The sequence below is a fragment of the Zingiber officinale genome, chromosome 1B, assembly GCF_018446385.1.
Source record: "Zingiber officinale cultivar Zhangliang chromosome 1B, Zo_v1.1, whole genome shotgun sequence".
Lineage (NCBI taxonomy): Eukaryota > Viridiplantae > Streptophyta > Magnoliopsida > Zingiberales > Zingiberaceae > Zingiber > Zingiber officinale.
This window is the reverse complement of record NC_055986.1, coordinates 75,703,052-75,847,230: the sequence shown is the minus strand read 5'-3', so window position 1 is coordinate 75,847,230 and position 144,179 is coordinate 75,703,052. Positions and strand designations below refer to the sequence as shown.

The following is a 144,179-nucleotide window of genomic DNA, read 5'->3' as shown; positions in this document are numbered from 1 at the left end:
AATCCTAGTCTATTAAGCACATCCCTAATTTTCTACGTAGATTTTGTCTGTTTACCTTGTTGACAAGCATTACATATGGTTGAGTCTAAGTTAGGTAACTTTGGTAAGCCTCAAACTAATTCATTTAATTTACTTATATTTCTAAAATTTGTGTGTGACATTCTTCTATGTCATAACCAAGTTTCTTCTTTTTGTGTTAAATAACACTTGACTGAAGAAGTGGTTAAGTTAATTGCATAGATATTGTCTTTTCTAAAGCCTTTTAGACTTATAGTAGGATCATCTATATGTTTGATTAAGCATTCTGTAGATAAGAATTTAACCTTATACCTAGTGTCACATAATTGATTTATACTTAGGAGATTATATTTCAAATTTTCAACAAGTAAGACATTTGTAATAATAAAATCTATTTTTAATTCAATATTACCTATACCAATTACCTTGAGTTTCCCATTGTCTCCAAAGGCAACTGTTCCTAGACTCTTAGGGTGCGTTTGGTTCGGGGTTATTCTTGATAACCTTGGTTATCCATCCAAGGTTATCAACAAAAATCTTGTTTGGTTTAGGTATTCGATGATTCCAAAGTAATGTTTCATGCCCGACACGTCAGCAAAAGGGTCATGCAGCCCGGAATCGGAAAACCTCAGAAAACTAAGGTTTTTGTTGATTCCGGGGTTAACGAATTTTTTTTACCAAAAATACCCTCCGATAAGAAAAAATATGAAAAAAAGAGAAAAAATATTAAAAAATGTAAAAAAATAAAAAAATGTTTTAAAAAATTTTAAAAATTATTTTTTAAAAAAATAAAAATTTTAAAAATAAAAATTTTAAAAATGTTAAAAATTATAAAAATTATAAAAATTTTAAAAATAAAATTAAAATTTAAAATTAAAATTTAAAAAATGTAAAAAAATAAAAAAACACATAAAAAAGTAAAAAAATATACAGGAAAAAGGAAAATAAAAAACATTAAAAAATAAATAATAATAATAATAATAATAAATAAATAATAATAATAATAATAATATTATGTATAGTTGGTTTTGTAACTGAGGGTAATACGGTAAAATATTAAACTAGGGTATTCATTAAAACCTTCAAACAAACAAGTTTTTATTGCATTACTTAAGTTGAACCAAACAACATTTGGTTATGTTTTATTCCCTATAACCTTGGTTATGTGATTACCTGGTAATCACATAACCAAGGTTATACATGATGACTTGAACCAAACGTACCCTTATAAGTAAGTTGGGTGAACTTGTTGTGATCTCCAAACATATGCTTGGACAACCACAATCCAAAATTAATCTGATTTCCTACAATAGGTAGGAGTTAAAATTAGTCTAATTTTATTCTTTTAAGATTATTTTCAAGGTTGGTCACTTTATGTGAAAATTTGAGTCATTTTCAAACGAACAGAATTAAAGTTTAATTTTAAAATAAATTTTTTAAGCAAAAAAAAAGTTTAATTTTAAACTGAATTTTTTAAGTTAAAAAAAATTAAGTTTAATTTTAAAATAAATTTTTAAGTTAAAAAAGTTAAGTTTAATTTTAAAATGAATTTTTAAGTTAAAAAAATTAAGTTTAATTTTAGAATGAATTTTTAAGTTGCAAAAAATTTAAGTTTAATTTTAAAATGAATTTTTAAAAAAATTAAGTTTAATTTTAAAATAAATTTTTAAGTTAAAAAAGATTAAGTTTAATTTTAAAATGAATTTTTAAGCTAAAAAAAATTAAGTTTAATTTTAAAATAAATTTTTAAGTTAAAGAAATTTACGTTTAATTTTAAAATGATTTTTTTTAAAAAAATTAAGTTTAATTTTAAAATAAATTTTTAAGTTAAAAAATTAATTTTAATTTTAAAAATAATTTTTAAGTTAAAAAAAATAAGTTTAATTTTAAAATGAATTTTTAAGTTAAAAAAAAATAAGTTTAATTTTAAAATGAATTTTTAAGTTGAAAAAAATTAAGTTTAATTTTAAAATAAATTTAAGTTAAAAAAAATTAATTTTAATTTTAAAATGAATTTTTTAAGTTAAAGAAATTTACGTTTACTTTTAAAATGAATTTTTTAAAAAATTAAGTTTAATTTTAAAATAAATTTTTACGTTAAAAAAAATTAAGTTTAATTTTAAAATGAATTTTTAAGTTAAAAAAAAATTAAGTTTAATTTTAAAATAATTTTTAAAAAAAATTTAAGTTTAAAAATAAAATTAAGTTTACTGTAATTTAAATTTTTTTGACTCAATTTAATTTAATTAAATTAGGTTTTGTTTCATTTAATTTTAATTCGATTTAATTTAATTTGAATTTTAATTCGATTTAATTTAATTTAATTTGAATTCGATTTAATTTAATTTGAATTTTAATTTGATTTAATTTAATTTGAATTTTAATTTAATTTAATTTAATTTAATTTTGATTTAATTTAATTTGAATTTAATTTTATTTTGTTTTATTTTATTTTATTGGGTCCTTAGTCATCTCACCTGATCTATATTTTCAATCAAGGAATCCTATAATTTTGTGAGATGAATTATGTTCAATTTTAGGATTTTGTTTTTAACTTGTATTAGATTCAGGTTTAGCTTTGAGTTCAATAGATAGACATTCTCTGGATAAACTTCTGGGCTATGGTGAGTCACTTGGACATCATTAGACTAACCATGCCTTCGAGGTTTTTCAAATAGTCCTATCCACTGGACTTTGTACAAAACCTTGGTCTAACTGGTTAGGATCCATAAAGGGTAGCTTCGGTCAGTTCCACTTAGTCAAATGCACCAGGTCGAAGCTATATCTTCCTAGACATGCATAGACTAAGCTTCCCTAACGTACTATCATCCAAAACTTCACAAGTACCATTTTTCAAGTTAAACTTCAGTCCCCTTTCTAATTGGTCCTAAGTACCCTGCCAGGTAGATTAGTTTGGGTTACCCTTCCGGGTAGGTTAGTTTTGGAGGTGCCATCTATTCTGGAGCCTCCCCCTGAATTATTGACCTTTTAAATTAATTTTTAGTTTTAGGTTTATGTCTATTTCTTTTATAGTTATACTTTACTTGATGATAGTCTAAGTTTTGGTGAGTTTTAGTATACTTGGGTTTTGAATTTTTTGGTCTAGGTTTGATTGACCTTACATAATATATTTTTTTCTTTAGGTATATAATATTGATTAAGTCCTACTTGCGTAGTTAAGTACGCTTTCGGAACTCAAGCTTTACTAGTTGGTTTGTGTTGGGTTATTAACGATTTAAATGTTTTGTTTGAACTTGACTTGTAGCCAAGTATAGTTTTGTTGTAAGTTGCTTTTTGGTTATTTAAAATTAGATCCAAGTTTTTGGATCTACTTGTAAATTTTTCTAACATTCCTTTTAAATTGTTAATTTCTATTTTTAATGATGAATTCTCCTCCTCCAGTGTTAGATCTTGAGTTGGATTGTTATTCGTGATTTGTTCCTTGAGATTTTGATTTTCTTCAAGGAGCAATTCATTTACTTTTTCTAATTTAACTAATTTATTATTCAAACACAAAATAATTTTAAAGAATTTTTTATTTAAATTGAGATATACCTCTTCGGGACCTTCGGAAACGAGTACGGACTCATGGCTTGATTCGGGTTCAGACCCGTCTTCTGATTCGCCTTCCGACTCAGCTTTGTAGGCCATTAGCGCAAGATGACTCTGGTGCTTCTGATCTTCGGCCTCCGATTCATCCGAGGAGGTGTCATCCCACGTCGCTTTGAGGGCCTTCTTTTTGGTCGTCTTCATTTTGTCGTTCTTCAATCTTAGACACTCATTCTTGTAATGGCCCTTCTTGTTGCATCCGAAGCACGTCACATTCCTTGATTCTGTTGGAGAATTGATCTTCTGAAGGTCCTTCTTGCTGAAGCTCTTCTTTCTCCTGGTGAACATCTTCCTTACCAGGTGTTCTTCATCGTCAGAGTTTTGGTCAGAATCTTCTTCAGGTTTAGGCTTGTTCTTCTTTTCTTTGGAGGAACCTACAAACAAAACTATACCTTTCTCGGATCTAGCGTTAGTTTGTTCGTGTAGTTCTAATTCACAAAAGAGTTCGTCTAATTTTAATTTTGACAGATTTTTAGAAATTTTGTAGGCATCCACGATGGATGCCCACAAACTATTGCATGAAAATGCGTTTAATGCGTACTTTATCAAGTCTCTGTTATCCATCTGGTGGCCTATTGCGTGGAGCCCGTTGAGGATGTCCTTGATCCTCGCGTGAAGCTGACTCGCCGTTTCTCCTTCCTGCATTTTTATATTAAATATTCTATTTAATAGTAAATCTTGTTTTGTTACCTTTGCGTCACTGGTCCCTTCGTGTAGCTCGATCAACTTGTCCCATAGCTCTTTAGCGTTCTGGTGCGGTCCTACCCGGTTCAGCTCTTCCCTTGTCAATCCGCATTATAACGTGTTGATAGCCTTGTTCTCCGTCGACGCTTTCTTTTTCAAGTCCGAAGTCCACTATTCCGGATCTAGTGGAATTTCAGAGTTCTCAACGGGTGTTTTGTAGGCTTTCGTGAAGCTGAGCCACTGGTCAAAATCCATCTTCAAGTAAACCTCCATCATTTTCTTTCAGTACGGAAAGTCGTCCCCATTGAATAGGGGAGGACGCACCGTACTGAAACCTTCGATCTGAGACATGATGACCCTGCACACAATAAAGCAGCAACAAACACAATCCCAAGACTTGGTCTTGGATTAGTAGTGCGAGAAGATTTAAGAATAAAAAGAACCAAATTGGTGTTGCACCAATTTGGATTTAATTGCAACGAAAAAACTTTCCAAAAAGGTAATAATACCAGTTTGGAATTATGTGAAAAAACTGAAAATCCGGAAGAGAGAAAAAAATTAGAAAGAAATGTCACCCCTTTGTCTGACTAGTGGTTGCACCAAGTCAGAGCGGTACCCATTCTGATACCACTTGTTGGATCGATGTGTTCGCTAGAGGGGGGGTGAATAGCGATTTACAAATTTTCGTAGAGTACGCAGCGGAAATTAAAACAACGAAAATCAAAAAGGACAAAGACACCAAGATTTTTACTTGGTTCAGAGCCTAGGTCGACTCCTACTCCAAGGCTCGTGGTCGTTGACCACTTTCGGTGGACAATCACTATCAATCCGAAAATCTATTACAATTCTAAAGTACAAGTGCTGAATAGTGAAATAAAATACTGACAATACAAAAAGTGTTAGTTAGAGCCCTAGAGTCAATCATTTGATGATTGTATTATGGACTTGTTGTATCATATTCTTATATAAATAAAGATATTTATTTTTGGTTATTATACTTACATGTATTGGTGCCAAATAAACTAAGTATAATAGCGTCCTTGAGTAGAAGGTTCTTACCTATATCAATCGATTGGTTGACTCGATAGTGAGATGATATAGGGAACATTACTCTTAATTATTTCTAGTCGAGTATTAACATTCAGGGACAATGTTAATGCGACGAGACTAGCATGTAGGTCAACTCGATGACTTGATCTCACAAGTCATATATATAGAGATATCAAGTTGACACATGGGTATGCATTGGAGAATGTATACTGAATGACCCGCCATGAGAAAGTATCATGGATCATTATATGAGTGTCATATACTTTCTCATGTGGCTATTAGTATGACTACTAGTCCTTAGACCTGAAGTCACCATGGATCCCTACATAAGGAGTTATGTACTTTGATTTCGTCATGTAACGACCCGACCCTCTTGGGCCATTTGGCGGCCCATTTGGCGACCCTCGGGTCGTCGACCGTCGGCCCTTATGTCGTCGGCCCATTTGGCGACCTCTGATGTCGTCGACCGACAACCCTTGGCCGTGTCGTTACTCACTATGACTTTCCACCCCTGGCAGTGGATTTTTGCCTCCCCCAGGATTTGAATCTAAACCTCCAGGCTAAGTACTAGAGTTTATAGGGCCGCCAAATGGCCCAAGAGGGTCGGGTCATTACAATAAAAAGGCGCATTTTTAACACGACCCTCTTGGCCCATTTGGCGGCCCATTTGGCGACCCTCGGGTCGTCGATTATGTCGTCGGCCCATTTGGCGACCTCTAATGTCGTCGATCGACAACCCTTGGCCGTTACTCACTAGGACTTTCCACCCATGGCGTGGATTTGCCTCCCCGGGATTCGAACTCTAGACCTCCGGGCTTAAGTACTAGAGTTTTATGAATCCTGGTAACCAAGTGAGATCTCACTTGGTTACCAGGATTCATAAACTCTAACAGAGTAATGACACGGCCAAGGGTCGTCGATCGACGACATGAGGGCCACCAGTTGGGCCGCCACAAGGGCCGCCCAAGAGGCCAAAAGGTCGGGTCGTTACAATAAAAGGCGCCTTTTTATTGTAATGACCCGACCCTCTTGGGCCATTTGGCGGCCCATTTGGCGACCCTCGGGTCGTCGACCGTCGGCCCTTATGTCGTCGGCCCATTTGGCGACCTCTCATGTCGTCGACCGACGACCCTTGGCCGTGCCGTTACTTACTAGGACTTTCCACCCCTGGCAGTGGATTTTTGCCTCCCCCAGGATTCGAACTCTAAACCTCCAGGCTTAAGTATTAGAGTTTATGAATCCTGGTAAACGGGACCACCGGGAATTTTTACTCGTAAAAAATTATAAAAATTATAGAAAAAATTACAAAAAATTATAGAAAATATATAATTTAGAATTATGTATTATTTGTATTATTTTGTGATAGTCATGGCCCAAAAAGACCCAATCTGATTGGAAATGTGTTGTAATTCATATTACGGCCTGCGCGCCTTCATTTGTGTTGTGTGTGCTGTATATTTGATACGCGACCTGCGCGTCGTGCCTTTATCCATTTATTCTTGTTGTAAATTAGTTTAGACTCGAATGTAACTCGAGTTTCAAAAATTGTAATGTACAAAATTGGAGCGGTGGAAGGTCCACTCGAGACGGAGTTACAAGGAGGGCGCGAGCAACACAAGGTGGTCAAAGGGAGGAGCTTGAGAAGCTGTTGACCATCCGATCTTCTCATTGGCTTGAGAAGATCGTAGTAGGGCCATGACTAATCACAAATAATTTAATTAATTGCTTGTGTGTATGTGATGCATAATTAGTAATTAATTAGTGTCTAACGATTAGATTAGATCTAAATCGCGTACAAGATGCACCCTCTCGATTAGATTAGATCTCAATCGCGTCAACTCAAATGCCTACCGTGCCGTGATACCTATCACTATCTCGATCACATGTGTTGTTGAATCTGCCAAAGCAGAGCAACACATATTATCTTGGTAGGGTACGGAGGGACAATCTTGGTCCCGCCTATCAACGCATGGGTGAGTAGAGACTCAATTTGATTGAGTACAACTTACTAAATCGAGTTTAACTGTAGGCATTCTTCCAACGGTTGGAAAGATAAGACATAAATCACATTTATATTAATTCTTGGGCGTATTAGCCAAAGCTAACTCAAGTTTTAATATAACTGCGGATAATGATCCAATAAACAAGAGTTGCATAGAGATGTAATTGGTAAATCGTTACCTACCGATCATACTAAATCTTGGGCGTATTAGCCAAAGTTAACTCAAGGGTTAGTATGATGTGGATCTTGTCCAACATGAATTATAGAATTCAGTGGAAGCATCATTTAGTTAAAGGCCTAATTAAATGATTTAAAAGAATATGATATTTATTTTTTGCATTTTTCTATTGTAGATAACCATGACGTCGAATATGAACTCTTTCTCCCTGCGTTTTGTCCTTAAGAAGGACAAGCTCAACGGAGCAAATTTCCTGGACTAGTACAGGAACTTGAGAATAGTTCTCACCCAAGAACGTAAACTGTACGTTCTGGAGCAGCCCATTCTGGAGGCTCCTCCACCACGCGAGCTGACCGAGATGCTTACAAGAAGCATCAAGATGATGCATTAGATATGTCATGTCTAATGCTCGTGACCATGAACTCTGAGCTTCAAAAGCAACACGAGTTGATGGGCGCTTACGATATGGTTGAACATATTCGTCAACTGTATCAAGGACAAGCGCGGCATAAGAGATTTGAGATCTCAAGGGCACTATTTCAGTGCAAGATGTCAGATGGGGCTCCCGTAGGCCCATATGTACTCAAAATGATTGGGTACATAGAAAACCTATAGAGGTTGGGATTCCCGCTTGGCCAAAAGCTGGCCACTAACCTGATCTGGAAATGCCGTTCTTAGGACAATTGGACTGCAAATAGTTCAACCACGAGCATCGAATAGGTCCTTAAGAAGGGCTTTTTCGATGGTTGACGAAGAGGGCAAGGCAAGCCAAAGGCAGGAGGGAGCCAAGTGAGAGCAAGGCACTGAAGCCTAAAGGAGGGGTCGCCAAGGATGCTACCTGCTTCCACTGCGATCAGACCGGGCACTAGAAGAGGAACTGCAAGGTGTACCTGGAAGATCTTAAGAAGAAGTGAAGTGAGACTTCTACTTCAGGTATATATGTTATAAAAGTCAATCTATCTATTTCTTCATCATGGGTATTAGATACCGGATGTGCTTCTCACATTTGTACTAATGTGCAAGCGCTGAGAAATAGTAGGGCATTAGCGAAGGGCGAGGTGGACCTACGCGTAGGCAATGGAGCACGGGTTACTGCTGTTACTGTAGGAACTTATCATCTATCTCTGCCCTCTGGGCTTGTACTAGAATTAGATGATTGTTGTTATGTGCCTGCCTTGACTAAGAACATAATTTCAGTTTCTTGTTTGGACAAGAAAGGATTTTCATTTATAATAAAGAACAAATGTTGTTCCGTCTATTTAAACGATATGTTCTATTGTAGTGCACCTCTGATAAACGGACTCTATATTCTAGATCTTGAGAGCCCTATCTATAACATAAATACCAAGAGGTTCAAGTCAAATGACATGAACCAAACATACCTCTGACACTGTCGCTTAGGTCATATAAATGACAAGCGCTTATCCCAGCTCCATAAGGATGGTTTGCTGGACTCATTTGATTTAGAATCATATGACATTAGAATTAGATGAATGTTGTTATGTGCCTGATTTAACTAAGAACATAATTTCAGTTTCTTGTTTGGACAAGAAAGGTTTCTCTTTTATTATAAAGGACAAATGTTGTTCTGTTTATTTAAAAGATATGTTCTATTGTAGTGCACCTCTAATGAACGGACTCTACATTCTAGACCTTCAAAGCCCTATCTATAACATAAATACCAAGAGGTTCAAGTCAAATGACCTGAACCAAACCTATCTCTGGCACTGTCGCTTAGGTCATATAAATGGCAAGCGTTTATCCCAGCTCCATAAGGATGGTTTGCTGGACTCATTTGAGTTTGAATCTTATGAGACGTGCGAGTCATGCCTACTAGGCAAGATGACCAAGACTCCCTTTAGTGGGCACAGCAAAAGAGCGACTGATTTGTTAGGACTTATACATAGTGATGTATGTAGCCCTTTCAATGTCACTGCTAGAGGCGGTTATAGATACTTCATCACATTTACTGATGACTTCAGTAGATATGGTTATGTGTACTTGATGACACATAAATCTTAATCCTTTGAAAAGTTCAAAGAATTCAAGAATAAAGTACAGAACCAGCTTGGCCAGAGTATTAAGATACTTCGATCAGATCGAGGTGGAGAATACCTTAGCCATGAGTTTCGTGACTATCTAGGTGAGTGTGGGACTATATCCCAACTCACTCCTCCTAGAACACCATAGTGGAATGGTGTATCCGAAAGGAGGAATCGTATCCTATTAGATATGGTACAATCTATGATGAGTCACACAGATCTTCCGACATTTCTTTGGGGCTATGCTCTAGACACGGTAGCTTTTATACTCAATCGAGTTCCATCCAAGGCTGTGATAAAGACACCATATAGGATATGGACTGGGAGAGATGCCCAGGTGTCTTTCATGAGGATTTGGGATTATGAGGCTTACATTCGACGTCAAGTCTCAGACAAGTTAGGACCCAAATCGTGCTACTTTATTGGATATCCCAAGGAAACTAAGGGATATTACTTCTACATTCCCAGTCAACACAAGGTAGTTGTGGCAAAGACTGGGGTCTTTCTTGAAAGGGACTTTGTTTCTAGAAAAACTAGTGGGAGTACGTTCGATCTTGAAGAAGTTCAAGATGCGAACCATAGCACTGAAGCCTCGATGGAAATTGAACTGGAACCACAAAGGGTTGTGGATGATGTTGTTCCACAAAGAGTTGAGGAACAACAACCAGTTCGAGTAGACATACCTCTTCGTAGGTCTGATAGGGTACGTCGTCAGCCTGAGAGATACTCATTTCTCTTGTCTGACCATGATGATGTTGTGCTCATAGAGGATGAGCCTACCACCTATCAGGAAGCTGTGATGAGACCAGATTCCGAGAAATGGCTAGAGGCCATGAAATCCAAAATAGAATCCATGTACACCAACCAAGTATGGACTTTGGTTGATCCACCTGAAGGGGTAAAACCCATTGGGTGTAAGTGGGTCTTTAAGAGAAAGACTGACATGGATGGACTTATCTATAAGGGTCGCTTGGTAGCTAAAGGTTTTAAGCAGATTCATGGTATTAACTATGATGAAACCTTTTCTCCAGTAGCGATATTTAAGTCCATTCGGATCATGCTTGCTATTGCAGCATACCATGACTATGAGATATGGCAGATGAATGTCAAAACCGTGTTTCTGAATGGAAACCTGCTCGAGGATGTGTACATGACACAACCTGAGGGTTTTGTAGATCCACAGCATACTAGCAGAGTATGCAAGATGCATAGGTCTATTTATGGACTAAAGCAAGCTTCTCGGAGCTGGAATCTTCGATTCGATGATGCAATCAAACAATTTGGTTTCATCAAGAATGAAGATGAATCTTGTATCTACAAGAAGGTTGTAGGGGATATAGTTGTCTTCCTCATATTGTATGTGGATGACATACTGCTCATTGGGAAAGACATCCCTTTGCTACAGTCTGTCAAGACTTGGCTAGGGACATGTTTCTCAATGAAGGACTTAGGTGAAGCATCTCGCATTCTAGGGATACAGATCTATAGAGATAGATCTAAGAGATTGCTTGGCCTAAGTCAGAGTACATATATTGACAAGGTACTCCTTCGGTTTGCCATGCAGAACTCCAAGAAGGGATTTCTGCCGATGTCACATGGCGTGAGTCTTTAAAAGACTCAAGGTCCCTCTTCTAGAGAGGAGAGAGATCACATGGATCAGATCCCTTATGCCTCGGCCATAGGATCTATCATGTACGTCATGTTATGTACTCGACCTAATGTCTCGTATGCTTTGAGCATGACGAGCAGATACCAGCCAGATCCAGGTGAAAGTCACTGGATAGCGGTCAAGAATATTCTTAAGTTCTTAAGAAGGACTAAAGAATATTTCTTGATATATGGAGGCAATGATGAGCTAGCTGTAAAGGGTTACAATGATGTCAACTTCCAGACTGACTAGGATGATTTTCGATCGCAGTCAGGGTTCGTGTTTTGCATTAATGGTGGTGTGTGAGCTGGAAGAGTTCGAAGCAGGACACAGTCGCTGATTCACAACAGAGGCCGAGTACATTGCTACATCAGAGGCAGCAAAGGAGGCAGTTTGGATCCGCAAGTTCATCACTGAACTTGGGGTGGTTCCTAGTATCGCTGACCCTATTGAGCTCTATTATGACAACAATGGAGCTAAAGCACAGGCTAAGGAACCTCGCTCATGTTGGACCCCGTGGTAGTTTTGATGTGATCAACCAAGTTGGTTAGGTCCTGCTGTGTTTGATCCCTGTGTCTGAGTGTGTAGGAGCTTAGGAGCACAGGAAGTCGAGCGGAAGACGCAGCTAGCGAGAAGGACGGCACGGGAAGAGAGTCGACGGGCTCGGTGCGTCCGAAGGACGAGAGAGCTGCGGAAGAGTACTCCGGTGGGCGTGAAGAGCGTGCGCGGCGTTCGAGGGATGTTAAGCCGGGACGGAAGGCTGCTCGAGGAAAAGGTAGGGAATTGGGTTCGGGTGAAGAAACCAGGCTAGAAAATGAGCTGCCAGCTTGGAGGCGCCTCCAGCAGGCTTGGAGGCGCCTTCAACAGGTCAATGTGACCGTTTCATATCGTGGATAAATTTTTTTCCACTCATCTCTTGGAGGCGCCTTGGACCCCTATTGGAGGCGCCTTGGACCCTCGAGAAAGACTTTCCAGGAGCTATAAAAAGGCCCATAAAGCTAGGAATTCAATAACAACTCAAGCAATCAATCTGTAAGCAATTCCTAAGCAACTAGTGAGCTTCCAAAGTGTAAAAGGCTTCTCCGCCTTCAGAAAAGGAGATTTTTCTTACTGCACTTTTTCTATTGTCCTGGATTAACAACCTCCTTGGTTGTAACCAGGTTAAATCCTTGAGTCTCTTCTGTTCCTGTTTCTTTTTCTGTTTCCTTAATTTAGTTGTTATTATTTAATCGCTGCATTTATTTCTGAGTTGAACTCCGAGGAGGGTACTTTTATTTTTTGTTTTCAGCAATTCACCCCCTCTTGCCGGTCTCCGCTGCACCTACAGCTCACACCAGCAGACCAAACACATACTACGGCGCTTCCATCTCATTCGAGAGTAAAATACGGCAACAAAATAATAATTAAAAATAGGATTATTTGACAAATAATTTTATTGGAATTTTTAGAAATTTGAGAGATTTTCTGAGAATTTTTCAGAGCTTGTTTGACATAGGTTAAGGGGATAAATTATTATGCCAGGATAAAGTCTGTTTAAGTTATCTGATTTAAACGAGGAAATTTTTAATTTCCTTAAATATTTCCTTTTACCTTTTCTTTAAAAACCCTCCCGTGCCCTAACCTTAATCATCTAAAACCCTCCTCTCCCTCTTACGACGCCGAGCAGCGCCGAAGCCTCCTCCTCCCCAACCGACGCTCCGAACCCGTTTTCCTTTCTCTGCGCGAAACCAATCACCGCCGCTCGCCACCCATTGTCATCACCGGCAGAGCTTCCCTTCTCCCGTCGCCGTCGATCCTCGCCTCACGAGCGCTGCCCTCCTACCCCGATTCACCGCCGCCCGATTGACGACGGGGTCAAGCACCAACACGGATCTATCATCATCTCCTTTGTGTTGTGCCCCATTCCAGCATGACCAGCCTCCCGATCCTGACATTGCTGCTGTGTTGACGCAGATCCACCCAACACCGTGCCTAGCCTTCATAGTTTTTCCCCTTTCTTCCACTCTCGCTCAAACCGTCGCCAAATGTCTATGGTGTAGCCAACATCGATGCTCTAAATCCTTTGCTTTTGTTCCCGTAAGCAAACATATCAAGGTAAGCTATCTTTGGGAATCAAATTTCATGTGGTTGGTGGATTAGTTGATTTCGGATGTTGGTATTAAGTGCTATAGGTGATTTGTTGGGAGTTAGGGTGTTGATTTGAAGGTTCTAGTGGATTCTCTTGCCAACTCTACTGCTAAGGCACAAAAGCGCATCCTAGATCACAAGCACTAAAAAGAAGAGGCCCTTAACATTCGTGTAATTAAAGGCAATGAAGTCAGGGAAGTTGAGAAGGAATTGCTCTATAAGATCGAGGAACTAGAGAAGTAGAGAAACCAGCTGGATGTTGAACTAATGAAGGTTAATACATCTCTGGCAGCTGTGACTGCAAGGTTTAAGAAAATCAGAGAAGAGAGGGATTAGTTTGATGAAGCAAACAGCCGGATTGTCCTTAACCTGAAAGCCATGGAAAATGAGCTAGCAAATCTGTTGCTTCATGTAAAGTAGAAGCTGATATTGTCCATGTTTCGATTAATTTCTTGGAAGATATATGGAAGTTTCAATCTTCATACACAGAGCTAAAAAGAAGCAGATCAGTGATGAGCTGGAGAAAGTGCATTTGTGGACAACCTGAAGCAATTGAATGAGAGGTCAGAAGTGGTGCAAAGTTCAGATGATAAGATATTTAAAAAGTCAAATCCCAAGAAACTTTTTGAAGAGGAATACCTAGCAACTGAAACAAAAGACTTAGATTTAAGAAGAACATCTCGACGTGAGATTGTTTAGCATGGTCTATGATAAAGGCGGGTATTTCTTACTTTGATTCTTTAGTTCTTTGAACTTAGTGCATGAATTATTGTGCATAAGAATCTATTTCTACCATTGACTCTACTCTTATTTTCTTGCGCTTGATACTTCCACTCAAAATCTTTGAGAAATTCGTTTCATATCTATACAGTCTCTTGTTGTTGTCCATGATCAGTAGCAGATACTAAATATCATATTTGTATGCCTTAACTATTGTTTGTTTATGTACCGTATTGAGCATGCTGGCTTCATGTAACATACCTGTTTCTGCTTATATATATATATACGATGACTGTTGCATTGTTCGCATCATGTCATTGCATGCATGCCGCATCCTCGGCCGCTCGAGAGAGTGGTAGCTGGAGTTGATGCCGCTTGTCCTGTCCTGCCGCACTCGACCACTCGTGTGAGTGGTAGCTGGAGTACGAGCAGCAGGGACCCCGTCGCAGATGTAGCTAGTTAGCTACTATGCAACTGTCCCCTCGGCCATTTGTGTGAGTGGTAGCTGGAGTGGTGTACAGTCTGTCACTGACCCGGCCTCTCGACCATACAGGGGTCATGGTGCGGAGAGGTGGGCGGGAGTGACCATCCGTGCATACGCTGTTGTTATTATATTTGTTTGGCTGCTGCTGTCTATATATGCTGTTATTGCTTGCTTACTGTCGTTGTTCACATATGCTGATATGTTTACTTGTGTTGAGATATGTTCTCGTTATAGATGTCTAGTCATTGAAAATTGGTATATACCTTGCTTATTACCTCTGTAGTTATGAACAGTAATGTAGCAGATTAGTACCAGTTCTGACCTACTATACCTAGCCTAGGATATGGTTTCAGGTATGAGCATTTGTTTTGGTTCTTTTATAGTATCTGCTATTTCTGTATGAGACTGTATACTCTTGGCTCACTTTCTAGTTATATGTATATTCATGCACTATCTCTTTCCTTACCCGCTGAGTTCCAATACTCACCACCCCGCAACATGGTTTTTTTTCGCCAGGTAACAGGTAGATGAGTCATGGATGCTTGGAGAGTCTCAGCTGCCAGTCCCACGACACACTCGAGGATCATATCGAGGTATCAACTTACAAAGAGAGAACAAAACAATCGGAACACCGAAAATCATAAATCGAACAAGATCGAAATCCGAAAAACACAACCCAACATTCGGAAATCCAAAATACGAAATCCAAAATACTGAAAATAAGACTCGTAAACCTATGGCTCTGATACCACTAACTTGGTATCAGATTAACTCAAAAAAAATCATAAATCAAAACAAGATCGAAATCCCAAAACACAAAACACAGCATTTGACTCGAACCATGCTCTGATACCACTAAGTTGGTATCAGATTAACTCGAAAATAATCATAAACCGAAACAAGATCGAAACTACTCTGATACCACTAAATTGGTATCAGATTAACTCGAAAATACCGACCACGAAAAACAAATCGCATAATCTGAAACACATAAATAGGCTTCGCAACCTGGGCTCTGATACCACTAAATTAGTATCAGACTAACTCAAAGAATTCAAAACGAAAAGACAATATTGCAAACCCACTCTGATATCAAAAATTGGTATCAGGTTAACTCGAAAATAATCATAAATCGAAACAAGATCGAAACTGCTCTGATACCACTAAATTGTCACGCCCCAGAGGAGTCCCTGTCCGAAGAAATTTCGACAGCATCTCCTATGTACGACGGACAATCTAAAGCATTACTACATCACCATATACTTCAGCCACATGCGGCTGGAATAGATAACAATATAGAAATAACACAAACACGCAATTAATATACACAGCCTACCTAGCTGGACATAAATGAATAAAAACAACCACACAGTTAACAACAACCCACACGACTGGAAACATGCACAGCGGAAGACACAAAATAATACGAATGTAAAACTAACAATGGCACTAACAAAAATACCTACAACCACCAGACTCCAAAATCCATATCGAAGCATAAAATACCAAGTTCACAAAACCAAAACATAAATTGCGTTAGCAACCAAAACCAGAAAAAGAAGCTATCCTCGAGTGTGTCGTGGAAGTATCAAGCGCAAGAAAACAAGAGTGGAGTCAAGGTAACAATCCTTATCCAAAAATAGCTCATGCACTAAGTTCAAAGAACTAAGGAGACAAAGTAAGAAATACCCGCTTAAGACACCACGAAACGAGGGGGGTCGAACTCACCCCTCTGGCGCCTGAGAGTCCTGACTGCTGCGTAGTCCCCTCGTTTCGTGGTGTCTTAAGCGGGGACTACGCAGCAGTCAGGACTCTCAGGCGCCAGAGGGGTGAGTTCGACCCCTGGTTCGTGGTGTCTTGGCGGGTGCTGCACTTTGTCTCCTTGGTTCTTTGAACTCACGTGATTTTGGATAGGATGACCTGACTCACTCTGTTTTCTTGCACTGCTCCGCGACACTCGAGGATAACTCTTTCGGTTTTGTTGCTAACGCATTTATTTGTTTTGCTGAACTTGGTATCTTCGATATGGTGAGTCGTGGTTGTGGTATTTTGTTAGTGCCTGGTTGGTTACATGTTATTTTGTGTCTTCGGTATCCGATGTGTTTCGTGTGGGTTTCGATCGTCGTGGGTGTTTATTCATTTATATCTGATCCTTTCTTTTGGGTTTAACTTATTTCTTTTCCATCTCTTGTAGCCGAAGTCATGATGCAAGCGTGGGTGGCCGACTTCACAAAGCTTAAGGATGCCGAGGTTGAGGCGGTCGTTGCAAAGGAATTGGCGAGCCAAGGTCTAACGCCAGTCGACTCCCATGAAGGTACGCTCGTCGAGAGCGAGGATACGCCCACTGTGGGTGAGGGCGCTGCTGACCGGGAGCCTAGCATCGAAGTTCCTGTTAGTTAGAGCCCTAGAGCCAATCGTTTGATGATTGTATTATGGACTTGTTGTATCGTATTCTTATATAAATAAAGATATTTGTTTTTGGTTATTATACTTACTTGTATTGGTGTCAAATAAACTAAGTATAATAGCGTCCTTGAGTAGAAGGTTCTTACCTATATCAATCGATTGGTTGAATCAATAGTGAGATGATATAGGGAACACTACCTTAATCATTCCTAGTCGGTATTAGCATTTAGGGGACAATGTTAATGCGGAGACTAACATGTAGGTCACTTGATGACTTGATCTCCAGTCGTGGATATAGAGATATCGAGTTGACACGTGGGTATCATTGAAGAATGTATCTTTGAATGACCGCCGTGAGAAAGTATCATGGATCGTTATATGAGTGTCATATACTTTCTCGTATGGCTATTAGTATGACTACTAGTCCTTGGACTGAAGTCACCATGGATCCCTACATAAGGAGTTATGTACTTTGGTTTCGTCAAACGTCACCCGTAACTGGGTGGACTATAAAGGCGATTACTGGGTATGTAACGAATTATGCAGAGGGATGTGAGTGATGTAGATGGGATCTATCCCTCCTATATGACGGAAGAGACATCGATATTCTTGATAGAGTGAGACCACTAAGTGCATGGCCATGCCCAAATGAGTCAATATGAGATATTAAGCTCATTTGATCGAGTGAGTCTACTTGGAGTTCAAGATTTAGATTGGTCAGAGGATGACATGGTCTATGCCTCACATTGATCAATCTAGATGTTTAGGATAGAATGACACTTGTCATATATTGTGAGGAGTCACAATTAGTAGTCACAAGGTGATGTTGGATCTCAACATTCTTGTAACTTGGGTAGTAATGATGTGTTGCTAGATACCGCTCATTACTTATGCTCCTAAATGGGTTTAGGGGCATTGCCAACGTTACAAGAACCTATAGGGTCACACACTAAGGACAATTAGATGGAGATTATGTTCATATGATGAACCAAGAGGATTAGATTCATGTGATGGATCAAATTGGATTAAGAGTAATCCTAATTGGGCTAATTGAGTTGGACTCAAGTTGATTCATGTGTTCAATGAGTCTAATTTAGATTATGACTCATTGAATCAATTTAATTAAATGAATTAGATTCATTATATTAAATTGACTTGAATTAAATGGTTGGATTAGATCAACCATGAGAGAGATTAAGTCAAGTTTGACTTGACTTGAGAGGAAGAGAAAGAGTCAAGTTTGACTTGACTTTATGCCATATCATTTGTGACTTGGCATTAAGTGGCCAATGATGATGTGCCACATCATCATGTTTAGCACATATGTGTGTCATCTCATGGAGGTTACAAATATCTTTAATGGCCACATTAAATGGGAATGGAGGTTACAATTCCCATTGTGGCCGGCCACTTATTGGGTGTGAATGAAATTGATTTTTTCATTCAAGCCAATTCAACTCTCATCTTATTCCTTGCTCCAATTCTTCTCTCCCTCTCCTCTCCATTGCCGAGACCTTCTTGGAGTGCTAGCACACTCTAAGGTTCTCCCTCCATCGATTTGTTCGTGTGAATACTTCTAGAGGGTTGTCTACTTTGACAATCTTGAGATCCGGCACCTTGGACGAGCGGGATTTGTGAAAGGCACGCATCAAGGGTAAAACTCGTACTCTAATGTAGATCTAGAGTTTGTAAACTCGTACTCGTAGGTTTTTCAAAATTTTATTCTTCGCACGGATCCGGTGGCTGGGGTTTCAGGGTTTCCGCGACGCGAAAAAGCGGTTTTCGCGGTCTGAAAGACCCAACGAAAAGGATGAAGAGAACAAGTTGTCAGTTGTCGGAGCGGCTGGGCGTAATTGATGCGTTCGGAGCAATGTACAAGGGCACAGGTGTTTTGTTCGAATTGATTGAATAAGGCTGCTCCCCGAAGTCCCTTTTATAGCAACTGTGAGACTAATCCAGATCCTCGATCCTCGCGATCAGCTTTGACCCGAAGCGGATCGGTCGACCGATCCCTGGTTCGATCGACCGATCAGATTATCTCCACCTCATCTGATCCACTCGCTCCGCTCTGCTCTGGTCAAATCCTATCCAAGGTTCGATCGACCGATAAGTAGGTTCGATCGACTGATCAGTCTTCTCTGACCCGATCATCTCGGTCCACTCCAGTCGATGATCATCCTTGGTTCGGTCGACCGATACCAAGGTTTTATCGACCGATCCCCTGGTCGAACCCGGTCCATCCGCTGGAGCTTTAACCTACCGCTGCTTGGGGGTTCGCTCGACCGATCCCGGTCAGTTCTAACCCTGCATAAAAATGTTAGTTTCCTACAAAACATAGTTAGAACAGAAAAAAGAATAGTAATTAGATTTCGTCTCACCGAGACCGGAATCTAGTCAAGATCTCGACTTAGAGTTCCAAAATGACTCTAAGTCGGATCGTGTAAAATATCAAAAATAGGCGAATATGAATAAAGGAATTTTCTGAAAATTTTGGAAATTTTCCGGGAATTTTTCGGAGTTCGTATGGACGAGTTTACGGGGATAAAACTGGGTTCCAGAAAAGTCTGTTTAGGCTACCCCGCTTTAAAGAGGAAAAGTTTTATTTTTATTTTTCTTTTCTTATTTATTTCCTCTCGTCATTGTGCTTCTTTCCCCGTGCCTTTCCTCGCCGAACCCACGCGCGTCGACTCCTTCCCCGTGCCCTAACCGGTGCTGCTGCGGCGGTTTTCATTCATTACTCGTGCTTAAGCCGTGGCCGAGTACTCATTTCCTTCTCTTCTCCTCTGCTCTGCCGCCCCCAATCGCTTATGCCCTAGCCAGCCCTGGCCGACCGGCGATTTCTCCCTCTGGCACAAAAGCCATGGCCAAGGAAGCCTCGAGCCGCCTCCCGATCCTCCTTCTCTTCCTCACATCCTCCTGAGCTACACTTGACGCCATTGACTCCTCTCGGTCGATTCTCTGCGTCGATACCCGAGCCCTAGCGCTGACCGATGCGCCTCCCTTCTTCCTCTCCTCTGTGCCCTAGCCTGAAACCCACCGCCAGCATCCTAGGTACCTAATCGCAGCCCCTTAGTGCCCTAACTGCCACGGTCAGAGAGGTTCTGTGGGTTCTCCAGCAAGGAGGAAGCTGTCGACACTGAGTTGAGGTAAGCTGCGGCTGAGAACAGATTTGGTAGGAAATGTAGTTTGCATTTTCTGTATAGTTTGTAGAGATTTGGTAATGTTTGGTTTGTAATCGTCATTGCTTGATCTCTCCTTTTGATTCCATCCAGTGAGGATTTGTTGGAAGTGATCTTGGTTCTAGGGGTGTTTCTTGCCGGCAGCACTCAAACAAACGTCGTCAGGGGTTTTGGATCAAGAGCAAAGGTAAGTATGTGTACAGTAAAGAAAGGAAAGAATTTGTTACTAGAATTTGTTTTAGGTTTAACTTTAAATCTGATTGTGTTAAGGGAATTAGGTTTGGATTTAATCTAATGGGTTGATTGGGGATTAAGTTACTAACCCTAATTAACTATTAGATTTAAATAGGTAAACTAAGGGGGCGTTTGGTTCTTTCCTAGGAATAGGAATCGGAATGGGAATCATTGTATTGTGGAATGGGAATGGGTATGAGCATGGATATCACTCTTAAAAATAATGTTTGGTTAGTTGTATATCTTCTATCGGAATAAATCAAAGTTTCCTTTTTTACCCTTAAAGGAAAATAAGAGAAAAAATTAGATGTGAGAGAAAGATGAATGTGAGAGAAAAATATGATGAAAGAGAATGATGAGAGAGAAAGTATTATGAGAGAGAAAGTGTGATAAGAAAGAATGAAGAGAGAGAAAGAATGATGAGAGAAAATAAAAAAAGAGAGTGTGATTGGAGAGAGCATGATGAGAGAAAATATGATGTGAGAGAAAGTATGATAGGAGAGGATGAAGAGAGAGGAAATATAGTGAGAAAAAATGAGGAGAGAGAGAGTCATGAGAGATATTGAGGAGAGAGAAAGTATGGTGAGAGAAAAAGAAAACATTGAATATGATGGGCGAGATTGAGGAGAGAGAAAGTATGATGAGAGATTGAGGAAAAAAGAAGTAAGTGTGATAAGAGAGATTGAGGAGAGAGAAAGTATGATGAGAGAGAAAGTGTGTTGAGGAAAAAAGAAGTAAGTGTGATAAGAGAGATTGAGGAGAGAGAAAGTATGATGAGAGAGAAAGTGTGTTGAGGAAAAAAGGAGGAAGTGTGATAAGAGAGATTGAGGAGAGAGAAAGTATGATGAGAGAGAAAGTGTGATGAGAAAAAAAAAGAAAAGAGAGTGTGATGGGAGAGATTGAGGAGAGAGAAAGTGTGATGAGAGAGAAATTGTGATGAGGAAAAAAAGAAGGAAGAGAGTGCGATGGAAGAGATTGAGGAGAGAGAAAGTATGATGAGAGAGAAAGTATGATGAGAGAGAAAGTATAATGAGAAAAAAAATATGAAAGAGAGTGTGATAGGAGAGATTAAGGAGAGAGAAAATGTGTGATAAAATGATGAGAGAGAAACTATGATGAGAGAGAAAATATAATGAGAGAGAATAAGGAGAGATAAGTGATATGAAAGAAAAAAAATAAATAAATATATTTTGATATTTGAAATTAATGGAGAAAATTTTAGTTTTAAGTCAAGGGTATTTTTGGAATAAGGGAATATTTTGATTGATGAAAATAGAGTAATGGCTCATTGAAGGGGAGGTACATGGGAATGAGTTATTACCCACTTTCAAGGATTCATTCCTTTATTTGTATTCCTATTCCTATAATCCAAACATTAACAATGGGAATCAATGATTCTCATTCTCATTCCCCAATCTTATTACCCTAAACCAAACGCCCCCTAAGATTATGTGATTAGGGTTTTACCCTAAATTAGTTTTAGAGATTTTATTTAGCTATATTTTTTTTATGAATGTAGCTAAATAAAATATTTATGTTATTTGACGCAAGACTCTGACTCGAGACGGTATCTCGACGAGTATCTTGATTATCGGATAGGACCATTTTATCGGAAGCGGTTACTTTTGACTTATGTCATTTGATATACATAGTAGTGAATTTAACAAGTTGCATTAATTATGTTCATATTTGTTTCGGTTAATCACTACCTAAAACTTGTTACATGCTTGATTGATTGCTTGGTTTGCATCTCATGTATACTTTACCTGTTTATACATGCTTGTAGGGGTAGTGATATACCATGCTTCACCATGTTCACGACCTAGATTGTATACCTTATCTGATCTGTGTACCGTTGTTTTGATTCATTGACTTATGGTGCACTTTCTATATATATACATGGTTTAGCTCAGGATATTTTGTGGTTAGTGTCATGCACCATTTGCATGATTGCATGTTGTGCGATAGTCCGCTCCATTATTGTTGAGCACATCGCCAATTACATGGATCTGCACACACCACCACTCATGGGTTAGTGGTCGATTCAGGCAGTGTGTGTTGCAGCAAGGACTTTGTTTGACTCCGTTGGTCCGCTCATGGGTAGTGTGACATAACGTGTTAGTCAGGATTCCTCCCGTCGTGGTGTCTGAGAGTTGAGGCGTATCGGCTCCCCATTTATGATTTGGGGTAGGAGGATAGGGTGTAGTCCGATAGATCCGTCCACTCGATCGTCATCGTCGAGTAGTGACAGGTGTCTGGTTGTCGCTACCCACTCGGCCTCATTTGTGTGTGAGATGATCGATCGCGTCTAGGGTGACCAGACGATCATTAGCATCATACGCATGATCGTTTATTGCTGTGTTTGTGTTTGCTACATTTATATGCTCATATTGTTTGGATACCTATGTTTGACGTCGTATAGGATTTCCGTATCACTTGGTTTTGTTCTATACCTGTGTCCCGGTTAGTCTTTCTCTCCTGTTTACTTCAGATGCATTTTTATCTTTCTTATATCAGGAGACTGTACGTATGATTAGTGCTAGGTTGTATTTCCCTACTTTGTATATTAGTTGTACCTGCTGAGTGTTGGACTCAGCCTGCCTCCATTGTTGATATTTTCAGGTTAATGCTGTTAGGCGAGAGTTCCAGTTGCTAGTCCCCTGCTGACCACGAGGGCTTAGTAATCTTTTGGTTTTCTTCTTTATTAGTCTATGTTCAGACTTATTCTATTTTTGATACTATGGATTTTTGATACTATGGATCTGGTATGAATTTTATGTGTCGATGGATTTTATTTCGATATGTTTTACTACATGCCTGCCTGAACGGCAGAAGATGTGAGTAAATCGGATTTGTGTTTTATGGGTGTAGTGGAGTAGGGTTGATTTCGAGTTAGAGTATTATTTTTTCGTTTACTTGTTATATAAACTGCGTGGAATGTCTGTGTATTGTATTTTATTTTTGCTATTATTCCAGCCGCATATGGCTGAGGTATGTGGATATGTAGAAAGTTTCAGATTGTCCGCCGTACAGGGGAGATGCTGCCGAAATTTCTTCGGACAGGGACTCCTCCGGGGCGTGACAAATTATTTGGTATCAGAGCGCAGTTTTACGATCTTTGTTTTCGTATTTTGGCTATTTGGAATAACCTGATACCAATTTATTAATATCAGAGTGGGTTATGATACCTGCTTTTGGTGTTCAGGATATTTGGATATCTATTTTGGTTTGTACGGATTTTCGTTATGGTTATATTCGGACTTCCGTTTCGGATTTATATGGATTTCTGGCGATTTTCTCGTTCAGAATTTTGAGGTCAAATTGGGGACTGGACAGCGACGGAACATCTCAAGATAGCAAATAGGTATGATGTTTATTTTATGATTGTTATATTGGTAATAATATCTGTAATATAACTTAACAGATATGAGGAGATCTACGCCAGATTGCGGCGAGGGCGTGGTCTTTGGACGACCACGTCACGAGGACAGGATCTCCGGATATGCCGAAGATGCCATCTGTTGACGAGCCCGCCACTCGATGACTCAAGATATCATGCGTCGGGCTCTCAGCCCCGAGCGGCTCCTATAAAGGTACCTACCTCGGTACGCCGAGAGTGTACCTATCCTCACGAGTTCCGTGCCATCGGGGTACTATTGCGTGCAGATATGCTCAGGCAGACCTTACTGGCGTGCACCACCGCCACCGGACCTCAGTGTGCAGACACCAATGTCACTTGTGCCTCCGATTTACTCGATGGCAGTTGCTCCACATCCGGTACCATTACCTACTGTACTCCAGGCCACTTTGTTCACCGCAGGTACCACTCGAGTGACTTACTCTAGTTTATTCAAGCGACCGGGAGTACCTCCTCCGGTTTATTCCATGGTACCACTTGAGCACCGGCCCAGTGGTTCCGCTTAGTTCTCGCATGTCCCCGACATACCATCGATATTATCGCAAGACGAGCTAGGATTCCAGATTAGCAGAGTCGATGAAGACTCGATTCACACTCTTCCGAGGAGACCTTGATCCGAGTATGGCCCTGTCATGGATAGAGACTATGGAGCGGACCTTCTTCTATATGACTTGCTCCGAGTGGGAGAAAGCGAGTGGCCGCTTTTCATTTACGGATGAGGCTAACGATGGTGGATTACTCATGTCTATTATCTCCACGAGCTAACGTCACTGACCAGTTCGAGAGGCTTTAGAGTCGTTTCCCACCATCGTATCATATGGCTCGTCTGTAGGATTTCATGAGTCCGCGTAAACAATTGCACCGCGACGTATAATATCAATTCAACCGCCAAAGTTTTGTCGAGTTTTAGTCATGAGAGATGATCTCATACGATGCGCTTTATACAAGGATGGATGGTTATCTCGCAAGTAAGGCTTGCCGGTTTAGGGATCGATATCTTATTCGGATGCACCGATCGAGCTATGATAGAGTTAGCTCGTTGAGAGCATTCTACGTAAAGAGGAAGCATACGGTCGAGCATCGAGCGCATCCTCGCAGTACGCAGACGACAAGCAGCAGAGTAGTCGCGCGGTCAGTCGTGGAACAGGGTATCTCGTAGGCCCTCGAGTCGTGCGCCTTCGGGGCGCTCGGTTTCTCGCAGGTAACCGAACCACCTTCCAGGATACTCTTGTTCCGATGTGGTTCGAGATCACCTTACCTCAGCTTGCTCTCCGGGACAGCCAATTTGCTTTTATTGCAAACCGCGCACCAGAGCCGAGATTGTCGATAAAGCTCAAGACACGGCCGGAGGGTCAGGTCGAGGGACAGTCTAGTTAGTCGAGGCATATCGAGGAGGGCGAAGCCCAATCTTCACATCGTCGCAGGTATAGCTTCACCGCAGCAGCATTGGCATGCTTGGGCAGAGTACTCTGCTTCCATAAGACCCTGAGTTCGGCCCCAGACCTTATTATCCGGCGACAGGCGATGTCGAGATGCAACCTCGGCCTCTAGGCGCATGCAGACTCGGTCATCCCACCATCGACACGATCGATCCACCGCCCTCTCGCCTTCTCGCACATTATCCGACTCGCTCGGTGTTACGCCCCAAAGAAACGGCGTTACCACCTTCTCCTCCGCCAGAGACTAGATGTGTTCATGCGATTACCAGGGAGGATGCACAGCGGGCCGACAGATCCGTTTTCCGCGGTATGATTTCCATTTATGCATTTTCCGCTGATATATTGATTGATACTGGTAGCTCGTATTCTTTTATATCCCGTACCTTTATGCGGGAGATTGGTAGATTGCCTACTTTTAGACTGCAGCGATTGACCATCTCCCTACCGTCCGGTGATACTTTAGACGTCACCTAGGAGGTTAGAGGTTGTCCGTTAGATTTTGGCAACCTAATACTTACGGTGGATCTTTTAGTATTGGAAATGGTCGATTTTGATATTATTCTTGGCATGGATTGGCTGTCAGTATATCATGCTACCGTTGATTGCCAGACGAGGGTGGTCACCTTCCGGCCTCCGAACCAACCCTCGTGGAGTTTCACTGGCATCAGAGGTGATGGTATCTCGATTATTTCGGCGATTCAGGCGCAGAAGCTGCTATCTCACGGCTGTCACGGTTTCTTATTATCTCTGATTAATACAGAAGACAGCAGTAGTTCGCAGCTCTCCTACGTTCCTGTGGTCCGTGAGTACCCGGATGTGTTTCCAGAGGAGCTACCTGGTTTGCCTCCCAGAAGGCCAGTGGAGTTTGCTATTGAGCTAATTTCGAGAACCGCGCCGACATCGAAAGCTCCGTATCGTATGACACCAAAAGAGTTGAGAGTCAAGGTTCAACCCGTGAGCTTTAGATGTGGGATTCATTCGCCTCTAGTGTTTCACCGGGTTCTCCAGATTACATTTGTCAAGAAAAGGGACTATGAGGCTGTATTGACTATACAATCGAATCGCGCTATCATCATAAATAAATATCCTTTACCACGGTTTGAGGATTTGTTTGATCGGCTCGAGGTACATCAATGTATTCTAAGATTGATCCGCGATCCGATATCATCATTGAGGGTCGAGATTGATATCGAAGATGCCTTTACGAGATACTGGCCATTATGAGTTTTGGTAATGTCATTTGGCTTACCAATGCTCCAATGGTGTTTATGGACTTGATGAACCGCATTTTCTGGAGTATCTAGACCATATCGTTTATTGATGATATATTGGTCTACTCGATTCCGAGGAGGAGCATGCGATCTTCAGATAGTCTTGGAGATTCTTAGGCGACATCGGTTGTACGCCAAGTTCAGGAAGTGTGCATTCGTTATCCTACCGCTCGACACGTGGTTTCTAGCAGAGGTATTTCAGTTGATCCTCAGAAGATCGAGGCTGTCACCAGTTGGGAGCAGCCGAAGTCAGTACAGGAGATCCGCAGTTTTCTGGGACTGGCCGGTTATTATCGACGTTTTGTCGAGGGTTTCTCACGCATTGATATGTCGCTGACACGTCTTACCAGGAAAGGCGTGAAGTTCACGTGGTCCGAGGATTGCGAGACCAGCTTTCAGGAACTGAAGCGGAGATTAGTGTCGGCTCCAGTTTTGGTTTTACCTTCTGGAGAGGACGGATTTGTACTACACCGATGCTTCTCTACAGGGTTTGGGTGCTGTTCTGATGTAGCATGGCAGAGTAGTCTCTTATGCTTCTCGTCAGCTGAAGGAGCATGAGAAGAACTACCCAGTTCATGACTTGGAGTTAGCTGCCATTATATATGCTTTGAAGATTCGGCGTCATCATTTATATGGTATTACATTTGAGATTCTCACTGATCATAAGAGTCTCAAATATATTTTCACTCAGAAGGAGTTTAATCTCCGACAGAGGAGATGGATGGAGTTCCTGAAGGACTACGATTGTACCATTAGCTACCACCCGGGGAAAGCTAATGTGGTTGCAGATGCACTCAGCAGGAAGTCCAGAGGGACTTTGGCTTGCCACCAAGTTTTAGTTACAGACTTGGTTCAGAGTTTCTCTGAATTAAATCTTGAGGAGCAGGGACTGACAGAGCAGGGTATTCTTGTTACCATGGTTGCTCAGTCGTCGATCAGGACGAGGATCCGAGAGGCACAGGCTGGTGATCAGCATTTGCAGTTCATTAGTAGTCAGATAGCTTCTGGGCAGCAGACCAAGTTTACACGAGACGAGGAGGGTATTATATACTTTCGAGACAGATTATGTGTACCTCAGTCTCATCCGGTCTTACAGGAGCTACTTCAGGAGGCTTATCGTTCTCGATTTACGATCCATCCAGGCGAGACCCGTATGTATCGAGACTTGAGGCGTTCCTACTGGTGGAACGGCATGAAGAAAGACATCACGGATTTCGTAGCTAGATGTCTTGTTTGTCAGCAGGTGAAGGCTAAGCACCAGAGAGCTGCAGGATTACTTCAGCGGATTCCTATTCCCGAGTGGAAATGAGAACATATTACTATGGATTTTGTGGTGGGATTGCCGAGGACACGACGAGGCCATGACGCGATTTGGGTAATCGTTGATCGATTAAACAAATCCACGCACTTCTTAACAATCCGGAGGACTGATTCCCTGGATCGATTAGCAGATCTGTATTGCCGAGAGATCATCCGACTACATGGTGTTCCTTTGACTATCATTTCGGATAGAGACCCCTGCTCACGCCTCGCTTCGTAGTCCGCAGCAGCCTTGGGCACGCAGGCTCGATTTAGTCATGCCTTTCCATCCATGATGATGGGCAATGAGCGACCATTCGACTTTAGAGGACCCGCCGAGGTCATGTGTTATGGATTTTGAGGCGCTGGGAGGACCATCCGTCGTTAGTAGAGTTTCTTACAACAATTTTTCATTCGGCTATCCGGATGGCACCGTTTGAGGCGTTGTATGGTAGACCTTGCTCGACACCCGTCCTCCGGGATGAGGTTGAGATGCCCGCTATTGGGACCTCATAGAGTTCAGAGAGGCAGAGTTGGTCCGCACTATCGACGGAGGATGTCGAGGCGCAGGACCGCCGTAAGAGTTATGTCGACGGAGACGCACTACTAGAGTTATCTCGTCACACCATGTATTTCGAAGTTTCACCCACGAAAGGGGTGAAGAGATTTGGCCTCAGAGGTAAGCTGGCTCCACGGTATATTGGCCCTTTCGAGATCTTGGAGAGGATCGGAGCGGTAGCTTACCGATTAGCACTACCACCGTCCCTGTCAGGCGTTCACGATGTATTCCACGTATCGATGTTGAGGAGATACGTACCCGACCCGACACATGTGCTGGCAGATATCCCAGTTCCAGTTCAGCCTAACATTACTTATGAGGAGGTTCCGGTACGGATTCTCGACCGGAAAGAGCGTCAGTTGAGGAACAAGACTATCCGACTGGTTAAAGTCGGATGGCAGCATCATTCGGATGAGGAAGCTACCTAGGAGCTCGAGGATACGATCCGAGCTCGATATCCCCATCTTTTCACTTAGGTATGTGTTTTAATTTACCGTTCAGCATTTATACTTTATATCTGTTGTTAGTACTTGCTGATGGTAGATAACGAAATTTGGGGACCAAATTTTTATTAGTGGGGGAGAATGTAAAATACCGAAAATAGGCGAATATAAATAAAGGAATTTTCCGAAAATTTTGGAAATTTTCCGAGAATTTTTCGGAGTTCGTATGGACGAGTTTACGGGGATAAAATTGGGTTCCAGAAAAGCCTGTTTAGGCTACCCCGCTTTAAAGAGGAAAAGTTTTATTTTTATTTTTTTTTCTTATTTATTTCCTCTCGTCACTGTGCTTCTTTCCCCGTGCCTTTCCTCGCCGAACCCACGTGCGCCGACTCCTTCCCCGTGCCCTAACCGGCGCTGCCGCGACGGTTTTCATTCATTACTCTGCTTAAGCCGTGGCCGAGTACTCATTTCCTTCTCTTCTCCTCTGCTCTGCCGCCCCCAATCACTTGTGCCCTAGCCAGCCCCGGCCGACCGGCAATTTCTCCCTCCGGCACAAAAGCCATGGCCAAGGAAGCCTCGAGCCGCCTCCCGATCCTCCTTCTCTTCCTCACATCCTCCTGAGCCACACTCGACGCCATTGACTCCTCTCGGTCAATTCTCTGTGCCGGCACCTGAGCCCTAGCGCCGACCGATGCACCTCCCTTCTTCCTCTCCTCTGTGCCCTAGCCTGAAACCCACCGCCAGCATCCTAGGTACTTGATCGCAGCCCCTTAGTGCCCTAACTGCCACGGTCAGAGAGGTTCTGTGGGTTCTCCAGCAAGGAGGAAGCTGTCGACACTGAGTTGAGGTAAGCTGCGGCTGAGAACAGATTTGGTAGGAAATGTAGTTTGCATTTTCTGTATAGTTTGTAGAGATTTGGTAATGTTTGGTTTGTAATCGTCACTGCTTGATCTCTCCTTTTGATTCCATCCAGTGAGGATTTGTTGGAAGTGATCTTGGTTCTAGGGGTGTTTCTTGCCGGCAGCACTCAAACAAACGTCGTCAGGGGTTTTGGATCAAGAGCAAAGGTAAGTATGTGTACTGTGAAGAAAGGAAAGAATTTGTTACTAGAATTTGTTTTAGGTTTAACTTTAAATATGATTGTGTTAAGGGAATTAGGTTTGGATTTAATCTAATGGGTTGATTGGGGATTAAGTTACTAACCCTAATTAACTATTAGATTTAAATAGGTAAACTAAGATTATGTGATTAGGGTTTTACCCTAAATTAGTTTTAGGGATTTTATTTAGCTATATTTTTTTTTATGAATGTAGCTAAATAAAATATTTATGTTATTTGACATAGGACTCTGACTCGAGACGGTATCTCGACGAGTATCTTGATTATCGGATAGGACCATTTTATCGGAGGCGGGTACTTTTGACTTATGTCATTTGATATACATAGTAGTGAATTTAACAAGTTGCATTAATTATGTTTTTGTTTGTTTCGGTTAATCACTACCTAAAACTTGTTACATGCTTGATTGATTGCTTGGTTTGCATCTCATGTATACTTTACCTGTTTATACATGCTTGTAGGGGTAGTGATATATCATGCTTCACCATGTTCAGGAACTAGATTGTATACCTTATCTGATCTATGTACCGTTGTTTTGATTCATTGACTTATGGTGCACTTTCTATATATATACATGGTTTAGCTCAGGATATTTTGTGGTTAGTGCCATGCACCATTTGCATGATTGCATGTTGTGCGATAGTCCGCTCCATTATTATTGAGCACATCGCCAGTTACATGGATCTGCACACACCACCACTCATGGGTTAGTGGTCGATTCAGGCAGTGTGTGTTGCAGCAGGGACTTTGTTTGGCTCCGTTGGTCCGCTCATGGGTAGTGTGACACAACGTGTTAGCCGGCAGAGATTCCTCCCCGTCATCGTGTACCGGGAGTTGAGAGCATTGCGCTCCCCCATTTATGATTTGGGGTAGGAGGATAGGTGTAGTCCAACAGCATCCCATCCACTCGGTCATTCATCAGGAGTAGTGACGACAGAGTGCACGGTTGTCACAGCCCTACCCACTCGGCCTCACTATTGTGTGTGAGATGATCGACTGGCGTCAGTGGTGACCAAGACGCATCATTAGCATCATATGCATGATGCATTTATTGCTTGTGTTTGTGTTTGCTGCATTTATATGCTGCATATTGTTTGGATACCTATGTTTGACATGCATACAGGATTTCCATATCACTTGGATTGTTTGTCCTTATACCCAGGTTCTGGTTAGTACAGTTTCTCTCCTGTTTACTTCAGATGCATTTTTATCTTTCTTATATCGTGAGACGCATATGATTAGTGCTAGGTTGTATTTCCTACTTTGTATATTAGTTAGACCCGAGTGTTGGACTCGACCGCCTCCATTGTTGATATTTTCGTGTTAATCTTTGTCAGAAGAGAGTTCCATTGCTAGTCCTCACGACCACGAGGGCTTAGTAATCTTTTGGTTTTCTTCTTTATTAGTCTATGTTCAGACTTATTCTATTTTTGATACTATGGATTTTTGATACTATGGATCTGGTATGAATTTTATGTGTCGATGGATTTTATTTCGATATGTTTTACTACATGCCTGCCTGGACGGCAGAAGAGGTGAGTAAATCGAATTTGTGCTTTATGGGTGTAGTGGAGTAGGGTTGATTTCTAGTCAGAGTATTATTCTTTCGTTTACTTGTTATATAAACTGCGTGGAATGTCTGTGTATTGTATTTTATTTCTGCTATTATTCCAGCCGCATGTGGCTGAGGTATGTGGATATGTAGAAAGTTTCAGATTGTCCGCCGTACATGGGAGATGCTGCCGAAATTTCTTCGGACAGGGACTCCTCCGGGGCGTGACAAATCGACGCATAAGTTCCCTTCTCGGGAACGCGTCCTCACAGTTGCTCAACTCCAGTGACTTACCTTCACCCACCTACCAGACGCCCGGTCAGCCCTTCGACCCGTCTGGACTTCGTGCCAGCTATTCGGTCAGCCCGTCGACCTAGCTAGGCTTCGTGCCAAACATCCGGTCGGCCCGTCGACCCGTTTGGACTTTGTGCCAACTATCTGGTCAGCCCGTTGACCTAGCTAGGTTTCGTACCGGACATCCGGTCAGCCCGTCGACCTGTCTGGACTTCTCCTGCACACTCAATTAAAGTGTTAGACAATAACAAAACTAACTTAACCTAATTTGTCATTCATCAAAATCTGACTTAGACCGTTGGAGTTAGACCGTTAGTGCTAACCACACCAACATAACTAGTTTGGAGAGTGGGACTATAGCCAAATATACCAGGTGAGGCTAAAGATGATTTTCCACCTATTATTCTGGCCGAGAGGGAGGAGTTACCGACATTCACGGAGGAGGAGCACTTATGACATCCTCTGAATCTGACTCAACCCTCGACCTCGACCTCACTATCTGTTAAGGACCGACTAGCTCGACTAGAGGAGTCCTCCACACAACTTCAGCAGTTAGTCTCGGATGGATTTAGCGTCATTCGGGGAGAGATGACTACAGGCTTCTCTGCTCTCTGGGAGGAGATTACCACTGATTTTTAGCAAATCCTACGGACTGTGCGAGCACCTAAGCAGCCTTCACCTCTAGTTGATCATCAGCTCTAACTTTATTTACTATACAGTGCATGTTTTGGATTCTATAAATATTTAAACATATACTATTTGCCACTTTTTACCTCTATTGCTTGATCAATCTAGGAATATGTTTGATAGAATAGGACTGCTATTTTTTACTTTCTTTAAAATAGTTTAAAAATTCTTAGGAAAAATTTTTACTTTTATTTTCTTGAAATTCTCATTTTCTTAAACTTTCAAAATTAATTTTAACCTTAGTCTAGATCAGATCCATAGAAAGCATGTTCCTATATATCTAGGACTCGAGCATCTTATAAACACACTAGGACTCCCTTGATTGTGTATTCCAAAACTTAGAATGGTGTGAGATGCGTAGATCCTTTGCCTGGACTTAAGATGCTTATATTTATGTATCAACACAAGTCTGGGTGAGAAATACTAAATTATAGTGAGGTTAAGTAATCCATCTTAGTGAAATACTAACTGGGCACAGATATTTAACTTGACTAACCAAATAAATACTGCTATCTTCTGATAGTTAGTTAGTAACTACTAGTTAGATATGGAAGAATACTTTCTAAGTGTTTAGATTATTTTTAATATTAAATTTAGGGAGAGGATATTTAAAACCAATTTTTAAAATAATTTTAAAATACAAAGTGTCTTTGAAAACTACTTTAAATATACTTTGAAAAATATTTTCAAAAACACACTCACAATTTTCTAAAATTCTTTTTGAAAAATTACGTTTCCAGATAATATTGACTACATTTTACAAGTAGATTGAGAAATATAATACAACTTATCTTAAGATATCTTGAAGAAATTATGAAAATATTTTCAAATTCTTGTTTAAGATACTTTGAAAATCCTTATTCAAAAATTCTTCAAAACTCATTTCAAAATTATTTTTTTAATACAAAAATACTTTTCAAAACCACTATTATACTATTTTTGAAAATTACCATGAAAGTTTCTTCAAAAGTATTTGAACTTTAAACTTTACAGTTAGTTTTGTAAAAGTTATCTTTAAAACCTAGTACAAAAATTCTAAACTTTCCTTGCACAAAATTCTAATATTTTTTAAAATACAAGTGTTTTGATGAAAGTTTTTAGGTCTATAAAACTCTTTTAACTCCTTTCCCTAATAATCCTGAAAGTTTTTTTTGTTGAAAAATTTTATTATTCTCACTGATTCCATATCACATATTTTTCTGTTATCTACTCATATTTTTTTGATGAATGTCAAAGGGGAGGGTTAGGGGTTAAGTTAGAAAATAAACAAAAATTAGCATAACTTAACTCCAAAAACGATAAAGAGAAACGAAACTAACTATCTCATTTTTTGTGTGTATCACTTCTCTTAGAATAATTTTATGTGTATTTGTTATATATTTTTTCCTAACTTAACCCAAGTTATCATTGCATCAAAAGGAGAAGATTGTTAGTGCAGTTTGTACTAACGGTCTAACTTAGGTTTTAATGAATGACAAGTGAGTCAAGTTAGGTATTTTGTGATCTAATTGCGTTACCAAATGTGTAGGAATTAACAAGTCCAAAGGATTGGACATCAGGTTGAAATCCAGCTAGGTCCGTAGAACCGAATAACTGTGCGAAATCCAGATAGGTCAATGGGCCGACGAGATGTCTCGTAGAAAGTCTGATTGGGTCCGAGGGATTGGACAACCACAGAAGTCTAGTTGGGTCTGCGAACTGGACAACTGACATGAAGACCTAGTGAGTTAGAATAATAGTCAACCAACTACAAGATGGTCAGCTACAAGATGGTAAGTAAAGGTAAGTCACTCAGGGAGAGTGACTTTGTGAGAACGCGTCCTGGTTGAGGCACAGTAGGCGTCAGTCCAAGTTAGGTCTATTTTGGATCCCTAATCTGAGATCTTGACTAATTTCTGGTGCTAAGAGAACAAGAGCTAATTACTGCTTCTTATTTTTACTATGTTAACTTTGTTTTGCATGTTAGATGTTTTAATTTTGGACTAACACAACTTGCCGGGTAAAAGGAGCAAAAAGCCTTCGGATGAATAGTACCCAAAGGCGCCTTCAAGCATTGGAAGGCGCCTTCTATGAACAGTGTGAAGGCGCCTTCCAAGGGATAAAATTTGGATCTCAACGCAGATAAGGTACAACAAAGTCGGGATAAAATTTCTCTCATTGGAGGCGCCTTCAACACTATAGAAGTCGCCTTCCATGCCCTATTTAAGGCAGTCTCGACCAAGTTTCATTAAACAACTACTATACGAGCTACTATGCGCTAATTCGAGGTTCTGATTACTCTGACTTCTTGCTATGACTCTGCTACGAAGTTGCTGTGCCAGACGACTACTCCGAGGACTTCCAATCATGATAAAAAACTGACACTGACATAAGAGCGCTCTCATATCGATCCCTACGTGTTGGTAATAAAAAAATTTATACTTAATTATTGGAAAAGGGAAGTGTAGCGTGTTACACTTCACATAAATTCTTTGTACTCGGTTCCCTCTTCTGGAGGTATCTGAAGCGGTATTTTAGCGGATTACGCATCGATAGGTCCGCGGGACCTGATTCTTGGAGTAAGAGTCGCTGAAGGGTTCTAACCAAGTAAAACCGATCATGTTTTCTAGTATTTGTTTTACTTAATTTCTGCTGTGTACTTATCTTTTAAAATCCGAAAAGAATGAGATTTTCAAAATCACGTTATTCACCCCCTCCCTCCCTCACTTGTGACTCAATCCAACATAACTACGATGAGCAAAAGGCACAACTTAGTGGGTCATTCGCCAAGGCGAAACTTCGTCGAATTGCAATGCTAATAAACTACAATTGTTATTTATTTGATAATGAAAAATATAGAAAGGATTTGCATAGGATTTTTATTTATTTAAAAAAATGCTTAAATTTGTAAATAACTATTGTGGGGGATCTTTGAGGAGAAAAGAATTATCTTATTGTTTATTAATGCAATAGAAGTTATTGGGATATTGTCATTCCTGGTGTTGAACTAGGATAAAAGAACTACAGTTGATACATGACATGTAGTTTCAACAATAATAAAGAAGCGAGAGGATATTTAAATTGAATGAACAGAATTCTCACAAGTAAGAGATTTAATTCTGCACAACATTGTGTAACATTGAAACAACTTCCATGAAACTAGAGATTTCAGGAGAATAAATAGTACACAACTTTCAACCTAATGCATGATAGCAAAAGGAGAACAAACTAACAGGCATGGACTAGCTTACATATCATTGCTTAAAAATAGTTAGGGTAACAAACATCCATCTTTAATGTATTCTAAATTAGATCTTTAAACTTCATGTTCATGGTGCTTCAACAAAAGAGTACAAGAAGACAATTATTCAGTCTGCTGCAACTAAAGAGTTAATAGTCATTTACAGTTTAGTAAGTTTGAAGCAAAAAGTCACAATTGAATGCTATGCTTTCTAGGGAATCAGAAACTTGAGAAAACGCAGGAAAGCTTGAGTTAGTGATAAAACATGAGAAAATAAATTGAATTACCATGGAAATGTTCAGAGGCTACTGATGAATTTTATAGTTAGACAAAGTGAATCGATTAGGGTCTCATTACTAGGATAGAGGGTGACAGGAAGAGGAAGGAAAGCCTCATAAAATTACTTTATAAGATCCATATTTTGTCACCGAGCATATGACTCTCTATGCTATGGTTTGGGGAGTAGAGTGCCACTTTAGGCATTCAACGACAACATAATACAAGAAAAACAAAAGCAGATAAAAGAAGATGTGATCTAAGAAAGACAAGAATTGCCAGAGCGCCAAAAAAAGATCCTGATGAAGTTCTTCAATTCAGTGGAGGGCTTCGACGAAGAGGGCTTCGATGGAGAGGGATTCGTTGGAGAGGCCTTTAGCGGAGAGAGGATGGGAGGAGTTCGCGTGAGGAGGTTACGATTTTAGGTTTCTGCTTGATAGAGGTTCACATGACGGCTTTCACGCGTGAGGAGTTTGGTTTTGGGGAGTGAGGAGTTTTGGCGGAAAAATAATTGAGGGAGGGGTTTCACGTGAAAAGTGTTGGCAAAAAATAATTAGGAAGGCAAGATGTTTAAGCGGAAAGCATTAGAAAAGTTTGAAGACTATTAACGGTGCATATTGCACGCTGTTAAAATTTTATAATATTTATTGACAGTGTGCATTTTTGCATGCTGCCATTTATATATGTATAATGATTATTAACAATGCGCTCTGCACTCTGTTAATATAAGTTTTAACAACGCACTTTGCACGCTGTAAAAAAGTTTATTGACAGCATACTTTTTTTCATATTGTCATTTGTATAAATATTATACTATCCACAGTGCACATAATTAGACGTGCTGTAAAAATTATTATTAATGGCGCACTTTAACTGCATGTCGTTGATGATGCATTGCGAAAAGTCACTTTTGTTGTAGTGATTGGTCTCTTGTCCTCAAGCATAATCCTTTAATCTTGTACTATACTAGTACTATTCTAATTTGTATGTACATTACACAACTAGAAGAAATCTCAAATTACATTCAAGGGGAGTTGGATGAGAAGAGAATTGTTACAACTTGAGTTCAAGGTAAAATCAATGGTATGCAGACCATATTAATGTTACAACAACTATACATGCATAATCCAATCATATTGGTTAAAAGGTCATAACTATACATCATGTTAGACATCACATGCATTTTAATCTTATAATATTATTTTATTATGATTCCAATTAATGATTTATGTAGCGAAACCATACAAGGTTCTAGGGGTAGTGCCCTTGGCGGGGTCCAAGGGGCAACACCCTTGGCGACCCCCGAAAGGTAACAATTTCCTTAACTCGTTAAGTGAGTTGCTGATATATTTCTCTTTGATATTAACAATTAAATTTCATAAATTGTTCATCATATATTGATCTATTATTGTAATCAAATCACAATTTTGTTTACTAACAGAATGATTAGTATCTCACAATCTAGTTACGATAAATTATCGCAAAGATATCAATAGTCATAAAATCACTATTGTTTGATTAGTTGAATGAAACTAGATTATAATTTTCATATTATTGAATTAACATAAAGATACAATCACTACTGTTTCATACTAGATTAATCACGACATCTATAAAAAACGATACATAAATCATTCCTCTAATCGCAATAAACATGTTCATCTATATCAGATATAAAAACAAACATAAAAAATAATTTAATTGAATTCGCAAGTGATTCTGATATCACTGTTGGATTTTGAAGCGTAATCAAATATTAAAACGCAACGTAAAAAAGAATCTGCCGGAGATCCAAACGAATTCTTATTAAACATTTGTTAGGAAAGGTTACCTTCGACACGTGAATGCTCTACGAATCTAGAGAGTCAAGCCGAACTCAGCACGATTAACATATTTACACCTCTATGGTACCCACATGAGCACATCGCCGTTGCCTATCTCATGAGCATATACCTACACTCACACCGTAGTACTAGGTACTATATATAAGATGAGATCAAACCCTAACTTTTAGGATTGAAATGATCTTATCCGATAAAATTATATTTCGTGACTTTCTCAACTTTCAAATCTTATCTAATAAGATATTTTTTTATTTTGTTTTATTCATATACAAAAATAACCTTGGTATTAAAATTATGGGCTTTAATTTAGTCAATCGTATATTCACAATATTCACAAGAAGAGAAGGAGAGAAAATGATATTTAGTTAATTCAGTGAATAAAAGATAAAACAGTAATTAAAAGTAAATCGACGGCACAATAACTTTAAAATAGAAAAACGAAATCAATTATTTGAAAAAAAAACACCTATATATTATATAGGAGATGATCCGAGAAAATGTATTGAGTAGGGAACTAGTAACTTTTAGATGAAATTTGTATTACTTCGACAGTAAAATACTAGACAATCGATTTAATTCTCGAGCTTCAACTCTCGATCAATTCAAAAGCGGCTTGCTTTATTTTGGATTGGGCTAAAAATCTTAAAAGACAATTTAATAGTATTTGATCAAACAATACAATATGTAGAGCTATTTTTATATATTTTTTAAAAGTAGTCTTTTAACAATAAACATAATAAGACAAACTTTTTTAATTTTTTTCAAACAACTTGTGATTAAATAAAAAAAAAGATTCTGGGTTGCCCTAAATGTCATCCGTCTACTTCCGGCGGTCCCGTGGTTGATATTCAATGATCGTCTGCCCGATCCGGTAATTTTCATCGAGCACAAGCATGTTTTTCAACCAATGAACCATGACAGTCAACGAACCGAGATGGCGAGACATAGACCTTTTGGCTATCGCCTATGGCACACGGATTGAAGCGCGACACGAATCCTGCGCAGGCAAAACACATGACGAGTCCCTTTTTCTCGTAGTCGAGTACAAAACAGACACCCGTCAAAACAGCTCCTCCTTCCAGGTTTGCCCTTGTCGAAATTGCCCAATTCGTTCCTCCCGTAATCTGTCAGGATTGTTTTCCCCCATCATCCTCCTCCTCGCCAATGGAATCCGGCGATCAGGCCTTTCTCGCCGGAGCGGAGATCCATGGTTTCCTTACAGCAGCAGGTCGGTCTCCATCACTCGAATTCTTTTTAGGGTTTGTTCGTTTGAAGTTCCTGAGATGTTATGTTTCTCCCCACGAGCTTGACCAGCTCGTTGAGGTCCTTAACTGTGAAATTTTTTATGACTGTAACTTTGTAAAATGATTTTGGTGCCACTGGAATGATCGTCTGCCCGAACAGCAAAGTCCTCGAGGAGTTGAGTTAAGAGTTTTTTTTTTTTTGATAAATTATACTAAGAACCAAGTAAGAACGTACAATCTAAGAGTTTAAAGATCTAAATACATGTGTTTGGATCTTTATGAACATCCTGCTTGACAGATTCGGCACCCCTCCATCAAACTTACAACGGTTCCTAGATTGCCAACTGAGATATACCATACATGACATAGCCAAAGTCCTCATCTTTGCAATATACCTCGAGCCTCTAATCTCCCTTTTGAAGACTTGTAGCATCTGTCTCGTAGTGCTCAAGGCCCAGCTAACTGAGCAACTGAAGAAGAGGTGATCTTGGGTCTCATCCTCCCCCGGCATAGGGGGCAGGCCTTGCATGACATATAAGGCTATCTTTAGTCCGTAAGCATCCGTGAGGTAGTAGCCACAACACATAGCTATACTTGGGTATAATGCTGACCTCCAAACTACTATAGTCTAAGTTGGCTGTTGACCACTTGGTCAAAAGAAGTCATATGCGTCTGCGGTGCCTCATCGAACGAGGTATACCAAGAAGCGTCCCTTGTTAGAGTGTAGGATCACCATATTTCTTGGGCTAACTCATGTTCACGATGACATTTGCATCCTATAGGGGCCTAGTTTTTTTTGTTTTTTTGCAGTTATACTTATCACAAAGCCTTCAAGGGGAAGGATGGGAAGGCTTATGCTTCCACTTGATGGTGGTACACCTCCGGTGGATATTCTCTTAGTGCTTTTTTGGCAAAATGTCCAACTGGTTCATTCATTTGGTGATCATTCAACATAATTGCTTGGAGTGATGATCAACAACTTCATTTGTCGAGTAATTTACACCTTGGGTTTTCTTTCCACTTGCCAATTAGGATTGCTCAAAATTCTTTGTTGTTCCTAAAAGTGGGTGAAACCTCATGATCCAAGTGTATAGAGCTAATAGTTGAGCCTCCCCTCCCCTTTGTGGTAGCTATAGGGAGGATTGACTAAATTGAAACAAGACTTGTAGTTTCTCTCCACCTTTGTGTTTGGAATAGAGATTATTGATGGAGACAAGGTAGTTGCAACTGAATGACAAAGATGGTTTAACTTGGTCCAACTTGTGGATTAGAGCATCACTCCTATTCTCCAAGTGCAAGTGACGAGCGAGGAATAGCCACATAGCTAGATGGAAGAATTTTAACAATAGTTTGCTGTACCCTTTTTTTAGGGGATGAGTTTGACAAATAAAATATCTCACATTTGCAACAGGGGGGATGCATCGGCTACTTTCTTTAAAACATTATGATGACATGAAGATAGGGTTTGCTTGTTCGTTTAGGCCATTTTCACATCATACTGTAGGTACCTGAGGTAGTTTTGATGTGGTCAACCGAGTTAAGTTGACTCCTGTGTATGTTTGATGCTTTATGTCTAAGTGTGTAGGAACTTAAGAGCAAGTATGTCGAGCGAAAGACGCATCTAGTGAGAAAGACGACACGGGAGAGAGTCGATGGGCTCGGTGAGTCTGAGGGATGAGGTGCTGTGGAAGAGCAGACGAGAAGGAAGTGCGTGACGTTTCCGAGGGATGAGAAGTCGGAGCGAAAGCTTACTCGATGAGAAGATTGATAAATTGGTTCGGGTGAGCCCTATTCTGGATGGCTGAAGTCACCCAAGTGAACGAAGCCAGATCAGAGGAGAATCGGATAGTCAACAAGATGTTGACTCTCCAGGCGCTCGGTCCCCTTCAGTTCACGGGCACCTTGATGCTGCCCCTTGATGCGAGGCAGAGCAAGGGCGTTCGGGCGCTCGAACTTGGATGAATTTATCTAGATCGAGCTGTTATGATGTGGATAAAATTTTATCCACGTCTAGGCACCGGAACCCATTCCAGGCACCAGGAGTTGCCATGTTAGCAAACGGTTAGATTTAACCAGCAGACTATAAATAAGCCCTAGCACTTATACATGAATTCATTTTTTGTTCTACTACTTTGTTTGTGAGCTGCCAACGTTGTAAGAGGCTACTCCGCCCGAAAGAGATATTTATAATAAGCTTTTCATAGGCTTGGATTAGCAATCTTCTGATTGCAAACCAAGTAAATTTCTGTGTCTCTTTCTTTTATTAATTAGTTTATCAATTGTTTTTATACAAGTGTTTTATTATTTCAAAAGATCGAGAAAGGTGTGTTTTTCTTATTGGGGCAATTCACCCTCTCTTGTCGGCCGATTGAGGACCAACAATTGGTATCGGAGTCAGACTCACTTCAGAAGGACTAACTGCCATCCGAAGCAAAAGAAATTGCCGGATCTAGCATCTACTCGCTGAAATTTAAGGGAGATTTTGCAACGTGGCAAAAGTGCATGGAGGTATTCTTCAAGACCGATTTTGAAATATTATTAATTATAGAATACAGTTTTGTAGCACCTACGGATCAACACGGAGCCGAGAAAGAAGAGTATACATGGACAAAGAAGGAATAAGTCGACTTCGTGGCTAATGGAAAAGCAGAGTTCCATCTGCTTAGTGTTCTTCCGCCCTAGGAGGTTAGTTAGATCGGAAGCAACATTACTCTAAAAGCCAAGAACGACGAATTAGACGTTGACACTTTTTTTTGATGATGATGAAACATCATATATGGTAAGGAAATTTAAGAAATTTTTTAGAACTAATAAGTTTAATCAAGTGCAGGCAAACAAAAAAAGAGCAAGGAAGATAAGATACTATAACTGTAATGAAGAGGGATACATCAAGGAGGTCTGCCCAAAGATGAAGGACAACAAGAAAGGACCAAGTACAACTAAGCATAAAACTCTTAAGGCGTCTTAGGACGAGTCGTCATCAGAATTTGATTTGGAGGAGTACGGTGGACTTGCATTGATGGCAAGTCACCAGGACGATAACATAGACGAAGGGGGAGGTTCCTCAGAAGAAAGCTGCAGCGAGGAGGAAGAAACAAACTTCAGAGCAGATCCGGTAAGTGAGGTATGTTTACTATTTCCTTACCAATTATATTCAGGTATTAAATCCATGAGTAGATCCTTATATAAGTTTAAATTTTAAAATAATAATTTGAAAAAGGAAATATTAGAATTGAAAACAATTTTATCAAATACATGTCCCATAGAAATGTATGATATTAAACGATGAAAATGAAAAATTGAAGGACTAAATTGAAAAATCAATAAACTTTGCATGTGCTAATCAAAATACTTGGAAAAATTGTAGAAGCCTAAATTAGTTTCTTAAATATCATAAGGATCAAATTAGAAAAGTATCACAAGAATGTGTACCAGTAGGTAAAAATTTATTTTGAATCCCCAAATCTTGTTTAGTCTAAATAAATGATTATGCATATTTTATGTTTAGGAATATTAATTTCATTTGCATGCTTACTATTAATATTTATTACTAAAGTTTTTTCCGCTGTTGCTGCTAGAATGAAAAATCTCTTAGTATTAATTTTTTCAAAATTTTTCTTCGATTAAATTTTTTTTTTATGAATTTTTGATTGAAAAATCATAATTTAAAATTTAAAATTTTTCGAATATGTATTTTGAAAAATGTAATATTTTTGGAGAATCACCGTTATATTTTAGATAAAGAGAGAAATTAGCTCGATTTTTAGATTAATAAAATTATTTTTAAAATATTTATTTTCGAAAAGAATCATGTTTATTTCAAACATTTTTCGTACAATCTTTCTGTTTGAAATTCTTATCCAAATTGTTTATAGTGATAGATCCCTTGGATTTCTATTTAAACATATTTTTTTAATAAATTTTTGATAAATAATGAATTTTTTATGGATTATTTACCGAAAATCTTATTTTAAAACTAAAAAGCCTTGAAAACTTATTTTAAAAATTTAATTTTTCATGAGTTGTATCAATAATTAGAAAAATTTGGGAGATTTATTTGAATAATAGTGAATTTTTAAATTTTATCTTGCAAAAGTTATGTTTCTGCACAAAATTTTTTGTTTATGCTAAAATACTTAAAAATTTTTCGTGACAATTTTTCTAAATATTCATATAATACTGTTACACCTTTAGAAAAATTTCAAAATTTTTCTAAATGTTAAACTTACTTTTAAATTAAATTTATAAATTTGATTATTAAATCGTGGAAATTCAGCTTTTTAGAAATATATTTTGTACTTTGAATTTTGTTGCCTTAACCCTTAGAAATAGTTTTAAACATTTTTTTTAATCTTTGTTTTCCCCGACTTTTTTTTTGTTATGATCAAAGGGGGAGAATGAGAGATGAGAGCTTAAGTCTAGGGAGAGGTTACGCTTGTAATTTTATAGTTTACAAAATTCCAGTTTTAATTGTCATTTTATTAAAACTATGTTTTTCTACCCTAACTCTAACTTAGGTTGATGCACATTAAAAAGGAGGAGATTGTAGGTATCCCGAAGTAGTTTTGATGTGGTCAACTGAGTGAAGTTGGATCTTGTGTATGTTTGATGCCTCGTGTCTAAGTGTGTAAGAACTTAGAAGCATAGGAAGTTGAGCGAAAGACGCAGCTAGCAAGAAGGACGACACGGGAGAGAGTTGACGGACTTGGTGTGTTGGAGGGACGAGGTGTTGCGGAAGAGTACGCTGGCGGACTAGAAGGAAGCGAGCGGCGTTTCTGAGGGACGAGAAGCCGGAGTGGAAGCTTGCTCGAAGAGAAGGCCGGAAAATGAGTTCGGGTGAGCCCTATTCCGGATGGCTGAAATCACCCAAGTGAACGGAGCCGGATCGGAGGAGAACCAGACAGTCAACAAGATATTGATGCTCCAGGAGCCTTGCTCTGGGCGCCCGAACCAAGTTCAGACGCTCGAATGCTCTGGGAGCTCGGACCCCCTAGGTCAGCCCAGGGGCACCTTGACGCCCGCCTCGACAAGGAGGTAGAGCAAGGGCGTCCAGGCGCTCGAACTAGGATGAATTTATTCAAATCGAGCTGTTGCGACGTCAACAAACGATCAGATTCGACCAGCATACTATAAATAGAGCCTTGGTCTTAGTAGTTCAGACAATTACTTGTACACAAATTCATTTTCTATTTTACTACTTTGTTTGTGAGCTGTCAATTAGGGGTGTCAATTCGGGTGGGTCGGGTTGGGTCGGGTTGAGTTTTTTTTTTTTTTTTTTAACCCAACCCGAACCCGACCCGAACCCGAGTTCAACCCAAAACACCTCAACCCGAACCCGAACCCGACCAACCCGATCAATCCGAACCCGACCCATATAACCCGAAAATTCGATTCAAAATGACTTTTTTGGGCTATTTTCCCTATAATTCTTCACTTTTATCTCAATATTCCATCATTATCATACAAACATGATATTAATATACATAAAAACATCTAAATTTTTAAAATAAAATTTGATTTAACCCCAAAAAACCCACAAAACCCTATATTTAAGCCAACCCGGGTCAACCCGGGTCAACCCGAACCCAACCCGACCCAACCCGAAAATTTTTTACTCTCCAACCCTCCAACCCGAACCCGACCCGAACCCGAAAATGCCCAACCCGAACCTGATTTTTTTCGGGTCGACTCGGGTTGGGTCGTCGGGTCGGGTTCATTTTTGACACCCCTACTGTCAATATTGTAAAAGGCTATTCCGCTCGAAGGAGATCTTCATAGTGACCTTTTCATAATCTTGGATTAACAATCTTTTGATTGCAAATAAGTAAATTTCTGTGTCTCTTTCTTTTATTGATTATTTTATCAATTGTTTTTATACAAGTGTTTTATTATTTCAAAGATCAAGAAAGGTGTGTTTTTTTTATTAGGGCAATTCACCTCTTCTTACCGGCCGATCGAGGATCAACACATACCTTAATCTTTTCCTTGGTAATTGTATTTCCAATTCCATATTCTAGTGTGTTCAGTTTTGTGAGCTACAAATGTCAGGTAGTAAGCTAATTCTTTAATATCCTAATTTTTGTTCACTTATGACCTTTGAAAATAAGACTTGATTCTTCTTATGACAAAACTTGGTGTAATTTGTGAAAATGCTGCTTATGTTAATTTCCAGTTTCATTTTTATTTGTATGGTGTACTAATATGCTTTATAGAGGTCAATATTTAGTACTGTACTGTTGAACATATTCTCATATTTTAGTCATATAATAAGCTTTTCCTGATTTGTTCTATCTATTCTTTTGACAGATTTAGATTTAGAGAAGTTATTTGAAGTTGCTTCTACTAGGTGGTTTCGGCCGAATGAAGTTCACGCAATATTATCCAACTACACACTCACTAAGATACAGCCCCAACCAATTGACAATCCATCAAGTATACCAGTCATTCTTAATCTTGCACCAAAAAATATTTGCTATTTAAAAAATTAATTTCATGTGTTCGTACTGATATCTGTGAAAAATATTTGGTTAGACAATTTCAGGCATCACTATGCAAAAATTTCTATTTTTCACTTTAGTCTTATCTTGTTTTGTTGATCCCAATCCATGCTGGAAAAATGTACCCGTCCCCAACCCCATATCATGAACACCTGCTGATAAGGAGTTAGATTAACAAAACATGCCTCATTTATAGAAAAACTTTATTATCTATTTATGCCATATGCATGGTTTTCAAATTTAACTAGCTCTAAATCATTAAAGCTAAATTTAGTAAAAACAAACAACTTACATCATGTTGCTTTACAGAACTTTTATAGTGATATGAAAGGATCATATTATGATACAATAACATCGCAAAACATGAATTGCAAACTCTAAATCTAATAATTATTTTCATATTCCGAGTGTGACTACATGTAATGGATGACACTGTCGTGGTCTGAGACATTTCTATGAAAGCATTAATTTATCTTCCATTTGTCTGCACAAAAGTTTTCAAAGGACTGCTCAGATTGAATACTATGGTTTTATAGCGGCTGCAAAACTATTTTGAAGATTGAGTAAGGATAAAGTGTTAAATGGTATTAGATTAATTGGGATTATTGGATTAATGTCTTGACATTAGTAGTTCTAGTTTAGGGTTTCGTGATTAGTATATATATGCCCATGTAATGGTTACCCCATTTTGAAGTAAAATGCCCCATTTTGAAGTAAAATGCCCCATTTTGAAGTAAAGTAATAACATAATTTCTTACCTAAATTTTATTGTAATGAACCTAGAGACCTAAACATAATTACCATATAGTAGGAACTAGACCAACTTGTAATGTTTTTTTTACATTAATGAATAGAAAAAATAAGTAGAGAGGCTTCCTAAGGGAATTTAATCCTAACTGATTTTTCCAGTTACATGCTATCACAATCTAGTCTCACAATTTGGCTACTCTTGATCCCTTGTATCTCTAGATCCTCTCTCTCGTCATGTGTTTGATGCTCTGTCACTCAAAATTGCATGGCCATAAGCTTGTCCTTTGGACGAAGCCCATGATAGCTGGCTATTGGGATATGACTACGAGGTGCAGATCCATACGATCATCCTCCAGTTTGCCATCAAGCAACCAGATGTTGGTTGATCTCAGTTGGAGCTTGATCTACATTTAAACTGTAGATTGGCTAGGGTCTGATCACTTGTGTGTACACCAGGAACAATAGATGCTGGAAATGTGGGTTGGATGCGCCATACTTATGTCACTCAGTTGCATACTTATGTCACTCAGTTGCATAGCGCCATGGTCATGACCTTGTCCTTGCATTGATCGAGCCCATGCTTCTTATTGGTATATGACCACAAGCTATAGATCCACATGATCACCCTCCAATCTGCCATCAAGTGAGACATGTCGGTTCCTCTCATTTAGAGCTCGATTTATGTTTTTAGCCGTTGATCGGCTGCAGTATGATCACTTGCTTGTACATCGGTAACACCATATGCTAAAAGCAGAACTCATGAACACCTTGTGGTGCTCCTCCATCAAAGAACCTCAATTGTGCAACACTTGATGATATCCTTTAACATGACAACGAACTATTTGGAATCTGATTTTGTCCATTGCGATTGTAGACTTATCCATGGTTTAAACTCTCGTGCACCACGGGTGAAACATCTTGTTTCACTAGTCAATTGACATGCCAATGACATCGACACACTTTGCGCCTTCAAGGCCGTGCGAGTCCTCGCGGGAGGCGTCCGTGAGTCCATGTGAGTCCTCGCGGTCATGCGAGTCCTTGCGGCGGTGCGAGCCCTTGCGGCGGTGCGAGTCTTCGCATGATCCCCACGCCCGCCGCGGACGCGTCGCGTGATTGCCGCAATGGCCTTGCATGAGGTTTTTTTTAATTTATTTATTTTTCTTTACGGTTAATATTTTTTAGGCAAATTTTTTTAACTATTTTTTAAAATTTTTTAATGATTAATTTTTTATGCTTTCTCATTATGTTTAGACTTAATTAATTCTAGATGAATTTTTACTTAATTTTTAAAATATTGGTTTAATCTAATAGTAAGTATTTATAGTCAACAAATATTATAATAATATTTTAAATTAATATATTTTATATTTTAAAAAAATATAAAATCGTATATGCACGACATGATACCAAAACCGTTAAATGAGAAAAAAATGGAAAAACTATTAGATCAAATGATATTTTAATAGAGGTATGAAAGTGTTAAGGGAAGCAATGTCTTGAGTGACTTGTGAAATTATCGAATCTTATATTGAAAATGAAGAAAATATCTAATCAGAGGGTGACTATTTTAGTTCCCTTGTATAAAAACAAAGGGGACATACAAATTTGTGCGAATTGCAAGGACTTTAAACTAATGGTCTATATCATGCAATTTTGAAAAAGAGGGATAGAAAAAATTGAAGAGCCCACGGTGACTGAAAGTCAATACGGCTTCATGCTTGAAAGCTCGACGTTAGAAAGTTCTCATTTTCTCAGCTAATTGAAAAGTGAGAAAAGCAATAAGATTTACATGGTACTTATTGACTTGGAAAAATAGTCCCAAGAGAAATTGTGGAGAATAAAAGAAAGGTGTTCATGTAGTTATATTAAAAAAGTTAAGGATATGTTTAAGAATGTAATAATAAGAGTGAAGACTCTAGACAAATTAGACATTTTCTATAAAAATAGGATTACATTAATGATCAACTCTAAATCCATATTTTTTTACACTAGTTATGGATGAACTTATTGGACACATCGAATACCAAGTCATGCTAGTTGGCAAGGACGGAACTTACCATTCTGCTTGTCGATCGGTATCAACACCGCGAGGTCGCGAAGGCTGCTGTGACCTCGTGGTTGCCTCCACGAGGATACAGATTTAGCCGTGACCTCATATTTTTTTCTCGTTTTACCTAACCGAGAGGGTAATTTCTCTAATCATATGTATAAAATAAAAGAAAAGAATAAAATTGTGCGAATTATAGGGACATTAAGCTAAAGAGGCATACTATAAAATTTTAGGAATTAGTAATAGAAAAAACAATAAGGAAGAAGACTATGGTGATCTAAAATTAATTTAGATCCATGCTTGAAAGGTCGACAATGAAAGTTATATATATTGGGAAAAGAAGTGAACTCACACATGATATTTGTCAATTTAGAAACAACTTATAATAGAGCTATGATAAAAATTATGTCGAGAATTCTATAAAAGAAAGGAATTAGTGCGGTGTATATTAAAATAATTAAGGATATATATGAGAATGTAATGACAAAAGTGAACATTCTGACGGACTAATTGAAGCGTTTCCTATAAAATATGATTACATCAAGGATCAATTCAAAGTCCTAATCTTCTTACCGTAATCATGGATGAACTCACTAGACATATCGAATACACGTTACCATAGTGCATGTTGTTTGCAGATGATATTGTTTTAGTGGAGGAGACATGTGCAAGAGTGTATGCTAAATTTGAATTTTGATAGAAAATTCTAGAAGTGAAATGTTTTAGGTTTAGTAAAATAAAATAAAATATAATATATAAAATTTAAGTTTAACAATATTAGATGTAGTAAGCCAATTGTTAAGATAGAAGATGATAATTATATATAATTGTGAGCTTTAAGAATTTAAAATCTTTTTGCAAAAGGATGGAGGGGTTGAGAGATGTGTTACATAAAATATAAGTATAATGATTGAAATGGAGGAGAACATTAGATCTTCTTTGTGATTAAAAATACATTTAAAATTTAAAGGCAAGCTCTATAAAATGACGGTTAAACATGCTATATTATATGTAGTTGATTATTGGGCTATGACTCAAGCACACAAGCACAAGATGAGAGTGGTATAGATGAGGATGTTAATATAGATGTACGGACATATGAGGATGGAAATGATAAGAAATGAAAATATTAGAGAGAGTTGGATTGCATCTATTGAGAGAAAATTATAGGAGACACGTCTAAAATGTTACACATATACTTGAATACTAATGAATACTCCATTTAGATGATATGAAACTATAATAAATACACATATTAAAGGAGGACGACTAAAGAAGACTTGGTTAGAAATGATAAAACAAAGTAAATTTTATTTAAATATAAATTATAATATAGTAGTTGATAAAGTCCAATGGTGTAAGTAGGGGTGTAAATGAGCCAAATCGCTCGTGAGCTATTCGAAGCTCGATTCGATAAAAGTTCGTTTGAGCTCGTTTAATTAGGCTCGTTAAGATAAACAAATCAAGCTCAAGCTTCATAAGATTCGGCTCGTTAGCTCGTGAACATGTTCGTTAAGCTCATGAATCAATTTTTAAATAAAAAAAATAATAGTTTTGATATTAAATTTATAGATTTTACACTCTACTTATGAAAAACATAGACAAATATATTAAATTTATTTATTAGAATAAAATTATAAATTTTAACAAGAATATTATAATTTTTTAAAAATATATAATTTAATTTTTAATGAATATTTAAATTTATAATTTATATTTATTAAGCTCGTTTATGTTAGATAAAAGCTCGAATAAGCTCGTGAGCCATGAATATATTCGTTAAATAAAGCTCGAGCTCGGCTCGATTATAAATGAGCCAAACTCAAACATCCAAGAGTTCGGCTCGGCTCTGCTCGATTACACCCCTAGGTGTAAGAGGATCCATTTAACTGATCCCATCCAGTGGGATAAAACTTTTTTTTTTTCCTTATATTTTTTAATTTTTAATTTTAGATATATATATTTTTAAAATTGGTAATTCCTTTCATGTTAGTTTTTTCCTTCGTAATTTTTTTCCAATTTCATTCATCCATTTTTTCCCCTTCCATCCACGAAGGTAAACAAAGAGAAAAAAAGACCCCACTTTAACTTCGTTAAGGCTAGTTAATTGTTTCTCCATCTTTTCACAAGGTAAATAGAATACAAAAACCTTTTAACCTCAAGAATGATTATTGAGAAAGATAATTTTTTTAAAATATAATATAATTTTTAACTTTATAAAAATACTATTATTAATGAATTAAATTATTCTATATATAAATTTGATTTAATTTTAAATTGATTAAAATAAATCCAAATTAAATCTAGTTTGAACATATTTGATTTTGCTATTTCTACTAGGTGGATTTTAGTTAATCCTAAATCATCTTTTACTCAATATGCATCAAACATTTTATAAGATAATATCAAAATTTAAACTTAACATTCAACTTCTCAAATATAGCTCAATAGTAAGTATCTATAATAATTAAATATTAGTAAAATTAGTTTTTAATTAATATGATTTATATTTAAAAAAGTATCGAAATTGTATTGGCATAACACGATATAATACTAAAATTGTATTGTTCAGTCATAAATTGAAACTCAAATATGATTTAATTTTAAACTTTGTCCAAGACACGTTAGCATGGTGCATGTTATTTGCAGATGACATTGTTTTGGTCAATGAAACATGTGACTTAAATTCTAAGCTCCAAAGATAGTAAGAGACATTAGAATTTAAAGATTGCAGGTTTAATAGAGCAAAAATAGAAATATATAGAATTTCAAGTTTAGTTGTAGGTGGAGTAAGACAATTATTAAAATAAGAGATGAAGAGTTACTTGTAACTGAAAGTTTTAAGTATAGAAGATGGTTTTTATAAAAGGATAGAAGTGTTGATAGAGATATTTTATATAGGATACATGTAGGATGGCTGAAATAGAAGAGAGCATTAAGTATTCTTATGATTGTAAGGTACCTTTAAAATAAAAAAAAAATTATATAAAATAATGTTTAGACCTCGTATGCTATATGTAGTTGAATGTTAAGCTATAAAGTTAGTACAAGAGCAGAAGATGAGAGTAGAAATTAGAATTTTCAAGTGGATCTTCGAACATCTGAGAATTTTATATAGGATACAAGTGGGATGATTAAAATAGAAGAGAGAGTTAGATATTCTTGTGATTGTAAGCTACTTTTAAAATTTTTGGTTAGACGTGTTACAAAATAGTGGTTAGACCTCTTATATTATATGTAGTTGAATGTTAGTTAGTACACGAGTAGAAGATGAGAGTTGCAGAAATGAGAATTTTAAGATGAATGTATGAACATATGAGTATGTACAAGATAAGAAATGGAAATATTAGAGAGAAAGATGAGATCGCTCCTATTGAGGAAAAACTCAAAACTCTAAGAGATACTTTTAAGATGGTATGAATATTTACTTAGGTAATTAATAAATGCCTAGTTAGCTGATGTGGGATCATGACAAGTGTGTACATCAATTAAGGAAGAGGAAGACAAGACTTAATTAACAATATTAAAATAAGATAAAATTTATTTAAATATAAATGAGGATATAGTAGGAGATTAAGTTCATTGGCGTAAGAGGATTCATATAGCGATACCCCTTGGTGGGATAAATGATTGGTTGTTGTTGTTATTATATAACGTGCATCGCTTCGGTCAACATACAGGTTAGATATCATAATTTTTGTGTTGTTAGTTGTGTTCTAGGTATTACTTAATTCATATACAAAATTTTATATGGAATTATCTATTACTTTGAGTGCTTTATTTAATTACAAAGTGATAAATGAAACTTGTGTTTATATTGGTTACTTCAGTTGTATAGTTGGATCAATTTGATCAAATATTAGCTTCTAAAAAAAATAAAATATAAACCACATATATAATTGCTTATTTATCTTCCTTGTGCATTTGTTATGTAGTGATCGATCTTATGCTGTCTACATATACTTTTCAAATCCTCCACTTCAAGATTGTTAAATATTAATCTGTATGGTTAGGTATTTATTTTTTGTGTTATGTTTTATATTCAATGTCAATTGCACATCTCTTGTTGATGGAAGTTCTTATTTGTAGCTATTTAACATTTATTCTTTTTTAGGACACTATGATATGAGCTACAAAAGTCATAATTCATCATCAGATTACCTACTATTTTAACACAATGTTTGACAAGATATAAACAATATAAAATTTTTATGCTGTCACTCATTTTGTTCATATTCTAATTGTATTCTATTATCCGTCTAGATGGCAGGGTACTGCTATTTGACAGGAAAATGTTGCGAAACTTTCGGAAAGATGGTCACAATTGGAAGAAGAAAAAAGATGGGAAGACAGTACAAGAAGCTCATGAAAAATTGAAAGTTAGATTTCATATCTAACGTGAATTTCTGATTCATCAATTTCATTTATAGTGCTTGAGCATGCAACCCATTTAATGTTCTTTGAATAATTCAATTATTTCCATGATGTTTGCTATGACTTTTTTTAAAGTATCATTGTGTGCTTGGGTTTGGTTGCCGATCAGAACAATCTGTTTTTTGTATTGTACCTTGTCACACTCAATTTAACATGCCTTAAAGCATGCTAAATTTAGATGGATATTGCATCTTCCATTTAATTTACTTATTTCTAGAAAGGGGAACTAGAGTAATTAGAGAGGCAATCGAATTATTTATATCATGCAAACACTACTCAAATTGTTTTGACATGTTGTACACACCGAGATAAACTTAAAGCTTCTTCTAAAACTAAGAATATATAAATTAACAATTGAATTAAAATTTTACTATCTTACATAGATGAGTTTTATTCTATAAATCTCCTTCCACTTGTTTACTTCCAAGAGTATATGGCAATTATGTATAATTTCAATACTATGTCATGCTAACATGCAACACTCTTCAAAGCGTGGTGAAATCAACTCAAATGATCCAGCATAACAATTAGAATGCTAATTGATTTAAAATTTTAAGTAACAAGCTACCAAAAGTATAACAAACATTTTAATCAATGATGGTATCTTACTAATATCATTTTTTTTTTACATTAGATGGAAGCATTGATTCCTTTTGCTTTGGGAGCTTCAAGTTTGATCCATGATTTTCGGTGTCAAGCCATGCTAGTTGACAACCATAAAAGACACATATAAACCCTTTTTACATGGTTGGAAATACTCGGTTTCTACTCTACGACCTATTATCCGTAGGTGGATAAACTCTGACAACACCTAAATCTTTCTCCTCTTGCAAACAATGAACTTTGAGCAAATACAACAACAATCAAGCCTTATCCCATTAGGTGGGGTCAATTTTATGGATTTTTTTACGCCATTGGGCTTTATCTCCTACTATATCATCATCTATACTTAAATAAATTTTATCTTATTTAATTGTTGCTAACCAAGTCTTTTTTGATTTTCCTCATTTGATATGCGTGTTTGTTATAGTTTTACATTGCCTAATTAGAATATTTATTGGTCATCTAAGTATATACCCGTACCATCTTGAACGTGTTGAGTTTTCCCACAATAGATGTAATTCGACTTTCTCTATAATGTTCTTATTTCTTATTCTGCCCATCCTCGTATGTCTACACATTCACCTTAACATCCTCATCTTTACAACTCTCATTTTCTGCTCATGTTTTTGAGTCATAGCCCAACATTCAGCTCCATATAATATATCAGGTCTAATTGCAATTTTATAGAACTTTCTTTTAAATTTTAGAGGTACTTTACAATCACATAAAACACTTGACGCTTTCCTCCATTTCAACCATTCTGTTTGTATTATATGTAGGACATCTCTCTTGATTTCTCTATTATTTACAAAAATAATCATAAATATTTAAAACTCTCAGTTCGGCAACTCGTCATTTTCTATCTTAATAATTGTCCCATTACGTCTAATATGACTAAACTTAAGTTCCATATATTCTATTTTTATTCTACTAAGTCTAAAACTTTTCCCTTATAGTGTTTTCCGCCTAGATTCTAGCTTAGCATTTTACTCATTCACATGTTTCATCTACAAACAACATGCACCATGGTACTGTGTCTTGAATGCGTGTAGTGAGGCCCCAGCGCGTAGCGCAGACGGTGGGCGTATGACATCTCTGGCGTAATGGCCAGGGGTCGATTTTCAGGAACTGACGACTTGGGGTTTACCCCACCATGCTCCTATGATATGTGTACCTGCATGTACCTCCCTCCATATCCGTGGGGTTGACACTAGGGGGGCCGTTAAGGTAGCGAATCTGCTTTGAATGCGTGCAGTGAGTTCGTCCATAATTAGCATTAAAAGATAGCGACTTAGAGTTGATCCTTGATGTAATCATATCTTTATTAGAAATGCTTCAGTTACTCTACATGAAGTTTTTACTCTGTACATATCCTTAATTAGTTCAATATATGTTACGCTAACATCTCTCTTTTCTAGAATTCTGGATAGATCTTGTTTTTGCTCCCGATATTTTTCAATTAGTTGTCTAAGAAGATATATAGATTCTATTGTCGACCTTCCATACATGAATCCAAATTGATTTTCGGCCATCGTGGTCTTCTTAATCTTTTTCCTATTACTCTTTCCCAAAGTTTCATGATATCACTCATTAGTTTAATACCCCTATAGTTTGTACAATTTTGTATGTCTCTCTTGTTCTTATATACAGGAACTAGAGTACTTACTCTCCATTGATTAGATATGTTTTTTTTTTTGCTTTCAATATCATATTAAATAATTTGTAAGCCATTCAATACCTTGTTTCCTGAGACACTTCCATATTTCTATCGGAATATCATCTGGTCTAACGACTTTTTCATTGTGCATCCGATTTAAAACTTGTTCTACTTCTGAAGTTTGAATTCTACGATAAAAATTTAAATTTCTATACTCATTTAGCCCACTTAAATTATCTAAGTTAAGTTGGTTACCTAAAACTTTATTAAAAAGTTGATGAAAATATTTCTTCTACCGCTCTTTTATTTTTTCCTCGTTTACTAGTACCCTATTATATTCATCTTTAATACATTTTATTTAGATAAGATCTCTTATCTTCTTTTCTCTTACTTTAGCTATTTTATATATATCTCTTTCCCTTTTTTTTTTTTTATCTATTTTTTGATATAATCGTTCAAAAGTTTCATTCTTTGCTTCATTCATTACTTTCTTAGCCTCTTTCTGGGCTATTATATATTTTCTGGCTATTATATATTTTCTTAAGTTTCCATCATTATTTCAAATATATAATTCCTTATAAGCTTTTCGTTTTTCCTTCACTTTCTCTTGTACTTTCTCATTCCACCACCAAGATTCTTTACTTAGTTGTGCATGTCCCTTTGACTCACCGATTACACTCTTAGCTACTATTTTTAATTTTGATATATCTTATTCCATGTCATATTAGAGTCACTGTATATTTCACCTAATGCTTATACTCTTACCTTCTTTTTAAATATACTTTACTTTCCATCGTTTAACTTCAACTACCTAATTTAAGGAGTTGTATGTATTTTCTTTTTATTGATACTATACTAGACATATATCCAACATTACTAACTTATGTTGAGTAGTTAAGCGTTCTCCAGGAATAACTTTGCAATCTTTACAAATCTTTCTATCCCTCTTCCTAACCATAAGAAAGTTATTTGCGATTTATTATTCCCACTTTTGAACGTCACTAAGTATTCTTCTTTCTTAAATAACGTATTAGTTAATATAAGGTTATATGCTATCGCAAAATCCAATATAGTTTTCCCTTCATTTCTAGTTCCAAACCCATAACCTATATACCCTCTTGTATTCCTCATTTTTTCATTCCGACATGCCCATTTAGATCACTCCTATTAAAATTATTTCAATTGATAGAATATTTTGTAATATTTCATCTAGGTCGTTCTAAAACCTTGATTTAATATCTTTATCTAATCCTATTTGCAGTGTATATATACTAATTACGTTCATAGTTTCTTTTACCATTATTATCTTAAGAGTTATAATTCTATTCGCTTTTTTAATTACTTCTACAATTTCATCCTTCAATGAACTATATACAACAATACCTACTCCATTTCTTATTTTACTTTCCTGTACCATAGCTTAAAACTCGAGTTCTCTATCATCTTTACCTTTTCGCCTATCCATTTTGTTTCTTATAACACACAAAATATTAATTTTTCTCCTAATCATCACATCTACTACTTCCATTGATTTACCAGTAAGAGTTCATATGTTCCATGATCTAAATCTTAGACTATTAGTTTTCTTGTAATATTTGTTCTTATCTAACCTATGGTGTGAAGGGGAGCCTTGGCGCAACGGTAAAGTTGTTGCCATGTGACCAAAAGGTCACGGATTCGAATCCTGGAAGCAACCTCTTACAAAAAGAAAGGTAAGACTGCGTACAATGGATCATTTCCCGGACCCCGTATGGCGGGAGCTTCGTGCACCGGGTTGTCTTTTATCTAACCTATGGTGTTATAACTCTTACCTATTTAACATTACATCCAAGTTCTCATGGAGATGTAGCAGTCCTTACCGATATATTACAGTTGGATCTTGCAAAGCGAACTTTTACATATTTAGTATTCCACCCGAGTTCTGGAGATGTAGCGATCTTTGCCGAAACGTTACAGTCGAACTCTGCAATGCGTTCCTTTCGGGGAACAACCTATCATTAGCATAATAGTTTAATAGATCTATTCATTGAACATTTGCCATAGTTTAATGTTGGATAACAATCTCACGCAACCCTCTTCCTTTATCTGGGCTTGAGACCAACTATGATGGGTTCGTCATGGGCGGAGTTACAAAGAAGGAACTTGATTGTTTGATCGTGTTTGTTGGCTTTGGTTTGCTCTCCAAAGGCCCTCAAACACAACCACACTATCCTAGGAACCTCCACGAATACATCTCCAAAATTCTCCCATAAAGCTTCCATGAAACCCTTTCTGACTTAATTCTGCCGATACGTCTTCTACTTGCTTATGAGTCTAATTAGTCAATTGATATCTTCCTTATAGTCCAGTACTTCATTGTAGATGACAAGAATTTGACTGCGGTCACAGCTTTATACGGATCCCATTTTCTTTAGTAGATTCCTATTTTAACATTAGTTGATTGCATTGCTGGACTGCCTATGCATTAGTCGACTGTCACAATTCATCACAAAACTTTTTATACGATATCATTTTGGGTTGAGTTGATTACATAATCAACTCAACCATCAGTCGACTGCCCAAACTACAAAACTCTCCAAACCACAACTTTGTGGTTTTGGATCTGTTTAGTCAACTGCTCCATTAGTCGACTTCATCAGGCGATAGGTATCTCTATCAATCAATTGAATACCCCAAACATGACTAAATTACATTTTGCTAATTTTGAGTTCATTAATTGATTATTGTTCTCTCCATAATGGACTAATATTCTGGTTCTAGCTACACCAAGGCTGGAACTATTTCTTGCCAAGAGACTCCTTGTCTTCATGATTACCTAGTCTGCCTAGAAGAAGTCAACTCCGACTTAAGTATGCCTAACATATTAGGACCTCCTTTGTCTACAAACTCTTTGCCTATTATTCAATCCTTTTTTGCCTACCAAGACTTCCCTTTGCCCAACCTTAGGTTACCCTTGAGTTATTAACTCTCTCAGCCATCAGTTCATTGATGCACAACTAGTCAAACTACAAAACTTTGATTGCACTTGGGGTGTGGTTTTCTTAGCCATCAGTGGATTGCATCTCAACATTAGTTGATTATTCGCTTGATTTTGATCATATCTAAGGTTGGGTTCACCTAAGTAGCCATCTAATATTTTCCCTTATATACAAGTCATTCCACTTATATCCATCATGGACTTTTCTCCAAGCCTTGAGGTCTTCTATCATCAAGCTGCATCCCTCGGATGTTCCAAATACTTGGCTTCTTATATCATCCTTCGTGTCTTTGCATACGTAGTTCACCTCCTCGACTTGCCATGCTCTAATGCTCCTCGTCTCGTGATCCCTCGTATGTGCCATCCTTCTCTACTCATCAAAACCCTTAGCTATCTAAATGCAGAGGGGGACAAAAGTCCCAACAGGCATGAGTGTGATAGGAGGGATTACCATTGTCACCTAGTATGGGTTTCAATAGTTTTTTGGAAAGGTAAATTTCAATTGTTTGGAGCCAGTTTCATAATACTTTCTCTTTGAGAGTAGATTTGAAAATGGATGAATAAGGAGCTTATTTAATCTTCAATATGAGCCTTTTGTGGTAACAAGGTTACTTCAGTTTCCTATATTTGCTATCAAGATGCTGATATTAATTGGGACCTCTGGAGTTCATGCTTTATTCGGATAAGATATGGTTACCTTCAAAAAAAAAGATAGGCTTCTGGATGGTTAATCACGCATCAACTAGATACTCTCTTGTTTGATGATGATATTCTTTTCCTCTCTCCTATCTCCATTATCAAGAGGCTGATCCTAAGTTGCCTTTAGAATGCTTTTTTAGATAGGTGGATGACCATTGTTTAACTGCATAAACATCTACCAATGAGTCTAAATTATGTTTTTGTATCTCTACAATTCAAGTTGTTCCAGGGCAACAGATTCATGTTTATCTAAGGATGTCAAATCAAGAATTTTTGCTAGGAATCATATTAGTACATTTTCTAACCATGAATCATATCAAACTATGAATTTTAAGGTTTAGATAAAAAATTCTAAAATATGACGGGAAAGAAAATTCTACTTGAAAATAGTTTTGATATGCAAAAATATATAAAATAATATAATTCCATTTAATAACATAATATAATAGATAAAAGTTGATAATAATTCTAACCAAGGTTTAAAATGTTAAGCCATGAAATTGGAGGTTAGGTTTTTGACCATAATAATACACCTTCGGTACTATATTATGTTACATCAGTGTGACTTTGGTAGTATATTATATTGTGCCGGTGTGAATTCGAGCTTTATATGTTATACTTGTAATATAGATGAATTATATAATATAATTTTAGTATAATATTAATTAAAGCAAAGTTGCACTCACGATTATGTGATTTAGCACTTGAGACTTTCCCTCCCTCAATTTGCACTACTTGTCCTCGGATTGTGATATTGGTGATGCTGAGACCTGTAGAAGTCACCTTAAGCACTTTTGCCTCCCTGAATTTACACAAAATCTCTACCTGACTTTTAGGGCACTTTCCTCCATCGTTCCACCTCCCTCGATTCGTTGTTAATTCTAGATTTGCCTTCTCAAATTCTTGTTTCCATTTAAGATGTCTTTCTTGTCTCTGCTTTCCCTTCCTAACTCCTTTGTCCATGCCGGTACCGATACTATTCCGCTTTTGGTGCGGGAGTGAAATGATAAGTATTGACCATTCTGAGCAACACAACTGGATGCTTTAAATTCTGATTCCACTTGAATATATAGCAGCACATCATATGTTAATGACAATATACATATTATTGTTTATTTCCTTCCATTAAGATTGCAATGAAATGAGACATAGAAACTTCAAAAAATTCTCAATCTACTTATTGTTGGTGCAGTTAGGCCGGCAAAAGGGGTGTGAATTGCCTGAAAAATAAAACTATACCCTCCTCGTGCTTTCAACTCAAAAATCAATAGTAATAATAAAGTAATTGAAATAAAGAAACAGAAATAAAACAGAGACTCAACAGTTAACCTGGTTACAACCAAGAGAGTTGTTAATCCAGGACGAAGAAAAGCGCACTAGAAAAAGTCTCCTTTACTGAAGGCGGAGAAGCCTTTTACACTCTAAAAGCTCAGAACTATTGCTAGAAATGAATACAGAGTTGATTGAACAATTGATTTCTAATTCCTAGGTTTAGGGGTCCTTTTATAGGCCTTGTAAACTCTATCTCGTAGGTCTAAGGCGCCTCCAACAGAGGTCCAAGGTGCCTCCAATGAGTTGTTCGGATAGAACTCTATCCGAACCTCAATGGTTATTTTGAGCTGGCTCAAGGCACCTTCAACAAGCAATGAAGGCGCCTTCAATGTTGAAGGCGCCTTCAATGCATGTTTAAGGCGCCTTCAAGGTTCCTGCTATAAATACCTTCTTGCTTGCATGGTATAAATAGTTTCCAGTCTCTTTTGACTCCTTTTCTTCTTCGCTTTGACTTCCGAAGCTCCGTTTGTTTGGGTGATTTCGGTCAACCGAAATAGGGCTCACCCGAACCCAATTTCCGGCCTTCTCCTCGAGCAGCCTTCTTCCCCGGCTTAACGCCCCTCGAACGCCGCGCGCGTTCTTCTCGCCCACCGGTGTACTCTTCCTGTGCTCCTAAGCTCCTGCATACTTAGACACAGGGATCAAAAACAAACAGGACCTACTAACTTGGTTGATCACATCAAAACAACCACGAGGTCCAACAATCTCCCCCTTTTTGATGTGCATCAACCCAAGTTCAAGTTAGGGTAAAAACAAACAAATAGTAATTTTAAGAAATTGCAAAACTAACATTTAAAGTCTAAGTTTGCAATTAAACTAAATTGCAACAAACATAAAAATTTAGTTCTAATACTAAAAAGCAAAAAAAAAAAAAAAAATTAACCAAAGTTAGATTTAATTTTCTCCTAAATTTAACTTGTACCCATTTCTCCCCCTTTGATCACAGCAAAAACGGGGTACCAAATGTAAAAAAAATCTAAGTCGATTAAGAATATTTTCCAAAATGGTCAATTAAGTTAACTTTAGAAGACTTTTTAACTTAGGCAAAAATAGTTCTAAAGATTTTCCAAAAAATTCTAAGCAAGAATATATTCCTAAGTATGGAAAAAGAAAGAAAAAATCTTACAGCATTATTTAATTTAAATTTTAATGCTTTAATAAGAAGTTAATTAAACATTTCATTTCAATTTTTTGGCTTCCAGATCGTGACGATGCACTAGGCCTTCTTGATTATTGGAGCAATAACCACTTTCTTAGATAAAGCCTCAAAAGAAATTATCTGTTTAATTTTTCTTTTGAAAGCCTTAATTTAAAAAAAAAATCAGTCTAAAACGGATTTTGGAACCCAATAAAGGTTCCTTCCTACTGGGTTATTTAAAAACTTAGGGGGTATATAATTTCTAGGAATTTTCCTAAGTTGCCCCTGATATTTTCTAATGTACCAGTTTAATTTTCCATAAATCATTAGTTTTGATTTTGGAAATTTATTTAAGCATGCATTATTTTTCAATTTTTCAACTTTAATTTTTAATTCTTCATTTTTTGATTTTAGATTGTCATACATCTCAAGTGGACATGCTTTTGCTAATTTCATTTTTAATTTAGTATTTTCTTTTTCTAATTTAAGTAAGTCTTTAGAAAGAGATTTAATAAACTGAAAGGACTGCTTGGGAGTTAGATTACGTACCTCACTTACCTGTATATCTGTAGCTCCCCCTTCATCGTAGCTTTCTTCTTCTGATGTTCCTCCCCCTTCATCAATGCTCATTTATGAGCTTGACTCTTCTTCCAGCTAATGGTTAGTCATTAGCGCTAACCTCGAGAATTCTTCGACGTCTGATTCGGAGGATGAGTCTGACCATGTGGCCTTTAGGTTCTTCTGTTTGGAGGAAGATGGTCGCTTTTCCTTTACCTTTTCCTTTTTCTTCAATTTTGGGCAGTCATCTTTGATGTGCCCTTCTTCATTGCAGTTGTAGCAACGAATCGTCCTTTTATTTCGCTGAAGCCTCTTTGTCTGCGATCTAAATTTTTTAGTATTAAAAAATTTATTGAAACGTCTTACCAATAGAGCCGCTTCGGATTCGTCGATCGAGGCTTCGGAGTCGGAACCATTTATTCTTGCCTTTAAGGTAATGTTCTGACTAGTCTTCTCTACTCCATTGGGCTCTACAATTCGAGATTCGTGAAGTTCAAAAGTCGAAAACAAATTTTCTAAAGTACTTATCTCGAAGTCCTTAGAGATGTAGTATGCATCTACTAAAGACATCCATTCTGGAGTTCTGGGGAAGGCGTTGAGCGCGTACAGGATTGAGTCCCGGTTCGTTACTTCTTCTCCAAGGTTGCTTAGTTGAGTTATTAACTCCTTAATCCATGCTTGGAGATGCGCTACCTTCTCGCCATTGTTCATCCGGAGGTTCGTAAGCTGGGTCCGGAGGATGTCGCGCCTTGCTAGCTTTGCTTCGGAGGTACTTTCGTGAAGCTCCAGGAATTTTTCCCAGAGGTCTTTTGTGGAGTCGTAGCTTCCAATCCGACTTACCTCCTAAGGCGGTAGAACGCTGAGCAAGTGGAACTTAGCCTTTCCGTTGGCGACGAAGTCTGCTTGTTCCTTCTTCGTCCAGTTGTACTCTTCTTTGTCTTTTGGCGCTTCATATCTATATTTCATTATTAAGAGTATATCAAATTCAGTTTTAAAAAATACCTTCATTTTTCGCTTCCAAGTAGCGAAGTCTCCGTCGAAGTTCGGGGGATGGATGTTCACGCCGGCCATCATCCTGATCTTTGTGCTTCAGTCAGCGGTTAGTCCTTCTGAGGCTGTCGGGCTCTGATACCACTTGTTGGTGCAGCGGGGCCGACAAGAGGGGGGTGAATTGCCTGAAAAATAAAACTATACCCTCCTCGTGCTTTCAACTCAAAAATGCAATAGTAATAATAAAGTAACTGAAATAAAGAAACAAAAATAAAACAGAGACTCAACAGTTAACCTGGTTACAACCAAGAGGGTTGTTAATCCAGGGCGAAGAAAAGCACACTAGAAAAAGTCTCCTTTACTGAAGGTGGAGAAGCCTTTTACACTCTAACAGCTCAGAACTATTGCTAGGAATGAATTCAGAGTTGATTGAACAATTGATTTCTAATTCCTAGGTCCAGGGGTCCTTTTATAGGCCCTGTAAACTCTATCTTATAGGTCTAAGGCGCCTCCAACAAAGGTCCAAGACGCCTCCAATGAGTTGTTCGGATAGAACTCTATCCGAACCTCACATTGAAGGCGCCTTCAAGGTTCCTGCTATAAATACCTTCCTGCTTGCATGGTATAAATAGTTTCCAGCCTCTTTTGACTCCTTTTCTTCTTCGCTTTGACTTCCGAAGCTCCGTTTGCTTGGGTGATTTCGGCCAACCGAAATAGGGCTCACCCGAACCCAATTTCCGACCTTCTCCTCGAGCAGCCTTCCTCCCCGGCTTAACGTCCCTCGAACGCCGCACACGTTCTTCTCGTCCACCGGTGTACTCTTCCACAGCTCTCTCGTTCTTCGGACGCATCGAGCCCGTCGGCTTCCTTCCCGTGCCGTCCTTCTCGTTAGTTGCGTCTTTCGCTCGACTTCCTGTGCTCCTAAGCTCCTGCACACTTAGATACAGGGATAAAAAACAAATAGGACCTAACTAACTTGGTTGATCACATCAAAACAACCACGGGGTCCAACACTTATAAACTGTTTGTGAGAGTTTAAGGTTCTTAGTTGTCTATTTTTTGCCTTGCCTATGCGAGAATATTGTTTCTGAAGCTTTAACAATTAATCACATCATACCTACTTAAGAAATTACTGACATAGAACTTAGGCGTCTTAGTCAAAGGTTTAGCACCCATAGAATGTGTTAATATGGGTGCCTATCTGTACCAATTGGGAAGTAAAATGAATTGAGAAGAAGCTGCAGCTGCAGTTCTGGAGCTGGATCTGACAATTTGAATGGAATCTAAAACCTTAATCGTAGTTGCTAATTTATGATGACCTTTTTGTGTTCCGTATCTCATAGGAAGGCAGGGTCAGTAGGTTCTGCATGAAATCATTATCTTAAGCCGTTATTGTGCTGTTTCATCTTGTAATTTAATTTGATTGATCTTCGTGTAATGTTATTTGGAATTCATTGTTTAGTATTTTTCTTAAGCAGTGACTACTCATCAAATTGAAGATCCCACTTTAAGATGCTCTTTGTTTGTTCCTTTATTTTACCCTCATGCTTGTTATAATGCATGTTATAATTGACAATTGTACATGTCTTTATCGCTTATATCTGATATCTATTTTGTCTTTGCCATTTCCCTAATCCTGGTAAGATGAACATTAAGTAGTTGGTCTATGTCACAGATAGGAAATGAAGATAGGATTCATGTTTACTATGCACGCAGTGAAGATGACCCTAATTTTTACAGGAGATGCTACTGGCTATTAGATAAGTATGTTCTCTATATATAGCTAATTTTATTTCTACTGCAAGTACTAAAGCTTGATTCTGCATCATATATTTGCTCTAGCTATATTTTTGGTGGTAGCTACACTAATGAGGTGTATGTATGTATTGCTTAACTATGGGTATGGACATGCCAAATGAAACCCTTCAGTTTTATCCTGAGATGAGTTTAATAATTGGTATGAAAATTAATGGGAGACCAAACTACTTAGTGCAATTAAGGTACATCTAATGACATTTTTTCAAAAGATATATACTGTACAATGATGGAGAAAAGAAGTGATAAATCCTGATTACTTGAGATTTATGACTTGGTGGTATTGTTTGTTAGGTTTTTTAATGCTGTCACCAGGTGCCCTGATGGAGGGGAGGGTTGAGCAATCTAATAATTCTAACAAACAAATCCTACCTATCAAGATCCTAAAGTCATACAATAATATAACTAGATAGTAAATAACAATAATCCACATAACAGATCCTCCAGAGATTTATTTTAAGAATATACAATCCCATAAATAGAGAGCATAACCACTAAAAAGACAGCATCAAATAGTTAGCAAAATAACATAATGAAAATCATTGTGAAACACCCTAACGATACCAACTCCTGTAACTATGATTGTTGGAGCACAATCACCAATTTGGCTATCGTGGAAGGTCATCTGCAGCTAGCTAGAAAAACTATTGCATCTGTATAATTGAAGGAAACAGAAAGGGTGCCAACATGATGAATACAACAGAAGTCAACATGTTAATATATCATTAGTATGGTAGCAAAGAAGTCATAAGCTATATGCATCTTATAAATGCATAATGCACCTGGAATAATAAACTGACATCTGATCCATGTTTGGAACTCTCCTAACATACATTATGCATTCTAACTAATTAAATTGAATCAAATCCATGCATATAATGCTTCTAACAGGTACAATATTAATGCGGCCTTAGTAGCAATTAGTCGTGCTCATTAAAATCTGAGTATTTGTTGAGATAGCTTGCAAACAGATAACCATGCATAGTTGGCATACTCTGCCAATCATATCAACTAGAATTTGACTGAATTAGATAAAATCAAATTAGAATGAGGAATGATGATTTTTTAAAATCAGTGGCAGTATCTTGGTGGTTTCCAAATTCCATTGAGTAGACCTAGGTGGGGGGAATAATGGTGTTTGTCACTGTGAAGAGAAAGAGTTGTTATGTGGGCGATGGAGAAGAATGAAAATGCATGGGTCACAAAGAGTAGGTGATGGAAAGCCTATATCTTGTCAGCCTTGTTTGGAGTAAAAGATGAAGGGTCAGGACTTGGGAGGAGAAAGGTCACGAGGGTTTTAAATAATTTCCTATATTAAGCTCATTAGTTATTGGAACCACACACTATTATAGGGAACCATTAGTTAGTGGAACTTTTATTAATTGATTCATTGTTTCAATTCTAAAGTTGATCGCCGAGGCAGCCTTGGTAAGGGACAATTTGGCCTAGTTGCTAAGCAGTGCTTTTAGGCAACCCTGTTGAAAAGTAACCATTGTATAGCTGACGGCCAGATTCGCTATGCAGTTCAAGCATGCCAAAGAAAAACTACTAGTTTTTTATTAATTGTATTTAATAATATGATATTAGAAAGTAACCATTATTCTCCCTACACCCCTTGTTCATCAGAGCCTCCCACCCTATGTGACTTTTGCTGCCCTTTTTCATCTAATGTAGATGGCTTGCATCAACGTCCAATCATTTTCCGACCATCTTGTCTCTCTCTTCCTTATGTGCATGCCCCCTCTTTTTTTTGTATGTTTTTTGTATTTTTAAATTTCATTCAATCTGAGAACATTTAAAATGTTTTTTTAAGAATTTGTTTCAGTTTTTCTTAGCTGTCATGTAAAATATGAAATGATTTATTATTGCAGGTGATGCTTGCTTATCAATTATGATTGGTTTATTTGTAAATTTAGTTTGATTGATCATGAATATATTTTAGTGTAATACTTAATGTATATGCATACTCTGTACTTCTTTTATTTTAATTTGAATGCCTAGCCCCCACCAGCCACTTAGGCTGTAGTCGGTTGGCTATCTATCGCTTCAGAATCGTCTTTTGATAGTTGAATTTGTGTAACATACTATTTAACCAATGATTGAAGTGTCGAGTTGTGACAATTGACATGTGTGAAATTATTCATTTTGCTTGGTCGACGCACAAGATTTGGATAATAGAGTTGGGATGTACATCAGAAACTACTTTAGTATAAGAGTGGCAACGCACAGTGGAAACTGAGAGGTAGAGAGACTAAGGGAGAGAAGGGAGGTGAAGGTACAGAAAGAATCTTGAAGAGAAGGACCATGGTGGGAGAGAGGGATGGGTAATATGGAGGAATAGGAGGAGAGGGAGAGGAGTATATGAAGAAAGAGGGAAAATAAAACTCTTTTAAAAATACTATTGACCATAAATTGATATACAATATATATAGAACTTCTAAATTAGTTAAATAAATTCAAATGACGCGCAGCTAGATTGAACCCGCTTGATTCAAATCACCATGTCTATTTGATGGACTCTACCTAATCCTAAACCAATTTTCATTTGACTCTCAAAACTTGAAATATCAGTTTGATTTAGCTTAAATGTAAAAAAAAATAATTTCAAATGCAAACATTTTAAATAGGATAAAAAATAGATATCTAAGACCATTAAAGATTTTTTAATGTTTAGAGAGATGGAGAGATTACACGAGAAAGTGACGAGAGAACTAACATTCGATGAGATCATGTCGAGCTTCGTCTCCTTGCCCTTTGACTCTCAATTTTGTCTTGAGTATCAAGAAAAAATCAACTTTGATTCAAACGTTAAGAAAAAAAAGTGTTCAATATGACATTTAGATTATGTTACGAAAATAAGTTGTTTATTTCTATTTCACTATTATAATTTATTTTATTTAAATCATTGAGGATTTTACTGTTTATGGCCCGACAAAGGTTGTTAATTGCCGTCTAGATAATTTATTAAGGTGTTTAGTGGGTAAAAATGGATATTTAGGACTCAATTTTGCCACTTGTTGATATTTTTTAACAACAATTGAGTAAACTAATCTACTGGTCATTGGTTGTAGTTTATTCAAAAATCAAAATTGTGTATGGGTCGAACGCTCGTCAACCAATTGACTTGATTCTCTTACCTACCACTTCTCATTCTTTAAAGTTAGCTGAGAGTTTTACTTAGGGATGTAAATGAACCAAGCGTTCGTGAATAAGCTTGGTGTTCGGCTTGGTAAGAGCTTGTTTATGTTCGTTTAATATATACAAGATTAATTAAATAAATAAGTTTGAACAACCCGTTAAGCTAAACAAATAAGTTTGAATACATATATGTTCAACTCGTTAACGTTCGTAAATAATGTTTGTGAACAATGTTCACGAACCATATTCATTAATAAAATTCTTTTCAATATACTAAATAAACAATAGAATAAAATAAAATAAAATAAAATAAATAAATAAATTTAAATTATCAAGCTCAATAACCAATCAAACAACTAAAATTTCAACAATTAAACAAGCTTGAATTGAGAGCTCGATGACATCTAAACGAGCCAAGCTCGAACTAAGCTCAAGCCAAGCTCGAACCAAGCTTAAGCCCAGCTCGAACCAAGTTTAAGCTAAGCTTGAATTGCGAGCTCGATAACATCTAAACGAACCAAGCTCAAGCCAAATTTCAAACAAGTTTAAGCTCACAAAAAATAAGCCAAGCGAAGCTTGAACAATCATTTCAAAAACTTAGTTTATTTTAAGCTCGGATCGGCTCGGTTACCTTATCAAACAAGCTTGAACATCCCAAAGCTCGACTCAGCTTGTTTATAACCCTAGTTTTACTAAGCGCATTAGAGAGATTTATATCGATGTAGGAGAAAAATCGCATTAAGTAATGAGATTTATAAAATACAAGCTAATGCACATCGTAAGTTTAAGGAGTACAATGTAAGGGATTATGTAATTGCCCGCATTCACCTAAAATGTTCTTCTAAAAACTCTTTCAAAAAACTTCATGCTCGCTTTTGTGGTCCATTTCAAATTGTGAGAAAAATTGAAATGAATGCATCTGTTGTTGACTTGCTTGTTAATTTTAGCATCAATGAAGGTTTAAAATTTTGACCCGTGCTGAAGTTTCAATCTCAAACTGGAACGATACGGTTTTGGTATTGTGCCGTGTCGATACGATTTTAATATTTTTATTTATTTATATATAGTAATTATAAGATAAATATGCTTATGGTGTATATAAAAATAAATTGTATATTGAATTTGTATAATTTCTCAATTATTGAATAATTTAATATTATTAGAAAAAATAATTAAATATTTTTTAAATAAAATTGATTTATCAATAACTCAAATTAAAAGTGATCTATCTATAATAATAAATATATAAATTAATATAAAGATATATAATAATTATATAAATTAATTATTTATTCATTTAATTAATTATTAATTAAATAATATATATTTTAAATAATAAAAAATATAAAATAATAAAAAATTATCAGAAAATAAATCTAATTCATTAGAATTTTTAATATATTTTTAAATTTTTTTAAAAATTTTAAATAAAATTTAAAATAATATAAAATAATAAAAAAATTAGAATATAAATAAGAATTATTAAAATTTCAAAATAGTAATTAATAAAATTTCTTAAATTTATTTTAATATTAAATATATTTTTAATATATTTTATTAGGATAATTTAATTAGGGTTTATAAAAGCCTATTCGAAATATCACGCGTATCTTAGGAATTGTTTAAATTAATTAAATAGAAAATTTAATTTTGGAAAAAAAACGTTGCTGCCTTCCCTAAATTCACCGTTGCCCGCTCGTGGTGGATCAGGGGACACGCCCGGCGGCGTCGGAAGCGTCGCCGGAGGCATCCCGCGATGCCTTCAACGCCGCAGGAGGCGCTCCGCGACGGCTCGGCGCCGCTGGAGGCATTCTAATGCTTTCAGCGCCGCCGGAGGCGTCCCGTGACTTCTCCGACACCATTTGCAACGTGTCGAGACAGGGATGCCTTCGATGCCGGTTTCACTTGTTCGGCGGGACGATAAAAACTGTCCGTGCCGGGCGGCACGGAACGATATTTCATTTCATGGCATCAATTCCAATTTTCAATATTGAGGACTTATTGCAATATAGAGGGGCATTAGAACATTCGTGTTTGCCTATTGATTTGCAAGTCGCGTACCTATGGTGTCGGTTCCCATGCTTCCATTTATGACATAACCGTCTTATCAAATTGACTTAGATCATCAAACAATGATATCTCTTTACCGAAGTACCCATAGATATCTAGTTTGTAGGAAAGGACTGTGTCACACTTGGATAACTGAAGATGAGCTTAGAGAGCTATCTCTTGAACTTCTAAAAAAATTAGAGTTGCAACCACTTGGCTTAGCTAGAGAGATGCCACCACCTCGTGCCAATGTGTGACGCTGATTGACTTGATTTCTGAGTTCAATCTCTCTACTAAATGGAGTTGAGTTCTATTTTGGTCGAGGAGAATAATGCAGAGAAGGAAATAAATTATCATTAGTAGACAACATTTGAAGAAATAAAAAAAAAGGACCGCCCGGTGCACGAAGCTCCCGCTATGCGGGGTCCCGGGGAAGGATCCATTGTACGCAGCCTTACCCTGTTTTTTGCAAGAGTATTTGAACCCGTGATCTTTTGGTCACAAAACAACAACATTTAAAGAAATGAATTAAAGAAATTTCAAATTAACACTTCACTGATAAAACAAAATAAATTGAAGAATATTAAAGTATAAAGTGGCTGCAATAATTACATATTTGATTTGTTTGTTATAATTAGTATTTTCTATTTAGACAATAAATAGGGAATTAATTCTGATTTTTACTAAATTATAATATTTTTCTTATTTAACATATTTATTTCTATATTTGTTATTGAGTCAAGTTATAAATGGAGTCTAAAGTTCTATATTTTAACATCTTGAATTAATTGATTTTTCACTTTTTTTTTGTTAGAGTTTATTCCTTTTGGTGAGGATCTTGTTTTGTTCATCCATTGTGCTACATTAGATGCCCTTTTGATGATAGATCAACAAATGTAGGGATAGCAATGGGGCGGGGTGGGGGCGGGTTTGCCATTCCCATCCCCGCCCCGTTCTCATTTTTTCGGGTTCGGGGATTCCCCGAACCCGAACCCACGGGGATCAAATCCCCATCCCCGCCCCCATTCCCGTCTCATTTCCAAATTTAATTTATATTATTATTATTATTATTTAATAATTATTATTAATGATAATATTAATATTAATATCAATATTAATAATATTATTATTAATAATATTTTCAAAAATTTTAATATTAATATTAACACTATTATTAATATTTTTTTAAAAAATCATATTATTATTTATTAATATTAATAATAATAATATTCGGGGCGGGTTTGGGGATGGGGATAGTATTCCCATACCCGCCCCATCCCCGAAAAATCGGAGATCCCCATCCCCATTTCGGGTTTTCCCCGCGGGGCCCCAAACCCGCGGGGAAAATTGCCATCCCTAAACAAATGGGTGTCATCTTGATGATTGAGGAAAAAAGGGGTGCCCATTTGATTTTTGCCTAATAATTCTTTGCTAATGAGATTTCTTCTCAGTTTTTACTATTATGGTAAAAATTACCACTTATTTTTGTTTAAAATTCTTAAACATATTATTTGATAGTTATTTTTATTTAGTTTTTTTGAACATACTAGTTAAAATTTGATGTGATATGATATTGCATATATAATTAAATAGGTTGATTTTAGTGGGATTAGTGTAGTTTTATTTCAGATATTTGTTTGTTAGAATTTGATAATGCAAGATCTGACTTTTTTTTTTTTTAAATTTCTTGAATGAATATTAGTTTCTTTGCCCTTAACAGAGTTTAATATTTATCATTCATAAGGTTCTTGATTTTCTTTTGTTCTCCCATATACTATTTGTTGATTTTGATCCAATCCATTTTATCGATTCTATAAGATTGAGGCTTATATTTTTCAATTGAGTGATACATGATTGATACAAATATGGAAACTGATATTGACCGTCATTTCTTCACAATTGAAGGATGATGCATCATTGTAGACAATTGGTTGTCGTACAAAAGTAATAATTACATCTGAGTTTGAGGTTAGATTCTTGTTGCATAGGTTGGATTCTTCCTCTTTGGTTATGCAGCCACACCTTCTCTAATGCTTATATGCTTACAGCCAACATTTAAAATCTCGTTCCGTGCCACTTGGCACGGACAGATTTTATCGTTCCGTCACGGGAGCGAAATCGGCACAGGTGCCGCGATAATTTTGCCGCGTCATCGCTTGCGCCACGCACGACAGACGGAATCCAACACGCGCCCCTTCTTTGCAAACGGTTGGAGGCGTCCTAGATGCACAACGTCGCGTCGCGAGACACCCGTGCGATGCCCTACTACTAGTACCAAAATTAAAAATTTTGATTTAATCAATTTAAATAATTTCCAACTTACAGGTGATATTTCGAAAAGACTTTTATGAACTTTAATTAAATTTTCTTAATAAAATATATCTTTAAAATAAAAAAATTTAATTTTTTTATTAATTAATATGCTGAAATTTTATTTTTTACTGTTCTAAATTTTATTTAAAAATTCTATTTTTTTAATAAATTTGATTTATATTCTAATATTTTTTATTATTTTGTATTGTTTTAAATTTCATTTAAAAATTCTAAAAATTTATAAAAAAGTTCTAAAAGTTTATAAAAAATTTCTAAAAACAATTATAATAATCAGATTTATATTCTAATAAATATTTTTGATTTTTTAAAAAATTATAATAATCAGATTTATATTTTGATAAATTTTTTAAAATCAATATGTAACTTATTTTAAATTATGCACAATAATTATATTTATCTAATAATTACTATATATAAATAAAATTTTTTGAAATAGTATCGACACGACATGATATTGAAACCGTATCGTTCCAATCTGATATTGAAATCTTAGCACGGGTCGAGATTTTAAACCTTGCGTACAAGATCCATCCCACTAAGATTTTGTAATAGGATGTCTACAAAAGAAAATTTGACTTAAATTTCATAATATCAAATTCACTCCTGTCATCTACATGCAAACCTTACCTTGCAGTATGCATTTGCGTGATACGATGCATTTTAATGGAATTGATAACAAGAGAACATGATTGTGGAGGCAAGAGAATTCTGAATTATTCATAACCATTTAATACTCTCCTCACATTCACATTTCATCCTTATGATAATTGCCTTCATCCAATAACCCTTGTTGGTTTTGATCCATAACATTGTTTAGCATTAATTGACACTTATTTCCCTATTTGACCAATAATCTCAGTCAACAAAATCATATAATTGTTAACTTTACCAATTCTTGATCTTATCTAATCCTTGGTTTATCCTAGCAATGGTTTTTAACTATATACCATTGCTCAGGCATTTGTGGTAGGGGTAGCACCTATGATCTTCTATATGCAATTGGCTTTGCTATGTGACCATATATGCGTTCTATATGGCCACATATGTGTGCGTACATCCAACAACAACTAAATTTTATCCCACTAGGTGGGATTTGACTATATGGATCCTTTTACTTCATTGGGCTTTATCCCTACTATATCATCATTTATATTTAAATAAATTTTATCTAATTTTATTTGTCATAGTTTTACATCGTCTAACTGGAGCATTTTCTCAGTTATCTAAGTCCATGTCCGTACTCTTAAAGGTGTCTCCTAGAGTTTCCTTTGCAACATTGACTTTCTCTCTAATACTTTTTATTATCTTGCCCCTCCTTGTATGTCCGCACATCTAATTTGATATCCTCTATCTCTGCAACTCTCATCTTATGCTCATGTACTTAAGTTATAGTTTCCATATAACATAGCAGATTTAACCGTCGTTTTGTAAAACCTTTTTTTAAGTCTTAGAGGGTACTTTAAGATTACAAAGAACACTGCTCTCCTCTATTTCAACTATTCCACTTGTATTCTATATAAGACATCTTTCTCAATCTCTCTATCCCTTGTAAAAATGATCCTAAATACTTTAAACTTTCCATTATAGACTTGCCATCTCCTATCTTAACAATTTTCTCATTGTGTCTAATATTGTTAAACTTAAATTTTATATATTCCGTCTTTACACTACTAAGCCTAAAACTTTTCACTTCTAGCATTTCTCGCCAAGATTCTAGTTTAGTATTTACTTTTTCACGTATCTCATTTACCAAAACAATATCATTTGTAAATAACATGTATCACGGTACCTTGATGTGTCGTTCGTCCATGATTAATATAAAATGATAAAGATTTCAAGCTGATTCTTGATGTAACTCTATCCTTATGGGAAACACGTTGGTTAATCCGTTTAAAGTTATATCCTTAATTAGTTCAATTTACGCTATGCTAACACTTCTCTTTTTTTAGAATTTTCTATATAATTTCCCTTGGGACTCTATCATAAGTTTTTCTAGGTTGACGAATACCATGTGTAAGTCTTGCTTCTGTTCTAATAATTTTCAATTAGTTGCACGAGAAGATGTATAGTTTCTATCAAGGTTTAAAATTTTGACCCATGCCGAAGTTTCAATCTTAGACTATAACGATACGGTTTCGGTATCGTATTGTGCCGTGCCGGTATAATTTCAGTATTTTTTAAATATAAAATATATTAATTTAAAAAGTAAAATATTTAACATAAATATTAAAAAAATAAACAAAATAAACAATATAAAAAATAATTTATAAAAAAGGAAAAGATATGAAAATAGATAAATAAATAACTAAAAATTTTATTATAATTTTTAAATTAAAATAATTGAAATATAAAATTAATTAGATAATTTTATTAGGGTAATAGGGTTTAATAAAACATCTTTAGATTATCTCCATCACAGTTAGGAGTTGATTAAAATAATTAACATAAGGTTAATTAAAAAAAATCCGAAATCCAACACCACTGACGAGCTCGTGTGACTTCGGTGCTGCCGCGGGTTCCGCGACCCCTCAGCCATGGTCGCGGGGATCATGTGACTCCTCCGGCACGATTGCAGCGGTCGTGCAACCCCTCTGCAGTGGTCGCAGGGTCGCACGATGCCTCCGCAGCGACAGCGGAAGGGTTATGCAACCTCTCCGCTGCTGTTGCGGGGTTGAGCGACCCCTCCGCTGTGGCCGCAGGGTCGCGCAATACATCGCAGTTGTTGTGGGTCTGGTGCCGAGGTCGTGCCGATGCCGGTTGCCGGGTGGAACGAGATGTTTTGCCTGTTTCGACTGTCTCGGCACGAAACTTTAAACCATGGTTTCTATTATTGGCCTTCCAACATAAATCCAAATTTATTTTCGATCACCATGATCTCCTTCCTTAGTCTTTTTTCTATTACTTTTTAAAAAAGTTTCATAGTATGGTTCATTAATTTAATACTTCTATAACTTCCACAATTTTATACATTTTATTTATTCTTATATAAGGGAATTAAAGTACTTACCTCCACTAATCAGATATTTTTTTTCATTTTTAATATCGAATTGAATAAAATTTAATACTTTGTTTCCTTAGGCGCTTTCAAACCTTTATGTCCAACTACTTTGCTATTGTGCATCCCATTTAAATTATTTCACTTCTTAAATTTGAATTTTATAATAAAAATTTAAATTTTTATATTCATTTGACCTATTTAAATTACTTTAATTAATTACTTAAACTTTTATTAAAAAGTTAGATGAAAATATCTCTTCCATCTCTCTTTTATTTCCTCATTATTTAATAAAATCCTATTGTATTTATCTTTAATACATTTTATTTAGATAAGATCTCTGGTATTTCTCTCTCTTATTTTATCTATTCTATAAATATCACTTTCTTCTTTTGTATCCAATTTCGATATAAGCATTCAAAAACTTCATTCTTGTCTTCATTTACTGCTTTCTTGGCTATTGTATACTTTTTAAGTTTTCGTCGTTCATATAAGTGTATAATATTTTATAGGCCGTTTGTTTTTTTTTCACTTTCTCATTTCATTACCAAGATTTTTTAGTTGGTGGTGCATGTCCTTTGACTCACCGAGCAAACTCTTGGTTACTATTTTCAACTTTGTTACTATTTTATCCCATGTCATATAATACTTGTACTCCTACTCTTTTTAAATTTATTTTGTTTCTCATCCTTTAACTTTCACTACTTAATTTTAGGAGTTGTATATATTTTTTTTTCTATTGATACTATGCGTGAGCCGTATATCCAACACGACTAACCTATGTTGGGTTGTTAAGTTTTCTATAGGGACCTTGAAATCTTTACAAATTTTTCTATCCTTTTTTCAAACTATAAGAAAGTCAATTTACTTTTGAATGTGACCGAGTGTTATTCTTTTTTCTTAAAAAACGAATTAACTAGTATAAGGTTATATGTTATCGCAAAATCTAATATAATTTTCTCTCATTTTTTTGTTCCAAACTCATAACCCCCATGCACCCTATTGCATTCCCCATTTTTCACTCCTATATGCCCATTTAGGTCTTCTTTTATTAAAATCATTTTGGTTGGCTATATGTTTTGTAATACATCATTTAGGTCTTCATCTAATCCCTACTTAAGTGCATATATGCTAATTACATTAATAATTTTTTTTGCCACCTTTTTAATTATTCCTACTACTTTATTCTGTAGTGAACTATCGACAACAATACCTACTCCATTCAAATCGATTAGAGTCGAACCAAATCAAATAAAAATCCTAATTCGTCCTAGTCCACAAATAAGCTTCTTATAGGCAAATATTTGTTTTTGGTAACCCAAGTATTCACTTGTACACTTTTTTATGTATTCAATTATATGCATTCTGCCTATATCTGACATGTTCATTGTTATATATGTGTTTTTTGTAGGATGGTTGTAGATATTTTTATGGAAAGTTATTAATTCAACAACTTGAGCAATATACTTTATTATATATAAAGCATTATTGTCAATATAACTTTTTGAATATATTTTAGCATATGCTCTCACATCTGTCTTAGTGTGTTGCATATATGTTCTGCCTATTTGATTCTTGTTCTACTTGATTGATAATCCTTGCCTGTTAGATTGATCAACCCTTGTGCATTGGCCTACTTACGTGAATAATATATCTTCGCCCCTAGTTTTCAATGAAACTAGTTTTCTGTCGTCACTCAGCTTATCCTTGATTCCTGAATCTTCCAACAATTATATAGTATTATCTATTCAATATTCCCACCTTAACCGTATAGCCATTCGGGCCATTACAACCATAATCATATGTGACCAACCAGCACCCTTAGTCTTCGACACCAATCTCAACCTCTCCAAGCAGTTACCTAACCTAGTACCTCTTTACCATGCTATCATGGCCACCCTTTCAACCTCAAACAACCTTATTGTCTGCATACAACTAAATTCATCCTTACAAGAAAAGGACCACTTTTATTTGAACAGAGAAGTCCCATACAATTAGAATAATTTTCTACTTAATCAACAAATTACATGAATGAGTTGTACCTTACAACTCAATATACACTTGAGATCATAGTTTCAAAAACAGTTTTATGTTTGTTGACATGATTGCGACAATGGTGATGAAGCTTGAGTGAGATATTACAAGGGCCAACCTTCTGTAAGCTCGAGGGCTAGGGTTTTGTTCCTGTGATGAAGCAAGGAGGGATCTTCTGTAGGATTGACTTGGTGCCGTTCTCCTGTTTTCATCATCTGAATCTTCTTCCTATTCTTCTTTTTCTCACAGCGCATTTCATTATTTGAGCCATCTTTACCATTCGTCATTTTCTATAATATTGATATCCATGCCTTATTTATAATCTCCATTATTTTCTTTGAATATGTGCTAAGCTGCATAAAATCAATACTGATATAAATTCATTCTTATTCAGGAGCTTGGAGCGCATAGTTCTCGTGCACTACCGTCAAACATCAGAGGTCTTTCAACCCTTTCGAAGTCTTATGCAAAGTTCTATACTAATGATTTTAATGCATTCAAAAAAAATGTAAATCTGATTTCTTGTAGCGATGGGGAAGGAGTATAAATCTCGTGTAGCTCAATGCTATGCCACATGGTTTTAATGAATCAACATGACATCTCAGTTTAGTCTCTTGTGAAATGCTATAAGCTATTGTTATGGTATATAAAACTTAGATGAGTGAAATATCATTGATTTAAGCTTAATCATTTTGGTGCATTGTGACGCCATGTCATAAGAAGCAACCTAGTGCTATGCACGATGATTTCCAACTTAAGAAAGTTGTTTCACTGTTATTTGAGCTTCACATATTGATAACTAGGTCTTGGGGCTTTTATTGTGCTACAAGTTTATGTGGGGTGAAATTGAACACCGAGGAGTGCGTTTAACAGAGATCGACAAGGTTTAGACAGATAGGATCCTCTGGTCCGCAATTTGTGGACTAGAGGATGATCCACTGATTGTGATTGGTGGATCATGATGGACCCCATTTGTTTAAGTGATGGGGTCCATCAAAATAAACCAATCCACAAAGTGGACCATCCTCTAGTCCGTAAATTGTGGACCAGAGGATCCGTGCTCAGGTTTAGATGAGTGAACTGTCATTATCTTGAACTTAGGACAGTGATTAAGGCCTATCTACTAATGGATTTGTTATACCATTATGATGATTGTGACGAATTTCATGGGTTATAGTGCCTCCCTTGGCTTGTGGTTTCTTTTGAGAGGCATTGTTTGCTTCCAATCCCCTCCCTACCTCCTCTTTTTTGTTAAATGAATGTTTCTGGTGTTGGTGCATCACAAGTGGAGCCATTAGCAGATGTGTATCTCAATTAGTAATCTCACTGTTATATGTCTCAGTCAGTCAGTCTCACATAGAAGAAAGAGGAACTCGACAATATAACTTGTATTATCACTGGTTGATGAATGAAGGTAGGGTTCTCTTTATAGACCCTACCCAAACCTAGTCTCCTAAGACATGGTGTGTCTTTTACTAGGTCTGCTAGCTTTGGAAAATAAGAAAAAAAAAAGAAGAATTTTACAGCCTTTTTCTAAAATACTACAACTTTTTAATTTTAATCAGTTTAGTTATTGCCAGTTCATATGGTCTTTGAGTCGACAGTGGCTGTGTTTTTTATAAATTTATTTTTTTATTTTAGATTTGGTGTTCTTGAGAACCTCTTTCAGAATGCGAATGTCATTAAATAAATAGTAATGTATTTCAAAACTGTTTGGTTTTTCTTTATATAGAATGAATTCCAGAAATGCTGGCATGGTTCATGCAGAATTGAATATGCTGAGGTTGCCTTGGTCTGTGTTTACAATCAACACAAACTTGCTAGTCACTTACAACTAGGCATGGCATCAAGAGATTAATTATTCCATAGAAGTATAGTTTTCCTTGTTCTTAGTATGTCTCCATGGTATCAGGACAATGCAGTTCAAGGAATTCCTGCATCATTAGAATGCACTGAGGTTTTATCATCAAAAAACAGGATGCATAGTGGTTCTCCATCAACGCCAGTGCATTCGGCTACTGATTCTGCCCATTCAGAGGAGTTGGGATCTGCAGTTGTATCGGAAGAAACTTTGGGAGAATATCATGTCAGCTGCACTGGTGAGACAGCTGTTCAAATTCTCTTCTGCCGGTTAAGATTGACATGCGAAACTTCCCCAACAAACGAATTACTATATACATACACATATGTATGTGTGTATGGATGTATATATATGTATATTGGGCCCTAACAAATTTTTTTAGAGTCTTGTGTATAATCATTTTCTCAAATAATTCTTCCCAATATGACATTTTCCTTCATTTTCATCTTTAATAATTTGTTGATAGTGCCTGATTATGTTATACCTTCAGACTGATATGAATGACACTCATAGAATTTGACCTCCATGATTTATATTTCGAATACTTTCTTGTGTGGTGGTTCTACAGTGAAGCTTCATCAACCTTTGAGTTTATACATTCTCTCATCTTTCAGGTTCTACTAGTACGCCATTGATGGATAACTGCAATGATCTTCAAAATCATGAGTTCAGTCTCCACGATATTAACACACTTGAATGGGATGAACTTGTTGTGTCTACTGTTGACGATGATTCACCTGTTACGAGAGATGGTAATGACATTATGCCAATAAGAAAGTGGATCATCCTTTCATCCTTATCTAAGAATCTTACAATGGTTTCTTTCACAGGTGATGGTTTATCCAGTTACCAGCAAAGTAATGATATTAGAAATTCCATTAACGCTGTAAGTGAATTGGTAAATGCTCTATTGATTGAAACCTGGAATTAAGAAATAGATTTTTATGGCCTTTAAAGGATGAAAATTATTGCTAAAAGTTTTCAACTTAGGTCAGAAAATTAGTGGTCTACTTAACACTTAGCAATTTATCCTAGAATTTATTTTGTGTAAAGTCTAAATTTCCTTTGAGGCCTCTCATTAAGTCTTTTAGGCGATTGGCGAGCTTTTAGGTGATAGAAAGTTCTAGTGGATGGACATTTCACAGTGAATACAAATTTGTAGCCCACAATAGATTACCTTGAGGGAGATGAACTTACTCCTATGTTCTGTTGGAGAATGCAGTAGAGTTATGTGTAAATATGTAATTAGGGGCTATAATATATAAAGGCGAAAAGGGCTACCTAGGGATCCAATAAAAAATAATTTCCCCTTAATCTTAACATGGTATCAAAGCTATTTGAGAGGGAATTCATTTATGTTTAATCTGTTCCAATCTTGGATCCTATGTCTGTGCGTGTAGTAGCTTAAGGATTTTATATTTACCTAAAGAGTGCTCCAACAAAATGAATCTTTTGTGATGAAGGTTATGATTAGAAGTTCGACAAATAAAGAATCTAAATTTGGTTTTGTATTCTGTTAGAAGGGAACTTTATTTCCTGAATGAGCAAGAAGCATATAGTGGTGGCAAAGTCAAGTACAAAGTAAGAATATATAGTATGGCCTAACAATGTACAAGCTCATTCAGGCTCAGCATTTAATGATGTGGCAAAAGGCGAAATCGCTCGCCCCAGCGCCCCCGTCGCACCCGACCCCAGTGTTGGTTGGTTCTAGGAAGATCGTACCGGTTCTACTATACAAAAATTTTGTACAAGTGTCGAACCTTTCCTATACAACCTATTGTGTTCTTTAGAAATTAAATTAGGAATCGCAAATGGAACTTAACATTATTGATTCCAAATTTAATTTATCTGTTCTTAATAGTTTAGATTTGGATCGCAAGTAGAACTTAACACTATTGATCCAAATCAACCTATGTTACAAATTCAATTAAATATCTATTTTGAAAATCGATTCTCAGGACAAACATGGCGAGGCACATGACCTTCTTGGGTATGGGAGCATCCACCACTGCCTCGACATAACATCTTAACGAAATTAAATATTTAATTTCCTAAAATAACATTAGGTTTAACCAAAAGAAACAATCGAATCACAAATTCGAAAAACAAATAAAAAAACACAACTTCGAAACAAATCCAAAACTCTAGAATCATATGCCTCTTGTGTTTGAAATTCGTACAAAAAAGAACTAGCATGATGCGGAAAATAATTACTAGTTATACCTATTCTTTGTATGCTAATAACCTCGAGATCTTCTGCCGTATTCCTCATCTCCTCTTGGACGTCGTGTGGGCGACGATCCTCCAAGATGAACACCACCCAAAGTCTTCTTCCTCCTCTAAAATCCGGCCACTACCACCACAAAGAAATAAGAGAGCAAGGGGAAAGGAGAGGGAGAGAGGGCCGGCCACAAGAGGGAGCACAAGCAAGAGAATAAGAATTGATTTCTCATGAGGCCCCCCCTCCCCTTCTTTTATATTACTTGCCCAAGGCAAATAAGGAAAAGATTTTTACAAAAATTAAAATCTTCCTCTTGTTTTTCCTTTTCCCCTTTTATTTTTCCTTTTGTTTCCCTTGATTGATTCAATCATTAATTGAATCATTGGTTGGATGATTGGCCGACCCCTTGCTTGGGCACCAAGCAAGGGTGGCCGACCCCTTTAAAGGAAGGAAATAATCTTGTAAAAAATTTTATAAGCAAAGAAGAAAAATTTTTATAAAATTTTGCAAGCTCTCTTTTAATTTCCTAATGTGGATGTTAAAAAAGGAAAGTTTTAAAAATTAAAACAAAGTTTTAAATTTTAAAACTTCTCTTCTAAAATTTCCTTTTTTAACATGATTACAAAAATAGAAAGTTTTAAATTTAAAACTTCTCTTCCTTTTTTCTAAAAACCATGAGGATGGTTAAAAACAGAATTTTTTTTTTTTTTTAAACTTTTAAACTTTCTTTAAACCATGTGACCTAATTCAAATAAGGAAAGTTTTATATTTTAAAATTTCTCTTTTAAAACTTATAGATATCTATAAAGAGAAGATTTTAAAAATTCAAAACACCCCTCCTAGTTTGAATTATATTGGCCGGCCCCTTCTTGCTTGGGCACCAAGCAAAGGGCCGACCCCCTCTTGGACATCAAGATGGGCTTTTCATGAGTGGATTTAAGGCTTCATTGAGGCTATGACAGGGACCTAGAGGAGAAATTAATTTTTACCTCCCGATGAGCTCAAGTATCCCGTGTTCGCCCCGAATACACAAATCAAGTTCATCAACTATAATTCATTCCACTAAAGAGTTATTATTGCACTACCGCACTAATCCCAAATTACATTATGGGCTCCTTATCATTAGTGTGTCAATCTCCCCGTATTTAAGATATTGAATGCCCATTAATTAATTGAGTTACTGACAACTCACTATAATTAATGTCTTAGCCCAAGAGTAGTACCACTCAATCTCATTGTCATGTCGGACTATGCCCACCTGCAGGGTTTAACATAACCATCCTTATGAGCTTCTCTTGGGGACATTTTCAACCTAGATTACTAGGACACAGTTTCATTCTATAATCAATAATACACACTATAAGTAATATCATTTCTCAACTTATCGGGCCTATTGATTTATCGAGCTAAATCTCACCCTTTGATAAGTTAAAGAAATAAATACTAAATATATGTGCTTGTTATTATATTAGGATTAAGAGCACACACTTTCATAATAACTATGATCTTGTTCTTTTATTAAGTCAGAATAAAAAGAACTTACCTTAAATGATTTTACTCAATACACTCATATTGTACTAGTGTAATTTATTAGTCAAGATAAACTAATACTTAATTACATTACGACTATTCCAACGGTTTGTTTCTTCCCATCTTAGTCGTGAGTAACTGTTTATAACTTATAAAGGACTGATAACATGATCTTCTGTGTGTGACACCACACACCATGTTATTGAACAACTACACTTAACAAATAAATGTAGTCATTTGACCAATGTGATTCTTTTATTTCAAAATAAATGTTTACTAAAGCTAGGCTTTTAGTATACACTCTAACAATCTCCACTTATACTAAAAGACTAGTCATGTGCTCTGCCCGATCAAAAGCTTTTGCTGGAAGAGCCTTAGTGAAAGGATCTGCTGATGTAATCTTGGCGACGACAACTTCTCCTCGCTTGACGATGTCTCGTATCAGGTGGTACTTGCACTCTATATGTTTACTCGCCTTACGGGCTCGTGGTTCCTTCGAGTTTGTTGCTATTATCATAATAAATTTGTGATGATTTTGGCGAATCGGAATCACATCTAAGTTCATTAGGAAGTTTAGACTTCTTTAGCGCCTCGGGTGCCCACATAGCTTCCGTGGTTGAGTCGAAATGCATTTAACACTCCTCCACTGATGGCTCCACCTCTAAAGTAAACACATAGCTTTGTAGACTTACTGTTGTCCCTATTTGATTGGAAATCCGAATCAGTGTAACCGGGAGCAAATCGTCTACTTGGTAAACTAGCGTATAATCTCTAGTCGTTCTCGGATATTTTAATATATACTGCAGTTCAATGTCTTTGTCTGGGTTACTTTGATATCTGCTAACCACGCCCACGACAAAATAGATATCCGGTCTCGTGCATAACATAGCATAACTGCCTTCATGTCCTCTATCTCCTTTGATGTCTTTGGAGACATATCTTTGGATAAAGCTATTTCATGCCTAAAAGGTAAGAAACCTTTCTTGGAGTTCTGCATAAAACGAGCGAGGATTGTATCTATATATGAAGCTTGAGATAGGCACAACATCCTTTTCTTGCGATCCCTTATGACTTTGATCCCAAGAATGTGTGCTCTTAAGTCCTTCATATCGAATTGTTTAAACAACCATACCCTTACATCTTATAACACCTTGACATTATTGCGATTAACAATGTCATCGTATAGTATAAGAAATACCACCACGTTTCCGTTACACTTTTTGTATCTGCGGGACTCGTCGGATTGAATAAATCCATATGACTGGATTACTTCATTAAACCGGATGTTCCAAGATCTTGAAGTTTGCTTCAATACATAAATGGACCGATTCAGCTTGCATACTAGATGTTCTTTGCCCTTTTCAATGAACCCTTCTGGTTGGTTCATATGGATATTTTCTTCAAGACTTCCGTTAAGGAAAGCTGTCTTGACATCCATTTGCCAAACCTCATAATCCATATAATGACGGATAAAGTATCTGGATAGACTTAAGCATAACCGGTGAAAAGTCTCCTCATAATCGATTCCCTCTTTACGAGTATACCCTTCGCAATGACCTTGCTTTGAAGGTTTACTTTCTTATCATCCTTCTTTGCTTTTGTTGATCCACTTGCTTTTACACGTCGGTGGTTCTGAGTTCGGACCTTATTAGAATCATAGACTTATTTACGAATTCATTGTCTTTTGCGAATCTGCGTCTTTATCTTGGAGTGCTTCGTCGTATGTCAGGGATTAGGTTCGTATTTACCCGGGATCGAACCAAGACTCTCCCAAAATATGAATCTCTCGGGTTGCCTTATAACCCTCCACATGAGACCGCCTCAGGTTGTGTATCGTATGTGACACGTGTTGCTTTCTTTTGGTACCGTCTTGTCTTGTTGGTACTAAAGTAGATGTGTCCTCTCTTATTTCTTATAATTTTACTCATGGGCTTATGATTCATTACATAATCTTCTAAAAATCGAGCATTGGTCTTAACATCTTCGATTTTAGGATTATAAAACAAACCCCTTTCGTTCCATAGGATATCCTGACAGACGTACTTACGTATGTGATTCCACTGTCGATATCTCCTTGACACGTGTCTTTGAACTACCCAATATCCGGATATGATTGATTAGGCTTACGCCCGTTCCACGATTCCGTGGGAGTAGAAGGAATTATTTTAGAAGGTACCGTATTGAATGTACTTTGTTTCGGGCGTATCCCAAAGCAATTTAGTAATTCGAATAACTCATCATCGATCTAACCATTTCCATAAGAGTCCTATTCCTTCGTCATACCACACGGTGTACCAGGTGCGAACAATTGGGATTGAATCCCTTTGATAAGTAATTCCTAAACTCTCCGAAGAGATATTCCGATCAGACCGTAGTGTCTTGATACTTTTACCAAGACGTTTCTCCACATCAACCCTATATTATTTGAACTTATCAAAACATTCAGACTTGCGGCGCATCAAATAAATGTATCCGTATCTTGAATAATCGTCTATAAAAGAGACAAAGTATTCATAACTATCTCTTGCCTGAATTGACATAGGACCACACAAATCAGAATGAACCAGTTCTAACACGTCTTTGGCTCTATATCCCTTGGCCTTAAAAGGTCTCTTGGCCATTTTACTTTCCAAGCAAGATTCACAGGTTAGAAAGTTTTCCAACTCTAATGAACCCAAGAGTCCATCAGCTATAAGCCTTTGAATCCTACTTAAGTTAATATAACCAAGCCTTAGATGCCAAAGATATGTTTGGTTCATTTTAGAAGGTTTCATTCTCTTATTAGAATTAGAAGATGTGTTATTAATTTTCATTTGTTACTTTGTGGAAGGAATTAGATTTAAAGTATATAAATTGCCAACCAATGCATCAGAACAGATAATAACCCTATTTTCTTTATAACCACATTGCTAGTAAAAGAAACAGAATATCCATCCAAATACAGTTTAGAAATTGAAATTAAATTCTTTCTGAAACTGGGTACATAAAGACAATTTCTTAAAACCAAACTTCTATTCTATCAAAAGATAAGTAGATGTCTCCCACTGCAACAGCCGCCACCTTAGTAGAACCCTTGCATAGTATTGTAGACATGATCAGTGGCTCCTGTATTTACACACCAGGTGCTGGTAGATAACACCGCTAAATATGTTTCAACTATTAGAGAATGAGATATACCTTTATTGTTACGATTCTACGAGACGATCGCCTTCGATATCGACACCGTCATAGATGAAACACTTGCCTTGACTTCTTCCGACTTTTGGTCCTGTTATTAGAGGTTTATTCACCTTCTTTAAACAACTGTTTCTTCTTCTTCTTGCCTTTTGACTTAGAAGTAGAACCATTTTAGATAGTGAATCAGCATATTATACCTTTGTAGTTACAAGTTCATGACGTATACTCCCTTTTGTTCATGTTATAGTTCAGGCGGAACTGCTCAAAACTTCTAGGTAGCGTTTGGAGAATAATATCGACTTGGGTTTCCCCATCGATTTCACTTCCAAGGACTTGTATTTCGTTCAGATAAGCCATCATCTTGAGAATATGATCCCTTACGGGTGTACTTCTTAATGCCTCTTGCCTATCAGTCCGACTCTAGTGTCCAAAGAGTTCTTTGAGATTGTTCATTATATCATAAGCAGTTGGTAAATCTTGATGTTAATGTTGCAATACATTTGACATTGAAGCCAAAATGTAACACCGCACCATCTCATCTGCTTTTACCCATTTCTTATGATACTCAATCTCCTCTAGAGTAGAATCACTGTTAGGTGTATCTGGGCATACCTCTGAGTACAAACTTATAGCTTTCAGCAGTTAAGACAATGTCCAGGTTTCTTTTCCAATCTATATAGTTGGGACCAGTAAGTCCGTTCTCTTTCAGTATAATGGCAGTGGGTTGAAAGTCATCCTAAGAATCACAAAATAAACTTTGGTCAAGACTCTAAATTTAGAATAATATTGATTTCTCAAACAATACTATTTTAAATTAACCAACACCTCAAAATACCGTGAATTTTGCATGCTACGTTAGTTTCAACGTATACAAATTCAACATTTGTAAGAGGAGGGTTTACCCATTAATTTTATTATCTAGTCATCCTAACTTTATGACAAATAAAATTAATAGTTGGTTTTCCTTTGGTCACACAAAACAATAGCAGTGACTCCGTTGGGGAGGATACTATTGAATGCGTCTAAGTGTATACCATTACTTGATACTTAGTCCATTAAATAGGATTGTGCCCCTTCAGTTGGAGAAGATCATACGCTCCTAAATAATTTCCTATAACCATTCATAAAGGAAGTTTGATCTAGTGATCCACACGCAAGCTTGTTACATCACTTACAAACCAGCAATGGAGATCGTGGAATTTATTTAAAAATCCCTCTCCCACTTAGTTATTTAAGGTGAGGAATTTTAACCTATGCTAGCATACATCACATGCACATACACATCACAGTAAATAAAAGCAATAAATATGGAAATTAATTTTCCAACTATTATGACTTCTTCTATCACTGTCCTTCACGTGCTTCCATTCCTAGGGATCATGCCGTCAGGTCCATCGAGCTTTCTTTTCCACTGCCCCTCTGGTCCTCCAATAGCTCTATGCCTCGCAAGGATACGATCCGCGACAAAAATAGAATTTTACATATATCGATCTTATATTCCATAAAAGAATGTACATGTAATCTAGATTAAAACAAAAATATAAAATCCTAATAACTAATACAGCTCCTGCTGTATTTAATATTACAATCATGCACACACAACAAAATGCCCTTGACATGTTCAAGGGTCCAATCACACACAATATCCCCTTAATATTAACATGGTATCAAAGTTATTTGAGAGGGAATTCATTTATGTTTAATCTGTTCCAATCTTGGATCCTATGTCTGTGCGTGTAGTAGCTTAAGGATTTTATATTTACCTAAAGAGTGCTCCAACAAAATGAATCTTTTGTGATGAAGGTTATGATTAGAAGTTCGACAAATAAAGAATCTAAATTTGGTTTTGTATTCTGTTAGAAGGGAACTTTATTTCCTGAATGAGCAAGAAGCATATAGTGGTGGCAAAGTCAAGTACAAAGTAAGAATATATAGTATGGCCTAACAATGTACAAGCTCATTCAGGCTCAGCATTTAATGATGTGGCAAAAGGCGAAATCGCTCGCCCCAGCGCCCCCGTCGCACCCGACCCCAGTGTTGGTTGGTTCTAGGAAGATCGTACCGGTTCTACTATACAAAAATTTTGTACAAGTGTCGAACCTTTCCTATACAACCTATTGTGTTCTTTAGAAATTAAATTAGGAATCGCAAATGGAACTTAACATTATTGATTCCAAATTTAATTTATCTGTTCTTAATAGTTTAGATTTGGATCACAAGTAGAACTTAACACTATTGATCCAAATCAACCTATGTTACAAATTCAATTAAATATCTATTTATAAAATCGATTCCCAAGACAAACATGGCGAGAAACATGACCTTCTTGGGTATGAGGACATCCACCACTGTCTCGACAAAACCTCTTAATGAAATTAAATATTTAATTTCCTAAAATAACATTAGGTTTAACCAAAAGGAATAATCGAATCACAAATTCGAAAAACAAACAAAAAAACACAACTTCGAAACAAATCCAAAACTCTAGAATCATATTCCTCTTGTGTTTGGAATTTGTACAAAGAAGAACTAGCATGATTCGGAAAATAATTACTAGTTATACCTCTTCTTTGTATGCTAATAACCTCGAGATCTTCTGCCGTATTCCTCGCCTTCTCTTGGATGTCGTGTGGGCGACGATCCTCCAAGATGAACACCACCCAAAGTCTTCTTCCTCCTCTAAAATCCGGCCACCACCACCACCACCACCACCACCACAAAGAAATAAGAGAGCAAGGGGAAAGGAGAGGGAGAGAGGGCCGGCCACAAGAGGGAGCACAAGCAAGAGAATAAGAATTGATTTCTCATGAGGTCTCCCCTCCCCTTCTTTTATATTACTTGCCCAAGGCAAATAAGGAAAAGATTTTTATAAAAATTAAAATCTTCCTCTTGTTTTTCCTTTTCCCCTTTCATTTTTCCTTTTGTTTCCCTTGATTGATTCAATCATTGATTGAATCATTGATTGGATGATTGGCCGACCCCTTGCTTGGACATCAAGCAAGGGTGGCCGGCCCTTTAAAGGAAGGAAATAATCTTGTAAAAAATTTTATAAACAAAAAAGGAAAACTCTTATAAAATTTTACAAGTTCTCTTTTAATTTCCTAATGTGGATGTTAAGAAAGGAAAGTTTTAAAAATTAAAACAAAGTTTTAAATTTTAAAGCTTCTCTTCTAAAATTTCCTTTTTTAACATGGTTACAAAAATAGAAAATTTTAAACTTAAAACTTCTCTTCCTTTTTTCTAAAAACCATGAGGATGGTAAAAAAGGAAAGTTTTTTTTTTTTTAAAACTTTTAAACTTTCTTTTAAACCTTGTGACCTAATTCAAATAAGCAAACTATTATATTTTAAAATCTCTCTTTTAAAACTTGTAGATATCTATAAAGAGAAGATTTTAAAAATTCAAAACACCCCTCCTAGTTTGAATTATATTGGTCGGCCCCTTCTTGCTTTGGCACCAAGCAAAGGGCCGACCCCTTTGTGAAGTAAGTGGCCGACCCCTATGGCTTGGTCACCAAACCATGGGCTGGCCCCCTCTTGAACACCAAGATGAGCTTTTCATGAGTGAATTTAAGGCTTCATTGAGGCTACGACAGGGACCTAGGGACCTAGAGGAGAAATTGGTTTTGACCTCTCATGAGCTCAAGTATCCCGTGTTCACCCCGAACACACAAATCAAGTTCATCAACTATAACTCATTCCCCTAGAGAGTTATTATTGCACTACTGCACTAATCCCAAATTACATTATGGGCTCCTTCTTATCATGAGTGTGTTAATCTCCCCGTGTTTAAGATATCGAATGCCCATTAATTTAATTGAGTTACTGACAACTCATTATAATTAATGTCTTAGTCCAAAAGTAGTACCACTCAACCTTATTGTCATGTCGGACTTTGTCCACCTGCAGGGTTTAACATGACAATTCTTATGAGCTCCTCTTGGGGACATTCTCAACCTAGATTACTAGGACACAGTTTCTTTATATAATCAACAATACACATTATAAGTAATATCATTTCCCAACTTATCGGGCCTATTGATTTATCGAGTTAAATCTCACCCTTTGATAAGTTAAAGAAATAAATACTAAATATATGTGCTTGTTATTATATTAGGATTAAGAGCACACACTTCCATAATAACTAAGGTCTTGTTCTTTTATTAAGTCAGTATAAAAAGAACTTACCTTAAATGGTTTTACTCAATACACTCAGAGTGTACTAGTGTAATTTATTAGTCAAGATAAACTAATACTTAATTACACTACGACTATTCCAATGGTTTGTTCCTTCTCATATTAATCGTGAGCAACTGTTTATAATTTATAAAGGACTGATAACATGATCTTCTATGTGTGACACCACACATCATGTTATCTACAATATAAATTAATTGAACAATTACACTTAACAAATAAATGTAGTCATTTGACCAATGTGATTTTTTTATTTCAAAAATAAATGTTTACAAAAGCTAGGCTTTTAGTATACACTCTAACACCCAAGCTATCACGAGGGAGGTAAATCACGACAGTCGAGAGGGCAAGTGGTGGTGGGGTGAGTTGCACAAGGTCCGTGAATTTATGCCCCGACAGTCCTACGATTCGATCCCGCGACCTCATGTGGCAATGCTCAGCATTTAATGATGGAGCTAGTCAATGATGCTTTTGTGTGACCATCAAATTGCAATGCATATAACTTTGCATCATGTGTTTCATGAAAGGAAAAAGCATATAAAGATTTACTGTCACTTTATCAAATAGAAAACATAATAAAATGATTTCATCACTTCTTTTATTAGATTTGATGATCAGTTAGTAGATTTGCAGTTCAAATTATTAAGACGACATAGAGTTGAATATATCTATAACAAGCTAGATTTATACAATCTATTATTGCTACAGAGCAGTTTAAATATGTAATGAGTGAGGGTGTTATTTGTAATATTCCCTATTGATTAATGAGAAATAATTAATAAAATATAGAGCGTATATTTCATCCATTATAATTTGCTAACAACAGGGATTCAATAAAGTCTATGAGATATTCTTACAAATGGTTTATGGTGGTGAGGACAAAAAACCGGAGTAGTATTACAGTGTAACGATGCATAAGATAACAAATTAAAAAATGTGGATGCAAGGTATCACACTTGCAATTGTCATTGCGAAAAGCAATTCAAATTTCTAAATTGCACATGGGGTTCTCCAACGACATCAGGCTACTCAAGGATACAAGGATAGAAGAGTTTCTAAAACTTCCTATGCATGTTCACATCACCCTAGAGCAATGAATCCGTAGTGATAGGAGGTATGTGAAATTCAACAGGAGTTAGAAAATAAGTGTTAAACCCTTGATACATTCTATCCCATGGTCAAGATGACCAGAATCTCTCTATTGTTCTCCCTCTATTCGTCGCCCTGGCAATTATCTTTCACTAAAGCTTTATCAACGTGGCATCAAGAATGCTATCCTTTACGGTGATTTCTCTTGTCTATGGAGCAGCCTCTTGAGTTTGTTACTTAAGGGAGGTTGCCTCTCATTTGTAAGTTGAAGAAATAATTGTGTGAGCTGAAACAATCTTTGAGGATTGTATAAGCGGAAACAATCTTTGCAGTTGATTTGGCAAATTTAGCTATGCTATTCTTCAGTATGATATGCTTAGGAGTGTTGTTAGCCATTCAGTATTCTATCTCAGTTCTTCATTAGGGAAAGGTAGCTTGCATATTTTCTACGTGGATGAAATTATGATAACTAGCAATGACTCCATTGAGATCCTGATTGAAAAATTATCGACATCAATACTTAAACAACAACAACAACAACAACAACCAAGCCTTTTCCCACTAGGTGGGGTGGGCTGTATGAATCCTTTTACGCCATTGAGTCCTATCTCCTATTATATCATTATCTATATTTAAATAAATTTTATCTTGTTTTATTGTTGCCAACCAAGTCTTTTTTGGTCGTCCTCTTCCTCGTTTGATATACATGTTTATCATAGTTTCACATCGCCTAACTGGAGCATTTATTGGTCGTCTAAGTACATGTCCGTACCATCTTAAACGTGTCTCTCGGAGTTTGTCCTCAATAGATGCAACTCCGACTTTCTCTCTAATGCTCTCATTCCTTATTTTGTCCATCTTCGTATGTCTACACATCCACCTTAACATCCTCATCTCTGCAACTCTCATCTTATGCTCATGTAGTTCAACATTCACCTCCATATAACATAGCAGGTTTAATTGCGGTTTCATAGAACTTTTTAAGTTTAAGAGGTACTTACGGTCACATAAAACACTCGACGCTCCCCTCCATTTCACTCACGTCTCTCTCAATCCCTCCATCATTTTGTAAAAATGATCCTAAATATTTAAATCTCTCGGTTCCGGGCAACTCGTCCTCTCCTATCTTAACAATTGTTTCATTACTTCTAATATTGCTAAACTTAAATTCCATATATTCTGTCTTTAATCTACTAAGCTTAAAACCTTTCCCTTCTAGTGTTTCCCTCCAAAATTCTAGCTTAGCATTTACTCCTTCACGTGTCTCATCTTCCAAAATAATATCATCTGCAAACAACATGCACCACGGTACTGTGTCTTGAATGTGCGCAGTGAGTTCGTCCATAATTAGTGTAAAAAGATAGGGACTTAGGGCTGATCCTTGATGTAACTCTATCTTTATTGGAAATGCTTCAGTTACTCCGCCTGAAGTCTTTACTTTGGTCGTTACATCCTCATACATATCTTTAATTAGTTCAATATATGTTACGCTAACACCTCTCTTTTCTAAAATTCTCCATATAATTTCTCTTGGGACTTTATCATAAGTTTTTTCTAAGTCAATGAATACTATGTGTAGATCTTGTTTTTGCTCCCGATATTTTTCAATTAATTGTCTAAGGAGATGTATAGCTTCTATTGTCGACCTTCTAGGCATGAACCCAAATTGATTTTCTGTCACTGTGGTCTCCTTAATCTTTTCTCTATTATTTTTTCCCAAAGTTTCATAGTATGACTCATTAGTTTAATACCCCTATAGTTTGCACAATTTTGTATGTCTCCCTTGTCCTTATATAAGGGAACTAGAGTACTTATCCTCCATTGATCAGACATTCTTTTTGTTTTCATTATCATGTTAAATAATTCTGTAAGGCATTCAATACCTTGTTTCCCTAAGCACTTCCATACCTCTATCGAAATATCATCTGGTCCAACGACTTTTCCATTGTGCATCTCATTTAAAGTTTGAATTCTACGATAAAAATTAAAATTTCTATGCTCATTTGACCTAATTAAATTACCTAAGTTAAGTTGATCACCTAAACCTTCATTAAAAAGTTAATGAAAATACCTCTTCCACCGCTCTTTTATTTTTCCATCATTTACTAATACCCTATTACATTTATCTTTAATACATTTTATTTGGTTAAAATCTCTTGTTTTCCTTTCTCTCACTTTAGCTATTCTATAAATGTCTCTTTTCTTTTCTTTTGTATCCAATTTTTGATATAAACGTTCAAAAGTTTCATTTTTTGCTTCACTCATTACTTTCTTAGCTTCTTTCTCGGCTATTGTATATTTTTTTAAGTTTTCCTCATTCTTACAAATATATAATTCCTTATAAGCTATTCGTTTTTCCTTCACTTTCTCTTGTACTTTCTCATTCCACCACCAAGATTCTTTACTTAATGGTGCATGTCCCTTTGACTCACCGAGTACACTCTTAGCTACTATTTTCAACTTTGATACCATTTTATCCCATGTTGTATTAGAGTCATCGTATATTTCACCTAATGCTTGTACTCCTACCTTCTCCTTGAATATATTTTGCTTCTCATCTTTTAACTTCCACCACTTAATTTTAGGAATCGTATATATTTTCTTTTTATTGATATTATGCTTGAGACATATATCCATCACTACTAACCTATATTGGGTAGTTAAGTTTTCTCCAGGGATGATCTTACAATCTTTACAAATCTTTCTATCCTTCTTCCTAACCATAAGAAAGTCAATTTGCAATTTATTATTCCCATTTTTGAACATAACTAAGTGTTCTTCTCTTTTCTTAAAAAAACATATTGGCTAATATAAGATCATATGATAGCAAAATCTAATATAGTTTTCCTTTCCTCATTTCTTGTTCCAAACCCATAACTCTCATATACCCTCTCATATTCTTCATTTTTCACTCCGACATGTCCATTTAGATCACCTCCTATTAAAATCATTTCATTTGGTGGAATATTTTGTAATATTTCATCTAAGTCCTCCCAAAACCTTGATTTGGTAGCTTCATCTAATCCTACTTGTGGTGCATATACGCTAATTATGTTCATAGTTTCCTTCGCCACTATTATCTTAAGGGCTATAATTCTATCCCTTTTCTAACTACTCCTACAACTTCATCCTTTAACAAACTATCTACAATGATGTCCACTCCATTTTTTGCTTTACTCTTTCCAGTGTACCATAACTTAAAACCCGAGTTCTATATCATCTTTGCCTTCTCGCCTATCCATTTTGTCTCTTGTACACACAAAATACTAATTTTTCTCCTAATCATCATATCTACTGCCTCTATTGATTTACCAGTGAGAGTTCCTATATTCCATGTTCCAAATCTTAGATTATTAGTTTTTCTATTATATTTGTTCTTATCTAACCTATGATGTGAGAACTTTTGCCTATTTAACACTACACCCAAGTTCTCATGGAGATGTAGCGGTCCTTGCTGAGACGTTACAGTCGGACCTGTAACGCAAACTCTTGCATATTTATCACTACACCCGAGTTCTGGAGATGTAACGGTCCTTGCCGAGACGTTATAGTCGGACCCTGCAACGCGTTCCTTCTGGGGAACAATCTAGCATTAACACAATAGTTTAATGGATTCATTCATTGAATATTTGCCATAGTTTGACGCTGGCTGGCAACCTAACGCAACCCTCCTCCTTTATCGGGCTTGGGACCGGCCATGACCAGTCATCATGGGCGGAGTTAAACAACAATCTTTGAAGTTGATTTGGCAAATTTAGCTATGCTATTCTTCAGTATGATATGCTTAGGAGTGTTGCTAGCCATTCAGTATTCTATCTCAGTTCTTCATTAGGGAAAGGTAGCTTGTATATTTTCTACGTGGATGAAATTATGATAACTAGCAATGACTCCATTGAGATCCTGATTGAAAAATTATCGACATCAATACTTAAACGATGCAAGTATATCATTGGTATAGAGGATGCTCGCTCGAAGAGAGATATTTATATTTCACAATGGAAGTATCTACTTGGCATACTCAAAGAATTTGGTATGTTAGAGACTAAACCAATTGACACACCCATGGATCCTAATGTCAAAATAGTAGTGGAACTAGAGGAGCTACCAAATGATCAAGTGAAATGTAAGAAACTGCTAGGATAAATGAAGTATCTTACAGTTACTGGATGTGACATATCCTTTGTCGTTTATGTCATGACTACTGGGTAGTAACCTTGAGTATCCTACAATAGCTTAAAAGTGCTCCTGATAAGTGCTCCATAATCAGGGGCACTAATGCTGGGTAGTTCTCCCAAACACAAGTGCTCTATGCTTGACTATCATGTTTTGTTAGGAAGGAATTTGATTTTGTAGAAAAGTATACGTTGTAGCTAGAGTTAGTGCAGAGACAAATTATAGGGTCATCACTCTCACAATATGAGTTTAGTTGGGGGTAAATAGTTGATGACAAAGCTGTACTCCACTACAAAGCCAATGAAGCTTCAATACAATAATCAAGTTGTCATGCACGTAACATTGACTATGTATTTAATAAAAGAACAAAACACATTGTAATGATTAGGGAGAAAGTCTAATTAAATGAGATCATTATTTTATTTGATAGTTCCAACGATCAAGTAGCTCATCTGTCGACCAAATGGAAGTTTTCCTAGAGATGGATGGTCTATATAGCCTTATTTTCCCTTTTTGGTGGAGGAAACTTGATATCTTGGATGAGCAAGAGGCCAGTGTAGTTGCCAAGTCAAATGTAGCAGTAAGATACGAGACCATGATTCTTACCTTGTGAGCTTAATTAGCTCAAACAAAGCAATTGATGATTTAGTTGGTGGTGCCCCGCCTGAGCCCATGCCATTGTATCAAGATAATTAGATACTCATGCGCGTTGCTTGACTCGTCTTTCACAAGAGATCGGTGGAGAGGAAAAACTTTATCTTTTATATATTTCAAGGCTGAGTACAATGGATCCTTCCTGCGACCTACATGGCGGGAGCTTCGTGCACCTGGCTATCATTTTTTTTATATTTCAAGGATTTTTTTTATTATTTTGTTTATATATTAAAATTTATTATTTCTAACAAGAGCAAAACATAAAAAAGATCAAATGACACATAAAGATCAATTAGCATTTTTTAGGGAAAAATTACAATACAAGTGAACAATTAACATATTTTCTGACTGTCTTTGAGGCTACCTATGTTTTTGTGTGTTAAGCTATGGTTTTATATTAATTTTGAACCAATTTGAGGGGGACCATGTTCAGGGAATAACAACATTGTTTGAGAGCAATTTTGCGCAAGGATGGTGCAAATAGTTCTTAGAAATGATTTCGAAGGAATATTTTGCATTTCTGTATCTTGGGCAAAACAAGTGATAAGTTGTCTGTCTTTCTAGAAATTTTGGCTCTCTTTTTTTTTTCCTGCATGTTTGTTAAAAATAGGTTACTAATTTTAGTTCCTTACAGTGCTTTATTCCATCTAATGGTGTGCCTGGAAGATTATCTTCCACATTACCATTGAATGCTACATCTGGTGGTGATGATTATTCTGTTGAACAATCAATTAGTGACTTCCTTCATCTGGGAAATGGCCAAGATATCACTGCAGCGTCTTTAGGGGCAGAGAAACTGAATTATGATGCAGAAGTATACGATTGGGATGCTTTAGCTTGCAGTAGAAAAACACCTACTTTTAGTGACACTGGTCTCGTTAGTCAGAACAGTTTTGGATGCTGGAATGTAAATAGTGATTCTCTTGTCTTGCTAGAAGATTTTCAGATTCAGGTTCCATGTACGGTGGACGGTGAAGCTAATTCAGTGACCACAATGATGGGGGATCCTATTTTCAATATAACTGAAATCTCACCTGGTTGGTCTTATTCTACAGAGGAAACAAAGGTATTATTATTATTTGTCCAGACACTTTCTTTCTGAGTAAACTATTATCTGCATGCGCATCATTTGCCTTTGATTATTAGCACATGACACAGGCTTTTTTTCCTGAAAGGTTCCACCGTTGGTATATTAATTATGGATTAAGTTAATAATGCTTACAGGTTCATGCAAAGACTCTAAGCGTAACCATAGAGCCAGATCCAAGTCAAAAACAGAGGTTGATAAAGGAAAGAAAAATAGTTATAAAATAGAAAGAGCCTTACTGCACTCTATGGATTGAGGGTAGCTTAGTATTTCAAGAGACACTTGCATTAGCTTCCTGAAATCACTTATGCACACTTGTCATCCATTCAAAGACTGGATGTCTATAGCAAAATATTTTGTATTAGCCTAAGCTTAAGCAATCTTCTTTCTTTATGGGGAGCCCTTGGGATCCCCATAAAGACCTTCATGGGGCCAGAAGATGATCATGTTAGAGTAAGTAAAGCTGCCTTTAAAAATTTGATGATTTTTTTTTTCATCCAAACTATCCGTAACCAAGCCTGACAAAGTGATGAAGAACAATTTATTGTGGCAGTAACCCTTTGAGGAAGTAATTCAAACTCTCTTCAAGAGATTTCTCCTGAAAAACCCAAGGAATAACCAGCCTTCAGAACTAACGTGCCAGAATTTCACTAAGCAGAGTTAGTTTTAATCTCTAGATTGCTGAAACTGCAGAAGCGGTTATCCACTTGAATTCCTTTCCTGAACAAAACCTCTTTTTATGTTAACTCATACCGAGTAAGCCAAATAATAATTTTAATCTTATTGGTTTGGAAAGCTTGCTAAATGGAGTCAATGATTGGATTATTGACACCATTGAACTTCAGTATTTTGTAGGCACCTCCTCTAGTAATTGTCTTCCTTGTCAGTTATCAGACCAACCTTCAAGACCACAAATAGTTCACAGAGCTCCTTGTAATGTCCCCATGAAATAGTATATTAAAGTGGAGAATGCTTGAGGGTGCAATGCATCCCTATCGTGCATACAAGAAGGTGATTCGTGTGGAGACTTCAAACAATGTGGCTAGTGAGATTATTTGAAACTCCTTATTGCGATCCAATAATTGCATGTGAAAGCGTGTCATGGTAGCCAGTCATGTGGCAATGATCACGCACAAGGTGATAACTTTAAAGCAAGCAACACATAATGGGGGAGAGGGGATAACATTGTAGAGGAAAAGGATCAAATGGCTCTTAAATAACCCTAACAAACCTTGACCTTGATACCTAATCCCTCTCAACTGGTTTAGTTTGGTTTAATATGGATCAACATTCAAAGTCTCAAGCAATGTCGGAGTTTTGGTCTTTGATGGGAATGATATTGTTTAAGTATCATGTCAATGTTTCGATGTAGTGCCGATAATGAATTTGAGGCAATAGGAGGAAGGAGAGGAGGAAGGAGATGTAGAAAAAAAACGAAGATAAACAACTATACAATTAAATTTAGACTTTGAGAAAATCATGTGCATATTCTATTATTTGCAAGTTCTAGATCCTTATTCCTTCCGAGTTGCAACTTCAAAATGAGAAAGTAATTTAATAATTTTCTAGACCAACATTCAAGGAAAATGTAGATGTTGCATATTATTATTTGTGTATATCTATATATATTAGCTTAATTACAGTTTTCTAAGATAGATTCTTTCCTAAGATAGATTACTAGTTTTGTATATAAATATATCTCACTCTTCACTAAACCCAGATAACATGGTGATATGGGTTATGATAAGCCGACCTGTCGGATGACGTGGGAGTTAGGGTCAAGAGAGAAAGGAGAGGATTATAGTTGGGTGAATATATGATTTAGGGTAAAGACCGACCAAATAAAAAGTTTTTGTAGGCGCTCGGCTGGACAAAGTCCGACTGAGCTTAAGGGCACTTAGTCTTATAAAGCCTTTAGTATATTATCGGCCGAGCGAATGCCAAGCGAGCAACAATGTGCTTATATGCGCTCGACCAGACAAAGCCCGACTAAGCTTAAGGGAACTTAGTCTTATAAAACCTTTAGTGTATTACCGACCGAGCAAAGGCCGAGTGAACACCAATGTACTTATATGCGCTCAGCCGGACAAAACCTGACTGAGCTTAAAGTCACTTAGCCTTACATAACCTTTACTATATCACCGGACAAGTGAAGGCCAAGCGATCACTAATGTGCTTATATACGCTTGACCGGACAAAGCCTGACTGAGCTTAAGGACACTTAATCTTACACAGTCTTTAGTATATTACCGACCGAGTGGAGTTCGAGCGAGCACCAATATTCTTATATGCGCTCGACCCGACTGAGCTTAAATGCACTTAGCTTTATACAACCTTTAGTATATTACCGGCTGCCCCTAGGGCGTAGCGCAGACGGTGGGCGCATGGTATCTCTAACGTAATGGTCAGGGGTCGATTCTCAGGAACTGACAACCTGGGGTTTACCCCGCCATGCGTCTATGGCCTGTGTACCTGCATGAATCTCCCTCCATATCCGTGGGGCCGACACTAGGGGGCCGCTAAGGTAGCGGATCTACCTTTTTTTAGTATATTACCGGTCAAGTGAAGGCTGAGCGAGCACCAATGTGCTTATATGCGCTCGATCGGACAAAGTCCGACTGAGCTTAAAGACACTTAGCTTTATACAACCTTTAGTATATTATCGGCCGAGCGAAGGCCGAGCGAGTACCAATGTGCTTATATGCACCCGACTGGACAGAGCCCGATCGAGTTTTAGGGCACTTGGCCTTATAACGCATATACTACATTATGGACGGAAACATGCTTAATAGAAGGTATTATCAATATATATACGATCGACTTGAATAACCGATCAAGAGATGCTTAACAGAAGGTATTTTCAATATATATACGAACGGCTTGAACGATCGGTCAAGATATGCTTAACTGAAGGTATTCTCAATATATATACGGTCGACTTGATTGACCGACCGAAACATGCTTAACAGAAGATATTCTCAATATATATACGACCGACTTGAGTGATCGACCGAGATATGCTTAATAGAAGGTACTCTTAATATATACACGACCGGTTTGAATGACCGACCAGGACATGTTTAACAGAAGATGATATACAAGTAGGAGACAATTTTATGATAGCTTAGTGAATTTGGCGGGAAATATTCTCCAGAAGCTTCTTTAGTTATGGGAATATATTCCTATTTACACATCATTAGGAATATGAGTCATAAACGACAAAAGAGGTATATTCGGGTAAAAAAGATTCCTTAAAGGATTATTGCATGAAGCCTAAAAGGTGATTTCATCTTTTAACAAACTCTAATAAACCGGGGACCATCTCATGACTACGGAGGTTATATGAGATAGTATAAAAAGGGGGATCCTTTCCATTGGTAAGGTATGCAAACTCTAGCATCTAAAACTCTGTTTCTAAGTACTTTCATTACTATACTTCTTCTTCTTCTTCCACCTTCGAGAGAGGAATTGACTTGAGCGTCGGATGGCTTAGCCAAGGATCCCCATCCCGGTCTTAGGTCACTAACGCTTTGTTGGATCGTCTTGCGCAGGATCATTGAGAAGCTCTTTCGGATCTTCAGGAGTTCATCATCTTTGAGACCCCCATTCACCGGAGCCAGCGCACCAGCTCATAGATTTCAGACATGATCAAATTTGGCGCTGTCTGTGGGAAACTTCACCTGGATCTGAAGCTACGAGATGGGAGAAGATGGAAAACCCAATACCGTTACTCTGAGACAGGAAGATCATTGAGTTACTCATCAATGCGAGGGTGCAGAAGCTGTTACAACAACAATAACAGGCTAAAACTGGTGGTACGTTGTCTGTAGCATCACATCCGGTAATATCAACAACTGTTCACCAGAGGGAAAGAGGGATCGAGGGGGACTTGCTTACTCCCTGTCCCTCTCTCTCCAACTCGATACCCTCGAGCATTTTTCCGTACACCTCTTGAACATGGGGGACGAAAGACAATTCAGAAATTTGATGGAGAGACACCTGTAAGGGATAAACGAAAAGGGAGATCGTAGCCCGCGATAGTTCTCCTAAGGGATGAACTTACTGCAGTAGCTTGGCGGTTGTGGTCATCAACACGTTCAGAGATGGTGCGCCCTCTCATATGTGCTTGTGAATGCATCCATCACTCAGTTAGTGCACCTTTCAGTTGAAGTATCTTACATGAGGGAGGAATAGGTGTCTGGCCAAGCTGGGATGATAATCTATGAGATTATTTAAAAAGGATGGAGGAGCTGGTGAAAGTTGTGGGTTGTGAAGAAGCAGAAGGAAGTTCAGGAGTTGCCAAGGAAACCTGTGAAGATGGATCAGGAGGTGTAGGGCTGATCGATTAAGGATCTTGTTCAATTGGCGTTTCGATGGGCTCAGGAATAACGGATCTCCTGCAAGGGGTTCTTTTGGCACCGGGCCTAGTGGGAGAAGAAGTTAAAGCCTGAAGAAGGGGCGATGAAGTTACAGGGACAGTTGGTGCCGTCTCGAGTGAAAGAACAACTGGAGGAATGACACGAGACATAGGGATGAGAAGCCCCGATCTCATCATATTGAGTGTAGAACAGGAATGAGCATGTGTAGGAGCAGGTTCCTTACCTCTGGTATAGGAGATTTCGGAGAGAGTAATAGGAATCTGCTCAAAAGTAGCTATGGTGGAGATAAGTGGACATGGGATTGAGGTACGAGGTCTCTTATGCTTTACAACGAAGGGATCTTCCTGTTCGGGTAAGTTGGAGGATTCCTTGGGTCGTGCAACTGGAGGTAGTAAATCAAGAGAAGAGGAAGGATGATTAAGACGGTGATCTCTTAATAAATCTTCCCCCGTTCTAGTCAAGACTACTCTTGTTAGGCGAGTATTTCTGTACATGAAAACGGGAAGGATAGCATCGACTAGAGAAAAGAGAAACTCATGTTAGGAATAATATAAAAATGACAAAAACTATATATAAGGAGAATAAATTTATTGAAGGAGACGTATAATTCTGTGTTGGCTGGGCTGAGACCAAAAGCAAACAATAAACCTTCTACGATTAATATAGGCAGGTTAACTTTGCGCATTTCAATTTTCCCATGGAAGAGCGAAAAACAAGATCTTTAAAATATCGTCTAAGTGGGGAATAGGGAGAATGTTTTGCTGCCAGGTTATCGGATACGGCGAAGGAGAAGGAAGGTGTATGAAAAAAAAACTGTCCCTCCATTCTCCTTGGGATGGAATTCTATTGAATAGAGTGACTTTAGGGCGTGACTGAAATTTAAATAAGCTATCTTCCACTTGACGAGGAATGAAGAAATGATGGAACAGGCGAGGAGATAAAGGAAAATCAAGTAAGCGAGAAACAACAACAAAACCAACCATATTAGAGAATGATTGAGGAATGAGTTGATGTAGGGGAAGGTCAAAATATCTACTAACATCAACAAAAAAAAAGGGTGAATGGGAAATCTAAAACCCGATAAGACCTGTTCCTAGAAGATTGCCATGCTCTCTGAAGGAGGGAGGTGAGGACGATCCTTTGAATTAGGGAGGGCTAGGTATGGGGGAAAATCATAGTTCCATTGGAGCTTATAGGCCTCTTGTATAATAAATCTGGAAGAACATTGAGTGTACCACTCGTCGGATATTGACATTGTTAGAAGAAGAGATTAGTAAGGACGAGAAGAAAAACTAGTAAGAGGCGAAGAATAAGAAATAGACAAACTGGAGGAAGAAGATGAGGTGTTAGGGATTTTTCTCTTTTTTCTCTTTAAAAACCTTAGCAAAGTATCGAAAAAGGTATTTTAAGTAGGAGCGTTAGATCGAGATGATAAAAAAAGCGGGGTCAAGGGGGAACCGTTGGATGGATTGATAAGGCGACGGATATAATAAGATGGATACACTTAGGACGTCAGAGACATATGTGTCGCCAATAGGAAAACGGTATCGACAATCGATATAAAAGGTTATGTTTCCAAGATATTAGAGTCATTACTAAGATTAGACTTAAAAGTTCCAAGATCCCAAGGAAGGCTAAGTATTTATAATATAGAACATGAGTCATATGTTTTTCATATTATAAACTCGGTCAGCTATAATAAGCAGATCGGGTCTTAAGGCTAGTTCAAAATATATATGTATGTATAAACTCGGTTAGCTATTATGAGCTGATTGAATCTTAAGGCTATGCCAATATATATATATATATATACTTGGTTAGCCACTAAGGGCCGGTCGAGTATTAAATCTGAGCGAAAATGAATGTAGAAGTAAGCGAACTCGATCGGCTGATAGAAGTCGGGCGAAGGTTACAATCGGGAAATAATAGGTATGAATTAAAATAAGAGTGATCCTCCTGTAGAAGACTAATGAATAATAAATCTAAAGAAAGTGGAGCAAATCCGAGTTAATGTTAAAAGCTTAAGGAACACCAATTCTGGTTAAAACAAGTATTAACTTAATGTATTAATAATAGAATCAAATCAACTGCAGAAAAAATCAACATAACCTCATCTAAGTATACAAATTTCCATGTACTTAATAAATAAAGTTAAAGACAAATTGTGCAAATATTTGAAACATCATAGGAAAAGGTTAACACTTAAAGCTGTTAAGAAAGATTTTTCGTTACAAAGATACGTTGAGGATTATAATAGTTTAGGAAATAAATTAGGAGCGCGAAGATTGATCTCTGATTGAACTTGAGATTCAAAGTTTTCTGAAGTTTTCTATTGACTTAGGTTTTTCGATTCAACCTCAAATAGTCTGCGGGTCTCTTGTAACTGTGCAGACAACTCATATATCTCTTTAGAAGCTTGAAAAGAAGATGCTTCAAGGGCTTGTTGCCTCAACGTATCATTCTCTGGAGCCGAGTCATGTAGTTGACGGACCACACTCATATTAGTGACCCAGCGCTATAGAGTGGAAAGTTAATAATAAAGTGCATTAATGAGAAAATAATTGAACGAAGAACATCTTACCTTAGTTTTTTCGAAAGAAAATTTATCTGTCAACTCAACGGAAGTGAGCTTCTCAAGCTGACGACGAGTGTCTGCCCAAACTATTGTTAAAGAACCTCCCAATAGTATTGGAAGGGTAGAAGAAGGTGTGGATGAGGATGATAAGGAAGTGTGCAGTGAGGGTGGAGAGAAGAGAAGAAAAGGAGGTTTCTGAGTTTATTGGAAAGGTAATGGGATTTGTTCCACAAAGGTCTCAGCATCCGGACTAGTACCCTGAGTCGGGAGGTCCCCTTGAGGCGGGATAGATGGTGAGGCAAGAATAGGATATAAGAATGATAAGGTGGGTTCAGGAGAAGTAGTTTGAACATCTCCTTGGGCCATATCTTCTGGAACATAAATGATATGTCTCTTGGGGAAGGGTGTTAGGGGCAGTCTACGCCCCAGACGTTTTCCTTTAGGAGTAGCTTCTTGCACTTGTTCTTGTATTTCCATAGGAGTAGTTTCCGGCAATATGGGGGAATTTGGAGATGTTTCCCTCAGAATGGTTTGTGAGCTAGAGGCAGCCGCTTGTTGGATGGAGGGTTCAGGCAAAGGAACAGTAGAAGGTTGATCTCACTTGGCATTCAGCTCGGCATTAAGTTCTTGTTCTTTGGCCAAGAACGCCCCCTCTTCTAGAGTAATTTCCTTGTCAACCAAGGTTTCAAACACAACATCCACTATAACAAATAAAGAGTATTTTAGTTGGTAAAAAAGTAATGGTGAAGATATTGTAATTTCTTTTGAACAGGGTTTAGACCAAAAAGGTATAAAAGGTCGCTACGTATTCATTTGTGAATGTAAAAACGATGACCAAGTATTCTAGTAGAGTAATCGGTGAAGGTTGATTGTTGATGTTCTTTTATATCAAGAAGAGGGGGGAAAGAAGATCGCCATGCAGTAGACCATGTGGCGGGTTTAGGAAATCTTATGAAGAAGAATCGTGACTTCCAATCCTTATTGGATGAAAACATTTTTTCAAAGAAAACCATCTTCGGACGAGATTGGAAAAAAAATACTCTTAGCTCCGATTTTTTGGGATAGGAGAACATGAAGAAATTTTGGGGAGTAGGAGGAATACTTGAAGAGGCGAAACAACATGTACAACCCACATAGATATCGAAAAGCATTTGAGGCGAATTGTTGCAAAGGAATACCAAAATACTGACTTATCTCCGCTAAGAATGGAGGAATAGGAAACATAAATCCGTTACTAGTTGATCCTTAAAGAAAGTAATATAGTTATCAGGGGGAGATGACGATAAGCATCAGGTTGCAGAACCTTAATACGATACTCCTTAGGGATCTCATACTGGAAATGAATGGAAGTTCTATCGGTACTACTAAAGGATAAATGAGTTTGAGCGTACCAAGGAACTAGTGATTCCTCAGTTATGGCAAAAAATAGAAGTACTGTAGGGATAAGCGACTTACTAGGTCCTTAAGGAAGGGAGGTAGCAAAAGAAGGTCAAGGAAAACGAAGGAGCGCCGAGTGTTGGAGAGAGTCGAGAGAGAGAATCGCCAGGAAGTGAGTCGAGGAAGACGAAGAGTAAAGAAATAAAAAGACTTAGGGTTTTGGAGTGGTATAACTAATAAGGATCGTCGTTGAATTAAAATGGCTCGTGATAGGAGAGTCGTTGATCTGCTAGGGAAATATGTGATAGGACGCTGATAAAAAAGCATGTTAATGGTTGTTTCAAGAAATAGAAGAAAATGCTACGTGGCGCTCACCCATAAAGAAACATTTATGATGAACAGGACAGACCAAATCATAGGCTGAGGCGTCATATCTTCGAGCGCTCCAACATTCTCTTTCCGTTGAAGGACCATTTACCGACAGGACAATTTTGAAAAGTCGCTCAACTATCAAGGCATAATTAAGAGAAAAAAGAAAAGAGTATAAAATAATGAGTTAGACGAGTAAAGCAAATAAATTAAATCAAAACCCATGTCTAGTTAGTCGGCTACACCTCCTTCGACTAGACTTGAAGGGAAGGTTAGTGATATGGGTTATGATAAGTCGGTCTATCGAATGATGTGGGGGTTAGGGTCGAGAGAGAAAGGAGAGGCCCATAGTTGGATGAATATATAATTAATAGGGTAATGACTGACCAAATAAAAGGTTTTTGTAGGCGCTCAGTTGGGCAAAGTCTGACTGAGCTTAAGGGCACTTAGTCTTATAAAGCTTTTAGTATATTACCGATCGAGCGAAGGTCGAGCGAGCACCAATGTGCTTATATGTGCTCGATCGGACAAAGCCCGATTGGGCTTAAGGGCAGTTAGTCTTATAAACCCTTTAGTATATTACTGGTCGAGTGAAGGCCGAGTGAGCATCAATGTACTTATATGCGCTTGACAAAGCCCGATTGAGTTTAAAAGCACTTAGCCTTACACAGCTTTTACTATATCACCGGACGAGTGAAGGTCGAGCGAGCACCAATGTGCTTATATATGCTTGACCAGACAAAGCCCAACTGAGCTTAAGGGCACTTAGTCTTATAAGACCTTTAGTATATTACCGGCCAAGCGCTCGATCGGACAAAGCTCGACTGAGCTTAAATACACTTAGCTTTATACAACTTTTAGTATATTACCAGCCAAACGAAGGCCGAGCGAGTACTAATGTGCTAATATGCACCCGACTGGACGGAGCCCGATTGAGTTTTAGGGCACTTAGCTTTATAAAGCATATAGTACATTCTGAACGGAAACATGCTTAACAGAAGATATTTTCAATATATATACGACCGACTTGAATAACCGACCAAGAACGATCGGTCGAGATATGCTTAACAGAAGGTATTCTTAATATATACACGATCGACTTGATTGACCGACCGAAGCATGTTTAACAGAAGGTATTCTTAATATATATACGACTGACTTGAGTGACCGACCGATATATGCTTAACAGAAGGTACTCTTAAATATACATGATCATCTTGAATGACCGACTAGGACATGTTTAATAGAAAATGACATACAAGTAGCAGACAACTTTATGACAGCTTAGTGAATTTGGCGGGAAATATTCTCCAGAAGATTCTTCGTTATGGGAACATATTCTTGTTTACACTTCATCAGGAATATGAGTCATAAACGACAAAAGAGGTTCATCTGGGGTATAAAAAAGATTCCTTAAAGAATTATTGCACGAAGCCTAAAAGGTGACTTCATTTTCTAACAAACTCTAACAAACCGGGGACCATCTCATGACTACGGAGGTTATATGAGGTAGTATAAAAAGGAGAATTCTCTCCGTTGGTAAGGTATGCAAACTCTAGCATCTAAAACTCTGTTTCTACGTACTTTCATTACTGTACTTCTTCTTTTTTTTCTTCTTTCACCTTCGAGAGAGGAACTGACTTGAGTGTCGGAGTGTCTAGTCAGAGATCTCCACCCAGGTCTTAGGTCACTAACATTTTGTTGGATCATGTCACTCTGCGCAGGATCGTTGAGAAGCTCTTCCGGATCTTCAGGAGTTCATCGTCTCTGAGACCCCTGTTCACCTCGCAGATTTCAGACAGTATCAAATGGTATCAGAGTCGACTCGAAATTAGGATTCCAACTTCGCTCTTATGCCCTTCACGCCTTTCTCCTCAAATTGCAGAACTACAATCCTCCACCCTGTAACTCTCTCGTGCCCTCCTCAACACCCTAGTTCTTTAGTCTCGATCTGATTCCAAACGACGGACTTGCGCACCACCTTCAATTCATCCTTGGATTCGCCTCTTGAAGGGATCAATCTGGGGTTTTGTCTTCGATCGATTTGAGGGAACTTAGACCTCGAAGGTCCCCCTCGTACGTTGCAATCTGCTTCCAATTCATAGGGATTTTTTTCTCTTCCGCGTCAAGTGGAGATTGCGTATTCCAAGCGGTGATCTAGGGCTCTTTGTCATCTTCTACGGATAACTGATTTTACTGTGTTCATTGTCATGCCCTGCTTTCCTAACCCGAGCAACACCTACGCGCGATTGTAAGTCGCGTTGTCGCATGCACCGAGCAACTGTCGCTATCCTCCTTGGATGCGGTTTCCTTATTGTCCTGCTCCACTCGCGACGATTTTCCTGTTATAGGAGCTTCCGTGTGCAACTGACATCGATATTGGTTTGGCCTTCTTGCGCACGTGGGTTTGTCTGCCTTGTTATGGGATAAATTTTTATGGTTGAAAATAAGTCTTCTATTATGACGTATATGGTGCATGTCTAAAATCATAGACTTTAAGCTGTTTGTCTTTATAAGTATGGATAAAGGTGGTCATTTGACTGATGATCCTCCTAAATATGATTCGAAGCATACATAGCTTAAAGAGGATACTCGCTTGTTTCTTCATATTCAGAATTGCATTGATAGTGAGGTAATTTGTTTGATCAATTACTGTAAATTTGTTAAAGAACTGATGGATTACTTGAAATTTCTATACTTGGAAAAGGGAATCTTTTTCGCATGTATGAAGTTTGCAAAGCCTTTTACCATGTGGAAAAACAAAATCAATCATTTTATGACGTTCAAGAAGACGTGTGAGGAGCTTAATATGCTGCTGTCCTTTAGCCCTGATGTGAAGGTTCAACAATGCCAACGAGAGTGAGTTTCCTCGTTGGCCTCTCTCTTGACTCTGAGTGTGCTAAGTCACAATCTCTCTCTAGTTCTGAGGTCTCCCCTTTACTAGATGTATTTAGTCGTATTCTGCGTACAAGAAGTACTACATCTGTTCTGCTTAATAGTGCTTTGGTTAGTCACAATACTAATTATATGTTTGGGAGATCAACTAGTTATAGTGAAAATAAAGAAGGTGGCTATTAGAACTTTGAAACTCGAATGCCAAATTCTAGTGGTATTATATGCAACTACTTTCGTAAGCCAGGCCAAACAAAGTTTGAGTGTAGAAAGCTTAGTGCAAAAATCAACACAAACACTTACCATATTATGCCCACTAATGATACCTCGAATAAATGTCCTTATCTCTACAGATGAATTTGTCAAGTTCTCACAATATCAGGAATCACTGAAATCTTCATCTCCCTCTGTCACTACTATTGCTTATTCAAATAAACACAACACATGTCTTCTTTCCTTATCTTCTAAATGGGTAATTAATTCTGGTGCCACGGATCATATGATATGTAATTCTAGTCTATTTTCTACTTTTTAGTCCAAAGCTAATACTTCTACCGTTACTTTAGCTGACGAGTCTCCATCTTATGTTCATGGGTTTGACACTATCAATCATATCCCTTTGCTTCCTCTGCCCTCTATCTTACATTTATTTAATTAATCCTTTAATTTGCTCTCTGTTAGTCAACTAACTTGTAATCTTAACTGTTGCATCTTATTTTTTCGAAATCATTGTTTATTTTAGGATCTTTTAATGAAGAAGATATAGGACATGAGTCTGGAGGCCTCAATATTCTTGACACACCGTTCTCAAATTCTTTTGCTTGCTCGAGTGTCACTTCTCCTTTCGTGGCTGTAGGTTAGGTCATCCATCTCTCTCTTTTCGCAAAAAGTTTTTTCTACAATATAGTAAGGTGTCTTCATTAGATTGTGAGTTGTGTTAGTTTGCAAAACATTACTGTCTTAATTCGAGTCCTAGAGTAAATAAACGTGCTACTATTCCTTTTAAATTAGTTCATTATGATATTTAGGGTCCTTGTTTTATTTTGTCTAAACCTTATTTAGGTATTTTGTTACTTTTGTGGATGATTATTTTCGTGTAACTTGATTATATTTAATGAAAAGTCGTTTTGAGTTATTTTCTCCATTTTGTGCATGTTGTGCTGAAATTAAAATCGAGTTCAACGTATCCATCCATACTTTGCGAAGTGATAATGCTAAAGAATATATGTCCAATTTCTTCTAATCTTATATGGATCAGAATGACATGCTTCATGAAACCTCTTGTGTTGATACTCCATTCCAAAATGGTGTGGCTAAACGTAAAAACAGACATCTTGAAACTACACGGACTCTTATTTTAAATGAATGTTTTCAAACCTTTTTGGGTTAATTCAGTTTCTACAACATGTTTTTTCATTAATCACATGCCATCCTCTGTTCTTCATGGTGAGATCCCTTTCGAATTCTTTTTTGCCAATAAGTCATTTCCTGTTAATCCTAGGATATTTGGTAGCACTTGTTTTATTCTAGATGTTCATCTTCATGTCATTAAATTAGATCTCAAGTCTTTGAAGTGTATATTTTTTGATTATTCTCGTCTTTAGAAAGATTATTAGTGTTATTGTTCCATTATTAACAAATATCTTATCTCAATTGATATTACCTTTATCGAAGACACCTTATTTTCCGTTCGACTCATCAAAGGGAGGATGATGTGTTCTATCACATCCTCCGCACCAGTCTTGGAACTAGCTCCTGTCAAGCCTCCTATTATTCAAGTTTATTCCAGGCATCAACCTCTTGATTCATGTCCTGCACGTTCTCCTTCGTCATCAGATCCAGTCTTGAGCGATGATTTTCCTATTGCATTACGCAAAGGTACATGCTAGCGTACTTATCCTTGTTTTGTTTCTTATAACGGTTTGTCATCTTTCTCTTGTTTTTTTATTACTTCACTTGATTCTATCTCTATTCCTAAAACTGCCCGTAAGACCATCCTGATTGGAAAGATGCAATGATAGAGGAGATAAATGCATTAGATGACAATGACGCTTGAGACTTGGTCGATCAGGGAAACGAGCTATAGGATATAAATGAGTATTCACAGATAAAGTCAATCCAAATGGGTCAGTTGCTCGATTGAAAGTCCGTCTTGTCGTTAAGGGCTATGCTTAGACTTATGATGTGGACTATTTTGACACTTTTTCTCCTGTTGCAAAATTGACATCTGTTTAATTATTTATTTCAATAGCTGCTACTCATCATTGACCTTTACATCAACTTGATATTAAAAATGTTTTTCTTCATGGTGATCTTCAGAGGAGGTGTATATAGAGTAGTCTCTTAGTTTTGTTGCTAAGGGGGAGTCAGGGCAGGTTTGTTGGCTTCGAAAATCTTTGTATAGTTTGAAATAGAGTTCTCGTGCTTGGTTTGGAAAATTTAGTCAAGTTGTTGGAAAATTTGGTATGATGAAAAGCAAGTCTGACCATTCTATGTTCTACAAGCAGTTATGAGCTATCATTTTGTTAGTTGTGTATGTGGATGATATTGTTTTTACTGGAAGTAATAATATGAGAATCACATCTTTTAAATCTTTTATTCATACTCAGTTTCACACAAAGGGCTTGTGGGTGCTAAAGTATTTCTTGAGTGTTGAAGTTACAATGAGTAAAAAAAATATATTTCTATCTCAAAGAAAATATGTCCTTGACTTATTAACTGAGACAGGAAAATTGAGGCAAAGTCTTGTAGTGCACAAATGACTTAGAACATGCACAAGAGATGTGGTACTATTTGAACCTCCTGAGAGATATTGAAGGTTGGTTGGAAAGTTGAATTACCTAACTGTAACTCGTCCAAATATTACATATTTAGTTAGTGTTGTCAGTCAGTTTATGTTATCGCAGCGTTAGAACAAATTTTGTGTTACTTGAAAGGAGCATCTGGATGGGTATCGTTTATGCAAATCATGAGAATGGATAAAAGATCTATTTCAGGTTATTGTATCTTTATTGTTGGAAATTTATTCTGATGGAAAAGTAAGAAGCTAAATGTTGTGTCACGATCTAGTGCAGAGTTAGAATGTAGGACTATGACAGAGTTTGTGTAAGATAATGTGGATATATCAACTCTTGACTAGAGTAGGACATAAAATTTTAGTACCAGCAAAATTGTGGTGTGATAACGAAACTGCTTTTCATATTTTATCAAATCCTGTGTTTCATGAGCGAATTAAGCACATTGAAATTGATTGTCATTTTGTTCGTGAGAAAATTTAACAAAGCTTGATTTCTATAGGGCTGGAGAATAACTAGGGGCATCTTCACAAAAGCTTTAAATAAGTTTCGGATTGATTATCTTTGTAACAAGTTGGGCATGATTAATATCTATGCTTCAACTTGAGGGGAGAGTATTAGCCGTATATATCTGTATATATTAACTTAATTATAGTTTCGTAAGATAGATTCTTTCCTAAGATAGATTATTAGTTTTGTATATAAATATGTCTTACTTTCAATAAAGTGAAGGGGAGTCTTGACGCAATGATAAAATTGTTGCTTTGTGATCAAAAGGTCACGGGTTCGAATCCTGGAAACAGCCTTTTGCAAAAAGCAATGTAAGACTGCGTATAATGGATCCTTCCCCAGGATCCCACATAGCGGGAGCTTTGTGCATCGGGTTACCTTTTTTTTTTTTACTCTTCAATAAAGTGATAATATTCCTTTTATCCCATATAACACATATTAAGCTACAAAGTAAACCTAAATATTGAATTATTAACTAATACTACGTTTTATTTATAATTAATATGCAGTTTCAATTTTGAAAATTTTGGGATTTGAGACATTTTATTGAAAGTCAGGGTAGGTAGACATTATAAGTTACTGAAAAAATTTGGTAAATTTATAGGGTAAGAATATGAAATAATGAATGATTTGGGCTATAACCTCGAACTTAAGTAAATAATTGGAAGATGAGTAATTTTTTCAATGAAATTTAAATGGTGATTGGTGGGAGAATTAAGAGATTTTTTTGTAAGAATGTTTTGTTAAAACATTGTGGCAAAAGACGAATACGCTCGCCCCCAGCGCCCCCGCCAATCTGTCCCAGGGCCAACACGGAGGAGGTAAATCACGGATGGCTACTAGTCTTTGGAATAGTGACTAGCACATAAAGGGAGGTATTTACCTCGGCTTTGCCGAAATTTGAACCCCATACCTCATTGTTAAAACATGCAATTTAGTCAGAGCGTTGTAATGGGTGTTTATTTATATCATCTGTTGCTACAAGCTGGCACCCGTTCACAACTGTTCCAGGTTCAGATTGCGACTTGTACCTGAAATCTATCTTCAAAATCTTTTCATGTATTATAGTTTAATAAACAGCTGCAACTTTCCATAGAAAGATAAAGTGAATGATCCGCCTTAGAGGGGCCACCAAGTTGATGATTTCACCTTTCCCACCGATAAAGTGAATGATAGATGAGTTTTTCTCTTATTGTTTGCGAAAGTGTTAAAAGATAAATATGATAAATTTATGTCTTAATCAGGTTAATAATTTAGTGGTCAATAAATTGGGACAGTAATGGAGTTCAAATGTGAAAATTTATTACCTGCTTTATTCTTGTTTTGGTAGACTCTTTGAATGAAAATAAAAAAGGGGAAATTTTCTGATCATAGTGGTTGGTTATTTTGTGTGCCATTATACACTTCAATCAACATCTTCATCAATCAGTTCTCATTATTTGGGATCCACCACATGAATCTTATTCCTCTATTTAAACCAATTAATTTATTTCTATTTCATTAATTAATTATTTTTTTTGGTCTCCCTCTAAGCCTTACATCTACTCTAATAGAACTCTTCTAATTATAGAATTGATATAGAAATTTAAATGTGAAAATTGATTTCCTGCTGTATTCTTGTTTTTGTTTTGGTGGTTTATTTGACTAAAAAAAATTCAGGTCATAGTGGTTGGTAACTTTTGTGAATCAATGAAGCACTTGATGTCATCCAACATCTATTGTGCCTTTGGCGAGAAATGTGTTGCAGCTGAAGTAGTCCAACCAGGTGTCTACCGGTGCAAGGCACCTCCACAGCCACCTAGTCCAGTTAATCTTTTTCTAACAATGGATGGTTGTACGCCAATTAGCCAGGTTTTGAACTTTGACTACCGCTCTTTACCAGATGTTTCTTCGGATTGTCCAGCAATTTCGTCAGAAGATGATTCTAATAATATAAAGTTGGACCAAGTGCAGAAGAGACTTGCTTATCTTCTGTTTTCTACATCCATCAAACCTACAATTTTATCAGGTCGTATACATCAGAAATTCTTCAATGGTGCCAACAAATTTGCATTACTCACTTCTCCTTCAGTTGAAAAAGACTGGATGAAGTTTTTAGAACTGGGTGACACTGATACGAGCTCCTCTGCACCAACTAAAGATGATTTCATTCACCTGTTGTTAAAGAACAAACTACAGGAGTGGCTTTTGCTAAAGGTGGCTCAAGGTTGTAAAACAACTGAGCATGATAGTCAAGGTCAAGGAGTCATTCATTTATGTGCTATCCTAAACTATACATGGACAGTTCGTTTATTTTCCTTGTCAGGGTTGTCCTTGGATTTTCGAGACATTCATGGATGGACGGCCTTACATTGGGCTGCATATTATGGGAGGTACATTTGCACCAATTTTTTTTTTTTTGGTAATCCAGTATCCATCTCTTGTGATCCGACTAATATGTTGATGGTGTCACTATATAGTGTTATTAATTTCAATTTCTAAATGGTTTACTTGATAGTATGACTTCAACTGTCCTAATGTATTTTCATAAAATATTCTGATTCTAGTGGGTTGTTTTAGATGTATCAGTTTAAAATGTAGCTTGAAGATTGAAGGTTATAAAGTTGTTATATTGTTTTATCATTGTTGGAGAGCTGCCTTCTCCATTTTTGGCTTCCACGCCAACAAAATTTGTTAAATTTGAGTTTTGACGTTAAGAAGATAAAAACTCTTTCTTTTTTTTTTACTTCAGTCAAATTCTACTCAATTCAATGCCTTGGTAATAATTTGGAATGCATTCTATCTCCCTCTTGTTAGCCATCATTGTGTTGAATTTACTTTTTTATGATGGTGCGGAACTCATTCTTTGTCATTTAGCCCTAACTTTGACTACATATAAAAGGTTAGTTAACTCATGATTCAGGTTGCCTCAATTGAAAGCTACATTTCTATGAGAAACAAATCACATTGTAGTATATGACACAACACTCAGATATAATACTTAAAGATGACACTCGACACTCTTGTTAATCATGTTCCGGTGTGTCTAGAATTAATCATTTTGGACATTTAGACCCCACACCTGTCTTAAATGCTCAAATATAAGTCTAGATTACTATAGTTTTTGATATCTAACTCTTGTTTGGTATTATGAAAGACTAGTATGTGTTTGACTAACATTGATATAAAACTTGATTAAATCCAAACACAAGACTATAACTTAATACTAGTTTTAACTTTATAATAGAGCTTTTGCATAAAACATTTGGAGTTCCCCCCCCTAAAGTTGTGATTAACAAGTTGTCAAGATCGCTACATCGCCATGAGAATTTGGGTTTATTGTTAAATATGCAAGAGTTCTTACACCATAGGTTGGATAAGAACAAATATTATAGAAAAATTAATGATGTAAGATTTAAATCAATGGAGGTAGTAGATAATTAAAAGAAAAATTAATATTTTGTATGTACAAGAGACAAAATGGGTAGGAGAGAAGGCAAAGATGATACAAAACTCGAGTTTTAAGTTATAGTCCACACAAAGGAGTAAAACAAGAAATGAAGTATTGTTGCAGATAGTTTGTTAAAGATGAAGTTGTAAGAGTAGTTAGAAAGGGGATAAGATTATAACTCTCAAAATAGTAGCGGCGAAAGAAACTATTAATGTAATAGCATATATGCATCTTAAGTAGGATTAAATGAAGACATCAAATCTAAGTTTTGGGACGACCTAGATAAGGTATTACATAACATTCTGCCAATAAAATGATTTTAATAGATCTAATTTAGCATGTCGGAGTGAAAAATGAGGATTATGATAGGGTGCACGAGGTTATGAGCTTGGAACAAGAAATAAAGAAAGAAAAATTATATTAGATTTTACAATAGCATATGACTTTATATTAGCTAATATGTTTTTTAAGAAAAGAGAAGAACAACTTTTTTATCAATTTTTTAAATGAAAGTTTAGGTTAATAATCTAATAGAGGTATGAAAGTGTCTAGGGAAACAAAGTATTCAATAGTTTACAAAGTTATTTAACTTGATATTGAAAATAAAAAAAATGCTTAATCAATGAAGGCTAAGTACTCTAGTTTCCTTATATAAGGATAAAGGGGACGTACAAAATTATGCAAATTATAGGGGTATTAAACTAATGAGTCAAATCATAAAACTTTGAGAAAGAATAATAGAAAAAAGATTAAGGAAGGAGACCACAATGACAAAAAATTAATTTGGATTCATGTTTGGAAGATTGATAATAGAAGTTATACATCTTCTCAGTTAACTAATTGAAAAGTATCATGACAAAAGAAAGATCTACACATGGTATTCGTTAACCTAGAATACGTCTATCTAATTGAAAAGTATTGGGACAAAAGAAAGATCTACACATGGTATTCGTTAACCTAAAAACGTTTATGATAGTCCTAAAAGAAATTATATAAATAATTCTAGAAAAGAGAGGTGTTAGTGTAGCATATATTGAACTAATAAGGATATGCATGAGGATATAATGACAAGAGTGAAGACTTCAGGCCAATTAATTAAAACGTTTCCCAAAAAGATAGTATTACATCAAGGATTAGTTCTAAGTTCTTATCTTTTTACATTAATCATGTACAAACTCACCGGACACATCCAAGACATGATACCATGATACCATGGTGCATATTGTTTACCGTTGACATTGTTTTATTAGATGAGACACGTGAAGGAGTAAATGATAAACTCGAATATTGACGGAAACACTGGAAGTGAAAGATTTTAGCCTTAGTAGAGTAAAGACAGAATATATAAAATTTAAGTTTAGTAATATTATACATAATGAGACAATAATTTAGATAGGGGATTACGAGTTATCTAGAACTGAGAGCTTTAAGTATTTAGGATTTTTTTACAAAAGGATGGAGGGATTAAGAGAGATGTCTTACATGGTATATGTAAATAGGATGATTGAAATGGAGGAGACCGTTGAGTGTTCTATGTGATTGTAAAATATTCTTAAAATTTAAAGGGAAGTTCTACAAAATGACGGTTAGACTTGTTATGTTATATAGAGTTGAATGTTGGGCTATGACTCGATCTTGTGGAGATGAGGATATTAAGGTAGATATGTGGATATACGAGGATGAACATAATTAGAGAGAAAGTCGGAGTTGTATATATTGAAGAAAAACTCTAGGAGACAGTTTAAGATGATACACATATGTAATTAGACGACCAATAACTGCTCCAGTTAGGCGATGTGAACCTATGACAAATATGAACATCAAACGAGGAAGATCAAAAAAGACATAGTTAGCAATAATAAAATAAGATAAAATTTATTTAATAATGATATAGTAGGAGATTGAGTCCAATGGCGTAGAAGGATCCATTTAACCGACCCCATCTAGTGGGATAAGGTTTGGTTGTTGTTGTTGATTAACAAGTTGTCAAGAATTTAGCACTTTAAGAAAAAGGATAATGGAAATTTATGAAGATTTTAGTATATATAGGAGAAGAAACATTGTTACTGAGATGTTCATTAGAATCCTTTCTATATATTTCAACACATTATTTACAAACATATGGAAGAACTTTTGTTAGTCTTGACAGTAATTTTACAATCTGTTATGAATCTAGGTGCTTATAAATGCTTTATAGGTGTTTTGGGTATGCATTACATGTGACGTACTCTGACATCGTCTTTCCTCCATGTTTAATTTTCTTTTCCATGATATATGTATATGAACATCTTTTGTAATTATTCATTCAGGGAGCAGATGATTGCTGCTCTTTTGTCTGCTGGAGCAAATCCTAGCTTAGTCACTGACCCTACCTCCCATAGTCCTGGAGGCAGCATGGCTTCTGACCTGGCATCAAAACAAGGCTATAACGGCTTGGCGGCATATCTTGCTGAGAAGGCACTTGCTGCACATTTTGAGGCTATGTCATTGTCAGGGAACATGAATACAGAGGGCGTACCTGCTAAAACTAGCATAGCTAACTTTGAAAATGCTTATTCTCAAAACCTCAGTGAGCAAGAACTTTGTCTGAAAGAATCATTAGATGCATACAGGAATGCTGCTGATGCAGCTGATCGTATACAATCTGCAATGAGGGAGCGTGCTCTAAAGCTGCAAACTAAAGCAGTTCGGCTGCACAAACCTGAAATGGAAGCTTCCCATATAGTGGCTGCTATGAAAATTCAGCATGCATATCGTAATTATAACAGACGAAAGATGATGAAGGCTGCTACAAGAATACAAAGCCATTTCCACACCTGGAAAATGAGGAGGGATTTTGTAAACAAGCGCAAAAAAGCTATTAAAATACAAGTAAGACTTTAAAATCATTTTGTCTTTATATTGACTTATGTCAACCATCTCAGCAAAATAAAAGAATTAATGCTTCTGCACTAGGAAAAATTGTATACATCTCTCCCTAGGTTTTCTTTATTATTCAATGCTTTTCTTTAGCTGGTATGGCTATATTCCTATTCACTTAACTTTTAGATAAGAAAATCATATTAATTTTATGTTATTTTCCATAGTTGTCTCTGTTTTGCTGGTGTATGCAAACCCTCGACAGATGTAGAGACTATTGTGATTTTTATTTTAATATTATTTTTGATTTTTGAGCAGTCTATATTTCGTGGGCACCAAGTGAGGAAGCAATACCGGAAAATCTGTTGGTCAGTTGGAGTGCTTGAGAAAGCAATTCTTCGTTGGCGATTGAAGCGAAGAGGCCTGCGTGGCATTCAAGTTGAAAATGCAGAAGCAATGAGTCTCGATACAACACCAGAAAGTACTGGAGAGGAGGGATTTTTTCTTCTTAGCAGGAAGCAAGCTGAAGAGCGGGTCAGTAGGTCGGTTGTACGAGTTCAAGCCATGTTTCGGTCATATAGAGCCCAGCAAGAGTATCGAAGAATGAAGATGGCATATGAACAGGCAAAGGTAGCTTTGCTGTGGCACATACCTAATTTCCCTCCAATACATGTGATCTGTCTAGCTTTCTGTCGATAATTACCTTGCCAAAGAGTTTAATGATAATCAGGCAGCCCAACTACTGACTCCCTTTTAAGACAGTGTTACCTGTCACGTAACATATTATCCAACAATATTTTACCTGTCGGTTGTGTTGGCTTACATGCAGCAAATAAAATTTTGATAAAATACTTGAAACTTCATTATCTTTTTTTTTTTTTTGACAAAACCCACTTCAAAATAAATTTGATTTCAGGTCCAATGGAAAGATGCATGCTATTTCCTATGATTGATTTTAATATTGACTTTATGAAGCAGAAATTTGTTTAGTTAACTGCATTCATTGTATTGCTGATACTATTTTTTTTTGCTTTCAAATTATATGGTGCAGCTTGAGTTTTCTGAGCTCCAATGAATTGAAGTAGGCTACTCCACAGTTTCTAGTAGCAGGAATGTTCTACAAGTTTGTCTTCACTCTGAAGGAGTAAATAGGCGTACCTACAAGTTTGGCCTCCAACAAGTAAATAGGTGTAATTAAGTCCCCGCGTGTAAAAGTCTACCTACAAGATTGTCTCAACTCTGAACGAGTAAATGGTGTAGTTAAGGCCACGTGCTTAACAGTCTGATAATTGTAATTTGTTTCTCCTGTTTAAACCAGTATGGGGTAGGAAAAATTGCAGGAATTTGTAATGCTAATCTTGGTAGTTGTGGAAGTAGAAAGGATGGGATTCATAGCAAAAAGAAGTCTACTGCAGGAGGCTGAATAATGCTATGGGTTAATTTCACTTGCTGTATCCAAGTCATGATCCATGTAATGATTTGTTGCAAAAAGCATGTCTTCAGATAAAGAGATGGATTGTATTGTATGTTAGAGAATGTATATAATATGCAACTTTGTTTTGGTGTTAGTGACTGTCGGTCTTGTTGTAAGGAATACAATACGCAATTTCTCTTTCACGACAGCAGAAGTTGGAACAGGTTTCAGCATATTTGATTGACAAAATGTGCCAATTTTCAGTTCATGCATCTCTTTTTACCTATTTTCTAAATCACATTGTAGGTTTTGAAATCATGCCATGTTAGAATTGTGATACATCAATAATAAACTAATCAATAATAAACTAAATGATGCATCTATGACATAATCTAGTTATCATTAAGTCTTTAAATTAATATTATAAATTGAAACAAAAGCTAACCAAGAGCTTATCTAAATTTATCATAAAGACTTGCTTTTTATTTGTTGTTGAATATCCTGCAAACTTAGTAGAAATTTTTCATAGGATTGAATCGGCAATCCTAGACCTTTCTCAATGAAGGAGAAGAATCAAGAGGAAGACCATGATTCCGTAGGATCGAGATGTGCTGAGGGAGGGTGAATAACGTTCATGGTTTTTTTTATGCTTTTTGAAAAACACAGAATATCGTAGCGGAAGATAGAAATAGAGCAGAAGAAAAATAATCGCTAATAATTTTTTTTACTTGGTTCGGAGCCTGTGACAACTCTTACTCCAAGGTTCGCGATCGTCGATCACTTTTGTTGGACAATCACTATAGATTTGGAGATTACAACTTGAAAGTACAATTAAGTGCAATAATTAAACATAAATCAACAACTTTTGAGGATCTTAGAAGATCATGTTGTCGGTCGTGGGAGTCGCGTTACTCGGTCATCGGAGTTGCGTCATGGAGTCGCAGGATCGTTTTAGAGTAGTGCGTTGTAAAATGATCGAAAAAGTCTGTGTATCTAAGGCTCGGCTCGAGACTGCCTTATATAGACTGTTGAAGGCGCCTCTAGCTTGAATTCTATCCCCAGCTTTGTGGTGTTGATAAGCTCCGCTTTCTGCGAACTTCATCTGTTCGAAGGCACCTTCAAACTCCATGGAAGACGCCTTCCATCCAGCATCCAAGGCGCCTTCAATCTCCATTGAAGGCACCTTCGCGCCTTGTTGTATGAGGCCTTCGACTAAGGCACCTGAGGTGTCTCCAACAACCCCGGAGGCGCCTCGGACACTGTTCATTCGAGCTTTTCTATGTGCAACTCCCTTCCTACAAGGCATATTAGTTTACAAATAAAGTATACCCTGTAAAACAAAGTTAGCACAATAAATATGAATAATAAATTATTTTGACAGTCTCCGGATTGTCTGATTCTGACTTTTGGATTTCACGGAAATCCTAGGTCAAACTGACGTCTACTATTCCCTCTTCAGGGAACGCGTCCTCACCTGCTCGTCTCAGGAGAGTTTACCTTTTGCCAGACCGGTCCTTCAGACCAACTGGACTTTTGCTCAGCGTTCGAGACTTTAGGACTTTCCCGCTGGACGCCCGATCTTTGACCCATCTAGTCTTTCACCTTGTCCGCGATTACAAGAATTTTCACCTAGAGTCCTTGACTCGAGGATTTCACCCAAAGTGCTCGACCCGCCAAGACTTTCAACCTAAGGTTATCAACCCCTGAGATCTAGGATTACCTCCTCCTATGGTTTTTCCACTTGCCTAGAATCTACTAGGACTTTTGCCTAAGAACACTTATGACTTTCCTACAAGTTCATTCACATTTGTTAGATAACAAGACATCTTAACTTTGACTCTTTGCCATAATCAAAACTTAGGTTCGATTGTCTGGTGCTCCTTGCACCAACAATCTCTCTCCTTTTGATTATGACAATCTAGTTCAAAGTTAAGTAAAACATAACAATTAAGTAAAGAACTTAAGCATGAGCATAAGTGAAACAATTAAAAGATCGAACTTAAAAAAAAATCTCCCTTATGCTCCTCCTCAATCAATAATCTTAACTTTAACTTTTCTTCTCCCTTTAATATATATCAAAAAGCAATCTAAGTTAAGAGAAAAAAAAACTTTAATTAAGAAACAGGGAAAAAATAGCTAATTTTTAAGACTTAGCTAATCTTAATCTTTGAAAAAAATGTGTTAAACTTAGCTAACTTTAAGCTTTGAAAATTATTTAGTTTTTTTTATCAAAAAACTTAGTTAAACTTAAGTGTTGAAAAGGTCTTAGATTTTTTTTATTTACAATAATGCATAAAAACATAGCTTTTAAAGAGATTTTCATAAAAACTTAGTTTTTTAATTATTAAAAAAAATTCATAAAAACTTAGCTTTTAAAAATATTTTCATAAAAAATTTAGCTTTTAAAAATATTTTCATAAAAAAAAATTCTTAAAAACTTAGCTTTAAAAAGATTTTAGATAAAAAGCATAGTTAAATACTTTAAAAATAATTTCATAAAAAGAAAAAAAAATGCTTTAGCTTCTTTTCATTCTCCGAAATTAATGTAAAAAATATGTTAAGTTTTAGGGTCCTAGAGTCCAAGCATGAGAAGGTAAAGTAAAAGCAAAAGAAATTTTCAAAACAAATATCTATTAACTGTCTAACCTTTAGCTACTAGCTGTTCACCATAAGGTATAGCTTTCACTTGGCTAGTCAAGTTAAGTAAGTATTTCAGTTAAGACTTAACTTGATCAATTTAATATGGTATTTATTTTTCAGACTTATGTTGATACACAGACATAATCATTCTGAAGTCCAGGCAGTATACCCTATATATCTCACACCATTCTAAGTATTTTTTATATACAAGCAAGGTAATCCAGTGTACTTGTGAGATGTTCTGGTTAAAACCTATGGGTACATGCTTTCTAGAGGGAAAGTCCTAGACTATATCTAGTTTTTGAAAATTCTAGTAAAATTGGGGGTTTTAAAAGTATTTTTCCTAGAATTTTAAAACAAAACAAGATTTTGAAAATAACTTTTTGAAACAGTAAAATTTTTGATAAATTTTAATCTACTCTACTGTGCGCATTCCTTAATCTCTTCTAAGTGTATTGAACTCAAGTTCAAATAAGAGTTTTGTGAAAATGTCAGTTAGGTTTGACTTGGACTCAACATAGTTAAGTGCAATATCACCCTTAGCTACGTGATCCCTTACGAAGTGATGTTTGAACTTCTATATGTTTAGTCCTGGAGTGGTATATTGGATTCTTAGTTAGATTTATTGAACTTATGTTATCAATTAAAATTTTTATATTTTTATATTCTATTTTATAATCTTTTAAGGTATCCATCATCCATAGCAATTGAGATGCATCATCAAGGACAATATTAATGCGTTGAGACTAGCATGTAGGTCAACGAATGACTTAATCTCACAAGTCATGGATATGAGATATCAGATTGACACATGAGTATATATTGAATGTCCCGCTATGAGAATGTTTCATAGATCATTATATGAGTGCCATAAACATTCTCATGTGACTATTAGTATGAATAGTTATTAGACCTGAAGTCACTACAGTTCCCTACATAAGGCGTATACTTTGGTATCGGCAAACATCACCTGTAACAGGGTGGACTATAAAGTTGATCACTGGGTATGCAATAACTTATGTGGAGGGATGTGAGTGATGTAGATGGGATCTATACCTTCCATATAACGGAAGTGATATCTATGGGCCCCTTGATTAGTAGGACACAAGAAAGCAAGACCATGCTCAAATGAGTCAATATGAGATATTGAGCTTATTTAATTAAGTATGCTTACTTAGAGATCCATAAACATAAAGATTGATAAGAGGATGACACAGTTTATGTCTCATTGATCAATCTAGATATCAAGGATAGAAGGACCAAGTCATACAAGATGATAGCCACGGAAAGGTTAAGTCAGATCTCGATATTCTCATCACTTAGATAGCAATGATGCCTTGCTAGATGCCACTCATTCTTATGTATCTAAAATGCTGATTTGGATACATTACCAACGTTACGAGAATCTATTGGGGCACTGGTACTGGATTGTAAACCGATAATTAATGGTTATGTCGTTGCGAGGTTCACACTACAATACCAACTTAATTTCCATCTCGCATGTAAATTAAATAACAGATATGGCAAAAGACACGAATCATTTTCCAAAGAAATCACGGTGGAAGCTACTCTAAAGACCACTTTTCTTATCAATCGTAATATCTTTTTAATTTGATTCTCAGTTGAGAGTCATGTAAATCAAAAACTAAACAACTAAAAGGCTAACCAGAAGAATAAAGGAACATAAACTAAACATAACTTAAGGAAATATGCCGATAACTAATTTCAAACACATGAACAAACACTATAAGTGCGAAACCATAGCTAAACGAACATTCACTGCAGAAACAGGGAATCGACAGTAAGGGAAATTAATCAAGCAGTACGTAACGTGAACAAGAAAGTAATAGAATGAAGGTGACCAATTCCACCAGAATGTGCCCGATGATGAACAATGCAACCCAGCGTGCATCCGTCAGAATCTTGATCGAAACTCCTAAGGCAGATGGCGGAATGGAGGTGAGGCGTGATAGGTTTCCTGCACCTAGAACCCAGTGATGGTCTGAGTTCAGACAAATCCGGTTGAACTCAGCTGTCTCTCATCGGGTGTGAACTCCTCCTCAGATCTGAAGAGGGAGGTGAATGATGATGGAGTAGAGGACACTTGCTGGTTGCGTTGGTGGAGCGGCTTCCCCTTGAATCCAAGGAAGAAGAAGTGGCGAGGCTGGAGGTGAAGGTGGCTGCTAGGGCTTCTAGATTGAAGAGGTGTCTCACTTAGCTACTATTTGTGGCTTTATTACCTCCTTCCCAGCAACAATTCTGACCACGAAATAAAGCTTAAGCCGCATCCATCCGTTGATTGCATGTGTATGGCCAAAAAGCCCTCCAATTAATCCTTGACTCCCTACATCATTCAATAGCACCAAGTTAGAACTAATACCATTAATTTAGCAGATATTCGCAACAAAGTAATAACCCAACCATATTCGTGAAACCTGCCAAATACTTGCGAATTTTTGCGTGAACTAATTAAAACACCTAAAAGAATGATAAACATTTAGTCGCAAAATATGAGTTATCAGTCACACATAAAGAACAAGTTGATTTGGAGATGAGTTCATATGATGAATTGTTAGATTAAATTTAATCTGAATTAGACTCAATGTGTTAGACTCAATTGGATCCAATTATTGGATTGAATCTAATTTGAATTAGATTTATAGAGTCAATTTGGATTGATGTTCATGGAATAAATATGGATTGATTAGGTTCAATGAGTTAGACTCATTGGGTGAACTTGAATTCATTAAGGAAGATGAATGGTCAATTTTGAACCATTGGATTGAATGATCAATTGAACCATTGGATTGAAAAGAGGAAGACCAAAGGGAAAACCCTTTGGTATTCATTAGATGGATATAAATATGATTTATGAATAGAATTTGATTAGATGAAAATTTGTTGTGTCCATTGAGCTTCCTCCTCCTCTTCTTCCTTCTCTTGGCTGAAACTCACCTTTGTGGTTGCTAGCACAACCAAAGGTTCTTTCTTTCTCCATTTTGTGAGTTCATGAGATGAACGGAGGCTGTTCATGTGGATACCGAAAGAGGCATGGACGTTTGATCGTGCTGAGATCTTAGCTGTTGAGAGATCGAGTGTATGCACCAAAGGTATGACCCTATAATCATGAAACTTAGTATATTGTTTTGTCTTCTCATGGATCTTCTGGGAGAGGATCTAGTAAATTTTTTGCTGCGCTTTTCATGTGTTTAGCACATAGATCCCTACAGTGGTATCAGAGCTACTTGCGAAGGCGTATACTAAATGGTAGTTAGAATTTTTTTATATATGTGATATAGAAATTACATGATAGATTTACTATAAGTTGCTTGATTATGAGTCCTTGTTCTGTTGGGACGAAATAGTGAGTATATGAACAAACTAAAGGATATAGCATCTTCATACATGTTATGAACGAGTGCTATAACCTATTTCATTTGGTAGATATATATTTCCAAGTTTTCAACCCAAAGAGAAGTTGTGAACAGAAGGTGGTCTCAGCCAAAGTGTTGTGAACAACATGGTCTCTCGATTTTGTGGGTAGTAGGGTCTCGGGTATAGCAGCAACTCATATAATGAGTATGATTTTTTTTTTTTTTTGCTTCGGGGGCGTTGCCCCTTAAACCTCGCAAGGGGCGCTGCCCCTTGACCTCGTCCGCTAATTGGCTAGCGGGACCACCATGGCGTTGTGGCTTATAATTAGTTGTTGAAATCATAGTAGATTTATGTCATAAGGATATTGTGAATATATATATGACATGGTGCATGGTTATGACCCTCTACCCCAATGTGATTGGATGTGTGTGTATGATGTTATAATTCATAATACAGTCTGTGTATCGTGCCTTCATCTTTCATCACTCTAGTTGTAAATTTAGACTACCCTCAAATGTAACTCGAGGTTTCTATTAGATTTTGTAATGTATAAATTAGAGAGAAAAAGGGAGGACAACAATACACAACGACTAAGGAAGCTCTTGGAGAAGATGCTTGGACCTAGGTTGACCTATCGATCTTCTCATTGGCTTGAGAAGATCCTAGTGATGGGGCTATAACTATGTTACGTTTAATTTAGCATATATGTTGATGTGTGCCATGATTGTATGTGATACATGCTTAGTTTAACAATAATTAGGTCCTTTTAATATATGACTACCAAAGTTTGGTACTCACTTCTAGCTCGATCAATTATAGTCAGGTTTTGCCAAAGTAAAGTGACTCGATTTATCTTGCTAGAGTGCGACAAGACAATTGTGATGTCCGACTATTAAACTTTGGGTGTGACTTAACTAAGTTACATCAATTGGATTGAGAACTTAGAGACATATCCCATACAATGTAATTCAAATTATACTAATCTTAGGCGATTAGCCAAAGCTAACTCAAGATGAGTTATAATATGGATTTCATAAGATAAGCAAATGAACAAATAGTCTTGTTCATCTAACTATACAAGAGTTACATTTGATGTAATTGGCACAAATTGTCTACCTACATTTATACGAGTCTTGGGCATTTGCCAAATCTAACTCAAGATTAGGTATAATATGGATCTTGTCCCACATTAATGCCATCGCAATTGGATTTGGACTCAGTAGTGTGGATCAAACCACATTCATGACTTGCTCCTACCAAGCTTTATAATTTAGTGGGAGAATCATTTAATTAAAGTCCTAATTAAATGATCTAAATATGATACTTATTTTTACATTTTATTGTTGTAGATTATCATGCCATCAAATATGTCGAATACTCTCTCTCTTTGCAATCTTTCCTTGATAAGGACAAGTTCAATGGAGCTAACTTCCTAGACTGATATAGAAACTTGAGAATAGTTCTCAAGCAAGAAAGAAAATTGTAACTCCTAGAGTAGCCCATTCCTGAAGCACCCCCCACTACTGCCACTAGAGCTGATAGGGATAAGAAGCATCAAGATGATGCATTAGATGTATCATGCCTTATGCTCGCTACCATGAACTCTAAGCTTCAGAAGCAACATGAGAACATGGATGCTTATGATATGGTTGAACATCTTAGACAACTGTATCAAGGACAAGTAAGGCATGAGAAATTTTAGATATCTAAGGCACTATTTTAATGTAAGATGCAAGAAGGAAGTCCCGTAAGACCATATGTACTCAAAATGATTGGGTATGTAGAAAACCTACAACAATTGGGATTCCATTGGGACAATAATTGGCCACTATCCTTATTCTATAGTCATTGCTTGAGAGCTATAGTCAATTTGTTATGAACTATAACATGAATGAAATTGACAAACCATTGTTTGAGATGTTGAGCATGTTGAGAATTGCTGAACTCAACCTTAAAAAGGTAAAACCTAGTACCATTTTGATGGTGCAAAAGGGCAAAGGCAAATGGAAGTCCAAGGGTAAGGATAAGACCCAAGCCAAAGGCAAGGGCAAGGCTTATGCATTAAAATCCAAAGGTGGGGTTGCTAAGGAAGGAACCCACTTCCACTGTGGTGAGACCAGACACTGGAAGAGGAACTGTAAGTTGTACCAAGAGGAACTGAAAAGGAAGAGAAGTGAGACTTCTACCTCAGGTATATATGTTATAGAAGTAAATCTATCTATTTATTCTTCATGGGTATTAGATACCGGATGTGCATCTCACATTTGTACTAATGTGCAGGGGCTGACAAATAGTAGATCACTGACAAAGGGCGAAGTGGACCTACGAGTATGCAATGGTGAAAGAGTTGCTGCTGTCGCTGTAGTAACATATTTCTTATCTTTGCCCACTGGGGTTCTTTTATAACTAGAAGAGTGTTGTTATGTGCCTACTTTAACCAAGAAAATTATCTCTGTTTCTTGTTTAGACAAGAAGGGTTTTTCATTTGTAATAAAGACAAATGTTGTTTCATTTATTTGAATGATATGTTCTACTGTAGTGCACCTCTAATAAATGGACTCTATGTTCTAGACTTTGAAAACTCAATCTATAACATAAATACCAAACAGCTCAAGTCTAATGATTTAAACCAAACATATCTCTGGCATTGTCACTTGGGGTCACATAAATGAGAGTCGTATATCCCAACTCCATAAGGATGATCTTTTGGACTCATTTGATTTTGAATCATATTGGTGGCTCAGTCGGGCCGGCAAGAGGGGGTGAATTGCCTTAAAAAATAAAAAAAACTTTCCCATTCTTTCAACTCTAATTAAAAGCAACTATAATAATAAATGAAAATAACAACTTAAAGATGAGGCACCAGATTTACTTGGTTACAACTTAGGTGGTTGTTAATCCAATACCAATGAAATTACTAAATGAAAATCTCCTTCATTGAAGGCAGAGAAACCTCTTACACTCATTGAAAGCTTAGAAAATTGCTAGGAAATTAAAACTAGAGTTGTTGTTTCTTTCCTAGGTCCAGGGGTCTTTTTATAGGCCTTGGAAAATCTTATCCGTGGCTTGAGGGCGCCTTCCATAGAGCTGGAAGGCGCCTACAGCGAGGCGCCAGTGGATAAAAGTTTATCTACTACCAATGACAAAATTTACCTAGTCGAAGGCATCTTTCGTAGGGTTAGAAGGCACCTTCGTACTGTTCATGGAAGGTGTCTTCCACAGTGAAGGTGCGTAGGTGCACGGAGGCGCCCCAGAGGTGCCTTCAACTCCCTTTGAAGGCACCTCCATTAGTATTTCCAGCCTTCCTTTTGCTCTTCTACTGCTCCGATCGCCTGGGTGATTGCGGCCATCCGGGATAGGATTCGCCCGAACCCATTTTCTAGCCTTCTCCTCGAGCAAACTTATGCTCCGGCTTCTCAACCCTCAGAACATCGTGCACATCCTTCATGTCTACTGGTGTACTCTTCCGCAGCACCTCGCCCCTCAGATGCACCGAGCCCGTCAACTCCCTTCCCGTGCCATCCTTCTCGCTAGCTGCATCTTCTGCTCGACTTCTTGTGTTCCTAAGCTTCTGCACACTTAGACACAAGAATCAAACTCAACAGGACCTGGTTGATTACATCAAAACTACCATGGGGTTCCAACAATCTCTCCCTTTTTAATGTGCATCAACTCAAGTTCAAGTTAGGGTAAAAATAGTACAATAAATATTGTAAGGAAATTGCACAAATACCATTATAGAAACATTAAGTATATTGTTGCAAAATTCAAAATGTTGCAAATGTGTTAGCAAAATTCAAAATTTCAAAATTTAAAAATCTCCCCCTAAACTTGGACCTATTCCTCCCCCTTTGATCACAACAAAATAATAGGAAAATAACATAAAAAGTTAGAAAATTTGAAATAAATTTTACGGGACTTAAAAAATTGCTAGAGTTATACCTTGTATTTGACAAGAAAGAGTTTTAAAGAAAATATTTTGTCAATTCTAAAAATTCGACTAATCTGTTAAATGATTATAATAGTAAATTGTTTAATAGTTAGTCAATTAAACATTAAAATCAATAATTGGCTTCCAGGCTGTGACGAGGCACTAGGCGTTCTTGGATATTGGAAGAACAACCACTTTCTTAGACAAAGCCTTTTAAAGAAATTAATATTTAATTTTCTTTTTGACATTTTAACCCTATTTTTAAAAAATTTAGTCTAAGCATGACTTTAGAACCCAATATAGGTTCCTACCTACTGGGTTAATTAAAAATTTAAGGAGTACATAATTTTTAGGAATATTCCTAATTTGTCCCTGGTGATGTAGAATATACCAATTTAGTCTACCATATTTTTAGATTTTGATTTTTGACAACTATTCAAATTCAAGCATGCATGGTCATTTTTCAATTTTTTAATTTCTATCTTCAATTTTTCATTTTCTAATTTTAGATTATCAAACAATTCTAGAGGGCATGCATTAGCTAATTATCTTTTTAAATCAATACTTTTTTTTTTCTAATTTGTACAAATTTTTAGAAAGTATTTTGATAAAATTAAAAGACCACTCGGGAGATAGTGCACGTATCTCACTTATCTCGTGATATGATGCTCCTCCTTCATTGCATCTTTCTTCTGATGATCCTCCTCCTTCATCGATGCTCATCTCTGAGCTGCTTTCATCTTCTATTTGATGATTTTCCATTAGGGCTAGTCCAGAGAAGTCCTTGATCTCGGACTCGGAGGATGATGATTCATCCCATGTAGCCTTTAAGTTCTTGTGTTTTTGTTTGTTGCCCTTGTCTTTCTCCTTCTTCTTTAGTTTAGGGCATTCATTCTTGATGTGTGTTTCTTCGTTGCAGTTGTAGCATCAGACCTTCCTTTTGTTTCGATAATCCTTTTTCATTTTCAATTTAAACTTATTAGATCGAATAAAAATATTAAATTTCCTTACCATTAAAGACATTTCATCTTCATCAATTGACTATTCAGAGTCTGGATCGTCCATTCTTGCCTTTAAGGCAATGTTCTGACTTGGTCCCTTTATTTGTCCTGCACACCGAGATTCATGTAATTCGAAAGTGGAGAAAAGAGTTTCTAAAGTACTCACCTCGAGATTTTTGGAGATATAGTATGAGTCTACTATAGATGTCCATTCCAGTGTTCTCGGGAATGCATTTAAAGCATACCTTAGCGTACCCCGATTGGTTACCGTTTCTCCGAGGTTTGTTAAGCCAGTAATTAGCTCCTTAATTCTTCCGTGTAGTTAAGCAATTCATTTGCCTTCTTCCATTCGGCGATTGCTTATTTGGTTTTGGAGTAGGTCCCATTTTACGAGTTTGGCTTCAGACGTACCTTCGTGTAGTTCCAGGAACTTCTCCTGAAGTTCCTTTGCTGATTCGTAAGTGCTAATTCTGTTGACTTCTTACGGAGGTAGAACCCTCAGTAGATGGAATTCGGCTCATCCATTTTCCACGAAATCTGCTTGCTCCTTTTTGATCCATTGATACTCCTCTTTTTCTTTCGGTGATATAAATCCATATTTTAATATTAACAATAATTCATAATCAGTTTTAAAAAAATACCTCCATGCGTTTCTTCCAAGACACAAATTCTCCCTCAAACTTTTTTGGGTAAATTGTCAGTTCAACCATCATTTCGGTGCTTCAATTAGCGGTTAGTCCTTCTGAGGTAGTTGAGCTTTGATACCACTTGTTGGCTCAGCGGGGATGACAAGAGGGGATGAATTGCTTGAAAAAAATAAAAAAAACCTTTCCCGTTCTTTCAACTCTAATTAAAATCAACTATAATAATAAATGAAAATAACAACTTAAAGACGAGATATAAGATTTACTTGGTTACAACCTAAGTGGTTGTTAATCTAAGACTAATGAAAGCACTAAAAGAAAATCTCCTCGTTGAAGGCGAAGAATCCTCTTACACTTGTTGAAAGCTTAGAAAGTTGCTAGGAAATTAAAACCAAAGTTGTTGTTTCTTTCCTAGGTCTAGAGATCTTTTTATAGCCCTTGGAAAATCTTATCCATGGCTTGAGGATGCTTTCTATAGAGCTGGAAGGCGCCTCTAGCGAGGCACCAATGGATAAAAGTTTATCCACTGCCAACGACAAAATCTGCCTCATTGAAGGCGCCTTCTGTAGGGTTGGAAGGCGCCTTTCTACTATTCATCGAAGGCGCCTTCCATAGTGTAGGTACGGAGGCGCCTCGGAAGTGCCTTTAACTCCCTTTGAATGTGTCTCCAGCAGTATTTTTAGGCTTCTTTTTGCTCTTATATTGCTCCGATCACCTGGGTGATTGTAGCCATCGGGGATAGGGCTCACCTGAACCCATTTTCCGACCTTCTCCTCGAGCAAGCTTCCACTTCAGCTTCTCGTCCCTCGGAACGTCGCACACATCCTTATCATCCACCGATGTACTCTTTCGCAGCACCTCATCCTTCGAATGCAGCAAGCCTGTCGACTCCCTTCCTGTACCATCCTTCTCGCTAGCTGCATCTTCCGCTCGACTTCTTGTGTTCCTAAACTCCTTCACACTTAGACACAAGAATCAAACTCAATAGGACCTAACTTAACCTGGTTGATTACATCAAAACTACCACAAGGTTCCAATATATATGAGGTATGTGAATCTTGTCTTCAAGATAAGATAACTAAGACTCCATTTAATGGACACAGCGAAAGAGCTAATGATCTGTTAGGATTCATACATACTAATGTATGCATCCCTTTCATAATAGTAACTAGGGGAGGCTATCATTACTTCATTACTTTCACTGATAATTTCAGTAAGTACAACTATGTGTATCTGATGAGACACAAGTCAGAATCCTTTGAAAAGTTCAATGAATTCAAGAATAAAGTATAAAACTAACTTAGTAAGAGTATTAAGATACTTCAATCAGATCAAGGTGGGGAATACTTTAGCCTAGAGTTTCTTGACTATCTCGTTGAGTGTGGGATTATATCTCAACTCACTCCACTTGGAACATCACAATGGAATGGTGTATTAGAAAGGAGAAATCATACTTTATTAGATATGGTATGATCAATGATGAGTCAAACAGATCTTCCTACTTTCTTCTGGGGACATGCTCTAGAGACGACCCCTTTCACACTTAACCGCGTTATGATGTGCGTAAATATTATGATGGTTTATGCATGCTTTTACGCACATTCGCTTGCTTTATACGTACATATTCTTTGTATGATCGCCTCTTTTATCATGTATTCATCATATATACTCTTTTTTATGGATATCTGCTCTTTGTTTGGTTTTGTGTTGACAGGGATAACTTTCGGAGTGAAAACAACATTTGTCGAAGCACCGGAGAGAACTAGAGGACACGACCATGTGGCCAAATAGAAGGGAAGATATGCACGACCATGCAACCCTTGCACGGCCGTGCGGCCAAACTAGAGGCGGAGCAGACCACGGTCGTGCAACCCTGCACGGCCGTGCACCCCATGACCGAGGCCAAGCAGCACACGACCGTGCGACCCTGCACGGCTGTGTCCCCAGATCCGAGCCCCAGCATCACACGGCCGTGCTAATTAGCACAGCCGTGCAGCGCATCCAGAGCCCAGTTAGGGCATGGTCGTGCCATCCTTGCACGGTCGTGCCGCCGCGCCATACCTTAGCTTATAAAAGGGGTTTTTAACCCCTTTTCCAGTTTGAGAGCCGAGAGGCGAGCCATCAAGAGGAGATTCATTTTGGTGGCGTTCCACGCCGTCCAGGACATTGATCCAGCGACCTTCCATCACCACCTCAACTCCAGAAGCAAAGGATTGGATCCGGAGATCACTCATCGTTATTGGATAAGCATGCTTCTACTTTCTCTCTTCACTTTTGAGGATTGTATGTTTAGTTTCACCATGTCTTCGGGTTCTTCTCTAGCGTCTATGGAGTAGAGTCTTTGTTCTAGGACGAGGGAGTAATTGTGGATTGGTTTGATGTAAAACTCAGAACATGTTTATATTCATTGAATGCGTTCGCTTGCTTTGTTTTGATTCCTCGATCTCTTTGTGGTGTTGATTGATTGTGCAGGAATTGCCAACCTTGTAGAGGGGATACCTTAGATCGTACACTCGAGGGGCCCTAGTGATAGGGATAACCCGTTCACGGACATCTCGGGTACTTCCTCGAAAGGAGAGGTGACTCCTTCGCAAGGAATTAAGAAACCAAACCTAGTTTCTTAAGTTTCTTAATTCTATCTTTGATAACATCAGTAAGAGTCGTATCCTTGCGATCTACCGAGGTGCCCTAGTGACAGAGGTTAACCGTGATAGGATTTCGTAGGGATTGTCTTTGTTTGGTGCTCAAAGATAATTGCTTTAGCTTTCGGCGAATGCATGCTGAAGGACAATGAGTATAGGATAGTATGAGAAACATCAATACCACCACAATGAAACCGAACTCCTAGAACTCTCCATTAACCAGGTTGATTTCCTCTCGTTGCTAGTTCTCATTCCTATCTTCTCGATCTTTTCTCTTAGATTACTTGCAACCATCGATAGTGTAGCTAATCCTAAGTGTGCCTTCACTAGTGCTTATAACCAGTACTTGTGGGTTCGACAAGTAACGAAAACGAGTTCAATATCATTTTTAGAAATCATGAACAAAATGCTTGATATGATATCCTTGTCGTTAGGAAAATTACATGCACTAAATATATGGATACTATTACTATGGACATGTTAGGAATCAGGGATGATGTAGATTGGATGATAAGCTCTTTAGATTAGAATGATATCATGTATGCTCATGCATCGACCTACCCCCACCTAGTCCTTGAATTTTTGAGCTCACTCGATGTTAAATTTTCTTCTAAAGATGACTATGTAGGGGTCATAACTTTTAGGTTGATGAATAAAGAAGTTTGGTGGAATTTTAGTGATTTTAATAATTGTTTTGGTTTACCTATTGGTGGTGCCCGAGGATTTGATGATGAAATTAGGTGGAATGAATTTTAGACGTCGATAACCGAATCGAAAGACCCATATGAGCCCTCTAGAGCTAAAGCATCCTGCATGCAAAACCCGACCTTTAGATACCTTCACCGAGTGATGAGCAAAACGATCTTTGGTCGAGGAGAGAGTGATGAGGTGGTTAGGAAGATAGAACTGTATTCTCTTTGGGCGATGTTAAATAAAGTTGATTTTGATTCGGGGTTTCATTTCTTGCAAACTTTGCGGAAGGCAGCTAAGGCATCTTCGGGGATGATAGTGTTTTGTGGGTTGATCACCCAAGTAGCATTTAATTGGGGTTGTGCACTTGATGGATTAGAGGTGATTTATAGTAATGACAAGATCGACATCGATTCTTGTCTTGCTATGAAGATGATTTGTCGAGATGAGAATGAGTTTGCATTCCCTAGAACCAATGGTTTTCCATTACCCCTTTCTTGCCCCGAGCGCACTTCAGTTCGCGACCCCGCAAATTGGGTGATTACTGATTTACACCCCGAGACTGTGCCCTCCATTATAGAGGAACCCGAGTACCACCAAGAGCCCTCATCATCAGGATTCCGACAACCTTCTGGACATCCGGAACCTCCTAGACACTCTTTTGCTTATGGCATGGGATCCTCTAGGTTTGATTTTTCTGACTTTCGTACCTCTTTAGACTCCCTTCATGAGAAGCAAAATACCCAACAACGATTGTTGGAGGGTCACTTCAAATTATCTGACGATCATCTTAGGGAGGTACAGGATCATTTTCAGTTCACTATGGACTTTTATAGTCAGGTGACAGAGTTTGTTCAGGACTATGATGTTGACCAGGAAAGAATGAGAAATTTTATAAATGATATGGATATCACTAGACAACAAGTAGATGCCCTATATCAATATCATCAACATCTTGGACATCTTCCTGGTATGCCTAGATTTCCCCCTGACACACATCGGGGACCTCCTTATCCCCCACCCCCTCCACCATATTGATTTCATCGGGACAATGAGAGGTCTAAGTCTGGGGGGTGTTGTGCCTGTCTGCACAATCTGAGTCGAGTTTTTGTGTTTTATTTTCTTTTTGCATTTTCCTTCTACTTTGTATATTTTTATTTTTAGTTTGTTTTCTGCATTTTTCTTGTTTCATGTTTTTTTTATTATTTTGCATTTTTGGTTTTGAGGCATATTTGAGAACATCAAACCTTCTACTTTTTCTGCTACTTGTTCGATAGTAAAATGACTAGCATTTTCTTAGTTTATGAGTTGTCAAGATAGTGTTAGTATGTTTGGCGTATCTCTTTTCTCTATCTCTAGTAGCAGGAAATACGCTAAGTATTATACGGAGTTTGGTATAAGTTTTGGCCTAACCTTAAGGATCTTATTTACACTACACCTAAATACTTAAGCTTGAATAGTAGAAATATTTTTGGAATAGTTATGATTCATCCGAATTAGTTAGTACTTGTATTTCCATGGGGACTTCTTACTTATATTTTGGTTACTGGACAACCTCGGATCATGAAAACTCATTTGGAAAAATCTAAATCCCAACATATACATCCCGCATATGTGATTAATGCTACACAATACCATAAAAATAATAATAAAAAAATAATAAGGGATAAAAAAATAGTTGTCGTGAGTGGAAACTAACAATTCACCCCTTTAAAACCAAGTTAGGTTACTGGGGAAATGAATGTTATATTTCTCTTGATTCCGAGAAGTATCCTTTGAGACCTTGTGTAACTTAAGTAAAACGAACCAAGTGTGTGACAAGTAAGTGCCTATCACCGGGAACATTAGGAACTCAATCGTATGACGACTTAACTAAGACAAAGAATTGAAACTTGAAGAGTTTGAGCTACTTATTGCACCGAGCACAAAGAACTTTTGTTTAGGCCATACTTAGAAACTTCACAATCATGCTTATCAATGAAACTAGTTGATAGAGATAGGCGAATGCACTAGGGATTATGAAACACTGCCAGGCGCTCATGAACATAGTTTGTAGTGTTTTGCTTGAGGATAAGCAAAGGTTCAAGTCTGGAGGTGTGATGTGCGTAAATATTATGATGGTTTATGCATGCTTTTATGCACATTTGCTTGCTTTATACGTACGTATTCTTTGTATGATCACCTCTTTTATCATGTATTCATCATATATACTCTTTTGTACGGATATCTACTTTTTATTTGGTTTTGTGTTGAAAGGGATGACTTTCGGAGTGAAAATAGTATTTGTCGACGCATCGGAGCAAACCAGAGAACATGGTCGTGCAAACCTTGCACAACTGTGTGGCCAAATAGAAGGGAAGCTATGCACAGTCGTGCAACCCTTGCACGACTGTGCGACCAAACCAGAGGCAGAGTAGACCACGACCGTGAAACCTTGCACGACCGTGCACCCCATGAACGAGGCCAAGCAGCACACGGCCGTGGGCCCCTGCAAGACCGTGTCCCCAGATTCGAGCCCCAACATCACACAGCCGTGCCAATTGGCACGGTCGTGCAACTCATCTAGAACCCAGTTAGGGCACGACCGTGCCATCCTTGCACGGTCGTGCCTCCGCACCATACCCTAGCTTATAAAAGGGGGTTTAACCCCTTTTCCAGGGGGGGGAGCCAAGAGGCGAGCCATCAAGAGGAGATTCATTCTGGTGCTGTTCCATACCGTCCAAGACATTGATCTAGCGACCTTCCATCACCACCTCAACTTCAGAAGCAAAGGATTGGATCTGGAGACCACTCATCGTCATTGGATAAGCATACTTCTTCTTTCTCTCTTTTCTTTTGAGGATTGTATGTTTAGTTTCTCCATGTCTTCGGGTTCTTCTCTAGCTTCTATGGAGTAGAGTCTTTGTTCTAGGACGAGGGAGTAATTGTGGATTGGTTTGATGTAAAACTCAGAACATGTTTATATTTATTGAATGCTTTCGCTTGCTTTGTTTCGATTCCTCGATCTCTTTGTGGTGTTGATTGATTATGCAGGAATTGCCAACCTTGTAGAGGGGATACCTTAGATCATACACCCGAGGGGCCCTAGTGACAGGGGTAACCCGTTCACGGACATCTAGGGTACTTCCTCAAAAGGAGAGGTGACTCCTTCGCAAGGAAGTAAGAGACCAAACCTAGTTTCTTAATTCTATCTTTGATAACATCAGTAAGAGTCGTATCCTTGCAATCTACCGAGATACCTTAGTGACAGGGGTTAACCGTGATAGGATTTCATAGGAATTGTCTTTGTCTGGTGCTCAAAGATAGTTGCTTTAGCTTTCAGTGAATCCATGCCGAAGGACAATGAGTATAGGATAGTATGAGAAACATCAATACCACCACAATGAAATCGAACTCCTAGAACTCTCCATTAACCAGGTTGATTTCCTCTCGTTGCTAGTTCTCATTCCTCGCTTCTCGATCTTTTCTCTTAGATTACTTACAACCATCGATAGTGTAGCTAATCCTAAGTGTGCCTTCACTAGTGCTTATAACCATTCCTTGTGAGTTCGATAATCTTTTATATTACTGACGACGAATCCGTGCACTTGCGGAATCGTAACACGCTCTAAGGCTGTCATAAAGAGACCATATACAATATGGATTGGGAAGAGTCCCAAGATGTCTTTCATGAAGATTTGGAGTTGTGAGACTTACGTTCGATGACAAGTCTCAGATAAACTAGGGCCCAAATTGGATAAGTGCTATTTTATAGGATATCTCAAGAAAATAAAGGGATATTACTGTTGGGATCTTGCACGCTAAACACACGAAAGCACAGTGGAAAAATACTTGATCCTCTTATCTAGCAGATCCATGGGAAGGGAAGAAACATTTTCTGAAAACAAACTATACTAAGCTACATGATAGGATTATACCTTTGATGCATGCACACGATCTCCCGACAGCTCAGATCTCAGCACGATCATACGTCCGCGCCTCTATGGTATCCACATGAACAAGCCTTGCATTTGATTGTCTCACAAACAAAGCAAGATGGAGAAGAGAACACACAAGGTTGTGCTAGCAACCTCAATGTGTGTTTCAGCCAAGAGAGGGGGAAGAAGGAAGAAGAAGAAAACAAGAGACTTTTCACCTTCTTAAGTTTTCAACATTTGAAAATTATCATCCAAAATAATATTTATATCCATGCCATGGTATACCAAGAGTCTCCACCCTTTCATCTTCTAATCCAACGGCTCAAAATTAACCATTCAATCCAATGGTTCAATTTTGACCATTAAACTTCCTTGGTGAACTCGAACTCACCCAATGAGTCCAACCCATTGGTTCTCAAGCAACTCGACTCAATCCAACAATTGTATCCCTTTGAGTCTAGCTCAATGAGTCAAATTCGGATTACAGTTAATCCATTGATTCATCACATGAATTTATCTCTATATCAACTTATTCTTTGTGTGTGACTCTATAGGTTCTTGTAACATTGGCAATGTACCCAAATCAATATTTACGATACATAAACAATGAGTGACATCTAGCAAGGCATCATTGCTACCCAAGTGACGAGAAAGTCGAGATCCGACCTAACCTGTCCGTGGGTATTATCTTGTATGACTTGGTCCCTCTATCCTTGATATCTAGATTGATCAATGAGGCATAGACCGTGCCATCCTCTTATCAATCTTTGTGTTTCTTGATATCCAAGTAGACACACTTAATCAAATAAGCTCAATATCTCATATTGACTCATTTACGCATGACCATGCTTTCTTGTGTCCTACTAATCAAGGGGCCCACAGATATCGCTTCCGTCATGTGGAAGGGATATATCCCATCTACATCACTCACATCCCTCCGCATAATTCATTGCATACCCAGTGATCAAATTTATAGTTCACCCTATTATGGGTGACGTTTGACGATATTAAAGTATACAAATCCTTATGTAGGGAATCGTAGTGACTTCAGGTCTAATGACTATTCATACCAATAGTCACATGAGAATGTTTATGACACTCATATGACGATCCATGAAATATTCTCATGGCGAGTCATTCAGCATATATTCTCTAATATATACCCACGTGCCAACCTGATATCTCATATCCATGACTTGTGAGATCAAGTCATCCGTTGACCTACATGCTAGTCTCAACGTATTAATATTGTCCTTGTATATTAATGTTCGACTAGGAATAGTTAAGAGTAGTGTTCTCTACAATATCTTACTATCAATTCAACTAATTGATATACTGTAGATAAGAACCTACTACCCAAGGACATTATTATACTTATTCAATTGGCACTAAACTGAAATAAATATAATAACCAAAACCTTTGCCTTTTATTAATAGTGATATATGATACAAAATATGCCCTTTACAATCATCTCATAATTGGTACTAGGGCTAATTCTAACAATTAATTTTATAATCTCACACAAGGCAAAGTGTTTATTGCCAGAACTGGTGTCTTTCTAGAAAGAAAATTTATTTCTAGAAAAACTAGTGGGAGTAAAGTCGATCTTAAAGAAATTCAAGATACACAAATTAGCATTGACACCTTGATGGAAACTGAACAGGAATCACAAGATGTTATGGATCATGATTTTATTACGCCACAAGAAGTTGTGGAACAACAACCTATTCAAGTAGCACAAGCTCTACACAGATGTGATAGGACCCATTGTCAACCTGAGAGATATTCTTTTCTCTTGTCTGTCAACGGTGATGTAGTGCTAGTTGGTCTCAACAAGCCTACATTTAATCAGAAACTTGTACAGGGCCCAGATTATGAGAAATGGCTAGAGGCCATGAGATCCGAAATGAAATCCATGTACACTAACTAAGTATGGACTTTGGTTGATCCACCTGAAGGGATCAAACCCATTGGGCATAAGTGGGTCTTCAAAGTGAAGACTGACATGGATGGTCATATGTATACCTATAAAGGTAGATTGGTGGCCAAAGAATTCAAGCAGATTCATGGTATAGACTATGATGAAACCTTTTCACCAATTACGATGCTAAAGTCCATTCGGATCATGCTTGCCATTACCGCTTACTATGATTATGAGATCTGGCAAATGGATGTAAAAATTATATTTCTTAATGGAAATCTCCTTGAGGATGTGTACATGACACAACCTGAGGGTTTTGTAGATCCAGAGCATGTTGGAAAGGTATGTAAGTTGTAACGATCCATATATGGATTAAAGCAAGCTTCTAGAACCTAGAATCTTTGACTCAATGATGCAATCAAAGCGTTTGGTTTCATCAAGAATGAAGATGAACCTTGTGTCTACAAGAAGGTTAGTGGGATCGGAGCATAATCATCTTTCTCATATTGTATGTAGATGACATACTTCTTATTGGAAATGATATTTCTACTCTTTAGTTAGTGAAGATTTGACTTGGGAATTGTTTCTCAATGAAGGACTTAGATGAAGCAGCCTATATTTTAAGCATCAAGATCTATAGAGATAGATCTAAGCGATTGCTTGGTCTAAGTTAGAGTACATATATTGATAAGGTGCTTAAATATTTTGCCATGCTAGATTCCAAGAGGGGATTCTTGCCAATGTCACATGGTGTGAGTCTTTTGAAGACTCAATGCCCCTCTTCTAAGAAAGAAAGGGACCGCATGGATCAAATTCCTTATGTATCTGCTATAGGGTCTATCATGTATGTCATGCTTTGTACTCGTCCAGATGTCTCGTATGCGTTAAGCATGATGAGCAGATACTAGTTAAATCCAGGTGAAGGTCACTGGACAACAGTCAAGAATATTCTTAAGTACTTGAGAAGAACTCAAGATTATTTCTTGTTCTTTGGAGGTGATGAAGAGCTTGCTATAAAGGGTTACACTGATGCTAGCTTTCAAACTGACAAGGATGATTACATATCACAATCAGGGTTTGTATTTTGCTTAAATGGTGGTGTTGTAAGCTAGAAGAGTTCAAAGCAAGACACAATCGTTGATTCTACAACAGAAGCCGAGTACATTGCCACTTCAGCTATAGCTAAAGAGGTTGTTTGGATCAGGAAGTTCATTATAGAGCTTGGTGTTGTTCCTAGTATAGCGATCCCAATAGACCTCTATTGTGATAACAATGGGGCTATTGCATAGGCTAAGGAACCTCGCTCTCATCATAGATCCAAACATATACTATGGTGATTCCATCTCATTTAAGAGATCATCGATAGAGGAGATGTGAGGATATGCAGAGTATCGAACAATGCTAACATTACGGATCCCTTCACCAACACAGAGGAAGCATGATGGTCATACTAGGTCACTGGGTATTAGATATTTCAATGATTGGCACTAGTGTTAGTGGAAGATTGTTAGTATTAGCCCTAGTACCAATTATGAGATGATTATAAAGGACTTCTTTTGTATCATATTTCATTATTAATAAAGGTAAAGTTAGTTATTATATTATTTCAATTTAGTGCCAAATGAATAAGTATAATAATGTCTTAGAGTAGGAGGTTCTAATCTACAACATATCAATTGGTTGAATTGATAGTGAGATATACATAGAATACTACTCTTGACTATTCCTAGTCAAACATTAATAGGCAAGGACAATATTAATGCGTTGAGACTAACATTTACGTTAATGGATGACTTAATCTCACAAGTCATGGATATGGGATATCAAGTTGACACATGGGTATATATTAGAGAATATATACTGAATGACCCATCATGAGAATATTTCATGGATCATTATATGAGTGCCATAAAGATTCTCATGTGACTATTGGTATGAATAGTCTTTAGACCTGAAGTCACTATGGTTCCTTACATAAGGCGTTGTATACTTTGGTATCGGCAAACATCAACTGTAACAGGGTGGACTATAAAGTCAATCACTGGATATGCAATAACTTATGCAGAGTGATGTGAGTGATGTAGATGGGATCTATCCCTTCCATATAAGGGAAGTGATATATGTGGACCCCATGATTAGTAGGACACAAGTAGCATGGTCATGCTCAAATGAGTCAATATGAGACATTGAGCTTATTTGATTGAGTGTGTCTACTTAGAGATCAAGAAACATAAAAATTGATAAGAGGATGACACGGTCTATGCCTCATTGATCAATCTAGATATCAAGGTAATGAAGGCGCTGGAATTTCGTTCTGTTTCAATTTCCCTGTACAAAAAAATTGTACAAGAATAGAACTTTTCCTAGCAACCCGTATGTTCGATCAAACATGTGTTTGATCAATCAAGCAAGTTCTTAAATGATCAAAGCACACCTTGATCGAAGTACAAGATCGCTGGCCTCTTGTGTTGGTAATCCAAAAATGATACAAAGAAAACAAAACTAGATACACAGTGGAATTAAAGAACTAGCTGTACCTTTTCTTTGTAGCTAAAGACCTCTTGATCTTCTGTCGTATTCCTCTCCTCTTCTTGGACATCGTGTGGGCGACGATCTACCAAGACAACACCACCCTCCTTCTCTTCTCGGATTCCAAACCGCTGGCTACAAAAGAAGGCTCTAGGATGGGGCACCTTTTAATCTTCTTCCACTTCTTCCTCTTCTTCAAGCCGCCGGCCACCAATGGATTGCTAGGAAGGGGCGCCGACATGGGCAATGCTATGAAAGTGATGGCTGTTGTAGTGAGAGATGTTTATTTATCTTTTGATAGCAATAAAACATTGATTTTGAGAAATTATCTTTACGTACCATATTTTAGAAAGAACTTGATTTCAGTTTTTAAATTATTTATGGATGGATATTTTGTTTCTTTTGATGACAAAGTAGTTGTCAAGAAAAATAGGGAGGTTATCTATTCTGGTACGTTGGTTGACAATTTGTACACTTTTAATCCAATAACTCCCACGATGCAACAAATCGAAATTAATAACACATCTTCTAATTCTAATAAGAGAAAGCAACCTTAGAAAATAAACCAAACATATCTTTGGCATCTAAGGCTAGGTCATATTAACTTGAGTAGGATTCAAAGGTTAATAGCCAATGGACGTTTGGGTTCATTGGTGGTGGAAAACTTTCCAACCTGCGAATCTTGCTTGGAAGGAAAATGACCAAGAGACCTTTTAAGGCACAAGGGTATAGAGCTAAAGAAGTGTTGGAATTGGTTCATTTTGATTTGTGTGGACCTATGACTATCCAGGCGAGAGTGGTTTTGAATATTTTGTCTCTTTTATAGATGACTATTCGAGATATGGGTACATTTACTTGATGCGCCGCAAGTCTGAATGCTTTGATAAGTTCAAAGAGTACAAGGCTGATGTGGAGAAATGTCATGGTAAAAGTATCAAGACACTACGGTTAGATCATGGTGGAGAGTACCTCTTAGGAGAGTTTAGGAATTACTTATCAAAGGTCGGGATTCAATCCCAATTATCTGCACCTGGTACACCCCAACAGAATGATGTGGCGGAACAAAGGAATATGACTCTTATGGAAATGGTTAGATCAATGATGAGTTATTCAGAATTACCAAATTCATTTTGGGGATATGCTCTGGAAACGACAGCGTACATTCTAAACTTGGTACCTTCTAAGTCAATACCCTCTACTCCCA

General features: G+C 37.0%; 1 protein-coding gene and 1 long non-coding RNA gene across 7 annotated transcripts; both read left to right on the top strand.

Annotated features, from left to right (window-relative positions):
- Positions 1-12,865: 12,865 nt before the first annotated feature.
- On the top strand, positions 12,866-13,597 carry LOC121971875. Of its 3 annotated transcripts, none has more exons than XR_006109275.1 (2): positions 12,866-13,325; positions 13,422-13,597. It is a non-coding gene; the product is annotated as an uncharacterized LOC121971875 (long non-coding RNA). The 3 variants fall into 3 exon arrangements; XR_006109273.1 differs by having other exon boundaries at positions 13,403-13,597; XR_006109279.1 differs by having other exon boundaries at positions 13,395-13,597.
- Positions 13,598-38,827: 25,230 nt separating this feature from the next.
- LOC121967811 (calmodulin-binding transcription activator CBT-like) lies at positions 38,828-119,838 on the top strand. 4 transcript variants are annotated; one of them, XM_042518288.1, is made up of 15 exons: positions 41,389-41,731; positions 41,877-42,161; positions 44,974-45,034; positions 45,353-45,478; positions 52,607-52,722; positions 64,407-64,495; positions 77,491-77,536; positions 79,009-79,195; positions 79,572-79,709; positions 79,788-79,843; positions 96,632-97,063; positions 113,641-114,353; positions 117,721-118,282; positions 118,589-118,900; positions 119,322-119,838. In XM_042518288.1, the coding sequence occupies exons 2-15, from the start codon at positions 42,066-42,068 to the stop codon at positions 119,343-119,345; spliced, it is 2,958 nt and encodes a 985-aa protein (XP_042374222.1). In that variant the 5' UTR covers positions 41,389-41,731; positions 41,877-42,065; the 3' UTR covers positions 119,346-119,838. The 4 variants fall into 4 exon arrangements, with proteins under 4 accessions (XP_042374234.1, XP_042374226.1, XP_042374222.1 ...); XM_042518280.1 differs by having other exon boundaries at positions 41,877-42,170; XM_042518292.1 differs by lacking the exons at positions 41,389-41,731; positions 41,877-42,161 and adding an exon at positions 38,856-39,030.
- Positions 119,839-144,179: the final 24,341 nt, after the last annotated feature.

What these genes read in the sequence shown, in the direction of transcription:
- LOC121967811 (XM_042518280.1), top strand. Translation starts at nt 42,066, where the DNA reads ATGGCAAGTCACCAGGACGATAACATAGACGAAGGGGGAGGTTCCTCA. An exon ending in ATACCTTAATCTTTTCCTTG is followed by an intron (nt 45,035 to 45,352) that starts GTAATTGTATTT and finishes TTCTTTTGACAG; the next exon opens with ATTTAGATTTAGAGAAGTTA. An exon ending in AAAAAGCTATTAAAATACAA is followed by an intron (nt 118,283 to 118,588) that starts GTAAGACTTTAA and finishes ATTTTTGAGCAG; the next exon opens with TCTATATTTCGTGGGCACCA.